The 124,071-nt window shown below is 44.1% G+C and overlaps 4 protein-coding genes across 5 annotated transcripts; 2 read left to right on the top strand and 2 right to left on the bottom strand.

Annotated features, from left to right (window-relative positions):
- The first annotated feature begins 36,667 nt into the window (after positions 1-36,667).
- Positions 36,668-49,313, top strand: C4H4orf54 (chromosome 4 C4orf54 homolog). Its single transcript, XM_076337540.1, has 3 exons — positions 36,668-39,940; positions 40,376-41,026; positions 45,594-49,313. The coding sequence occupies exons 1-2, from the start codon at positions 36,668-36,670 to the stop codon at positions 41,015-41,017; spliced, it is 3,915 nt and encodes a 1,304-aa protein (XP_076193655.1). The 3' UTR covers positions 41,018-41,026; positions 45,594-49,313.
- A 4,806-nt stretch (positions 49,314-54,119) lies between these two features.
- Positions 54,120-83,043, bottom strand: MTTP (microsomal triglyceride transfer protein). The gene is made up of 18 exons (XM_076336798.1): positions 82,894-83,043; positions 77,886-78,073; positions 77,160-77,303; positions 75,061-75,168; positions 74,190-74,306; positions 72,838-72,977; positions 71,809-71,959; positions 68,258-68,415; positions 67,200-67,368; positions 66,508-66,615; positions 65,308-65,520; positions 64,082-64,293; positions 63,346-63,443; positions 63,123-63,244; positions 62,106-62,333; positions 57,175-57,299; positions 56,671-56,841; positions 54,120-55,745 (listed from the first exon to the last, which is right to left on the bottom strand). Exons 1-18 carry the CDS (start codon positions 82,952-82,954, stop codon positions 55,577-55,579), a joined length of 2,682 nt encoding a protein of 893 aa, XP_076192913.1. The 5' UTR covers positions 82,955-83,043; the 3' UTR covers positions 54,120-55,576.
- A 4,564-nt stretch (positions 83,044-87,607) lies between these two features.
- Positions 87,608-101,860, top strand: TRMT10A (tRNA methyltransferase 10A). Of its 2 annotated transcripts, none has more exons than XM_076336796.1 (8): positions 87,608-87,668; positions 89,036-89,337; positions 90,362-90,524; positions 94,754-94,825; positions 95,311-95,385; positions 96,392-96,541; positions 97,721-97,826; positions 101,443-101,860. In XM_076336796.1, exons 2-8 carry the CDS (start codon positions 89,063-89,065, stop codon positions 101,607-101,609), a joined length of 1,008 nt encoding a protein of 335 aa, XP_076192911.1. In that variant the 5' UTR covers positions 87,608-87,668; positions 89,036-89,062; the 3' UTR covers positions 101,610-101,860. The 2 variants fall into 2 exon arrangements, with proteins under 2 accessions (XP_076192911.1, XP_076192912.1); XM_076336797.1 differs by lacking the exon at positions 87,608-87,668 and adding an exon at positions 87,830-87,925.
- Positions 101,861-108,364: 6,504 nt separating this feature from the next.
- On the bottom strand, positions 108,365-114,721 carry C4H4orf17 (chromosome 4 C4orf17 homolog). Its single transcript, XM_076337539.1, has 7 exons — positions 114,619-114,721; positions 112,615-112,821; positions 111,961-112,016; positions 110,373-110,537; positions 109,754-109,835; positions 109,269-109,337; positions 108,365-108,369 (listed from the first exon to the last, which is right to left on the bottom strand). The coding sequence occupies exons 1-7, from the start codon at positions 114,719-114,721 to the stop codon at positions 108,365-108,367; spliced, it is 687 nt and encodes a 228-aa protein (XP_076193654.1).
- Between the last annotated feature and the right edge of the window lie 9,350 nt (positions 114,722-124,071).

The raw sequence follows: 124,071 nt of genomic DNA, 5'->3' as shown, positions 1-124,071 counted from the left end.
GTACATCTCAGAAGTTCATATTCTGAAGTGTTTCATGTACGTTCATTTTTCTCTTGCAATGGATGACCCTCACCTCTTCTGTGTCCGCCAAAGCACTCTGAGGAAATCTGCGGAGGTTTCTGGATTAAGGTGAAATCTGTGTTTATCCTGTAAGTGTCAGGTGTTAAATACTGTGCCCACCCAACCCCGAGAGTCCCACGGGGTTTGTAGCTTGCCCCTCCGAGCACAGTTCTCCAGGGTGTGGTACCGCCGCTGGGGAGGGCTTGCCTCGGGAGGGGGACGCTGCCTGCCCAGGGCCTGCCTCGCCCTGGCACCTGGCACCCTGACTAACTGATTTCCGTAGTGATCGTCACCCCTCTCGGAGCAGACTTTAAAGAGATCATACTGTCTCTCAGAAACAGTAATAGAGACGTAATGTGGAAGATTGCTGAAAAGGTACTACCAAACAGGGAATGAAGTTGTGTCAGAGGACTGAGCTCTGTGGATGAGAAATTTTGGAGCATTAGCCAGTGCCTGTCCTTCAAATGCTTAAACGATTTGCTGCATGCTCGAGGTTGGTTGTATTCCCCAATACTTCATGGGCAGTAATTATTATAGGTCTGGCAAATTCTTTGCTAAACTTCTTTGACAAAAAGATAGGGCTCCAATGTAAAAAAAGAAATAAATGGCAGAATGCTATTTTCCAGTCACACACACTGAAGTGAAAACTTCAGTATCCAGTACTGAAAATAGGTTGTTTCCAGAAAAAACGATATTTAAAGAGGCCAGAACAGCTACTTATTTTCTCACAAGCAGTCATATGAACAGTATGCTCAGTGTGGAGCTAAGAGTCATTTGGAACAGGCTCGTTAAAAGCCTGCTGCTCCTGCTGGTCTCGGGGAATCGGTTTTGGAAGAGCTTTTCTAGCCTCCCGAATGGGAGAAGCCTCACAGAGTTTCCATATGTCAGGTCAGACTGTCCTGCTGTTTGAGCTTCTGATTGTGCTTTCCCTGGCTGCAAGGTGCTCTGCTCCTGTACTTGACTGTTCATCTTGGCAGCCAAACAGTCAGTTGTAGATACAGATTTTGCAAATAAGCTGCATTTTTTTTCCTTATTAGGATTTTTTTTTTCCCCAATAAGGGAAAAAAAGATTTCTTTCCTCTTTCTGAGTTTGCCCCTTTCTCTGTTGCTTATTGAAATCTTGTGCTCTGATACTGTCTTTGGTAACCTGATCCTGAAATCCACAACCTTTGGTTAAAATAGGTGCTTTTGATGTCTCCAGGGTTTGCTTGTATTTGCTGGATAGATTTATTTATTATTGTTTTCCTGTTCTGAAAGCTGCTTTGTTTGTTTTCAGCAGTGCTGAACCCATTCCAGGTTGTCTTGTTTGTGTTTTTGAAAGAGGCAGAAAAGCGGTTATCAAAATTTCTGGGTTACAGAGGAAAAAGCAGAGAAAGAAAAATTAAGTAAATTCCAAACAACAAAGAGCCACAACTAAATTTTAGTGAATTCTAATTACATCACAAATTGTCTTAAAAGTTCAGCATTGCAGACTCAAAGGTGGTTTCCAGCCCTTCTGTACCCCATCGTGTTTTGTGCACCAGTGTGTGGCGGTGGGAGAGGGTTCCCATCTGGGAGCAGATGCTTCCTCTTACTCTGTACCTGAGAGTGCAACTTTTCCTCTTTGTTCGCAGAAATAAAATAAAAGCAGAAGTTGTACTCTCGTGCAGCACGGATCAGCCTTCCCTTTAATGAAACCCACTTGAAATTGGGTTTTTAATATGTTAGCCACAGGACAGAAAGGCTACAGATTGCCGGCTTGCATTTCCCAAAAGCCAACATACTTTAGTGTCAGGCTGTTGATCCCTTTCCCAAGCGCGAGCATCCCCGTTACAGGACTTGGTTTCGTGTCCAGTTTGAGCACTGAGCAGAGCAGACCTGTAGATAGCAGCAGTGCTCTAGTGCTTGCTGCTCAGCCCGAAGCGCTGCTGAGCACAAAGCACCCCCAAAAGAAACAGCAGAATAAGGTGCCTTTTTGAAAATCAGTGGATAGTTTGGTTTTCTTCTCCTCACATCTGTCAGTCATCGTAAACCAAAGTGTGATTTAATTAAAAAAAAGCCTTGAAGTCTTGCTTGAATAACTGCCCCATCTCATGAAAAAAAAAACGAACAACAAACACCAAACCCTATTGTTTTAACTTCAGGTCATGAATAAACAGAAGGAGAACTATGGCCATCAAAATGGGAAGGGGAAGGCCAATAATGATTGACAAGTATGTAATTATGCATTGTCTTCTGTGTCACGCTAGGTTATTACAGAATGCTGTAATTACCAGCAGACTTTAAACTCCACTAAATGCTTTACATTGCAGCCTCCAGGTCTCTCAGACTAGCAGGTGCTTTCTTTTAGGACAGTGCATTTAGAGATGATGTGCCTGTGTTTGGGAAGAAATTGTGGGATCACTAGGCAAGGTTATATCGCAAGTGTCCTGCAAGTGGTCAGGTCCCAGGATAATGATGGTTCTTCCAGGTTTTCAAGTTTTTACAGCGCAATTGCTTAAAACTATTTGAAAGTTTTAATTTTTTCAGATAGGTGTAATTTTTTACTTGAGTTTCCAGGCATATTAATGTAATAAAGAAGAATTTGGCTTAGATAGCTGTGCAACTAATAAAGCTAGTAAAGAGACATGATTGCTGCAAAAGTCTAATTAAATAACTCCAGTTACTTGACAGAACTTGGCAGGAAAGAATTGAAACTTTAATTTCTTTCCTTTTACCATTTCACCTCACCCTCTAATAATCTGAATAGATTATAGATAGCTGTGAACCACCCAAACAGACCCTAAAGGGAGTGGTTTCATCCAAATGAAACTGAAAGGAACGGAAATATCACAAAGCCATTGTTAACACTATTGGGATGAGGGCCAGGTTGGGACAGAGCTGTAGCTCATTGGATGGAGTTTGGAGCTGGAGGATGGGGTTTGGAGCTGTGGGATGAGGTTCGTCACTGCACTGAGCAGCAGCGGGTGCGAGGTGACTGCAGGCGTGCTGTGATGGAGAGCCCTCAGCAGCTCCTACAGCTTCACTCTGCGGAGAGCAGGAAAGGTCAGTCTCCCCTAGAGCGGAGTAGTCACCCGCAGAGCGCAGGTTTCCTATACAACACAGAGTTGCCAATTAATTTATTCCTTTTAAGGTAATTGCATCTGACAATTCTGCAGGGTCCAAGACATCTAATCCCTATTACACTTGGGTATGATCCCCAGGGATACCGTGAAACCCACTAAAACAACTACAGAAATCCTTCCACTGTGTTCACACTAATATCATCTTCTGCGATTAACCTGATTCTTCTGATTCTTCCCTTCTGAATGTGTCATAAGTTGTCTTGGAGTGTTTATTGAAAACAATTTTTTTGTTGGAAAACACTTGACATACTGGATATCAGCATAGTGATAAGTTTTCTTTGCAGATTTTGAGGTGCCTGAGGCATGTTTATTTAATGTGTTCCCAATTTCCGTTTTCAAAACATGCCAGCTAACCCTATGTTGTCTGCAATCTATTCAGACAGGAAACACAAAACAGAGGTGAGAAAAAGCATGTGAAATTACCCAGGTTCTTAGGGAAAAGGGGCTTGAAGACAAGTTGGGCAAAAGGAAGGGTTGTTCCACCCCCATTTTCTCCTACAGTTCGGACTGGGCAGAGCCTCTGTACCTGAAGATTGCTGTAGTTGTGTTGCTGTGAAAGCTCATTCCCCAGACTTGGATTAGGACCACATCTCCACCTAGGTTTGGCAAGAGATGCAACAGCTGTGTCCTCCCAAACCTTTGTAGAGTTTCCTGCCAAGTAGGATGGGCACAGCCATGTCATGTGTGAATATGATTATGTATGGGATCCCAGAGATATTTAGTTAATAATTCAGCTTTTTAAGTCTCTTAACTCTGCCCTTAGTAAAAAACTCATATTCCCTATACTCTTACAAGATGTGACTTTTGGGACCAAATATAGTTAGCATTTCTAACCACGTAACACTTTCTCCTCTTGTTTGTTCAGTTCTAGGAAATTCAGCTACCCCTTTAGGGGTAAATGAAGGAGGATTTTTTTCTGATTTGTGAACTTAAACAGGGACATGGAAATCAGTACAGGAAGTTTCCCTTGATGTTTCTTAATTTTTTCTGGTCCTTGCTTGCTGTGTACATAACCAAGAGCTGGAGCATGTATATTTTGAGATGATAGTGGGAGATTAAATGCTTCTAGTTAGAACAGCTGTGTTACTGCACGTGGTTCGGTTTTCACAGATTTAATAGTGTGGATAATGAAGTGAAGATTACGCATTCCCAGTTTCAGTTCTACAAGGAAAACTTTCTAGGAATTTTCTCAATCCACTGTTTAACGCACATGTGTGCTTGAAGCCTTTAACATGTTATTCAGGTCTCCTCACACAGCCAAAGTCCCTTTAAAACTTCCCACCTTAAAGCAATGTCGTTCTCTCTAAATAGATGGTGTGTGTTGCAAATGCTTTTTCTATCCAGCTAAACCCCAAGATAATCTCAAGAAATAAATCCAAACATCTAGGAATTATCTTTAAATGAGAAAATGTGAGTTTCAGTGGCTGTTAGTGGCAGCATGCATGGGGAGGTGGAGGAGAGCAGGTCTTGTTGCCAAAGGCCAGGGTGAGGGGTGTGGATGGAGCCAGGCAGCTCTTCTTGTGGGCCATGTGGCGCCTTACCAAGTGACCTGCCAGTGGTCAGGTCTCTGTCCAAGAGGCATCATGCCTGGCTGGCAAGTCTGTGCACTGTGACTATCCCGTAATTAAAGATGCAGAGAGGAGGAGGCTCTCCGGACTCCCTCGAATTTGTGTCTGTGCTGCAGCGATCTGGGGTAGGGAGCAGCGTCAGAGTAGACCTGAACGTCCGCACACCTGGAGTCCCACCAGGGATTCCTGCTCCTCTCCCGCTTGCTTGTGAAGCCAACCCGTAGCTCTGTCCTGCAGCAGAGCCCAGGGTCCCAGCTCCACATCTGTAATGAGTTACGGCTCCCACCTGACCACAGGCTCCAGTTCAGATCACACTTGGGATTACAGTACCTATGATGTGCTTAGAGACTGCTAGTGCATCCAGAGCATAATTGAACAGATGCAGGTGTCCAATGATATGCGGCAAAATTGATGGAGATGCAGCATATGCTTTTACGCGTAGGTAAAAGTATCTCAAAATACAGAATGAAACTGTTTAAACTAGAAAGGAGGTTGGGAAAAAAGCTGAGAATAGTTTTACCTGCTGTTTTGTGAAACTCGGTTTCCTGTGTGATCTTATTACAGCTGATTTACATAAGTTTTTTCTTTTCTTTTTTTTTTTTTCATTTTGAAATTTGCCACTTTGGCTTTTTGCAGCTTCGAAGTCTAGGTTCAAATAAAATATGAAATGTATGTGTGCCCTGTCGAACTTGATCGCCCTGTCACTTTATGCAACTATTTATGGATACAGGGACAAACTTTATGAGTAACACTGAGACCTGAGTAGAAAGGAGCTAGGGAGAAAAATTATTTTACCCAAATAAAATTATGTTATGTCAGTAGCTCAGAAAACATTTGAATGTTGGATCATTTTGCATTTTATGGCACTGTTGCTGCATAAGCAGGATACTGAGAATCTGGGTCAAAAAGGGGATGTAAACTACTTTCTGAGGACAATGATTGCAATTGTAGTGCCTTTTCCTTGCTGGGGAAATGTGGGTTAATATGCTGCTCACATCTGTGTAATAGAAACCCAGAAGGCATCTTGCTGGAATTATGGATGCCAGGCATTTTCCAGAGCCTTGTCAAAAGCTCAGTTTATTGCCAGTTGCTAATTTAAAGATACATATGCCCCGTGGCAGGACAATTTTTTCTAAAACGGATAAGAACCTAATATTAGAAAGGGTGCAGGTGCTTTATAATTAACATTTCATGGACCCTAATAGGTTTAATTGGTGTTCAATGCGCTGCAAATGCCCGGTATTGATGGCTTCTTCTCTTACCAGCACATGGCATGAATGACCATTTGCAAGCCAGCAGCGGTTTCATCTTCCATTACGTGTTGAGGCATTTCAGCGACTCTAAAAACCAATACTTTGTCACATTAACACCCAAGACCAGCCACCTATTGGGGTCTGGGTTATAAATAGAGATCCTCTCCAGAAGCCTAGTCTTACCTGAGATATCCATCTGCGAGTGCTGCCAGGCGTGATCTTTGCATGCCCATTACTGGGCGGTTGCAGTGGATCTCTCCTGCAAAGAGTAGGGAGGAGAGGTTGCATATGTTACTGTGCACGGTGCACGCTCCCAGCTCGAAGAGGTGGGAGCATGTGCTCTGTTGGTTTTGCTGAGGGGAAAGTCATGCTTGGGTCATCTTTGGAAGACTGTGTGAAAGGAGGACAGGGCAGGAGAGCCAGGCAACCATGCTATGTTCTCCTCCAGAGCCTTTGAAATGTACCAGCCTTGTTCTGCCAGGACTGTTCACTTTTCTGCTTTTAAACTGCAGATATTGCCCCTTTTTTTGCAAAGCGAGTGCATTCGGCCAAGTAGCACAGTAGGTGGTATTAAAAAATCCCACGTGACCATGCCTCTTTCCCATAGCTATTTATTGTACCATGGACTACAACAGCTGCACTGGACTTCCACGTGACATACATGTCTGGTCTGTGCCAACATATCAGTCAGCCCGTCAAGCCTTCTTATTTATATTGCGACTTTCATAGCAGCAATCTCACTCCGCTTCACATGTTATAATTAGACTTTGAAAACCAGTTCAGATAAACATAACTCAAATGTTAAAAGTCTCCAACCTGATTGACATAAACAAGTAAGGTAGCGAGGGGCTGGGGAGTTTGGTTTTGATGTGTCCTTGCCAGCATGACTTTGGCGTAGTGGTCCAGCTCTGTTTTGAACGAAATACAGCTTTCATGTAGCGGTTTCACTTTGCAGCAAAAAATGTTTTCCCCCTTGGCTAAACTGAAGACAATTAGCTGTGCAAGAAAGGAATATGGCGTGGCATATTTGCAAAGTAGTGGTCGTCGTCTTTGATTACATTACCTTACTGCAGAGCAGGGTTCACTCGTGATTATCTGTTGCAAAGTTGATATAGCTCAGACCTTGCCAACGCTGTGGATGTGCTCCAAGTATAGCCACTGATCTAATTTCATTGCAGATAGGCAAAACTAATTAAAAGAGAGTTGTATCCCACAATACGGATGACTGAAATATAAACTGTAATTGAACAAAGAGAGAATTTGCCTGTGACCCGAGAATAAACTAGTGAGGATTTTTCTAGTTCAAGAGGAAGAATTAAGGAAATTGAGATTTGAGACACAGACCTGATACTGTAAAGAAAATGGAGAAGACTCTTAGAAACACGGGGGTCGTATTGTTATTATGGCCTGGTTTGATTTCAGGAAGTTAAGAATCTCCTCTTTGAACTCAGAAATTCAATTTGCACATGTATTCAGTCAATGAGTCTGCTTTCTTTCCCAGTCCTGACAGACTCTAAGATGTAATACCTGGAATCGGAATTTGGGACCTCTTGTTGGTCACCTTTATTTCTTGGCATTTCTCCAATTTTTACATTTAGTGCATGACATGGGTTGGAGGGGGAGTGGGTTATGTGTGGGCTCCCAGGAAATCCTGAGTTTGAGACAAGAAGTTCGTGAGGTGCCAGCTCTCAACATCATTATTTTTATGAACGTTAAAATTTAATGAGCTTCCTCCTTGCTTTGAAAGCATTTGACAGTCCAGGAGTCTGTTTGCCAGAGGTGGAATAAAAACAAAAACCCGTGGTTTGTAATCTATTGAGAAGTGTAATCATGCATAAAGGCAAAAAACCTCCACTTATATCCAGGAAATTTTAGTTGTTTAAACTACATTTCTTGTCTATAATAACCCAGATCTTTGCAGCCTTAAAAAAACATAGATTGTCACTTGTGCAGGCCAAAGTAAATATGCTATACCCACAGAAAGCATTTTACTAATTGGCGTAAAAATTATATATTGCACACTTATAAGTTACTACAAAAAGCATAAGAGCTTCATATACTAAGCAGAAGACTTCCCTGCCGTATTTCTGTGGGGACCACAGGATCCTGCCCATGGGAATCACCCTCGCAGTCCTGAGAGCCAGATACAAGTCATGCTCTAATATAAGCAACAAACGTACGCAGAAGAGGCTCACTCCAGAGCTGCAGGGGCCTGTAGCACTTCACCACGTAAATGGTGCTGTTTTACTTGATAGACCCAGAAACGTGCCATCCGAGGGTTTTACAGGGTATGCCAGTGTCAGAGAGAGATCTGTGAGCTTTCATGCTTGTGGCGTGGTTAAAAACTGCACACAAAATCATGCCAAATATTGGAGATACATAGTCAGAAGTCCAGATGAGCTGCGTGGTTTGGTAAGGCCAAGCAACCCGTACCACAGCTGGGAGCAGAACCCAGATGCTTTTACAAGCGAATCCCTTTCTGTGTTCACTAATGAAACTTTGCAAAGCACCGGCTTCTGGGAAGGACATGGTATGGCAATGAAAAGTATTAATGAGATTGAAGCTATTTTTAAACTGCTAAAATCAAGCTCAGTTGTTTAGGAAATGCTGCTGAAATTCATAGTTGGTTTAGTGCAGGTTTAGTAGCAGTCCTGAGGCTGACAGAAATAAATTGAAGCTCTGTAAATGACAAGTCCAAAACCACTCTGAATAAAAAATGCAGAATTGGTGTAGAGATCTCAGAACAGTGCAAAATATTTATCTGCTTCAGACAGTGCGAATTATTTTGACTTCTGTATTGGTTGCAAGTTGTGTCAGAGTGTTTCTGGCAAAGCTGCAGACAATTTATAGCAATTCAATCTGCATGTAACAAAAGGTATGGCCCCAAGAAGCTGGACAGCATTTAATCTGTGGTGTATTTTGCAAGTGATAAAAATCCAGTTTAATAACAGATGCACGTTCATAATCACATTCGTCAAAGGAGAGCTGCACATCCAGCATACCTTGGAGATGTCTCACTAGCGTACAAATAGGGATCACACTCAGCATCTCCAGAAAAAAACCTGTGGAGTCAGATGTGGGGGTGGGAGGGCAGTTTAGTTGATGCCAAGAAGGAAAATGTCACTTTAATTCTTTGTCTGCTATCATGGTTACAAGAAATAACCTAGGCGGCAGCAGCCCCTGTTAGCACTTTGAAAAACCAGGTTTTGCTTGTTTGGGATTCAAGGTGAAAACTGTTTTTGGGGGTTATGAGCAATAGGTTCTGCTCATGTTTTTGTGCTGCTTCATACTGTAGGGAGCAGGCTCAACTGGCTGCTCTGTGCTACCAGCATGTAGTTAAATACTGAAAGTTTCCTTTAGGATCTGAAGTACAGGGAGTGTAAACTATCATCCTTGCAAATTAAACAGCCCGACACCAGAAAACACCTTATTTTTCTGTCCTGCTCTTAAATTCCAGTTTTCTTTAACATTAGAAATATATAGAAATACAATACATTGAAGCAGAGCTGTCTCAGGGATGTCTGAGAACAAACACATAGCCGCTGGTGAGTAACAGCAGCAGGGGAGGAAAGAGGAAATCTTATCCAGGAGGAGCTGGCACATTGCTGTTATGGTGGGTACCGTCAGGTCCTTCAGACTGATACAGAGCAGATTCTTATCTACAGGAGCGTACACAAGGAAAACTGCAAGGAAAATACAGGCTGCATCAGATCTTTCATATCAAAACCCATGGCTTCAGGGAGCCCTTGTATTGCCAGGCTGATAAATAGGTTTTTCTTATTACAGTTTTTTTCCTTACGAAGAAGTAGCATCCACAGCAAAGTTGCTGTGAAAATTGCCTTTGAAGCCTGCTGCAAAAATGGGGAGAAGATGACTAGGACTGAGATATTTTGGAAAGGTATACTGTACTTGCAGAATATTATTGAGTATGCATTGCGATCAAACCAGAGAAAAGCAAGCTGGTGCCGTGGCAGCTTACTCAGAGAAGTAGGCTAAGACGGTATCCGTCAGAGAGCTCTTCCCAAAAACTCTCCCACTGTTTGTACGCTGAGAAGCAAGGGCCTCGCGTAAAGCTGGCTTGATTTTGCCTACCTTGGTGATCTTCTACTAAAGAGCTTGGGGTGCCAAATCAGCAGGAAGAGAGGGTCCTTAGCCAGGCTGTTAAGTGAATCAAGCCAGGAGGCACAGCTTGAAAGTAGCGTCCATATGCCCTTCTGAATGAGTGGCCGTGCAACGAAACGGGTAGTCACTATAGTGCTTTCCAGCAATACTCGAGTTGAATGGTTCTTTTGTAAGAGCAGAAATAGCCCAAATTAGTCAAATGGTAATAATTCTGTAAACCATAGATAAATTTTGCACTGTAAGTGCAGTCCCATGTACTCCTCGATTTCCACTGCTGCAGGTGAAAAGGGGCTCCCAAATCTGATCTCACCCTCCCAAATCTGATCTTACCCTCAAGAACAGTTCACTCTAGCCTTTCTGGCCATATGAGGGGCTCTGAAGGTGTGACAAAAAGTAGTTGCAGAGTATTTAATCTGCGTGCTAGGGTGCTGCTGAGAAGTCCAGCTCCCTGCAGAGTGGTGGAGAGAGAAAAAAGCCTGTTCTTGTGGGAATAGTAGCAAGTAGGTAGGCTGCGGCGTCCGTCACATTTCTTCAGAAAAAATACAGTATCCTGAGTGGAAAAAATAGAACAAAGTGCCCTTCCTTCTCTAGCAAGGAGGGGTACTCAAGCATTGCTAGACCAGATGGAAAGAAGCTCCCCTAAACCAGCTATGTTCTTGCAAAACCCTGTGGCAAACCCCCTGTTTCTACGAGGGATTCTTCCCTGTTTATATTTTATTTGAAAGGTTTCATTTGGGAATAGAGAATTGTAATTTATTTATAGAGAAGGAAGAAGTCAACACGCAAAGCTCGTATTTCAAATTCTCACTGATTTCACTGCTGAAAGGCCCTATTCAGAGTTAGCTGAAAATACTTGCCTTTAATGTGTGTAAGCATATGACTGAGAGATGCACATCCAGGAGTTTTTCTTAAACAACCATTTCCATTTCCCTCACATTTAAACAGGAATATGTTTTGAGCTGCCATCTTAAAAGCCCTGTGGCTGGATGTTTGCCTGAGAAACTGAACCTCTCCTCTACTTCTGGCACAGCCACAGGCCTGCTGGGGCAAGGCAGTTTCCCTTTGCATGAATTTCCCCATCTGTAAGACAGGGATGACAACTCCAACCTCATCTGCTGAGTGCTGCAGGCTGGCAGGCATGAGCCAAATCATCCCTTCAGAAGAAATAGTTATGTGTTTATTATACTTTACATAGTAACACAAAGTGCTGTGTTCGGATACTCAAACGAAGAACCTTGTGGGCTCAAGCAAAGTGTGAGAAATGGGCTGTTGAAGCAGGGAAAAAAAAGAAAAATCGGTTCTTCTAATCTTCCCGACTTCCACTCTGTGGCAACCCGCTGCTGAGGACAGCTGAAGGAGATGCACTGAATCAGCACGTTTCTCAGCTGCTTTGGCCACTCGCCCTCCTCGCCCACTCTTTGGGCTTCCCTGGCTATCACTCGGTCTGTATTTATACCGCGCTCCCCAGATACTGCAGTGGTCGCTGTGGTATAAATACTGCTAGACAGCTATGTATCACTCTTGTCACTGAGAGGTCTGAATATGGTACAAATATGATTTAGCAATGGGTCTCCGTGGTGGAAGGGAGAGTTTTGGTCTGCTTTCTGACACCATGACTTCTTCCATCGCTGAATTCCCACCTTAGGACTTTGTGCCTGCATATAGGTTGAGGGAAGTTGGGATAAACCTGGGGCAAACCTCTTTCCTTAACGACAGCATCATTTTGAGCTGTGCCACAATAGACACGAACTGTAAGGCTTGCTGCTCCTATAGCATCTTTGCATTGCAGGAGAGCACAGGGCTTCACAGGCCTGATAACATAGCTATTTAGTTTTCAGGCCAAAACTGGCTCCCCTCCAGGTGGTGCAGAGCGCAGGCTTGAGGCAGTCCTGCTTCATCCGCCTCCAATTCTGCAAGCGTACGCCTGGGGTTGAGCAGGGAAACCGGTTGGAGTCAGCCCAGGAGGGAGGTCATGGGCTGCTGGAGGGGTGGTGGTCATGGTCAGGGTGGAGGGCTTAAGCAGGGGGTACCCTGCTTTTAGCCCCATGGACACTGACTGGTTTTCACACTTGGTAGGTTCAGGGTCTGGAGAGATTAATAGCACAGGAAAGTTTAAACAAGTAAGGTGCATGGTGCACTGTGCTGAGCTTCTCATCTTATTTTGTTTAATTTTCCAGAAAAAAAAAACCTGGCGTCTTTTTCCATTATGATATATGTGTGGGACTTGGAATAGCTTTTTTGAAATGCTCGGACTACTTTAGGAGTCTCTACATAGGAAAACGTGTAAAACTTATAACAGAGTTAGAGGAGAAGAAATAATACGGGGTTCTGCTTTAAATCTCCAGGAGTGTCCCTGAGGGAGGTGAATATAAAAGACTGTGGTTTTATTTTGGAGAAAAGTTTCAACATCAGAGCTGTCAAACATGAGAATTCAGGAGGCTGATTCTTCTTTTATCAACTAAAAGTCTGACACTCTCCTCTCCAACATCACTAAATTTGTTTGGTTGTTTCTGTTAATTTAGTTGAGCGACTTACATGGTGCAAGAAAGGAACAGAGGCTATTTTCAGAGAAGCTAATTATTTGTTGAAAAAGCTAACATTTCTTCTGGTCCTTCAATTATGAAGCCAAATCCAAAATTTCAGGAGTCAGTCATCCATTTGTTTTTGCACTGTGAATTCTGCACAGGCAAGTTGGAGAATGGTATTTCAATTTCTGCTCTCTGAGCTCCTTTTTGGGGTGAGGTTAATGAGAAGGGCAAATACTGTATGCAGAAATGAATATAATTTTAATATAGTTATATGGAATAAAATAAGTCTAAAGGGAGTGGACAGAGAGTAGACGTAGCAGTGACAGTTTGTAATTTCTGTGGAGGGTATGAAAAAGTCCTGAAACTCTTCCAGGCAATACCTAAAGGCTCATCTACTAAGTGATTGCTCTGAACCCCCTCCCTTCCACTTGGGATACCCTTGCAGCTGTCCAGATGAGCCATGAAGGTGGCCTGTCACCTAAATTTAAAGACCAGATTTAAATTTCTACAGCTGGGGTTAGCTCATGATATCCGAAGCCAGAGGAGTGGAAAAATGGAATTGTCCTTCTTGGCAGGGCTTTGTCCGACAGCTATAGAGTTGCCCAGTTTTTCTCATCACCTAGTCTGGATTTTTTTTGTTTTATTTTTTAACAAGGAGAGAAACACAGATGGGATTTCAGCTAGCAGTTGTGCTCTTTGTGCAGTTGTCATATCTCAGCATCCTCGCCTCATCCCAGCATCTTGTGAGCAGGAACAGAAAAAAAAGGATGCATACCGCAGACCGAACATACATAACGTGGCTGATGCTGTTCTTGACTTTGCATCCAGACCTCCAAGTTGCCTTGCTTCGGACTGTGGGAGGTGAGCGGAAAGAATGAGAGGTTCAGAGGGTCACATCCATGTCTTGGGGATTAGCCAGGGACTTCTGGTTTGCCTTTTTAATGAAGGGTGAGCAGCCATGTTTGCACCAGGCTGCGCCCCTACCTTCTCCCTGAAGGCAGGATAAGGCATACCTTTCGAGTCAAGCCACCGTTAAGTCATTCATTGAAAACAGCGCAAGCATCAGCCTTGCCGAGGAGGGGGAAATGCATTACTCTCTTGCGCATAAATTTTCTTAGAAGAAACTACCTGACAGGCGTTTCAAGAGGGTGTCCAGGAAAGAGCAGCAAGTGGGTGCCAGCACGGGATTCTCCACATTGCTTCCCACCGGTCAGCAGGGCTCGCAGGAGCTTCTCTCTTTCCATTGCTCCCCAGTAAAGGTTGCACGAGTTGGCACCTACAGAGAGAGCCCAGGAGTTTTTCCTCCCACAGCCCTGTGGAGTCAAGTTGGCTGAAGGGGCGCGTGTTTGGAGAGAAAGAGCGGGAGGAACTGGAATCAAAAAGACTTTTCAGCTCAGTTGCAGTCTTACAGTAGAATACATCTTTTGATTTTAAAAAAAGGTGGTAACATTTTTACCTCTTCTAGCTTCTAATTTTAGCTTTAAAAATCAGTCTTTTCCCCTAGCTGAAAAACATGGAGACATTTTTTTCACATTGAAATATTTTCTTCCCAATGTCTTCCCACTGGTTCTGTTGCTTGCCCTGCAGGCTCACACTTTGTCAAGACCCTGCAAACATTTGCAGCCTCGCTAGCTTGCAGGTGGTGCCACTATCTTAAAAACCAACCGCATTTTTGAACTGTTAGCAGAGTCCGGGCCTTTTGAAACCAAGAGTAAGGTATTCTCCTCAGCTTGTGTGGATACACAGCATAAAACAACAAAACCAAAGCCTTTGGATGTTTCTGTGGCACTAAGAAAATAGTAGTAGCATGAGAGGATGTAGAAGGAGGTGAGGGAAGAAAATACTCTTCCAAACACACTCCTTTTTCTTACTGTTTTAACTTCTTAACCGACTCTTTCACTGTGTTTTAAATGCTTTTACCACTTCCACTTGAAGCAGTAGCGAAGGAGAAAAAATGTTACCGAAAGAAAAATGCAGGCAATGGCATACTTTTTTTTTAAACTAAGCATCAGAAAAGTATTTTGTTCCTCGTTACTTTAGAGTAGGTAAAAGATATCTAATTCTGAAACTGTTGGGTAGAAAAAATTATGTGCGATTGATTTGTGGTTTGAGATACCACCTGAGGAAAGAGCCTTTAAGTCCCTGAAGCTTTCTGAGGTGAGGGGAGGAAATGATGCTCTGGGGATCTGTTTCCATAATGCCAGCAGAGCAAAGATGGACGAGAGCAGCCCCAGGTACTGAAGCAACGCACCAGCTCGCTCAGGGGGCTCGGGTGCTGGAAGCGGGTTGTGAGCTGGGGGCGCACGTGAGGGCAAAGGGAAGCTCGGGTGTTTTCTTCCAGCATAGGACGTGCACCGTCAAACTTGCAAGCAAATGGGCAGGAGACAGACAAGCTAGCGAAAGAGTAATTACAGGGTAGATAGGAACTAAAAGTACTGAAGGCGGCACGATGGAAGAAAGAAAAAACCTGCAGTGGAGAGGTGAGAGGCAGACGGCAAAAAAGAAAGCCCAGAGCCTAGCTGTAGTTCTGACAAGGACTTTGTCCGGACTGTATTTAAATAGCTTTCAGTATCTGTGGGTCATGGTATAAACAGGTGCTCCTCCTCAAGGCTAATGTCATTGAGGAGAGAAACAAAATGGGAATTTGTAAACACGTGTCAATCTGGGGGTTCCTAATGCAACCTATATGTTAAGAGTATCAGATGGATTTGCTTCTGGTTTTGAGTAGGGATTAGTATTACCATTTCCAGAATGGCAGTAGGGAATATATATTTTCATTAGAATGAGAATAAAAATCTTAGTCTTAGGCTTAATTAAAATTATATAGCTCTTTAATCTTAACACTAAGCATCTCTGGAGCAGTATACAATCTGCAGTAGAGAAACTGGGCCTCCACTGCAAATTCGTAGCTTACAAAATGATGTTGTGTAACGAAGAAGTCCCCATGTGGGTGCGTACATGTACATGTATCTGAGAGGAGGAAAACACCAGTAGGCAGGGGCCGTGGGAAGCTGTTTGAGGTAGGTACAGGCATACCGGCCTGCCTGCAAGGTGCTGCCTGGGTGCTGGGTGGGTGGTAAGCTGGTGGATATTTGGAACATGAGAATTTGCTCTTTTTAGAGTTTACGTGTCCAAAATGGACTGAGCCTTGGAAAACACAGGGACTACACAAAGCTTTATTGCTTGCACAGTTGGGAAGCAGGACAGGGATGGTGTTAGCTTAACACGACGCGAAAATGGTGCCCGTCATTCTCTGTGTCACGCTGCAGAAGGGCTGATCTGGGAGGAACGGTCACTTTTAACAGACGGAAGCAACCCTCTTGCTTTTCTCAGTAGCCAAAGCGCGAATGGCTTATCTCTGTTGTTTTATGGGCTGGAGCAAAAGGGTGAAGGATTTCAGAAACGTGAGGGGGCCAGAGGTACTCAGGCTCTATCAGAAGCGTGGTCTGGATGCCACTGACAGCCATGGTGTGGGGGACGCAAAGGGTGAACACGAGGTGTACGATGGCAGGGGGGCAAAGCAAGCTGGTGAGACCCTGCTCGGCGCTCGTTACCCTGAGCATCCGCCCATGCTGGAGAATTTCATCGTGGGTGGGTGTGACGATGCACAGCAGCACCTCAGCCGAGGTCCTTGCCCTGCAAGGAGAAAGCGAGGCTCGGTGTTTGGAGGAACCAGCTCTCTCTGCAGGTCATTTCAACCCAATAGCTGCCAGGTCTGTGTGTCCGTCCTCCCAGATGCCACTGCTGCTGAGCTCCCCAAGGATGGGGCTCGTGTGATATTTCGAGAGCAGCGTATCGCCTTTCCTCAGAGCTCAGTCTGGCAAGGCACAGGAGGTGATCTGGCAGAGGAATTTCAGCCTCCAAGGCCTGTCTGCCCTGTGGGGGTATTTCTGTTTGGATGAACTGGTGTACAGAAGGGTAATATTAAGTGTTGGCATATAAGCGTACATGTTAAAATGTCGTAGGAAAATTAAAGTTGGAAGGGGCCTCTGGAGATCATCTAGTCCAACCTCCATCCATAAAGCTGTTGCCCACCATCTGTGCAGCTATCAAGGGCTCTTGTATGAGTGTTTCAAAACAGTTTTTGTCAGTGCAGTAATTGCATCGTAATTATCTCATTATGTAGCCATAAAAAGCAAGGATGATGATAAAAATTGAGAGGAACAAGAAGACAAAATGTGACATCAGAGCTCTTAACTCTTAATCCCCAGCAACATTTGAGTTAAACCAGAACTCTGAATCCCTAATGTTACCCACTGATATGTGCAAGTTTGCATCTAATCTTTTGGTTAAGTATTCAAAATATGTTATGTATTTAAAATTAGTTATGTAGTCAGAAAGTCATTGCCTTAATGGGTTAAATAGTGCTTGCTCATACTGGATTTGCAGACCTTATTTTCCCAATAGTGAAGAGGATGTGGAAAAATGCTATTTTTCTGGGAGAATAGTGAAAGCATAATTGCAGAACCTTGCACCGTGAATAATATGATTATTTTTGGAAAGAACTAAGGGTCAAACAGCCTTTTAAGACAGGAAATGTGAGACAACACATAACCAGTACCGTCCATAGCATATGACACAAGAAGAACAAGAAAATACTATTAACGACATCTTGCAGAAACTTTTTTCTTTTGACATAACCCTTCTCTGTTTGTATACACGTATATTCACACATCCTCTTCTAAGACTCATGTTTGCTGTGTAGTACTAGCTTTGTTGCTGATATAGGAAATGTTTGGTGTTTTTTTATGATTTGTACTCCATAGTCCATCATAAATCCTATAAATCTGACTGGGATGCTGATACCTGAAGGAGCATGTTGCCTTTGTGTGTAGAGCAGCAGGGCTGTGCGGGATCCAGGAGTGACTAATGTTACACGGTTTAATGCAGACACTAGTGTGGTGAGGAGCCAGAGCCCGGCGGCTGGAGCAGAAGAGGGCTCAGCACGGTGCAGCACTGAAAGCAGATTGGAAAAAAAAAAAAAAGCCTCAGAAAAAATAACCTGAGCAACAACCAGATGTAAGTGCCCAGTGCAGACCTTTGTGCCCCTCCAGTGGCTAATCCACTACAGAGGTTAACAAGAGCTGCCTGCTTGCCTGCTGTGTGACTACCCAGAACTGCCGCAGCAGGGTCAAGCATCCATCCACCTAAAACCCTAATACAGCCCCTGAATTACATGCTTTGATAGCCCTGAGGCCAGCACATCAATTCCCTTCCCTTCGGCACAGCGCTATTCACCCAACAAGGGAAATGTTACAAAAAAAAAACCAAAACACTCTACCAGGGAGCACAAAGTACTCCCCAGGGAGCAGTGTGGGATAGAAATGTGCCAAGGAGGAGAGGGCTGCAGCCCTGCTCCCCCATATTGGCTCTTCCCTGCCCAACACCTCTATCCCAGTGAGTATTTTGCTCCCTGAGAAAGCAGGTAGTTTGAGATGTAAATTAAAGTTTGGATACCTAATAGTGCATCATGGCTCGCCATGTGGCAAGGAAAAACGTAGCCTTGGATTTGGGTAGCTAGCCATTTAAAAAAAAGCACTGTAGTAAGCTCTGTGATGGTATCAGCAGGTAGCTCTGATTTATGTTTGACATAACTGGTTGTGGTTTCTTCCCGGAGGGATATCTGCATCTAAAAATAAACGTGGCACAGTTTGTGTTTTTGGCAAGATGGTACAAATACTTTTCAAATTACTCTGTTCACTAGAAAACAATTGCGCTTCGTCCTCTGATGAGCGCCGGCACCTGCTGCCTTCAGAAGTTTATTTGCAGCGTGAATCATCAGTGGGGCCTTGAAGTGCCATCGGTCCATGTTAGGCTCTGGAGACCTGGAACGCACGAAGACCTGGCCTTTTATGGACTCCACCTGGAAGTCCATCTTCTGCTGTAACATCTGAATCTTAGTTTTGCTCCTCACCCTACGTCCTTCCCATGGGAAGGGAATATAACCTGCATATCCAAACGATGGAGTGCATGCTGCTGTGGTTGTGGTTTCTGTTCACTCAAGGGCAGTGGGCACTTTGTATGGCTCTACCCGTCTAGGTGCTGAGGACCTAGCTTTCCAGCTTGTCATCTCGCTGTGCAGAAGCCAAGCACCAAGCAATCTTTGCCACCCTGTGGTCTGTAAAGGAAATGAATGAAACGTGATCACATCCGTGATCTAAAAGAGCAGTGAAAGGATATTTCTGCACAAAGACATATAAGCTTTTCTCATCAAAAACGTGGTGAAAGCTGGTCTGTCCTGTTACTTTCAGGGGACTTGTATGTGTTACATTATTCCCCAAACTGCCGGTGGCTTTGCAGCCATAATCTGGTCTTTAATTCTTTCTTCATGCATTTCACCATATTCAAAAATTATTTACAACAAAAGAGCTACAAGGATCATAAATGTCTCTACCTCAGAGCTGCAGAAACTCCATACTTCTAAATGCCCTTGGAAGTGAACAATGCTGTACAGTAGGCACTAAATGACTAAATGTTATTATAGTAGCATTTACTCAGTTGGGCTGGCCTGTTGAACAATGAGGGGCATGTTAAGAAATATATTGGTACTATGAGTTCCTTAGGAAAGGGAGTAGAAGGCAAGTCATGATGTGGCATGGTTTCCCAGGCTGTAGGGAGAAAAGCTGCATAAACTCCATGTGTTTGTGTGCCTGTCTGTGGCTGTTTGCATTGGCAGTAAATTCAGGGTTTCCTGTGAGTGAAGAGTACACACACAAGGGCACAGGGTGTCGAGATGCTAAAGTTAACACCAGATAAGCTAGCTCTGGAGTCAGAAGCAATATAGCCACCGCACCGAAGCACTGTGCTGGAGGTAACTGCCTCGGCTGAGATGCATGTGGTTAGTGTTTGATACGGTCCTTGCCTCTGGGGTCTGTGCTGCTGTACAGCAAGGTCATGAGGTGTAGGTATCTGTAAGGATCGGGTGGGTCTCATCCTGCATGGCCTTGCCCAGAGTGGGCATGTTCTGGGTGTCCTTGCGTACCTCTCGTTATGCACGCTGTTCCCATGTCCAAAGCTGGAGCCTCTCAAATAGCTCCCTGAGAGCTGTACATACACCCTGCGCTCCTGTACTGAGACAGGACAGCTGCAACTCGTCTGTCTTCCCCTTTGCCACCTATGGCAGCGAGGCACGGCTGGCAAGGGTTTAGCTCTCCTTAAAATTCCCAAATGTCTTCTGCCTTGATTGAACGTGACCCATCTAGACCTCGATTAGACATCTACCGCCCCCGATCCTCTTGTGCACGGCATTTCAATATGATTGACTTAGACCCTGAGGGCTTCGAACCTGCTGTTCCTGACATAGATTAGTGCTGCTAAAATATGGGCACAACAGATGTCTCTTCTGTCCCACAGGTGCCAGCTGGCCCCTTAGATGCCCCTAAGCGCATCTCTCTTGTTGCCATTTAGCAAGGGACTCTGCAAGGTCCCTGCAGACATTGGCCCCATCTCAGAGAACTGCTAAAACTCTGTGGTTAAGCATTAGCTTGTTTAAAATGTGGTTACAGCATGCAGTATTGCAAGAACTTGCCTGTAAAAGGCAAACACCTAAACTGAACGTAAGCCATAAATTACAGCTGGGAGCCAAGAAGGTGTTGGAGAAATCCGCAACAACCTGAATTTCTCTGGGAGTTCCAATGGGGCTATCAGACCAGTTTGAAAAAGTTCAAACAGAGCAAGTTGCCATCCTTACCCAGCAAAAACAAAAGGAGCCCAGCTTTGCCTCATGTGGGCAAAAGTAGCCAAGCTTTTGGGCAGAGGTCACTTCTAATCTCTCAGTGGGAAACGGTGCCTTCTGCCTCTTTGCACCGTATGGAAAGTTCTAAAGCAACTGAGCAAAGGACTCTAATTTAGGACCAGCACAGCAGAAGGATAGTGACTGGTTGATGAAGGCTACTGAAGCCTCACTGGGACCTTCTGGCTAGAAACATTTCATCTGCCCCTCCTCTGTGCCACTACACAAGCAGACCACACGAAGGACCCAAGCGCAGCCTGGCCACGTTCAGGTGAGAGGCTGAGCCATGCTCACAGTCTTCCTTAAAATCTAGAACCAGGGGTAGTTGTGCTAATTGTCCCACTGCCGGGGGTGCACAGGCAACTCCCCTGCTCCTGTGCCTGCCAGCGTTCATATTGGAACAGGTCCTGCTACTGTTTATAGATGCCGATGGGTTTTTCTGGATGAAATTCTTGACCATGGAAATGTGCAGAAAGCTTCAGAATCAGAGAAAATTGTATTTGCCTGAACACAACATACACTATTGTGGTCTGCTGCTCAAACCAGCAGAAAAGGCTTATTTTCTTCAAGTGGTTTAAACAAAACTGTGTTTCTTTTTTCTTATAGGCTTAACTGAAAATTACAAGGGGAGGAACTGGGTCAGATAGATTAAAGCCAAATTTAAAATGAAATGTCCTCAGAGCAGCCTGTTTGATGCCTGCAGTCTAGCAGGATGTGTGCCAGGTTTACTCCAATCACTTCACTTTCTCTCCTTGCTGCCTCCATTTCAGCCCCTCAAAGCTTTTGCTGGAGCTCTTCTGTGAGATTTGGACTCTGATTTTACAGCACCTAGCCCAGCTGGGACCCTGTCCTGAACGGAGCCTTTGGCAGGGACCACAGTATGGGCAAGGACAACTACAGCAGGGCACCTGTTCTGCTTAAAACAGCTAAGATGCTTAATTTTGGAGGTCTGCTAACTTGCCAATTGCTCATCTGATGTGCAGAGATACTACATGAGTTTGGTGCGCTGCCATTCAGGTTAATAACCTGTAATAGGTGTGGACAAAAAGGAACAGAAAATCCTACATGGTGTTTTGCAAAATGCCAAGTCTGCATTTTGGGTATCACAAAACTCGAAGCTATTTGGAGCCAGGATTTTAGTTGGGCACCTTTAGTTTGGCAGTAAAACTCTTCTCAAATTCCACTCCTGACCTGGGTCCTAGAAGGTGTTTCAAATTAAATCTTGAAATTCTGAAATTGGGTATCTTGTTCTAGGCTACCTTCAAGTGCAGGAGGTAGATTTTATCAGGATGCTGGTAAAAGTTAGCTGCTTCTAGCTCAGGGCTCTGTGAATGTCTAACGAAGGTCAGAATATTCATCCATTCACGGATGGTTATCCATGCTGCTTATCGGATGTAATGAGAGATTAGCAAAAGCACAGGCTCTATTCTGCTCCTCATGCTAAACTGAGAGCAGGGAAGGTATTATACCAGATATTTCCTCCCATCTGGCAGCTCTGAGAGCGCGCTCTCTATGGAGAGCTCGCTTTCCATATAGAAAGGTGACATGAACTTCACACTTACTAAATTTTATTAGCCAATTTTTGACATCCTTCCTGATGGCTCTACTGCATGGCTAGCTTGAGCTCTTCATCCTTCATTAGCAGTGATAATGATGTTCATTTTCACTCTTTGCTGCCAGTCGCTACAAAAAAGCCTTGACCCTGTAGATGCCTGATGACTGCTCAGCCTGCACTATTTACACTTTTGTGCAAACATGGTGCATATACTTATCCTGCAAATTAAAGCACTCTGAAATAACTTACTGCTTAGACAGTTCACCCTGAAAATCAGGCAAGTGTCTTTAGCACCTGTAGGCATGAAACAGGACTGGGTAAAATAAACCCAACTTCAAAGATAAAAACAATGATTATGCTTTTATACTGCCTTAGCTGAAACTTGCCTTGGGAGTATTTTGCAGTCAGACTCTTACCAAAATGTGCCTTATTTTGAAAGGGATACTTTGTATTTGTACTTACTGTGCATTTTAGCAAAACCCCACAGCTGCATCATAACTTTGCCATGACAGTGGTAGAATCGGTGTTGTCTTTTGTTATGTGGGTTATTTTTCAGTGTCAGCTTCTATGAAAAAGTTACCTGTGATTTAATAGTAGAATTTGAGAGTGAGCAATGGAGGCTCCAAACCAGTACATCTATCTACACTGTTAAAAAATCGGATGAATTTTGAATTTTAAATGTTTAGGATTGGCAATACGATTAACACTTAATCTAGCACCAAGAATTTAACATGTACCTTGTCTGAGGTGTTGCTGTGAATTATTGACAGCATCACAACCTTTGGCTTGCTTTTACCACACTTCCATGTTTTAAATCGATATTGATCAAAGACGGAAGCAGCCCACAACAGTCAGACTAGAACAGCAATTAGCCTCATGACTGGTGGATCCTCTAGAAAACCTCAACAATTCAGGGCTTTTACTTTAGAGTTTCTGCATTATAGTTTTTTCTAATGCTCCAACTTCTCTAGTGGAAATTTTTGCAAGTAACCACTGAAGTACATGGCTGTTCTGAAAACATCTGTTGATCTTTATCCAGTGCCTTTATAAATAGCAGTGCAGCTATTGCATCCTCGTCTTAACACTTATGTCAGCATTGATGTGACAAAAAATAATAAAGTGCCTGTGGAATATACCAGGTTCTTAAGGCAAAAAATTTCAGATGTCTTACTTCACCTTCCTATCTTCTACTGAGACATATTTTAGTCCTGTCCAGCTGACAAGGGATGATGGGGATTATTGCTATGGTACACTGCACTTAAAATTAAGCTGAGGAGAGCTGTTAAAATGCTGCCTGATCAATACAAATCCAGCCTGGTACATTGCCATGCTCTTTTGTTTAGAAACTTGAAATCTGCTCTGCTTTAGGGAGGTCAGATAATGTCCAGCTGGGAGGAAATCTCCATCTTGTGCCTGGTGAAAATGCTGGAGCAGCGCTGCAGGTTGTTCAGCAGGTGGAGTGAGCCTTTGATTCTGCTTTCATGCTGGTGTAAATCTGGAGATACACTGTAAAGTCAACAGGCCAGACGCTCCTCTGGTCAAAATGGGAGAAGGTTCGCCTTGTACTGATGTCAGGAGCACCCAATCAATGGGAAGTGCCCAGATATGAGCCCAGGACCTAGTTTTATTTCTCTAGTTTTGCAAATAAAAAAATCAGACAAACTTTTTGTTAAAAGGACGTTGCCTTCTCTCTCTGTTTTACTTCTATGTACACAACCAAGTGTATGTTATTTTAAATGTTAATTTTTATTAACAAGTCTGCTCTTTTGTTCTGCCTCGCTGACCGGCCGTTACAGCCATAAAGTACTGACAACCACTTTGCATTAAAGAAGATCAGATAATCTGTATTCTGGTAGGTCAGCTGATCAGTCAGGTAATGATAGCCTTATTCTCTCAGGGGTTATGATATTCATATCCAGGGAAACACTCTGCACAGGAACAGCAGCAAGGTTATACAATTGCAGAAAACTTTGTAAAGCATTATGAGGAATATTAATAGCTCTGCTGACCTTTCTTATTGCTAATGGTGGTGGGACTTTCCCCCTAAAACAAAGTCACAGTATTCAACTTAAGTCATATACGGTATCATCCTCTGATAAGCACAAAAGAAAAAGCTATTTCTTGAATTTTCAGTGTTTTCCTTTTGAGATGCTCTTTTAACACAGGTGCATTTTTAATACATTCTTACTAAGTATTTGTTCACTACTTCTAGTACTTAAATTTATAAACATGATATCTGAAAATAAAACCTGTGCAGAATGTAGTAGAGGACAAACAAGTCTTCATCTCTTGCAGCAGCGTACTGTGGTGGTATTGACAGCTACCCAATCATTTCCTGAGTAACAAAGCTCGGGAACCAAACGAATTTGTTAAAAAGGGGAATGTAATGAACTTCCTCCACACTCGTACCCAGAGACCTCTCTGCGAAAGCCCGGTGTGACTTGTCTTCAGAGGGCATTAATGCATGCGGGGGTGAGAAAGCTTTTGTACGTGTATCTATGTCTTGTCTGTTTGGCTTTTGTGCCAACTTCAAAGCCATCTGCTCTGGGGTAGAAAAGCCTGCCTAACAGACGAAAGCAGCTGCCATGAAAGTTTTTGCATGCTGATCTCTCAGCTACTTCTCCCGTAACCTTGGATGACCATCTTTTCTAGGTAAAGAGAGAGAACATGAACCTCTGGGTGAGGATCTGATAAATCATGCCTTTCCCCTAAACATATGTGATTAGTTATATCACTCCTGGTAGGCAACGGACTAAATTGCGTAACTTGAGAGCCTGGCCGTGTACATTAGAGATCGGCATTGGTCTGCTCAGCTCGATCTATGGGCTATACTCCCTCCGTTGCTGCACAGCTCTTCTCGGGTTGCCATCATATCCCCGTAACTGCTTTTTGCTATATCTGATCGCTAAAAACAACTGTGCAGCCCAAACAGGATATGTGTTAACTAGGGCTTTATCGTCAAGTGGTGCTTGACTTTAGCCCGGATCACTTTAAGTGCCCACCCTCTTCAGCATATTCACAGGAGGAGGTATGGAGGTTTCAGCTGAGAGCAGTGATTTGTCCAAAAAGGTCAGCATGTGCTTCCTTTTATCAGTCAGTGATAGAAAATCGTTACTCTCTGTTCTCTGCCTGCTTTGTATTCACTTCATATGACTCACTGCATGGAAAGTCAACTGGCTTGGACTGCTGGTGTACCACAGTAAGACTTTCATGGACTCATCTTTTTCCAGCACGGAGATGAACATGCACTAGTTGAACATGTTTGAACCAGGGCACAGGAGTTCATTCAAGCTAAATATATCATTGCAGTGCTGTTTGAGGTGTCAGGCACTAAGCTTATATATGACTACTTTTTTTCCATACAAACCCACTTGAATGGTTCGACACCATTCACAAAACCAGCCCAAAGCACAAACTGGTTTTCATCTGCTTTCCTTTTAACTACATAGGCTCAGTGAGACCACTGATCCCAGTTCAGATGGAGCTACTCATCTGGCAGATCTTTTTACTGAAACCCAGCAGAGAGTTTCTAGTACCTCACGTACCTCTCTGAGACCCTAAAAAAGACTCAGGGCAGCAGTCCCTCTGGAAACCCCATTTGCTTTTCCTCGTAAATGGGAAGCAAGGCAATTATGTTATGGCCAGATGGGGAAGTTTGCGCTAAATGCTTTTATGCACCAAAGTGACTTGTCTGAAGTAAGAAGCTAATTACTGTAGGCTAATGACAGAGCAGCTGGGACTTTAGGTGGGTTGAATTCCCCCTTTGCTGGCTATACAAGGAGCCTGTGCTCCCAGTCTGAGCAGCTCAACCAAGTTCCAGGTGCAAAGTGGGATGAATTGTAGATAGGTGAACCTCAACATTTGGCCAGAGAGGCATTAAAGTGAAGGAGTCTCCCTGGAGTCTTTTCAGCCTTAAAAATTAGGCTGGGAGATTTCTAAGGGCATGTTGCCTATTTGTTTTGTATCAGATGATTTTGGATTTAAGGGGTTGGAGAGGTTGCTGTTGGTTTTGGTTGTTTTCTGTTCCTTAAGGTTTGGGGAAGAGTCTTATTCTAGAAGCATTTTCTCCCATCTGTGCTAGTCCTGGCGGGATCAGGAAACAGGAATGAAAATACATAAAGTAATTGTAAAGAGATAAAACTCAAATAAAGTTTCAGTTTTCCAATCTTCTAAAGCATAGAGCAGCAGGTGAGAAACAGTTTTTGAGAAAAAATCTAAGCTCTTTTTTTTATATATATATTTTTAATCTCTTTCACATCGCAAATGCTAAAACAAACAAATAAAATCTCTCTGATGAGGAGCACATTCTCATGTTTGGCCCTTGAGGGTCTTTGCTGTTGCAGAGGGGACTGTGATATGGTGATGAGACAAAAAATGCTCACACAAGGATACCTAAAGGTGAGATGTCCCAGCCAAACTTAACCTCTCTGCTTTTGCAGATGAATGAATGGCCAGCATCCCAGCTAGCCAATTTAAAGCTAGCTCAAGTATCTTTGTGCTACGTGCTACCCTGCAGCTAATATAGTTGTTACTTGTGTCACTGCGTAGCAATCTTTTGTGTCATCTAGGCTTGTACTAATAGTATAGGAAAGAAAACAATTACTGGAGCGTGGCCAAATAAAATTCCCAGCTGGTCACTTATTTACTGAACACTTCAGACCTATTTGTTAATTTGGGTTAAATTCAGCAAATAGTTTAACTTGGAAAAAGAGGAGGAGAAAGAGTTGTTAGTGTTTAAATTTTCTGAAACCAGTGTGTGTGTGTGTTTTGCTTTCTCAATCTTGATTCACGGGGACGCTTGGAAACCATTCACAGACAGGAGGGGGAAGTCCTCCCCTGTGATTTCTCTCTGCCTAGAGATTTACCCAAAGCAGAAGACAATCCATGCTCAGTTGCGTGATTCCCCAGCCATGGGGTGCCGGTGAGGGCGGAGGGGTAGGAAGCCACCTGGCAACTGCAAGAGCCTCTGAGCAGAAGAGGCTTGAAGAGCATTGCCCCATGGGGTCGGTTTGGCGCAGGGCTCTGGGGCTGAGGGAAAGGAAACACCCTGCGGCATCCAGCTGGGCTGTACTGTCCAGCCTGCCCATTGCCCCAGCGGGTTTGCACGCCAGCCCTCTTCACTGAGGAGCTACATGCAAACATGCTCCGGTCAGAAAGTGGACAAATACATCCCCATTTTGGCAGAGTGGTCTCCACAGCAGCCGGTATTTGCCCCAAATTCACCCTGCCTCATTACCGGGATAAGCAATTTATTAACTGAGAACCTCCATGAAGGCAACACTGGAGGATGAGACTGGTGCGTGCTGCGGAGGGGAGGATTCATAGGAGGGTGTCGGGGTAGATGTGCTCACTGTCTGCCTGGCCCGGAGATCTGAATCGCAGGGATTTCAGAGAGCTCATCGCTTCCTGGGAAGCGCTCAACACCTCGCAGGATCAGGCCTGCGTGCTCGGTGCAGAGCGCCCTATTAAACCCCATGCTCCCGGGTGCTGAAACACCACCTGCGTTTTCAAAATACTGCGGTAAAGGGAAATAGTAGACCTAGTCAGAGAACCTTGGACTGCCTGGAGAAAAGAGAATCGACAATTTTTATGTTTAAAATATTCCTATTTTTCCTAAATCACTGTTGATTAAAGGACTGTGGGAAATGTGGAACTATATAAGCAAAAACCTAGCATAGCTATAGACAGATACTGTATGTTTTACATAACTATAGATAGATATTATGCTATAGCATATCTATAGCTATGTTTTACATAGCTATAGATAGATATCCTATGTTTTGAGGCTGAAGCTTGAAATTGCAGTTTAATGAAAATTGCATTATGCTTCAGCATGACAAGAACTGCCCAGTTGATGAAGGATGTGTCCAGGGGCTTGCAGTCTTCTAGAGGGTGAATTAACTCATTGCACAGGGATTAGGACAAAGTAAAAAAAAAAACAGATTGGGTGTTGAGACCCTGCTTTTTGAAGAAACAGTATTAAGATGAGAGAGATTTTTACGTTGCAAATGAAAGAGTACTTTTGCTCTGGTTGAATACACAAGTGCCTTTTCTTAGGGTGCACAGCTAAGGTTGTGCAGGCTATGCTTGTATGCATCTCTGTTAAAAGTGTACATTTTACTATAAGCTCTTCTGGACAGGTTGTCCTCCTGTACTACAACAGAGAAATGCAGTTTCTCTAAGTTAAAACTGTGTTAAAGTTTGTGTAACAACTCTTACTATTTCTGTTTCTGAGGCTAGCTGTTAAGAATTGATGTTTTATATATTTTTTGCAAAGTATAGACATGAAAATTTATATAACTTTCGACTATATATACTGCAGAAAAATATGTAAAACTTTTGGAAGATAAGATTCCAGAATAATGCCTCACTTTCATAAATAGCCTTTGCTTACCTCAGTTGTTCAGCTGAATGTGGGGGACTACTTACACAAGTAAGGATTTCTCATCTCAGTGAGATTTGGCAGGATCAAGGACAAAATTCAAAATAAAAAAAAAGTAGTCCAATTTAAATAAATCCCTTGCTCTAGTATTACTCGGCTTCAGCCAAGCTATCACTTTCCAGCCTCATAAAACTGTCATGTCATTAGCGTTTTGGGATGGTCTCCTTATAAACCTGACCTTTACAATGGATTTTACACCTGGGTTTAAAAATCTCATTCTTACTTTCCCCCGCAGTTGCCTCACGTACTGACTAAAGGGGTTTGTCAGATGGGAGCTGGTTGGATTTCTAACTCCTCATTATGTAGCCAGCTTCTCACCTGTAATTCCTTAATTTATAAGCTAAGCGAGCCAGTGGAGAAACACATACAAAAGTAGGTATGTGACCTTAATTCCAGGCAGGCGGATCGCATGCGGTTCATAATGGTGTTTATTGAGCTCCCCTATATATATAGAAACTCCAGCCCAAGAGAGGCTTCACTCCAAGGGCTGCTTGATCCTCCTTTTCATCACCGGGCGGTAGGAGGCACTTTAGCTGGCTTTTACTGTAAGCCCGGTGAGAAATACCTGCAAGATGTTTGCTGCACGAACTTCAGCTCAGTGACCAAACATAGGCCCCATGGCAGGGAGGTGTGCATAACAAACAGGGATCGCTTTTCACGTGGCCCTCCAAACATTATTTATTGAACGCTGCGAGCAAATTAATCCCAATCCGACGCTGGCTGCTCTCCAAAGCATGGCAATTTCATGTTACAGTCTCGCGATACCAGATTCGCAATTTACTGTTTGGGCGCGCATTCGTCTGTAGGACCTCTTCTACGTCAACAAATTGTTGCCAGAATTCAAAACCCCTCTGCGAAGCAGTTGAGTGCATAAAGGGATGGTATTATCCAATATAAAATCCAGCCCGGCTGTTTGCGTTTCTAATTCTAAAGTAAGTGAAAAACAATGGTACCGCTTTACATTTTCATGTGATGGCCCCGGCCAGTTAAAAATAGTTTGGTGTTTTTTCAATGCAGTAAAATAATAAAAATAGATTTCATAAAATCTATTAATAAAAATAATAAACTAATACAAGAAAATTAATAAAAATTATTAAATATAAATAGTAAAATTTATTTTTAAATATAATACAAAACATAATAAAAATATATTAAAATATAATCCAGTTACATTCACATTGCTTCAAGAGATTGTTCATTCCTTGTTTTCCCATGTCCAAACACCCTGAACTATGAAGAAGATGGGTTTTGAGCCTGAACCCTTCAGCTCAAGTCTACCTCTAATCAGTTTCATGTAATTTTAATGAATGGTCATAAATCAGCTCTCTTGTCCCCCCACCAGCTTGGCTGATAACACCTCAAGGAAAGCTCATGGTTTTGGGGTTTGTGGCAATTGTCTCCACAGTTCCACTAATCAGATACATCTGCAGTTCTCGGGTTACCTGATAATACTGTACCAAGAATAGGGTCACTGTGGAAAGTTCATTTCCAAAGGCAGGCCCGTGATGGGAGGCCTGAGTGGACCCAGCGACCTGGGAGAGGTGGTCCTGTGGAAGAGGGACCTTGAGAGACCTGGGGGAAAGAGCAGCAAAGTTGAGATCAATCAGCGTAACTTCAGTTCCTGGAGAAATACTGGCATAAATGTGCAATCTGTAGGCCCTTAAAAGATAACGAACAGATAAGTAACAGCCAACGTGAGTTTGATAGGGTTTGTTCTTGATGAGTCCCTCTAACTGCCTTCTAAAATAGGGCAATGGGCTTTGCAGAGAGAGCAGAAATGGCATTTGGCTTTGGTATGGCACCATAATCTTTTAGCCAGCTAGGGAAGCACTGTGCAGGTGAAATTATGAGGTGAGAAACGACTGCTTGGATTGTGCTCGAAGGTCAGTTACAAATACTGCATCATTTGTATTAGTAGTGAACTTATGGGGGTCAACACGGTTGCGTTTGTTCAGTATTTTCATTAGTAACTGGAGGATGAATGGAAAACGTGCTTGCAGTAGGGCCTGAGCTGAAGGACACGGTCACGCCAACGTGAAAATGGTGGATGTTACTCAGGGGTGTATGAGCAGGACACAAAGTCATCCCTCCCTTCTTCTCACCAGGGGTCCTTGCCTCCTTGCTCCACCTTGCATCTTGTGGCCACTTCTTTGCACTGCACATACAGATGTGCTAAAGAAAGTCTGAAGAGCAGTGATGGGAGATCTAGCAGGTATGTCCCACAGGTAATGGTTAAGTGAATTAGGGCTGTTAGGCCTAGTGAAAAGATGGAGAGTGAAGGAAACACACTGGTCACTCTTAGATATGCGAAAAGCTGCAGCACAGAGAGTGGGAATCATCTCTTCCATCCATGGCAGAAATAATGGCTTTACATCAAGGAGTCATCAGATAGACCTGAGGACCATCTTTCTGATGGTATATGGGTAATCAGGTATCAGAGGAGATGTCCTGGGGAAGCTGCGAAGTCTCTGCAAGCAGAAATTTGTCAGGACAGGCTGGACAGGCACCTGTCAGGATGTTCGTGAAGGCAATAAAGTGTTTATAAATAGTCTTATTCAACATGTTCCTGCAGTTTGCATGTGCTATTGCTGTCTACGTGTAATAGCCACCAGAATATTCTCTGGTATCAATGGCATTGTAGACACTGTTTAACCTGACATATGCAAGATTCAGCAAGTATTTAATTTATTTCGTCTGAGTAGCAGACTCCCCATATAAATACATGAACTCATATTTAGACTGTATTTGCAGCATGACTGAAAAGTACTGAAGAAATCTAAGCTCGTTCTGGGATTACGTTCCTGCCTGTTTGTTTTGGCATGAAATTTTGGGGTCTGGAAGAGAAGGATGGGTAGCAAGGGGGGGGATCTGTTTTAAAAATATATGCATCTTCTGCAGACCTTGTAAGGCATCCAGCAGGAGCTGCTTATAGCGAGGGCCAGAGCGAGCCGCGGGCCGGGGGGGGTTGTCGTTTAACAAGCACTTCAGCCACCGATTCTCGCAGGAGCTCAGTTACATAGGAGCGCACTGCGGAGCGTAAGGCAATGGCCAGAACATGATCCTGTCTCATCCTGGAAGGAGAAGTGGCCTCCCATTTGGAGGGCCAAGGCCTTTGAATCCTGCAAACTCAAGCACTCAGGTTAGGGTCTTGAAATCCACCCAGCTCCGGAGTTTCTTTCCTTTGAAAGGTCCGACTTTCACTAAAAGGGAGAGGTCTGCCAGGAAGGAGCCCACATATGGTTTACATTTGCGGGTTGAGTGTTTAGAAGAGCCCCTCAATCTCTCCAACAGGCTCAGGATGGAAAAGGAAAGATCCCCTTGGCTGGTGTAGTCTTCTCTGTGCGAGAACAGATTGACCCATCCAGGCATTGGTTTTTACTTAGGACTCAGTACTTTGTCAACCAGGCCCTTGCTAAATCCCAGAAGAGACGCCATTTTAGTGCAAGCTACAAAAATCACATTTTGTTTCCACTTGGGTTTGTGAGAAAGTTTCCAAAGCACATGTGTGGGTATTGTATTTCCTTTCAATATATCTGGTAGCACTTGGAGATTTATAATGTGTGCTGGGCTTCACTGTTTATTGCTAAACCACAAGTCCCCTTCTCCTTTCTCAAAGTGGCTTTGCTCCCTCCTTCTCGGGTACTAGTCCTGAGGGCAAATCAGGGTGCTGTTTTCAATTTTCTTTTCTCCTTAACATACACATCTAAACTCTAGCCAAATATTTATTTGCTTTGATTTCAAAGACACTGTCTACCACAAAGCTCACTTCGACAATGTGCAACGTTACCAAAAACTACCGAGAGAAAAATCGAATCCAGCAGGATTCAAACACTATTCAAAAGAGACTAATCAGCCAAAATTAAAGCTTCTTCCTATGACTGTATCATTCTTCATCTCCCTCTGAACCTACAGCGAAACAAAGTCTTTTGCTGTGTGCACAGAATGCAGCAGAATCCTTCTGCTGTTTCCTTATTTTCTGCGAAAGCCATCATTTCTTTCCATGCGAGAAGCATAACTTCTCCTGCAGGCCATCTTAGTCACTGGAACCGTGTCTGTCTTCTCTGTGCAAATAATATTTTTATTTTCCTTCTGTATCGGCCTGATTTTATTAACTGCTTTGTGATTTTTATTCCTGCTTTAGTTTTTAAAAACTGTGACTCAACACCGTAAGAACTAAAATGTGTAATGTGGTATTAATGTTTCTTAATGTTAATTAACAAATGAATATTTTCCCTTTCCCTAGTCAGAGAAAGCTCAACTAAATCCTTCCCCGCCTGCTATTCCTCCACCAGTTGTTCACTTTTCTGTCCATGTCTCAGTTAAAGGCAAAACCCCCTATGCCGCCTTCTGCATGGTCTCCTATGCAGAGTATAGTTACAGTCTCCCTAACCTCATCCTTAATGTCTTTATTCTGCTTTTAAGTGCCTCTTCTCAAATCCCTTTTAAATTCCACTTCCCTGCTACTTCCATGAGTGATGTATTTTAAGGTGCACGGATAATTCAGCCTATCTGAATTTTTCCCGTCAATTTTACCTATCTGATCTAACCTTATTATTAGCAAAGGGCAGAATGTGGCTAAACAGTGTGCATTGTTATTTTTAACAGTAAGAGCTTAAAAGTAGAGTACCTATTACATTACGAAAGGCATTAAACATACAGATTTTGTGTGGTTGTCAGGACAGCTTCAGTAACACTTCACGACAAATTTGGACGCAGAAATCTTAGACATCAGTAGCTTTAGTGAGTGAGAGAGATTTAAAGGTGGAAAACACAAAGGAGTAACTGGTGTTCATGAACCCCTCAACTGAGTATTGCTAGGATCATAAGGGTGACATGTATTAGTTACTGATATCCAACATTATTAACCAAAATCACATTGATCTGATTATTAATCGATGGAGACATCTTGCCAGCGTAGAGCGAGAAATTGCTATTTGCAAGAGGGTGTAATGGAGCCACAGTTCTCCTGTGTACTTTTGACTGGGAGCGAACAGGTCCATCACTTTACTTTTGCTTGCTGTAGGGTTTGTCTGGCAACAGTAACAGATACAGAAAAACTTGAAAAAAAAACCATCCACACCTTTGCAAAGCTGTTGAAGAACTTTGATCCTTTGTAAGGCAGCCCCACAGGGGAGCCGTCCTGGGGAGTCAGTCCCTGGGTTCAAGCCGTGCTCCCAAGCTTTGGATACGATGCATGGGGGTTATTAGGCACCTCCAAAACAGGCTCTACAAAAGCCGACACTAAGGTAGCTAAGAGAAAAGGCTGAGGAGAAGGAATTAAGCCTAAACCCCCATGGAATTTTACACTTTGCTCAGGGCCAGACTCACAGCAAAGCATCTCTCAGGGGCTGGCACTGCGTCAGTGTGGAAATTTCTGATACAAATAAAAGAAGAGGAAATCCTTCTATTTTTCCCCCTCCTCTAACACACATACAGTGATTAGAGCACTTAAGCTGGATGTTACAGATTCACTTTTTTCAAAGGGCATTAGAATTTGGGTGGCTCTGTGCACCGTAGCAGCCTCTTAGTGCCAGGGGAAGTACACTGATGTGACTGCCTAAGGCACGCAGGCCTCCAGGGCTAGCCATAACTGAAAGTGGGGAAGAACAGGTGTGGATTTTATGTATGTATTTTTGTCATCAGGGGCATAAATTCTGTGTGGTGGAGACATAGATATGTTATAAACATACATGTATGAGTGCTCCATTATGGTCTCAGCCTCAGCTGTGAGAATCATTGCCTGGTTTTGTAAGATGATTGAGTAGATTCAGTTCAAGATATCACCACAGGAAAATAGCAGAAAAAACATCTCTGGACCATAGCTGGAAACAAGACTGTGGAAATAGATAAATAAAGAGTCAAGTTTCGATCCTCATTTTGGTGGGGATCTTGTCTGGGGATCTTGGCAGGAGTATATGAACAACTGTTACAACTTAAAAAAAACACCACCACTTTTAATTGTGCAGGTTTCAGTAGCAAAGATCTGATTTATTGTGTATTCTTAATGCAGGAAAACCAAATGCTAGAGAGGAGAGTAAGGTGTGAGATACTGACACCCAAGACCATGGTTTGGGGGGTCGGGGGGGGCAGCGAGAATGTGGGGCAGAGACCTCATTTCAGAGGAGGCATCTGGTAGAAGAGAGGCAGAGCAGGAGGCAGGGATGCTACTGCTGCCAGTGCTCACCCAAATACAATGAATGATCAGGGTTTAAAACCTAGCATCCCTCTGCATCCTAAGCGTTTGGAAAGGACTGTATCTGAGGATCTACTCTTGTCCCACTGCCAATTAAAACCAAGATGTCTCTTTAATAAGGTGCTAAAATACTGTCTTTCTCTAGTTATGTCATGTTTCTGTTATGGCTGCTTGGGACAGAGGGCCAAGTCTAAAATGTGTGTGGATGGGACACAAAACCTGGTGAAGTTGTGTTTAGGGAAATGCTGATGCCATTTACCACAGCTCTGTGGAGAACTGCACAGTCGTTGCGTGTACAAGAGGAGCTGAAGCTATGTGAACCTGGGCTAAGGAAGGATTAAGGCTGGGTAAGCCTAGTACTCCTGAGAACTGGTGCCCAGCTTCTCATTAAAAGCACGCTGGAGGCAGGACAGCCTCAGCAGGGGTGGGAACCAATTAATCTCTGCTGCGCGGGGAGAGCCTCACTGTGCATGACCTGACTTGCTCCAAACCCTCCGAGTTTGGAGGATGTCTTTCTGTTAAAGTATCACCTGGTTCTTCAGCAATAGTTTTCATGCTGTCAGTCTGCAGCCTAAGAAACTACCATGTATCCACGTAGGATACTAAGGGCCGGAGCCACCTCACTTGTTTTCCTCCAGGCAGCAAAGGCACCCTTACCCGAAATGGGATATGAAACCTGCCGTTGCTGCAGGGACCCTCACAAGCTGCCACTTGGGTTCAGTAAAGGAGGGAGGCCACTTTTCCTGGAGGCAGCGGGAACGCTGCAACCCCATGGGGAGGATGGCAGCAGAGCAACCTGGCTGTGGGGTGGGGTGAGGAGCTGGGAGCACTGGGAAACCCTTGTTTTAATGTGGACGGTGCTGGGATGGCATCTGCTTCGCCTCTTGGTCCCTGCATCCCTGCGGCATCCCTGGCAGAGCCGCACACCGTGCCCCTCGTGCCAGTGCATGCAGCTGTAGGGGCACAGATCCTGGTTCTCGCTTTGAGGGTTTCCACAACCCTCCCCTACTTAATGTCCGATGTTACCAGCTCAATGCCGGCTTGCTCACCCAAGCATGCAGCTGCTTATTTGTTTTTTAAGCTGTAAATTTAGGCTGTTATCTGCACTGTATACCTGAGGGCTGCTCCTCAATGTTGCTCGCTTTCCTCCATTTCTCCTCCTCAGTGTTTAAAATCTCACCTTTTCCTTCCATGGCTCTGGAGTGATTTTTGGTGTGTCATCTTGCGGACCACTCAGTAAAGCCCTCAGCCACCAAGGGCCAGGCGTGCCATAGAAATGCCTATTAATAGGTCTTAGGTGCTGGTTATGTCTAAACCGGCGTTTCCTGGAAAAAGGTGGCTTGGGTCCCCTGGCCAGTGGCTCTCTGGACCGCTGCGAAGGCACAGGGCCAGGCTGGCATCCACGGGGTACCCCTCTGCAACACACCTTCTGCGAGTGGGGACACGGGGTGTATGGGGGTAGTTTAAGGAAGAAAAAAGCTGTTTAGCCACTGCTGCGTGTGAGACAAGGGTGTACTTGGTGTACGCAAGCCTGTGTGCTCAGCCGAGGCCCTGGGAGCTGCCTCTTCCAGCCGGTGCCGCCGGCTCTCCGAGGAGCCGGGCAGCGGCAGCAGCATCTTTGGGGGCAGGGGCGGCTCTCCCCTTCCAAGGGGTGGCCGGGCGCCTTTATTCCGGCAAACACAGACGTTTAAATTCGGATTTTGTTCAACCGGCGCAAGTGACGCCGGTTCTATGTATAGTCCGCGCCTGGGACCGGCCAAGTGACGCCCATCTCGGAAAAACCCGGAGCGACCCGGGCCCGTCCCGGGATCCCCCGCAGGGCGATCAGCCACCTCCCCCCGGTGACCGAGCGGGCCTCCGCTGTCCCGCGGCTGGCTGCGGTGCGGGGGGAGCCGAGCCCGGCCCGACCCCTCCGCCCCCCGGCGGTGATGCCCTCCCGGGCCGGGAGCCGGCGCGCCGGGCGGAGGAGGGGAGGGAGGGAGGGAGGGAGGGAAGGGGAGGGCAGGGGGTGGGCGGCCCGCTGCCCCCCCGTCCCCGCAGCGCTGCCCGTCCCTGCCGGCACGTGCCTGCCCGCCCCCTCGGGCCACTGCCGCGCCCCGACGGCCCCGGCATGGACGCGCCCGGCCAGCCGCCCGCCGGCCCCCGAGCCGGCCCCGAGGGCGCGGCGGCGGGACGGGGCCCGAGCCCGGAGGCGGCCATCGAGGAGGAGGAGGAGGAGGAGGCGGCGGCGTACGTGGAGATCCGCGGCTCGCCGCGGGGGCCGGAGGAGGGCTGCCAGCCCCCCGAGCTGGCCCCGGCCGGCGGCGCGGAGCGAGCGGCCGGTCCCGCACCGGAAAGCGGAGTCGGCGGGACCGGGGATGTTGGCGGTTCGGCGAGCGGCGGGCCGTCGGGCGGGGCCGGGGGGCCAGCATCCTCGGACCGCGGGCGGGATCGCCCGCCTTCCCCGGGCGCGGCGGCTGCGGCGGGATGCGGCGCTGACTCCGGCCCCGGCTCCGGGGGCGCGGCAGGGAGCGGCGGGCCGCGGGAGGCGGGGGGCTGCCCGGAGTCCTCCTCCTCCTCCTGCCCTTCGCCGGTGACCAAGGCGGGCGGTTTTCCCGCAATGGGCGACCCGGTGTCGACGGAGGGCAAAACCTCCTCCTCCTCCTTCGGCTACGAAAGCGAGGAGGACGAGGACGCGGGGCGCAAGGCGGCCCCCCCCGGCGGCCGCCGCGACGAGGCGCACTATATCAGCACGCAGGAGATCCAGCTGAGCGAGGTGGACCACGACATGGACTTCGACGCGGGGCTGGCCGCCCGCTGGGACTTCGAGGACAACAACGTGATCTACTCCTTCGTGGACTACGCCTCCTTCGGGAGCAACGAGACCCCGGGGGACACGCCGACGGAGGAGGAAGAGGAGGAGGAGAACAGCTGCTACCTCAGCACGACCACCAGCGACCCCAACAACCAGACGGACAGCATCGACAACACCAGCAGCACCGAGATCGTCAGCCTTACCTCCGAACACGACACCCCCGGCGGGGACAAGCGCGTCAGCTCGGGGGAAAGCGGGTCCAAGCAGCCCGGCCGCCCCGGCGGGAGCCCGGCCGCCCAGCTTCTCCTATCAATCAAAGCCGCTTCCCGGGCTATAAATGAGTCTAGCAACGTGCGCGGAAAGCAAAACACTATTTACGCTGCCAAGCATGAAGGCGACATGAGCCTCCGTGTCCCCGCGGCTCCTGAACGCAATGCGAGCTTAAAACCGGACGCGGTCCGCGACCACGCGAAGAAATTCATCGCCGTCCCCGCGCGGCTGCAGACCCGGTGCGGGGCCGCCAGGGCGGGGGAGCACTCCAGCGGCGCCTCCAGCGCCGTCAGCGAGCTGGACGATGCCGACAAAGAAGTGCGAAACCTGACGGCCAGGGCTTTCCGCAGCCTGGCGTACCCCTACTTCGACACCCTGCGCCCCGGCTCCCGCGCCTCCTCCGCCTCCCTCCCCGACAATGCCCTGGGCATCAACCGCTGGTCCACCTACCTGGACCTCAAGTGCGGCAGCCTGGGGCCGAGAGCCGAGCCCAGCCTGCTGCGCTCCGGCCGGTCGCAGACCAAAGCCCTCGAGTTCGTGGTCAGCAAGCTCGACGGGGAGATCGCCCACGTCGAGGCGCCGCGGCGGCTGCGGGCGGGCTCCCGGGTGGTGACCCTGCTGGACCTCGGGGATGCCCCCGAGGCCGGGCCGCCCCCCGAGGCCGGGCCGCCCCCCGAGGCGGGCGGCGGGGGGGGGTCCAGCAAGAAGTCCAAGTTCGCCTCCAGCCTCCTCAAAAACGTTATCTCCAAGAAGATGCAGCTGGAGCACGAGTTCAAGATGGAGCGGGGCGAGATCACCGACACCTCCTACACCGGGCTGGGCGCCGGCCGGGAGCCGGAGCCCGCCGGCGGCGGCGGCCGGGAGCGGCAGAGCTCCCGGCACTCGGAGGGCGGCTCGGACTGCACCGCGGCGACGGCGGAGGAAGCGGGCGAGGGCGGCGGTGGCCGATCGCCGGCCTCCAAGGCGTCGACGCCCCGCGAGGGGAGCCGCAGCCTGGACCGAGCGCTGCCGGAGGAGCTGTGCGAGGTGAAGCGCAGCGCCTCGGAGGCCATCAAGGCCACCTTCCTCCGCAGCCAGAACAGCGCCTTCAGGTCCTGGAAGGAGCGGGAGGCGGAAAGGAAGGAGGAGAGGGCGCCCGTCGGCAAGCTGAAGCTCTCCCCTAGGCACGACTGGCGGGCCGACCTGGGCGAGATCTCCGCCGGCAAGTCCACCAAGATGTCCCGCTTGTTCGTCCCCGCCATCCAGCACAGCCCCCGGGAGGAGCCCGGCAAGCGGGCGACCAAGTGCTCCGCCGCCGCCTCCTCCTCGCCCCTCGCCGCCAAGCCCAAAGCCCCCGAGATCAAGATCAGCCTGGGCAGCCTGCAGCAGCCCCGGGACGCCGCCTTCAGCATCGCCCAGCTGCTGACTCCGCAGATCGCGGGCCGGCCGCCGGAGGAGGGCAGGGGCCAGCAGCCCAAGCTGCCCAAGACCGGCGACGGCCCCGACAAGGTGCCGCAGTTCCTGGTGCGCGACGTGAGGGACGGCAAGCACAGAGCTCAGGGGCCCCTCCACCAGGTGCGGGACGTGCGGAAGCTCATCAAAAGCTCCTACAGCTGCGACTCGGGGGACAACAGCAGCGACAAGGGCAGCATCGCCTCCGACCAGGGCGGCCCGGAGCAGAAACCCCGGCAGCAGCTGGTCATCGCCGGCGTCCCCAGGTCCCTCTCCCCCGTGGTCATCACCTGCCAGGCGGTCGGCCACGCCAGCACCAAGCCCACCGAGGCGGGGGCCAAGGCGGTGGGCAAGGCGCCGGCCTGCCCCCCGGAGGGCACCGTCCTGGTGCACCGCACGTCGGGGAGGCTGCCGGTGGCCACCATCGCCCCCAACAAGAGCGACCTGCGCCAGCCGGCCGTGCTGAAGATCGTCTCCAAATCCGCCGCGCCCTGGCGGCACCAGCCCCCGCCGCCGCCCGCCGAGAGGGGCCGGGGGCCGGAGGAGGACCCGCGGGAGGAGGGCAAGGCGGCGCCGGTGCAAAACGCGCTGGAGAAGCTGACGGCGGCAGTGCGGAGCATGGAGGAGCTGTACAGCTTCAACAAGCGCGAGTGGAAGCGCAAGAGCGACCCGCTGCCCATCACCGACAGCCACGTCCTCTCCCTCATCGCCAGCCAGGAGCGGGGCGCCGGGCCCCGGCCGAGCCCCGCCGCCGCCGCTCCCCCCCCTCCGCCGGATAAGGTAGAGGAGCCGCCGGGCAAGGGGCCGGGCAGCGAGCGGCTGCCCCGCCGCCCCTCCAACAACGCCGCCGACAAGGTCTCGGCCAAGGCGGCCGCCTTCGAGACCCTGGCCCGGCAGCGGCAGCGCGGCCCGCCGCCCCCCCGCGCCGAGCCCCCCGCCGCCCCCCGCGCCTTCCTCACCCTCCGCGGAGCCGGACGAGCCGGAGCCCCCGCGCCGGGCAAGCCCCCCTCCGAGGGCGGCCTGCGGGGCCAGGCGGCGCCGCGCTCCCCCCGGCTGCCTGCGGGCGGCGGCGATGCGGAGCGCGGCCCGGACTGCGGGAACTACCTGGCCCTGCCGCTGAAGGCGGCCGCCGAGCGCGGCTCCCCCCCCTCCCCGGTGCCTGTCTCAGGGGCGGGCGGCGGTGGCGGCCGCCCCAGCCCCGTGTCGGCGGCGCTGTGCAGCCTGCAGCCCTTCGGCACCGCCAAGCGCCCCGGCAGCCCCGGACCCCCGCCCGCACCCCCGCCCGCCGAGGAGCCCCCCGCCGCCGCCCCGCCGCCCGCCGAGGGTCCGCCCGCCGCCCTCTACCGCCCGCCGCTGCCCTTCGCCGCCCTGCCCGGCGCCGCGCCACCGCCGCTGCTCTGCTTCTCGCCCTCCGTGCCCGCCGCGGCGACAGCGGCCGAGCCCTTCCCGCAGACGCAGCGCAAGGTGCTGCTGGACGTGAGCACCGGGCAGTACTACCTGGTGGACACGCCGGTGCAGCAGCCCCTCAAGCGGCGCCTCTTCGACCCCGAGACCGGGCAGTACGTGGAGGTGCCGGTGCCCCAGCAGCCGGCCGTCGCCCCCGTCCCGCTGCCCCTCTCGCCCCTGGCCCTCAACGCCGGAGCCTACGGCGCCGCGTACATGCTGTACCCCGGCCTCCTGCCCGCCGCCGCCATGCTGCCTGCCGGCGCCCTGCCGCGCCCGCTATCCCACCCGGGCAGCGATGCCAGCGCCCCGGCCGAGCCCGGCAGCCCGGCGGCGGCAGAGGCGGCTTTCGCCGAGAGCCCCTACTACGTGGCTACCAGCAAGGGCCCGCCTCCGCCACGGCGTGGGGCAGCCGAGGCGAAGCCGGTCATCAGCATCACAGCGCCAGCCACCGGCCCACGGATCGTCGCGCCGCCCTCCTTCGACGGCACCACCATGCGCTTCGTGGTGGAGCACCAGTGAAGAGCGCAGGTGAGTCGGTGCAGGCTGTTAGGCGTGGCGGTCACCGGCGAGGGTTAAGGGCCGACCGGGTTACCCACGATATGAGAGCTGTGCCACAGCTTCTCCTCGAGGGGGGTAAGTAAGGGGCCCAGGGGCCGCAGGCAGGGCCTCACCGGGACTTAAAATACAGGCATAAGATAGAAACGCAAAGGTAATGCACGCCCTTCGGTGCAGTTTGGTATCCCTCGGAGCAGGTAAATACCCCCTTTTTTTTTGGCCTAGAGGCAGTGTCAGTAGAAGCACACCGTAGCTGCTCGTCATGCAGCCTGTATTTGCGCAGCCCCACGGCTGGGGGGCCCCGTCTCAGTGGGGTCCCCTTGCTCCCGGTGAGGGGAGTGCTGCTGGGCACCTCGTCCGGACCCACCTTGCAAGCCGTGAAACGACCCCTCTGCCTCGGCAGCGCAGTCCCGATTCCTCCCGAGGGGAGGACAGCGCCCATCTCTCTGCCCCTCACCCCTGCTTCTCCCCATCCTTGGGAAGAGTTGGGGCAGGGGTCTGATGGAGGCAAACCCTTATTTTAGGTCCTTCTTGTTAGCAGGACGCGGGAGCAGAATACATGGGGTAGACCCTGGTGTGCTCCGCTGTGCCATGGGGCTACTGGCAGGGGCGCCTGCAGCTGCCTGCACTGCAGGAGGGCTCCAGTGGAGCCTGTGGGCACTGCTGCAAATAATGATTTCGCACAGCTACTCTGAGCTTGGCTCGCCGCAGTCCCACCAGTGTCCAGTTACCTAGGGCTGTAACCCAGGGCCGGCCTCCAAATCTGGGGATGTGTGTGTGGGAGCATTGAGTATCTGGTCCAGAGCAAGGAGGACGGCACGGGGCTGGGCGTACAGCACGCGTCGAAACCAGGGTGCAGGATGTCTTGCGCAAAATAACCAAGGAACGATGACGTTTCGTTTTAAAATACCTGAAATATTAGGAAAGTGCCTTCAGGATGGGTGTCGCTCCTCTTGCATTAAAACACACAGCTCATCTTTATCAAGTGCAGTACTGGGCAGAGCTACCAAAGTCTTTTGTGGCTTACTGAAGACTCATGAGAGTTTGTTGTTGGTGTATATCAAGAGGCAAAGAGAAACAGCGGTGACAGTCGGAGGTTTGGGTTTGTCACCAGTTTGCACTGAGTTTTGTTCGGTCGCATGCTAGAGGGTAAATTTTTTCTTCCAGTGTTTGGGTTATCTTTTTTTGCATCCGTAGTTCTTTTAATTTGCATCATCTACTACAATGCAGTAGATTATTTGTTGAATGAAACCTTACTGAAATGCTTTATATGCTTACTTCTTATCTGCTTGTAAATATTTTATCTTCGAAATACCATTCTTTTATCCTGGGTGTAAATTAAGTTGTTTTCATTGCCCCTTACGGGGTCACTCAGGACAGGCAAAGTAGCAATTTAAGTTGAGTTCTGCCATGCTACTTGGGTCGATCTTGTCAGCAAAGTCTTGATCAAGTATCTAGATAAAATGGCAAAAGCTATTTGATTTTTCCGTTTGGTCTATAGGCCAGATTCGGACCGCTAGCACAAGGAATCGGTTATTTGTGAGACTTCAGTTTAGACACTCACTGTTTTTGAAAAGGACATTTCTATCTTACAGCAACTACTTAAATGAAAAGCCCTAGCTTCTTGATCTTATTGCACTCTTTAAAAGTGAAACCCATCATATTTCCTGCTGTGACTCGCCCCTCGTTTCCCAGGGGGTTATCCTGCCCTGTCATGCAGCTAGCTTGCCTACAATACCTGGTGCATCACTGCCGTGGATGATGCTCTCAGCAAATTGCTCTTTCTTATTGGTGACATTAATAACTGCATCGAGGGTCTGCTTCTTTGCATCATGTCGGAGCTCTACCATTGCGAGGCAGGTGTGAAGGCTGCCCCGAGAGATCGGTGATGCAGAAACTTTCGTACTCGTTACAGAAGGTCATCCAGCAGTTTGAAGACTTCATTTCATCTTTTACCATTAATGATGCCAAGATGCACGTTGTCTAATACAGACAGGGATGCTCCTCCCTGCCGTCTCAGACCGGCTGAGGTAGGTGTCCTGCTGGTGTATAATGGATGCCGTGTGGGGGTTTTTTTCTTGACCTGTTCTGAAAGTCAGTGAAACAAAGCATTTTAACTGCGTGCTGCAAGATGGATTTTAGCTTGTCGTCAGACTTTGGTTATTCATATAGCTCTCAGTGGAAAATAAGGTATATGCCAGAGGGGAATCGCATTTACAGCCGCCGCCTCCTTTCCCGTTATTCTGTTCTGTCCTTGTACCTACTCAGCATTTCCATTCACCTACATAACTTTCGTGTCCCTGTGGATAATGTTTTTCTCCTCTTGTCTCTTTTATTATCTGCTTTTTTTTTGTTTCCCCTTCTTTTCCTGTATCTCTTTTGTCTTTCTCTTCCTAATTAAGTGTGTGTGTTTGCTTGGGGTAGTGTTTTTCCTCTAACAAGAACAGGAGTGTAATTTCATATGAATCAGAGGGTGAACTGTTGATCATTTTTTTCATTCCAATTGCTTTCACATCAGATCAGGGTTTTTTTGATTGCAGCAGTGCTGTGTAGATCCTGAAATGGATTTTAAATCAGCCAGATTTCATCATGTGAGCATGGGGTTTGAATAAAATACTGTCCTTTCAGGTCCCTTTTTTTTACTAGCCAAAATAAGCTGAATGAGTGCTCTTTCTTTCCACTCCTGTATTTCTTTCTGCACTGCACATAATATCTTCCTCCCTTCTTTATTTTTTTCACATCTTTATTCACAAACCGTGTCACCGTGTCAAGGACTGCTCCATCTTGGTCTCTGTCACCTCTTGGAGATCACCGCGACAGAGCTGACTTGAACCTTTGGTGGTGGAGTGATGCCTGTGGAGCTGTTGGCACCAGATCCTCCGCACATCTGCTGCTCTTCCAGCACTTCTTTCTGTGGCTGGTGCTCTCTTCTGCCTAATCGGTGGGGTAAAATGGATCCTATCAATTTGGATTCTGGCAAAATCCAAGTTGCCATTTCTGAACAATTCTTAAATTTTTGATATACAGCAAATACTAGAGAATATGTACATGTTTCTGAGAGGTATCATGAGGTCACTTTTCTCCCTCCTCTTCTTCACTCACAGTAGTTGGTGAGCTTTTAGCACCATAGTTCTTGCCTGCTGCATTCTTTTTCCTTCATACGGAAAAAGAATGATGCTAATTTTCAGTTCTAGAAAACTTGCCATATCTGCCTGCATCCGAACCTAGACAGCGCCAACCTGTAGTGAGCGGACTGCCCGAAGGGAACTCATTCCCAGCCGGAATGACTGAAAATGTGTTTTTAATTTTTGTATCTATTCCCATGTTATACTCTGGGGAGTTTCTGCCTTGCGTTAGGTAAATAAATGAGAAAATGTAGCAAAGTAGAAAGTAACTGTGGTAAATTGTACTGCCGATATTCGAGGGGTATTTTTCCTTGCTCTGTTCAAACATGTGCCTAAACTGAAGCCACCTTATAGTTACAGGAATACATGGGACATTTATTTTTGTGGTGAAAGTAGGCTAAGTCAAATGTGAGCAGTTCTGTCACCAAAATATGCAAGTATACTTACCAGTTGTAAGTGTTTCTTCCTACCTGCCATCAGACAATCTATGCCTGCCATTAAAAAGTAATTTTGTGTGGATAGCATATACGAATGATTTTTTTAAAGGCTCATAAGTTGATATTTTTAAACTCTGTTTTAGTTGTGCCCTATTCAGCAAAGTATATATTCTACATGATTAAGTCAAAAAGTCAACTTACAGTGACATACGCAGTACGTAGGATTTACTTATGCTGATGCCTTCACTGAGAATTTAGTAAAGCACCTGTCCAATTTTAGTGGGAAATACAGGAATATTCCAAGAACTAAAAGGGCTTCAGCATTTGATCTAGTAAATCAGTCTACGAATGGAAATAAGCATAAGCTCGTGTTCAAATCTGTAGCTACTGAGGGAACGTTTAGGTAGTGCTTAACCTTGACACCAATGAAAGTTAAGTGTGAGCTTAATGACTCTTCTTGCCCGGGATGCTTTCCTGGGCCAGTATTTAAGTCTTAACTCCACAAATCTTGGAGCACGTGATTACAGGTTGTTTTACTTTTGCTTACGTACGCCGTGCTGGATGCTGTGTTTGAAAGTAAAGTGCTCAGGTCTTTAACTTACGCGGATGGATCGCTTAAATCCCGGATGGATCGCTTTGCCCTCTACCTGCCTATGTGCATGGGGTTCCCCAGGACCAGTCCGTGGGGAACCGTGGGGTTGTAAGGCAGCGCATGTTTCACACCTCGAGCAGCAAGGATCGATTCTGCTCAAAAAATGAGGCTGCCTGACCACTGACTCGGTTTAAAAGGTTGGGTGCTATTGTCTGATTCTTGGCAGTAGCTTAGGAAATTAGTAGCAAGAATAGTGTGACAATGAAGGAGATACTATGCACTTCCCTGGAGTAGTGAAGATTGCTCTCTGAGAATTGGTTGTGGCAGCTCTCTAAGAATCTACTTTTTATTAATGATGCTTTAATGTTTGTTTGTTTGTTTTACAGGGATAAGGAAGAAGAATCACGCTCCTTTAATCTGAAATACACTTCGTAACTCTAAACATACATCCTAAAAACTGCTTCTACAGTTTTTTCATTTTTTTGCTTCATCATACAAAACAAGTGTGTAAGTTTCCTGTTCTCTCCGAAATACCCCCCAGTTTTGGAGTATGCATATATTTAATTATGCGAGCAACACTAAATTACTGCATTATTTTCTGCAAAGTTGTTTTTGTATTGAAGCCAATGTGCAGGCCTTAGGCGTTGCCTCTGTGCTGGTGGCTAGCGGTAGTGGTGCCACTACAGCTGTTTGTAAAACGCAGGGTGTAAATGCAGCAGTGTTCCAGTGTGGATCGACGCACAGCTGCGCCCAGGTCCCTGGAACAAGTTGTGATGATCCAGTGCAGCCCTGCAACCCTTTAAAAAAAAAAAGAGCCCTCAGCTCTCTCCCATTGCAGTAAATGAGGGTCTTCCCCATAGGTTTTGGTGACGATTTGTGATCAGATGTCTATTTTGTACTCTCTACTTTGCACTTGGAATTGCAAATGGAGAGATCGGTAGTATTTAGATTATCTTTAGTGTTTATTTTTTGGCATGGTTCAAAACAGATTGTGTAAATTTCAGAAAACACATTTGATTGCTTTCGTTTTTCATTTGCTCCTCTGTACTGCCTTAAACATCGCAAGCTGCCTTAATGATGACAGTGTTTAAATACTGGAAAGCCAGAAATTGAATGTAATAATTTTAGACCCCAGTTCTAAAGGAGAGGACAGCATTTGTTTTTCTTTAAGACCGCAGTCTTTTCTTCCTAAAATTGCAACATTGCTGAAAACACAATCCTAGTGATTCCCCCGTGAGAGGAGTTTTTTAATGTTACAGCCCCGATAATGTGTAGTCATTTCCTTAGCTGTTGTTTGACAGGTTTATCTGAGGGCTACATCCACGCTATCTGTATTTGCTAAGAAAATATCTCTCCTTTGAGCCAGAAAATATAAAATAAGATTACTCAAAATGCAGTGATATGTATGTCCATATGTCAAACTTTGCTTAAACTGATGGTTTTGTTGCCAGCAACCAGTTTGTCTCAGTGAAAGAGAATTGTTATCATGACAGTAAAACTAAACTACGACAGTGTGTTCCCTGCCCAAAATTTCAGTTCAGTGAAGCACTTTGGGAAGCCAGTAAATGTAAGATCAAGCCTAAATTGTTTAGCATAAAGCTTTCTCGAGGTAACAGGTTGGAAATCTAAAATCTAAATGCAAAACCCAAAAGTCTGTACTTAAGCATTTACCCACGGGCAGGATTTTCCTGCACCTGTTCTCAAGGTTTCCTGCTGCTAAGGAAGTTTCAGGGTTTCCCGTTCTTAAAGAAAGCCCCAGCTTTTCATTTCCATGAATAACTCTCAAGACGCAGAAAACTCAGGTACAACTGTCTTTAACGATACACTTGAGATTGTATTTCAATGCAATTTATTTGTTTACAGGCACAAACTGAAATTACCCTCAGGATGAAATGCACTGCAAGTATACACATAGTGAGTGATTTAACATATATCTTCTCATTTATCTTCATCGTTGTGGAAATCCAATGAAAAAATGCTCTTCTAACCCTTTTTAAAGAGCTTGGCGTGCCCAGCTAGAGCATATAGCGTGTAAGCTTAATCCCCGTGCTCTTCGGTTGTACGATCTACAGTTACAAGCTTTCGGGCTGAATGCCTCTTAAAGAAAATGGATGCTTCTTCACCGTTTTCATGACTGATAAGTCCGTAGACGTTACGACTAGAGTATTGGTATTAAACGAAACAGTACTTCGGACTGCAGGACAGTGCAGGTACCAGAGTAGATCGTCCACTGTGACATACAGGTGTATGGTACATACATTATAATACTAGCATCCATGTTTAAAAATGTTTTGTCCTATCTTTTCCTATATCGGTGCTTGGAGCGAAGTTTCACGTTTCAGTTTACAAGATACAGGTTTGCACACACAAACTCAGGGTTTACAGTTTCACCCGGTGTACTTGAAAGGAAAAAAAATGCCTAGAAAACAAAGTGCCCAGGATTTCAACATGTATTTGTTGGAGGAAAATTTTGCAGGGTTTTTTTTAACTGCCTGTGGAGACGAAAGCAATGAAATGAGGCAATACCAACAGCTATTTATTTTCTCAGGGGAGATTTCTTCAGTGGAATGTGTCAATTCTAATGTCAAACAGTGTTTGCTTAATTTTGTCTGTTACTAAAGAGACTCCGTGTTTGCATCAAGGGGTCAGTTTTGCAAGCAGCTGAGCTTCGCAGACCCAGTCCAGCAAAGCCTTCACATGCATCTTTAACGTCAAATATCTAAGCGGATTCCTGGGGACTTCAGTGGAAGCGCAGTCTCTTTTTTTTTTTTTTTTTTTTTTTACCCATCAACATAACGCTTTGCTGAACTTGGCCCAGAGCGCTGAGTGCCTTGCAGACCCGAGTCTCGGGTTCTTCACTTTATATGTATAAAACCGGAGCTCTGGGCTTGAGTCTAGCCAGACCCAGCAGATAGCGCCATGAAAGGTCACCAGAAAAAAATCCGGTAGTATGGTGCTCCTCCATGTATACCCAGTGGTGAACTTCTCCAGCTGATGGGGTGGTGTGTAACCACATATCTTGGATTAGAGTCAAGCCCTCCGTGTCAGGGTTCACAAGCTGCTAGTATTGTATGTTTCACGGTGCAGTCATAGTACGTTACAGCTGAAATTCACCCCGTGTGCAAAGCAGGGCAAAATCCTGTGCACCACTCAAGTTCCCCCCAGCCCTGCCGTCGGGGTTCGGGGTCTGCAACAGCCAGCCAGCCACATCCACGCGTTTTCGGTCAGGATCCAATTAAAAGTTTGAGCGGGACTGGAGTGATGCACGAACGTTGTTCTGGTCTTTTGCAGCAGGGTTGGTTTCACTCAGTTAAATTTAATCCTTGGTGAATCACTTGATGAATGATTTAAAATGTATTTATGGGTTGTGTGGGTTTTGGTTTGTTTTTTTTTTTCTTGTCTGCATTCAAAGCTGCCTTTACTCTCTAGTGTTGATGGCCAAAGTGTCATTCCTTACGCTTACAAATTACCATTAACTTGTGGCTACCTGAGAACACATACACTACTTTAAAAATGCTTGTGGTTTTTTTTCCCCTTTTTCTGGTCTTTTTCCTTTTTTTTCTCTTTTCTTTTTCCCCCCTTTTTTAAGGGGGTGGGTTATCAGTGTAAAGATATTTAAAAGTGCAAATGTGAAGTAAGGATAATGATTGTTAAGAGGATGTGGGTGATATGTCTGATGAGAGAGCGGTGGGCTATAAGGCAAAGGGGAAAATGCCGTGAACGCGTTGTGTTGATGATTGTTGCCTGTGGGGGGAAAAAATAAAAAAAAGAAGATATGTAACTGGAGAAAAATGGACTCTCTGAGCTGCTCTCAACATAGACGACACTGTGGCAAGTGCGTAGCCGAAGCCCGAAGTGATCCCACTGCAGGATGCCGTGAGCCTGGGATTGAAGGACAGCAGAGTCGCTCTGAGAATTGCACTAGCAGCGTGTTGCACGTCGGGAACGCTCCAGTACGTCACGACCACGTGAGAACGGACTGTCTGAAACCGCTGAGTACCAAAGTTTGTAACAGAATGAGTTAGCATTTGTATTATGTTGGGGGTTTTTTTTGAATGTTATGATAAATAAAATGTATTTTTCAGTAAAAGACACACTGCAAGTAAGCCTGCAGTTCCCTGCTTGGTCATATTTTTCTGAAGTTACCTTCGCTGTTGTGCAGAACAAGTGATAACAGAGACATTACTTGGTTCAACGTGTAAGCAGTAACAAGAAGAAAAGATTTCACCGGAGAGCAGACCCAAAACCCTGCACTCAGAGTCTCCTCGAGTTTGTCCCAGTGTTGTAAGCCCCTTTCTGACCTGATCTCACTGTTTATTCTGCCCTCTTAGGACAAAGGGAAGTTGGGGGCATTGCGTCGTTTGACTCTCTTGGATTATTTTTTTTCCCCAGATGTAACTTAAATGAAAAAAGAACTCCCCAGTTTCAGTGGACTGACTTTGACTGGTATATGGGCTTGGGTATCCAAAGAACTGCATCTTTGTCTGTTGTAATGTGTTCAGAGAGAGCAATTGGTGGGGTGAATGACTTTTTTCTGCTCATTCTCTATGTTATTTTCAGTGTCTAATATTGTGATACAGTCAAAAATAGGATCACTTTATTAGTGGCTGGCAGTATTGCTTGAATGATTGCTAGGAGAAACCTTTTGCTGCTTTCACGTGTTCCTTCTACCCTAATGGAGATTAGGTAGCTTTCTGATGTTAAGTCAAGTCCAAATGTTTAAAAAAACCACGAGTCAAACACTGAAAAATCACAAAATGGACTTGAAAACTAAAAGATTAGTTTTGCAGTTTAAAAGAACACTTTCACTTCTCAGTTTTCAGTATGTAAGGGGCACATTATAATGATCTTCTTTTAGTTACGTGCCCGAGATGCTTGAAGGAAAAGAGATTCCCACCTCATTATTTATCTGCAAGTAATACAGTATGAAGACATCTACTGTGAATTTGCCGTATCATTCCAAGACGTGGCTACACAGTCTTCCTACCTTGCTGGAAGCACAAATTTACTGGTAAAACAGTGGTTTGGTGTTTGTCTCATTCTCTCTCTCTCTTTCTGGATTCTTTGAAATTTGGACCTTAGCATTGCATTTAGGATAGATGTCATCAGTGACTTCACTGCCAGTGTATAGTTAGTGATTCCTATACAGAGATACAAACGGATTAATTGGCAGACCCAAAAGACTTCAGAGAGGAATGAGAATAGATGTTGAAAGGAAGAATTGGGAAAAGGGGGAATGAACTGGGGAGAGTGCAGCCGCACAGGCTTAGCTCAGCAGGAGCAAGCTGGGTGACTGCAGGAGATCAAAGGATGACCAGAATGGAACCAAATTAATAGTGGGTGTGTAGAGCAGAGAGAAAGGCCTTAGACCACTTTGTTCAAACTAGAGGAGTCCAAAATTGCAAAAGGGACCTGGGGTTGTCAACGGGAAATTTTGGGAACCGCTCCTTTACTTTTCTCCAGGAAGGGCTCCTGGAGCCTGATTTCAGTGGACGTCTGTAACGAGCTCTTCACAGCACTGCTGGTTTCTCACGATAGATGGACTTTTTAAGCTGAAACCTCTACAAAAGAGAGGTCAAAAGTAAATATGCTGAGAGGCATTAACTTCAACCTTTCCCTAGGGAGCCGAGTCTTGCAGACAGTGTTTGTCCAACAGCAATGTGCCTTACACTACAAAACTCTACTGAAACTAAAGTGAGAGTTTCATACGATGCCTTAAAGTAATCTGAAAAATCAAGTGAACTATTTCTGGGATTCTCAAGGATTGGTGGAGAAAATCGTAAGAGTTTCTAAATAGTCTTTAAAACATCGCTGGTAGGAATGATGAGACCAAAAGGTAGAAATGCAGCACTTTTTGCCAGGAGGAGCAGGAACAATGCAAAATGAGAAGCAGATAATTCCTTGATGTCAGATCTAAGCAAGCTATCCGGGATAAAACAATTTATTTTTTTTTAAAGCACCTACTTTACAATTGCTATCACCTTGGATTGTCAGTATTGAGAAAAGTAATTTGCTTGCCAAACCCGAACTGTATCCCTCGTCTATCCAGCTGTTTAATTTTTGAGGTACCTATCATCTAGTTACCAAATTCGAACCTGACGCTGCAGAATAGTGCCTGCCAGCCCAGCTCTGCCACTGCCCCTCTTTCCATTGACCTCTGCTGGACAAGGCACACGGTTCAAGTTGAAAATGTGGTTAAAAACCTTGCTCAACCAGGACTTCTGCTCGTTTTGCTACTTTTAACAAATCCTCCTGTGTTCTAAGGTACAATTGCAGCATGCATTATATGGGCTTGTAACTCCTAAAATGTATCCGTACTTAAGGACTGCAGTTCCTTCTACGCTGTGTAGCTAGACAAATTCTCTACCAGGTGCTCTCAATAAGTCAGAGTTGACTTTGTAAGTAACATGTATTCATTGGAAATCTGGGCTAAGTATTTTACAAGTTGTTGCATGTGTGTTAACCCTAGCACCTTTCACCAAGTATCAATTAATTTTATTAAAGGTAAAATAATTAAAATTATGATCTTGTTGCCACTAACAAAGGGAAAGGAAGACACTGTCAGCGTGATTGCAGGCTGTTCTGAGATCATGCTGATTTACACCCGTGCAGCTCTGGTTGGTATCCATTATTGGTAGGAAAGAATGCATTTTACCAGCAGTTATTTATGGTCAAGTGTTAAAAAAATAATGATGTTTAGTCCCCATATCTGCTAACCTGTACCGCACCGATGGCTTAATTCATAACCTCGTGAGGAGGTCTGCCTTCCAAACCATTGATCTTTATATTTCCCTGTGCTTTCTGCACCAGAATGTGTTTAGGAGTGGAGTGAGAAACTGAATCCTGGAATTCAAATATTTTTTGGAGTATATGAAAAATAGTCTAAAAATCAGCACTCCTTGGAAGTTTAAGGGGAAAGTTTCAAAATCTCTTTTGCAAGTGGGTTCCTTTTTGGACTTAGCTGGATTATCGTTGCAGTGTTCTTTCTGTGGCTTCTGATTAGAAAGGACCGAGCATTTGTTTGCTTCTCTAAACTTCATGTATGAATTATTGTTTAATTGCTACCATCGCTGATTATTTAAAAGTACGCGTAATAGCCATTGTTAAAGATGTATGCTGCGTATTTGTGATTAACCCCCACTGATTGGATAAGCGCTCATATTGTTTGCTTTGTTTGTAACCCTAAGTGTGTTTTCACTTCAAATGCAGGCTTAAGCGATGTATTAATTTCACCTTATTTTTAGAAGATTGTCAGTTTTGTTGTTTCCGTAGCTATGGAGCCCGCGTAAGGAAGCCGTGGCCTTCCATTACCCAGCTGTTGACTAAACCCCTTCTGGAATCCCCATTATGTCCAGCTGTTAGGGTCAGATAGCTTCAGAAGCAAGTGTATTGCTCCGATACCAGGGGGTATCCACGAGGACACGTATCGCTTCTGAAGGAGCAGTGTGGGCCTCAGAGGCTCTGTTCGATTTAGTTTCAAGGGATGTTGTCAAAGCTGTGGAAGCCCAAAAATTGCCCTTACAGGCTGATTGTCCCATTCTGAAAGACCAGGTTTCAGTAGCGCAGATGGGCACGTGATTTTCCTCAACAAGCTCTGCCAGGGCTCGACGAGTAAATAAAAAAGCAAAACACACAGGTCAGTATCTCTAGGAGACTTGATGTATTTATGTTAAACAGACCTGTGCATTTCATGTGAAAGAGAAGCAAACCTCGTGTCATTGGCCAGATACTTGGCAATAGTCAGATTATCTTTTGTAATCAGAAAATATTTTATGTTAGGCTTTTTTAAAAGTGAGCACTGATGTTACATTATTTTTATGTGCCAAAGGGCCCTGTTTTACAGGCACACATTCGACAGGTTCTTAGGTTGGACAAATTTGAGGGGGGGTAAGCCTTGCAGTGGGATTGCTGATATCAGACACAGATCAAACAGGTACAAATTGCATTATCTAGAACCTTTTTATTCTGATTTTGGGTTGTGAAGTCATGGGCAAGCCTGGCAGACTGTTGACGCAAATTAGGATGTGGGGTTGAGGTCATCATCTGTTGATATCCCTATTCTCTACAAGTGAAATAGTGATGATAGCTATTTCTCTATGCTGCTCTTTGTCCACCTTCTCTATTTAGAGTGTCAGATCACTGCAGGAGGAGACTGCCTCTTTCTAGGTGCGTGAATACTTAGCTCTGATCTTATTTTTGTTTTATAACACAAATATCGAGTAGTAATAACAAATGTAAAAGCTTGTCTTCAGTTTCAGTTCCTAAAACAGTAGTGGAGGTATCAAACAGTGTCTACAAAATAGAGGGTGCAGACTTTGGGAGTGGATATTGAGGGGAGGAGACAGCTTTGTGGGAGCCTTGCTGAAAGGAGGAGGACTGTGTTTGAGGAGAAGGAGGGGAGTCTTGGAAGGGAGGAAGGAGAAACTGCCCCTCGTTGAGGGAGGAGGAATGCCTGGGGATGTGGTGTTGCATAAAATCTTCAGCAGACAAGTGGAAGAGAGCATTTAAGGCTGAGGAGCAGGAGCAGGTTTGCTGGCAGCGCTGGCCATGTTATTTTACAGGGTGGTGCCAGCAGTGTTGGTATCGCTCCGGCCTTAACTCATTTCTGGTAAGTGTCAACGCTGAAGAGGGGCGCCTGGGTCTTACCTCTCCTTTGGGCAGAGGATTTGGGCAGGCACCTCCAGCACATGGTGCATCCTGCTTGGGGTCTACACCACCCTCTGGAGATACCTCCATCTCCTGACTAGAGGGGGAGCCCAGGACAAGTGGGTGTCCAACTTACGTTAGGGTTCCTATGGGGTGGTGAATTAAATGGCTCCTCTTGCCTCTATCAACACTACCGAGAGGCTTTCCCAACCCAGAAGGTAACGGACAAAAACCAAGACTGAAAACAAAACAATTTTTTCACACTGTATTTTTACCTGTTTTATTTATGCTTTGACTAGAATTGTGTCAGCATTTTCAGGAAAGACAACAAGCAGGCTGTTTCATCCCGTTAATAGTTTGATTTTTGCAGATTTCTGCACTCTTGGTTTTTTACAACACAAAAGAATTTGGAAATTTTTTTTTATTCTTGTAATACTTTTATTTTTTCATGACAATCTATAAGTTTTTCCTGCCTGGTTTTGTTTTTTTGAAAAACAATTGTTCCTGGCTTTTTATTTTACTTTTTTGTGACCAGCACTCACCCACCTTGTCCTATAAAAATTAAATCAGATGGATCACGTCAGAGATCAGCTGAGCTGGGATGAGGTACATTCTTTCTTAATCTGCAATGCTGTTGTAAATGTAAAACGTTTTTTTTTTACACAATTCCTATGAAGGCACTGCTTGAACGAGCAAAAAGGTATAAGTCATTTTAATTGGAGGACTTGTATGAGTAGTGATTACTTTTTTACATTGAAATATGAGCCTAACTTACCCAGAAGGAAACGTTCTGGCTCTGCACAGGCTTTGCTAGACTGTGCATTCAAAATGGATTTCTTTCAGGACCTTTTCCTTCACCATAGTTCAGAATTGCCTTAGTGGGTGCTCATTTTTTGAAATACACCTGCCTCAATTACACACAGGGACACAAATTTTCGGGAGGCAACCTTGAAGAGCAACCACTGTTGGCTTAACTCTGCTCCTGGTGATAAGTACAGAAATTATACCATTGATTTCAATGGGAACAGAATTAAGGCAACTGTAAGTACTTCTGGAAATGTTACCCACATTTTTAATCAATTGTATTTAACTATAGCAGCTAATAAAAAACCCAAAAAGATAAATAATAATAATAATCAAGCTCTGACTGCTGAAAAAAAGGGAAAATCCTTCAAAATCATGTAAAATAAAACCCGCTTTTTTGTAAACAGGCAATACTGAGTAAGCAGGAATTCATGGTCCCATTTAGATGTTAATTGTACTTGAATATTTGAATGAGGATTGGTCATAGGCCTAAAACACCTAAATACTTTAAAATATGTTCATAAATAATCATTTTTTATACATCATAATTGTTCTCACTGCATGTCAAAAACATGGACTTCTGTATTCCCCAAGAAAGAAAAATGAGGGATTGTTTTTGCTTTTGGCACAAAAAAGTAAAAATAAAGAACTGGCACCACCCTTAAGGGAGTGCATGGAATACCACCAAATTGGTCTTTATTTGCCTTAGCTTTTTTTTTTTTACAAAAGTCTTAAATATAGGTTAATATGTAAACACTGTGCACGCACTGAGAGTTTGATCCTGGCCTGTTGAAATCAATGGCAAATTTCCCATTAACTGCAGTAGTGCAAGATCAAGCTCCAAGTTAGTACGGTACGTACAAGCCTAAGTCATTGAGGGAGCCAGGGATTCAGGAAAGCAAAAGCTCGGGTGCTCGTTTCAAAACCAGTTGCTGGAGGAATCAGACTTTGCGCCGAAAACCTTCCTGCACATGTTGGAGTTTTCTTGATGGAGAGGGTATTCATTACCTGCCAACAGTTCTGCTTTCCCTCTCCTTGCAGTGTACCGTCTGCCAGATGGTAGACTTTCATACTTAGTCACATAACGCCTGTAAAGACACAACATGGTGGTCTGGCATCAGCAAATTTAGGCAAAATCTGTACCCTGTAGGTGAGGCTAGAGATAAACACTTTACATACAGACGAGATTACACTTCCACAATGTGTAGGTATAATCAGAAGATGGTTTCGTATCTGCAGAATAACAGATACTGTTTTCTCAGGATTTCCTGGAGATCCTCGAGTTCTTTAATTCCTCTCAGGCTTGCCATCTTTTGGATCAGAAAAGCCTGAATGGAAATCTGGCACAGGTTCTGCAAACGTTATCGCCCTTAAGTCTTAGCAAATAGGGATTAGGAGGGAGTGGTAAACCTAGCTTCTCACATGGCAATGCAATTACTACTCTTTGGTTACTGGAAAGCATCTTTTTTACCTTATTGCACACTTGTTTAGCTTTCAGGAGAGTTGGTGCCTTAATAAAATATGGTAGAACACGATGGTTGCAAGAGCTTAACACACCAGGTACTTTTGTTGACACTAGTAAATAGCAGATGATGAAGAAAACTTTCCACTTCAGCTAGTTTGTGGCTATGCACTTCCTCTCTTAACAGTGTAATAGAGAACTACTGCTGGCAAAGTTTCAGATCACCATCAGAACTGACTGTACGCGAGGGGACCAGGGTCCTGCCACTTCAGTTAGTTTACTTGCAAAACCAGATTAGAAAATTGGACTAAAGTGCACATTCAGAGCAAGTTGTGATCTTCAAAAAGGTCCCTTCTGCATCTCAGGGGTGAGGGACAGGGAAGTACGGGATAGCAGAGGTTGGTGTGTATAACAGCCTACACTGCACCTGATTGCGTTAGGCTGCAGTTTGGCCTCTGTTGTTAATCTCTCGTGGCTGTGAACACCAACAGTTCCAGATTCAGCAGCTGGCTGGAAGGATGCCTCAGAAATTGTGTGCTCTTAGTTCTTACCTGAATGGAGACTCGACTCTGTCCATCTGCATGCAGACTAAAAATGGGTACTGTGAAAACTGCACCGTGGAGATGAAGTCTAATGTCGTTTCTACTTCCAAAGTGGTTTCCATACCAGTTTTTACAAAGAAGGAATCCACCTCGGTGTTACCAGCTATGAACATGGCTACCCTGCAAATAAATTCAGGCATTACAATTAATTCAAAACACATTAGGAAAGAGGAAATTAAATTGCAAACAGCCCTACCATCCACACATAAAAACTGCCCTCAAAGGAGCCTGTTCTTCAGGTAAAGGTATATAAATTCAGATGAGACCAGTGGGAACTGGTATTACCCAGGTAGAAAGGAAAAGAGAAGCACGAATGTTCTCCTGTGCACATAACTGTTATTTAATTTTAACTCATCTGCAAGGTCTTTTATATTTAAATTCTTCTCATTGAGACTACCAGGGCTCAGGAGCCTGAGCTCTCTACAGCTATAACGCGTGCTGGGAGTATCTCACCGGTTCTTGACGTTGGTTTTGGATTCCCTGTACCACAGGCTGAACTCCATCCCTCCCGAGATGTCGATGGCCAGGCTGCCCAGGAACTCCGTGCTGGCCCTTGGCCCGGACTGCAGCTGAATCTCCTAGAACCATCAGAAAGCACAGGTAACCCCCCCGTTACTGACCGCAGACCTCTGGTTTCCTTACTCCCTTTTGTACTGCGATCACACCACTTGTCATTTTGCAGGAACAAAAAGGAATAGAGGGCTTTTCTGAAAGGGTGGACAAAACACCCCTGATGTACCTCGCTCCCTAGAAAATGGGATGAAGCTAAGGCGAGGTGCCTTGCATCCTTCCCCTCTCCCCTGTGTGCCAGCTGGCATAATTTCCGCAAGGAGTATCGCTGCAAGGAATATCATGGACTCTGTCTCCAAGAGCTACCAGGCAAGCCTCCCGGAGGCTCTGCTGGCAGTCCAGCTAAGTCAGATTAAACTCCTCGCTGGAGCCGCAGCAACGGTGCAGTGCAGTGTGACTTTGTCAGCACACCCGAAGGCAACCCTGTACTGGCAGTAGGATGCAAAGTGCTGCAGGCAGTCGTGCAGTGTGTAGTGGCTCCAAACTCACAATATGGCAGGAATTACGTCTTCAGTGGCTGGGTGGCCAAACCCATAAGCTAATGCTCCTTAATTGCCACTGTGAATTTGCATTTAATGCATTTTCCATCAACCATCAGGTGTGCTCATGGCTTCTTGAAACCTCTACGGCTGGACTGGAAACGCATCACGTGGAGTCTGTTTCGGAAGTGATAATATAGCTCAGGGTCATGGCAGCTCATTACTTTTAAGTTTTGACACACAGCCAAGATTTTAAGGTTCACTCAGCTTGGCAATCTAACTCACTTTATATAGTTGTCCTGCTTCCCTAAGAACTAGTGGATTAATTCACTGTTTTAAAAGAACCATTAATTTGGGAAAAGTTTATTTTGATCATGTCCCTCGCGTACAGGACACTTTCTCCTCTCTCCTAGCTGGTTTTCTCCCTTCTCCCGGGTTTCTGTGCCTGTGGTATTCTCAGCACCTGTAATGCTGCAGGCATTTGTAGGATGTGTAAATACCCAATTTCCTTCCCCTTTTTGATGTCCAGGCACCTTAAAAGTCTCTCTTCTCTTCTTAGCTATTCAGTAGCCCAGTGGTTCCAGCTAATGCTGTCCCAAGATTTAAGAGAGAAGCAAGTAGAGACAGTCTGGCTTCCTAATCCCTATAGCAAGGAGCAACATTTGGGGAGGTTTTTATTCAGAGCATTAAAGTTTTCCTGCCGTAATCGAGGACTTGGATAATTATGGTGGCTGTATATGGTTACTTCACCTTTTAGGGTAAATAAACAATCTCTGAAACAATCTCCTTGGCAGAACCAACTTGGCAGTCAGTTGCTGCTGAAGTGGGCTTGAGAGTTCATGTAAGAATGCAGTGGGCTGGCGTGGCTTATAAATGCAGCATGCCCCCAGCAAGCGTGGTCATATTGCGCTCTGATTTCTTATTTTCACCCAAGTAAAAATCATGGGTTGGAATTGTGGTCTTTCTGAAATCAAAGGGAGTTTTTCTACTGACTGCAATGGGGCAAGGAATACTTTCCCTGTCGGTCTGTTTAGGTGTGGAGATAAAGCTTGTTTTACTTTATTTTATTTTGCTTTTAATTGGGACTGAATTGGTGGGTAGCTATTAATGAACGAAGAGGTAACAATATACATTCTGGCAGAGACATGTACACAGAACCAGAGGAGCAGATATTTTTAGATGCATTGTGAAATTGCACCTAATAATATTAGAGTAGGCTTGGTTTGCAATGGCTGCACAGTTTAAGGCTTTAAAGGCTACCTAGAATTAAGTCAATTTTGTCACTGAAACCAGCAGAGACGCTAAGGACTACTTGTCTTGTGTTTTACTAGCTCATCTATTTCCTTATTTAGAGCTCAGCCCTGTCCTTCGCCTCATGTGCAAATCCAATCCAGGCTGATGGGAGGTGTAAATCACAGGGACCCAGCCTCCTCAGGAGCAGTATTTTCCTTTCCCTTTCTATTTTAAGCTTTGTGTGTCATTTGCAGTGGAAAATGTGATCCGAAAGATCAGAATCGGTAGTTTGTTACTATTTAAAATGCTGAAACATGCTATGTTTCAATAAAAAAAGTTTCTTTATGTGCTGCACTGACAGTGCTACTGTATGCAACGCAGAGATGGCTGAAACAGGCACTTCTTTGGGAACTGGTTATCTTGCACTGGGGTCTGGCTTTCAAATGGTTTCTCTGAACTATTAATACAGTATTTAATTTCTCTGTGCTTCTGGCAGGTGTGTTGCCTAGGAGAAATATTAACACTACTGAACTTTAATGCAGGTGACTTAGGAGTCTCAAAAACAGTTTTATGAGAGCTGTTTATTTTATAGAGGGAATTATAACTTCTGGACAGTTATTCTTAGCCCTCAAAAAACACTGTGAGAACTGTCAATGGCTCTAAAATATACTCTGATTTCAGTTTGTGGAGTTATGTGAGAAAAGATGTTACAGATGGTGGGCAGGAGTGTAAGCTTTAGAATCAATATTATTAACTTGGAAATCACCTCTCCAAAATGTGCCTATTGTGATTATCGCAGTTGTAAAGTTAATGAAAGGAAGCTATTTTCCAGGGGGGCAGTTATTTGGTAGATTTGACGGCACTTTGAGTCCAACTCAGTTTTGGTCTTTCTCTGCAAAATGATCCTTATAAACAGCAATAGGGAGCAGAACTTTTCTAATATTTAAAAATCACTTTTCTCAAAATCAGGCTGCAGCAATGCAGAAGTTGCAACTCAAATATTACATAAGTTCTTTTCTGACAATTCAGTTGCCCCATTTTTAAGTTCCGCTCTTTGCTTCTAAGCCATCCTTTTGATGTTTGATCTCAACTGCGCTGTCTGTATCTTATGTTTGTTTTTTGCCTGTTCTGAAATTGCGCTGCGGCCAGCTGTGGCACACTGAGTTTTGGTATCATAGAATGAGCACTGTTTCCCATGTCTGGATTTCTTCTTTGAAAGAAGATAAATCTCTGTTTGCCTTGGTTGGCTACCGTATGACTTTGTAAAGGGGCTTATGTTCTGGGCAAGCGCTGTCCCATGGCCAGGGAATGTGGAGGTAGTACTCAACCATCAGGCAGCTAGATTAATTATGGCTCTCTTGCACTGTTTTTCCTCAGTTCCAGTGTTACGCCCTTCACCTTCCATTCTGACAGTGTTTTCTGGTACAGTTGTAATCACAGTTCAAGAACTTGACAGGTTAAAGCATTTCTAATGAAGCTTAACGTGGTTATGTGGAAGTGCCCAAACCGTGTTGATGTTGCTGTTGACCTGGAACGTAGCTGTAACGCTGTTCTTAGAAAGGTGTGCTGTGTTTAAAACGCAGCTCAGCCTGAAGCTGCGTTCAACAATGTTTTAAACAATTTTTGCCTTTGTGGGGTGCAGAGGTAAGAACAAGTGCCTTTTTGGTTGTGAACACACACTTTTGGTTGTGTCCACTGCTTGAGTCCCAAATTGCTTAGGCAGCAACTGTGCTAGCGGCAACCCAAGAGAGAAAGCAGGGTGGGATCCCATCTCATCACACTGCTGCCCAGGCTTCCAGAGAGTCAGTGACTGACTGAAAATATTACACCCTGATACTGTTAAAAATGGCATGCAGTCCCAGCCCTGGTGTGCCCCAGACTTTTGTGAGGTTCTCCAAAGACGAGAAGCGGAGAATCTGCTGGCTGGCGGAGCTCTCGGGGTGCCCAGCCAGCTGATTCAGCCAGGGTATGTATGGAGCTTGGTGCATGCACAGCAGTTGGAAATATTTCGTTCTGTAAACACCATGCTCAGGACTGGACATGATTACCTTTCTCACTTCTGCAGTCTGTTTGTTAAATAGGTCATGGTAAAGTTTTTGCCCATAATCTGCATGTGAACTGTAAAGCATTGCTGGAATGAGCTTTAGTTTGCCAATTTGTGCGCTACATGGGAAGCCCTCTAGACTTACAATACCGTTATAAAGGGGCTGAGCTGAGTTCAGGATGGGGACAGCTGTCATGTGCAGGGGGTGTTTCTGTGTAATTTTGATCAGAGTGGATTTTCTCATCTGCTTTTGGCATTTTCTTTTGCCAAGAATTAAAGGGGAAGACTAAAAAGTAAAGTTTGAGCCTGCAGATGTTTCATGAGCTGAGTGCTGCTGTTAAATCCACAAGTTCTAAGGAGATCCCTGCTTGGGAAGCACAAAAATATCAAACCAAATGCTGGCCCTCCACTTTCAGAGAGATGTCTAGATTTTTAGTCCTCCAATAATACATTATGTAGCTGGTTAGATTTGTATAGACCATTTGGGGTGACAGTTGCATAAAACCCACGTAATCCTCATTTTAATTCCTGGATTTGCCTAGCAATAAGCATTTGAAATTTGGACCTCTTAGCATTGTTCTTTGAAGGTTAGTTATCTGGGAAAGTCTGAGAACCAGTGATTCATTCATTCAGTACCTGACAGTTACTGCCTAACTGGATGTAAGGTCTCTGGACAACTTGTGAAGAGGAAAACTTAGGTGATCACATGTGACAATACTGTATTACAAGAAACTGTGGGAGGGGAGGCCATAGCTGATAGCAATATGAGTTTTCTACAGGATACTCAGTTGGATTTGCTTTTTTTCAGTGTTACTTTGTTTTCTAGAATGATATGTGTTCTCACCTTTGTTCTAGATTGCTTTTCATGTAATTTCATTCTGTTGTTTAATACCTGTGACTTTTCTATTGCTCCCATAGTAAGAGAAGCCTATGTAACATTGATCAGGTTTATCAGCATTGAAAAGAGAGAAAATAAGATGTCCTACAATAATGGTGTGGGGGAGGGAGCATCTGTGCTTAAGAGACAGAAAAAGAAGCAAACAGTGTGCTATTAGTACCTGTGAGTAATCTGTCAGGAGAATAAGTCCTTTCACCACGCTAATGGGATCTCCAGTTGCCGAGAACATTTTAGACATTAAATCAGCATACCCTTGGAAAAATGTAACTGGCCTGAGTTGGACATCGAACAGAATGGCTGACATGCCAGCAAAGGAGTCCAGGTTTTCCTCGCCTTCATCAGGAGTTGCAGCTATTATGGACTCTAGACCTTGAGCTTCAATCACCACCTAAGAAGCAACAGTGATACAGAATCAATGAAAAAACTCTGACTGACCTGGGCTATTAACAATCCTACACATTTTCTTAATGTCTGAGAGCCTAACTGTAATTTACGTAGTTGTAGATGAAAAAGTATGAGGTTAAGACTTAAGGGAACGAGGTAGAGCAGCTAGAAAAATAAAAAATAAAATAATCTCACAGTTTGTTTTTTTCCCTTCAGATGCAGGCAGACTTTGCCCACATGCAGCTCACAATCCCGAGCCTACTTTTCTTTCAAACAAATTTTCCTTTATTCATATGACTATTTTCCACAGACATTTGGGAAGAAAACCCAAAGATGTTCCACTGCGCAATTTTTGTCCTGCAGAAATTTAGGAGGATTATAATATTGAAGGTAGTTGCCAACATTAAGAAAAGGCCAAAACAGAAGCATCTTTTTTAAATCTCTTTGATTCGTACATTTGATCTACTCCTTGTATTTCCATTCTATGTTATACCCGAAACACAGGACTTGATTTTACAAACTCACAAAGCTTTTACTGATTACATCAGATAAACAGTATAGCCTTTAACCAGAGACAGAATCTGATATATGATACAGAACAAAACACCTGTCTTTTGGTTAGGGCAAACGTGTGCCTCATTGACTGTTGTGGGTTTCTTTTTCCCCTGTTATTGGCTTGTTCTCTGCCCAGTGCAGCAAGCCTTATGGTCTTAAGCATTAGCTGAATTGATCTAGAAGCTATAAGAAGAGTACCCCATACTGGCTTAGTTTTTATGTATAGTGTGGCAGTTACCTGGCTGGCATGAAGTTCAGCATTTCTATCAAAAATACGGATGTTCATGTTACTTCTCCTTAAAATGCCAGAGCCTGAATAGAGGATGTCAAGGCTGTACGTGGATGATATATCAGGACCACCTTAATTAAAAAAGAAAGAAGGTACCTGTGACTAAACTAGTGGATTAATCAAATGTTTGGGAATACAAACAGGGTTAAAAGGCAGTTTCACGGTTACATACGTGTGACATAGCCAGAGTAGGCAGAGGAAGAGCCCATCTTGGAGAAGCGATCATAGTTATGAGCACGCATGTCCTTCAGAACTTGCTGAACTGTTTTGCTGTGGTATTTCAAAACAAACAAACAAACAAAACCACAGAGACACAAAAATGTTACGGTACCAGATGTATTACTGTTCTGCAGAAATATCAAATTTGAGAGAGGGTGAATTTCCCAGTAGGAAAGAGGGTCTTCAAAACCCTCACATCTTCCCACTAAAAATCTGCCCTAACCCAGAGTCTCTTTTCCAATTTCAGCTACTCCCTGCAGTCATAGGTAGGAAGGCAAGCAAAGGTCTTGCTTGAAAATTAATGGTGTTGAGAAGAAGACATATTTTTATTATTTTCATTCTAGTGCTGTGATGTTTAAAATTTTTCTGCTTCACTGGTTCTTAAAATATAAAAGCAAGGGCCCCACTGAGACAATTAAGACCGACAGATGACATTTCTTACAGTAATGCAAGTTAGGTGCCTAGTTCTTATTTGTACCTCTGAAAATGTGAATAGCTATTAAATGAATGTCATTGAAATGCAGAGATTTATTCTGAAATATCAATACTTAAAAGTGACACAAAAATCAGGAGTCCTTTTATACTGTCCTTAAATTTTATAGTAGTAATTCATGAGACCCTGTGTGTTCTTTGGGTTTCTGCAAAGAAGTAAGGATGAGCTGTATTTATTTATACTGAACTTAATGTACCTTGAAGGCATTTCAAAGTGAAGTATATCTTGGATCATGGAGAGCATGTACTTGTTCATTTCCAGAGGCAGTTCACCAATGGAGAGCAGGATGTTTTTCACTTCCATGTAGGATGGGTTACTGTTTAAGATGATAGCAGCTGCAGTGGTTCGCACTGTCTTTTCGTGGACTTTACGATTCTGGTGGTATATCCTGTTCATTGTTTCCTTCACCTGGTCAGGAAACAGAGTATTCAGTCAGTGCTCACACAGATGACTGGGCAAAGTACAGATTGGAATCTCGTTTATAATATCAGCTTAAGCTAGCTCCATAGTAAAGGGTAATACATAAGGATATATTTTCAGCACCCTGTTTTTCATGGTCCTTTTGGAACGTACAAGACATGTATAGCTCAGTGACCACATGAGCAAGTGGGGCATCTGCTATGTTCTCTCAGCCACAGTCCAAATACAGCCTTCTACACTGGTTTTCACAGAGGGGCTGTAAATAAGTAGGAGCACTAAGATCAAAATACTGTGGCAGTGGTAAGATCAAGACAGAGATTTCCTTGACTGTTAAGGGAATATGTACTTTAAAAAAATCAAGAATCTTGTGATTTTAATTTTCTAGAGAGTGCCTGTGGTGGCCTCATGTCCCTGAGAAGGTTGTGACACATCTTTGTTACAGATAAGTCCATGGAGAGCCATGTAGCCCCACTGACAAAACGGCCTCTGGCATGTTCATTGCAGAGCAGCACCCTGACAACCTCAGTCACAGCTGCCAGCAGTAGGTATGAAATGGGATGCAGGGTAATGCAGCAAAGGCAGGACCTCATGTTCTGCTATTTTGTATGTCTTCTTTTACTCTTGGAGGCTGCAAGGTAAGACACAGCTATTTTACCCTTCTCTTACTTCATGCATTCTCCCTGGCTACGTGAAAGCACAAGAAAGAACAGGGGTTACGCAGGTGCCCAAGTGTTCCTAATGATGTCTCCTGTACATCACAGAGAAGGCAGTGCTCTTGTGACGGGAGCCCAGTTTTCCCTGCAGGCTGCCTGCCACCTTCGATGGCTATGTGTGACTCTGGAGCCGAAGGCTGACTAGCACCGGCAGACTGGGAGCTGGGATTTGGCAAGCAGGAATGTATAGAGTTTTCTGGCTGGGACTGACAAATGAACTCTGTTAATTTATACTTTATGTTTAATACAGTCTCTTGCACTTCTTTTCTTGGGCAGTATATTTTCTTACCTCTTTGGTGAGAAAAGAAGGATCATATCTCTGTAAGGCAGTGGCAGCAACATTGCTGATGTGCCCTTCTTCTGACTCGGCGTACTTCAGAAGCAGTGGAATTGCTTCAGGAAGGAGTGCGTTCTTCAGTGCCAGCAGGTACATCCTCACATTGTCATCTTTCTTAGCCTTCTCGAGTCTACTTAGAATCAGCCTTTTGGCTTCCACAACAGCCTAAAGAAAATCAACAGCATGTTTAAATGGTGATCATACACCTACCTTTTCCCCTCGTAGAAGTAGGAGGGGCAGGGCTGGGTTCTAGCACATTTTTGTTTCAAAGCATCACTGCACAGGGTTAGCAAAGGTGTCATTTGTAAACTGTATGTCGATGCCTTCCTTCAAGCATAACCGGAGTGGCTATAGCTACAGTGACACCTGGTCCATGGATTTATCATTTGCTAGCTGCTCCTGCCCTGTTTCAGGGACTTCACGGGTCTTATTTGCGGGGCCAACATTTCCCAACAAAAAAAGACAAGGGAAGTGTTCCTTAGTGCTTCATAACATAATGTTATAAGAGTGCTTGGCAATTAACAGGGGAAGGAAAAAGGGATTCCTAAGGGCCGTTCAGGTGCTCTGTGTCTTTTCAGCAGCGTGCTGCAATCCCAAACAGCACAGATCCAGCAGGCTGCAGTGCCTTGTCTGATCATCCTCACCCTCTATCACCAGCATCTACTCAGTCCATGGTCAAGGTGATAGCCTTCCTCCTGGTCTGTTCTATGCATGTTTGGGGCAGAGTTGAGTACTTGAACCAATTAATTTTCTTCACAGAGCTGAAATAACCTAAGGTGATTGCAGATATTAAATAGATCGTGAGTTCGCCAGTGTTTGAGGACATGTAAAGCTTTTGGACAAGTGAGCAAAAGTACTGCTTCTGCTGACAGACTAGGCAGTGACAAAAAGTTCTGTCAGACAAGGGCAAACTGGGAGAAATCCACAGAAATGGGAAGAGACCAGATTAAAACCTAAAGCTGACAAAGTAGATGTCATTATTTAAAAAAAAAAAAGTCCTCTCTCTATCAAACATAGGAGTTTATGGGCTTATTTTAAAACAGAGGGGAATATGCTTCCCGTGTCTCTCATGCTCTCCCAGTAACATCAGCAGGGATCACTCACGTGTGTTGCAGACCAGAATTTGGCCAGCAGTGAAGAGCAGATACTCACTGGAAGCTTGCAGCCTTCTCTGTCACACAGCTTTCTGATGAGCGCTCCCATGACAATGACAAGAGTTTCTCTGATTTCTTCGTTCGCGATATCACCCTTGAACGTAGCCTGTTATGCAAAAGCAATGCTGTTAGTCTCTCTGTCTAAATATGATGAACCACAGTCTGTAGTGGGCTGAATACCCTCCCGCATTTCCTGTGAACATTAGTGCAATGCAAAGGCAGTGATGACCACAATGGTCTGGGCTCAGGCTAAGCAGAGCACTGCTCTATCATTACATATAATAACTGACTGCCGTTTTCCCCTTGAGTTACATTCAGTGTCTCAAATAGTAGATTCATTTTGAAGCTATGTTTAAAAAAAAAAAAAAAGAGTATTAAATGGTTACAGGACTTTGATAAGGCAACAATCAAACAACCTTCAAATTGTTTTGCTAACATTCAGAATTATGTTTGTTTTCCAAGTAGTAGATATTGATAACATTTTACAAAGTAAATAGACTTTCAGTCTGGACCTACGAATTTTTGTTGTTTCCAGGCTATATGCTGCTGGCACACTTAAAGGAAACCCTTGAAGGGGTAAAGAAAGGAAAATTGGAAACGGCAACTGTCATTTCTTCTTCCCTTCCCCTTTGACAGGGATAAAGCTCAAGAATATTAACTACGTTGTATTTGTTTTGTCCTTTGACTTACAGTTAAAGATTTCAGGAGTATTTCACTGGGGTGAGAAGCAAATCCACAGGCATACAGGAATCGCTCCTGCAGGGTAGAAGTGCTTGCATCCTTAAAGTCAAGAAACTCCAGTATGGCCTCCAGTGATGCTAGGGTCTGAGCAGAGGTTACGGCATCCACTACCTGCGGACTACAAAGAAGTGGAAATGAACATATCATTGTAATGAGCTAGAAAATACTGAAAAGACTTTGCTGCATATAGAAAGAAAGAAGCTAATGTGCTGAAAGATCTCTTCATTGCAGGTAAGAGACAAAATTTTTTACTCTTGTTGGGAAAAACTGTGTCTCTGAATTCTTCCGCCTCAAAATGGTAGATGAACTCCAGAAATTATTCATATCCATGGATACTACTAATATTTGAATTTATGCAAATATAGGATCAAAAAAGTATTAAAAAACCAGAACTATCCAGAGTGCCTTAAAGTTTACAGGACAAGGTTGTAAATGGAAAAAAGTGTTTTATTTCTACATACACAATGGCAACTAGAGAACAGGCTATGCTGCCTGAGTTGCTCTCAGGTTTATCTCTATTGTTAACAACTGCTATAATTTGTTTGAAAGATCCTGACTGTATGGTGGGACTCAGAAACGCTTTCCAACTGCCAAGTCTAGGTGCACATGCTGTTCATACCCAAACTCTAATACTAGGACAATATCCAGGGATGAACCACCCCCTTCTTTGCTGTATTTCCATTTGAAGGAAAATGGGCAAGTCAAGAACAAGTTATAGAGTGTTTCAAAACAAGCAGTTGGGATGAGAACCTTTGGGTAAGCCACAAAGCATGTTTGCCTTGCATTGTAGATACAATCTTGGTGGCTGAACAGTGTGCTGCAAATATATTATACTACAAAAACAAACACAGCTTTAAAAAAAAGATCCTTTTCCTGTAGATAGTACTGAATACTGTTTTTGCACTGCTAGGACATCACCAGTAGAACTGAATCTGTTTGCATGCCATTTGCCCTTCTGCAGTTTTAAGTAACTTAAACCTTTTGAAAGCTTGTTCATGATGACTTACAGAAGTTCTTTATTTTCACTTCTAATAATCTGCAGTATCTCCTCTTTCGTAGCTTTTCTAATATTCTGAATGAAGGACAAAAAGCTTCTTGCTGCTTCAGCTTTGGAAAGTTTTTCAGGGTACATATGTTCTCTGATGCTCTGCCAGTGTTCAGAAAGCTGTAAAATAATTCACCATTATGTCAAAACTCGCAGATCATGGTTTCTCAAAATCAGACTTACTAAATGCAGATATGTGGGCCAGTTATTGCTCATATTAGCTGAAATCCAATAGATAGCTGATTCTTTAGTTAAGTATTATTTAATTTATGATATCCCAGCACAAATGTCTTTGAAACCTTTCTATAGCTGTCTCTCTTCCAGCACTTTAGTATTTTCCTAATAATGTACATTGCCTTAAATGCATTCTATTTTGGAACAAAACATCATTATTTAGATTGTAACTGGAATAAGATGAATTCTCTCTCTTGCAAATTTACTGCGCTTTCTGGTGAATGCAGTGCTTGCCTTCTGTTCTCATTTTGTCCTAAGTATTTTATTTTTGAGTGGAAGATGCACAATCCCTAGTTCACAAGTTAATAATATTTTCTTAGAAGATGGTAATTTTGTAAGTGGTTTATGTAAGTAATTCCCATTTTTTATTCATAAACCTTCATGAGACGGGGAGGGATTTGTGGTTACTGTACAAACTGATAGGTAAGATGGTATTAGAACAGGTATCAGCTTCTTCATATGTTGTTGCTGTATTTATTCCACACACCACGTTTGTGACCTCAATGAGCCAACATGGTACCAAAGCACCTACATCTGTCCTTCCAGATACACTCCCATAAGAAACTGGTGCAGGTATTTTGACCTTTCCTCTCTCACTTGCCTTTGCCTCTGTTATCTCAAATTATCGAGAACATTCCTTGGTGAAAACTCAGCTGTTCTTTGCAGCAGTGTTTACTGCAGTTTTCCTGAGTGAGAAATAACACTAGCACCCATTTGACCTTTACTAAAATACTTCCCCTCTTCATGGGTTTTGTATTAGGCAATAACACTTGAACCTGCCGGCAAATAGAAGTGTCATCCAGCAGTACAGAGTGCAACTTCCATCAACTGTAACAAACAATAATTAGGCAACAATGATTGAGACATAGGATATTTCCTGGGGATTAATGACCAGCTGGGAGGAGCTCATGTTCTGAGGCACAGATGGGTCTGTTAACCTCAACGGGTGATTAGTGCTTAGCACCAAGGTCAGTGTGGCTATTATAAGCTGAAATTGGATAAACATATGGGGCACTTTCTATTCCCCCTGTTGAAGTTGCACCATAGCCCGGCAAAATATCTCTAACCTCATTAATCCTGTATTTTCTCCTGTGCAGAGTCCAGCTGTGTGGACTGCTCTTAGTCAGCTTAGCCCATACCCTAGAGACGAGCAAGGTGGGAGATACGAGCTGGAGCCATCTCAAGCAAGAGTGGAGACCAAGTCTTCCTCTTTTGGGGGGGTGCTCTAACCATTCAACTGCTACAAGAAGCAGCTGCCGTCTCCTGCAGTGACCCATGACTTTGAAAAACAGCAGTCACAGTTGACTTTTGCAAGGGGCCTCGTTCTCCTGATGTGAATGTCAGGCAGTTTGGATTGAATAGCCCAAGGATTCAAGCACAGATGCAGGCACTTCCAGATGGCAACTCAGCCGAGCTCCGACACAAATCTCTGTCTCTCTGACAGAGAGATCAGACAGAGTGCTCTCGTGGGCACTCTAGGAAAATTCAAGCCAAACCAAGAGGCCCTAAACTGAGCAGGAGCTGGTTTTGAATATCAGTGCCTGACAGCTGCTTTACCAACCTACAAGGTTGGCTGCACAAGACAGAACAAAACCACCTCAATTTCAGAAGAGGCAAGCATCTGTTCCTGTAGGAACCATGAGCATAGAAAAAATGTAAGAATCATGAGCTCTTCTGAAAAGAGCATGCATTATGATGTCTAAACACCAAAATCTAGGCCTAAATTTAAATGTAAATGTTGGCCATAACCTCACAGAAGCTAATGCTGCCATCTGTGAAGTGGGGATAGTAATGGTTATTTTACCAAATTCATAAAGATAGAGATAAGACCTGTTATAATTTAAAAAGGGTTTTGAAAACATAAAACTGTAGGGCATACCATGTCAGCATGGCATTAATGTATACTATGATATATAAGTACCAAATGTTATGTTGCTGCTTTGGATACAGTGTTCTGTTTATAGACCCCATCTTTTCATAGCAGTTACTGTAAAATACAGTGAGAAAGCAGGACTTCATTCTCATCGTGCCATTAGGTTTATAATGACATAGCTCAGACCCCAGGCAGTGCTCTGGAATTATACCCTATGTTTGTTATCTTGGTCTGGAAATTATCTCTATAACTATTATGACAAACTGGGTTCCAAGTGACAAATTGGTCAGCACAAACGCCGATGGGCAGAGTCAGGGAAAAAGCACCTGTCCCTGCTCTGTTTAAGATCCCTTGATGTTCCCTGCTCAGAACTGCTCCAGCACGCATGCATCATCATTCTATTTCATTTCCCCCGACGTATTTTTTTATCTTTGTGGCTCAACAAGCATTAGACAAGATAAATTATTACAGTGCAATGCTACTTCCAAATAACTAGCACAGGTTCCAATATAGTAAGGTGTTTGTGCTCATAAGGAGTATCTCTGTAGGATTAAAATTATGTGTGCTGAATAGAAGCCTTATCTTGCTTATCAAAAACTGACAGAGAATAATAATCTTTAAATTAATGTTCCCATTCACTGCTAAATTCCTTCCACAATGGTAATAGCATTGAAACCATTTGCTAACAATCATTGTAGCAATTTATATTAGTTTATGATGAATTGCATCAGTAAAACAAAAGATGATGCATTTACAGTACCAAGCTCTTAGTAGTCTTTAGATGTCTTAAATATAAAAAAAACAAGATAATTTTTTTTTCCAGGGAAAAAATGAGAACAGTATTGGACTTGCCAAGAATACTAAAGCCCCATTTTATACTTATAAAATACCTACAAAGTCTTTTAAATAATAAACTTCTTCAGGGTCAGGCAGTAAGAAGAGACTAGATATATTACCAACAGATGTTTAGCCTGCCTAAGGAATGGCTAACTACCTTTAATTTCTAGGAGTAGTTCAGCTCCTCTATGACAGAATTTTTTATAAACACTGGCCAACCATCTTAAAAGTCATTTCCCACTCCTTTACCCAGAGGAAATAAGCTCCTGCCAACTCAAGGTTGGCAACGATGAGATAAAACAAAAGGGTGTTGTATTTTCTAGTGGTCTTGAGGAATACTGCACTCAATCTTTGAAAGAGAGCAAAAATGTTGGTACTTTTAGAGGTAGATCTTAAAACACCCTTGTGTGGTGGAGCACCATTGCATCACTACCGTGCTCCCCACTCCGGGGTGTATTTTGCATTGCTACATTAGACCTCTCCTAGTGGGCTGCTTGGACAGAAACTTCTTTCACACTTGTTCTGCCTAGCCAACCAACCTGACGTCCAACGAGCCTGTGTTTACTTACTGAAGGACACTTTTTGCATTCGGATTTGACTGGCTCTGCTACTAGTGGCACGGCAACGTAACTGGAGTCCAAGGTCTTGATAACACTGGCAACTTGCTTCCCAGCAATCAGTCCAGGGCCAGCTTGTACTGACTTCAGTTCCAGTCTCTGCCTGTGCATCCATACAGTGAAGACACCGTTAGCGCTCAACCATTAGAGCAGAAATGCAGAAATCATGGCAAGAGGAAACAAAAAACCCCTCCACAGACCAAAAATATAGAACACAGACTTATCGAAGTCTCTTTTTAAAATGTTCAGAACATGGCAAGTCTATGGCTTTTTTAAGGTAACAGAAGTATCTGATACCAGCAGAATTACTGCTAGAGGTATGTGGCATAAAATACCTAAATAATAGACTTTCTAAAGTATGAATTTATAGCACCTGGTAAACAGCCTTCAGTAACCATATATGTTCTGAAATGTTTCATATTTTTGTTCACAAGAAGATCTGGAAAGTGAGATTTTGAATGTACATTTTTAAAATATCATAATACTAAGGAGATGCCTGAATCATTTAGCTTGTGCAGTATCTCCGAACTGTCAGTATTTTGGAGACTGGAACCTAACACAGATCTAGGTTTCACTGTTGTTTCCTTTCTATGCAGCAGATTTTGTTTTCTATACTTCTGAACTTTCACATGCTAGAAATGGAGATCCATTTGAAGTATTTCTCAAGAAATGAGAGGACACAAACGGAACACCTACAGAAGTAATGTGTTGCTTAAAATGTTTTGGCCAATTCCAGCTGTTTCCATTTAATTTCTTATGAATGTCATTATTTATTATTTGCAGTATGGTAGAGACCTTAATCAAAGTTGGACTAGGTACCATACAGATACAAAAAAGACCTAAATCCTTACCTTGAGAGTTTAGAGCCTTAGGTCTTGATGCTATAAGACATACACATATAACCTGTTTATATTATTCACTATATAACTAGTGAACCACTAGTCCTGCTACTATCAATGACAGTCAAATTGCCCAACTTACTTTGAAACTATTTTGGCACCTGTTTTTCGTCGGGAATTCAGAAGCAAAGCATAATTTTCTTCTGCCTTAATGGATTTAATGAAACCGTCTTCCAGCACATAAATTGTGGCAGATGCGGCTTTTGTACTGACATCTAAAATCTGAAAATAATTAAAAAATAAACCAGAAAAAGGGCTGATCAATAAACAACAGAATAGGAAAAGAGCTCACAGTTCCACGTCGGGGCAAAACTCATAATGAACTAGAGTCAAATGAGGAAGGTGCGTGTGGGTTGAACAACATCTCAAGCTAAGCCTACAAACCAGGATCTTCCAGGTTCTCAAGAATTCCTTCTGCAACAAGAAGTCACTCATTTCTGCACCATGTGTTTCAAATTCAATACATACCAGAAAAAAAAGAGGGGGGAGGATGGGACGAAGTTATGAGCAGGCTGTAACTGAGAAAATGCCTGGTACTACATTTAGTTAAAAATATGCTTTAAATAAGATGAGAAGCTTTTCCAGGGAAATGTTTTGTAAATAAGATTGTCATGTTCACATTTGGGAAGCAAAGCCAGCCACCTTGCTTGATCTGTTTGTAAACAAGATGAAGTCTTTGTGGCAAGTGTGAAAATCAGGAACTCAGTCATAGTGTTAACGTGGTTTATTAACAGAGCGTGTGCTACCTTTGTACTTCTCTGAGCTGAGAAAGGTCAGTTTCCGACATGGAGAATCCCAGTGCCTTCAGCACGTGTCCAGCCTGCACTAAGCAGTAACCAGTTAGAAAGGCATTTACTAGTAGTGAAGGACCACTAAGGGCTCCAGTTACCTCTACAGCACATCTCCCATGTTACACCTGTGAATTAGGGAAGCCTTTGACCTTCCAGGCAAGCCTGACAGGGCTCTATTCAGGAGTCAGCATCTTGCCCAGCATTTATTGTGTAGACTAAATGCTGTGACTTAGCAGCTGAGAAAAAGGTTACAATTATCACTATGACTGTGACTGTATATAGTGTTTTCCTCCGAAGAAAAAGAAGCCTCACACTGATTAAAAATTCAGTACAGCCAGGACAAAAGTGCTGTAAATCTGCATAGAGACTAAAATATATTACGGATGAGATTAAAAAATTACGAGAATTGGTGTGCTGCACTTAATGTCAGCTGAGCCAAGGTGGTTTGCACAAGAGGAGAATCCATTTCCTGTTCTCCCCATGGGTACTACGTATGAAATTTCTACTACTAATACTACAAAATTTACATGTAGAATTTGCTTTCTGTAATGCAAGAAAGGACTTTTGAGAAAATGAGTAATAGCTATTAAGGATATATTTTTAAATAGGCAGAACAGATTTTATTTTGTTAAAGAAATCATACCTGGTTGTGGCTGGTAAATCCTTGTTTTTCTATTTCACAGGAGTCCAGGGCTTTTATTTTAGTCACCTGATCTTGCCGCACATGATAAGTAGTATTGCATTTGCCAGATATGTCCACCTTGAAAAAAAAGAGTTAGATTAGGACAATTGCTTGAATTTATCTTTGGAACCCTGGAACACCTTCCAAAGATGAACCATTTTCTCCACTGTTGGAATTTTTACATGAGATGCTGCACTGTTTGGGTTTATTTACCAGTTTTGAAGGTATCAGTGTTTCTAACTACTTGCTTTGGATAGCCGGGGTACTTTTCATTAGATGGCTATGAAGGAAAGTAACAATGTTTGTTTAAACAAAAAAAGTTAGGAAACACCTGGCAGTTGGCACTATACTTATGAATTCGAGTTAAATTCCAGCTTTGCTCATGTGGACAGATGTAAAAATTTAACAGTGTAACACAGGTTAAATGGATGCAGCTAAACCATTGCTAACTTTGTGTGGATATTCTGTTTGATTTAAAACGGCCTAATCCATTGAATTGAGTTTAGGAATCAACTGACTTTAAACATCAGTATAATCTCTTTTATAGTGACCTGGTTTAAGTTGGTATATTACCAAATTCTGCTAAATTGGTAAGAGCATTTTAAATCAAATGGATTTCACCAATTCTTTATGTTAATTGCAGCAACTTGGCTGGTGTCACCAAATATTCAGAAGGCTGTCTTTACATTCCCAACCTCAAAGGCGATCAAAGGGCTGATTTCTGTCACACTTCATTCCTTCTGAAGTCAGCGGGAGCCACAGGTCTACCTTTCAGGGCAGACCAGGCTCTGCCTGTTTCTCTGATGATTAGCTTGCCAGTAGAGCACCATACCTCACGGGTAGCACCAGAGTGCAGCTGTAGCTGGAAAAGGCTAGCCAGACCTCTCTTAATGTTTTGAGTAAAACCAGGTTCATTTTGATGTGAGTAGAAGTTTTTGACCTGTAGGAATAAAAACCAAGTATATAACAAATCTAGTTAAGTGAAAAAGGAATAGTGAGCATCCCCTCTAGAAAAACTCCCTTTTTTTTTCCTGATTGGGAAACTGAATTTGGACCTGTTGTCCTTATTTGAGCAAACTCCAGAGTCTGCAGGGCCTGCCAATAACACTACAAACCTGTTTCAGGCTTTAGCTGTACCTAAATACTGTTTCAGTGCAGTGAGCATCTTTCCTGCCTGTTAATTAGAGAGAATTTAGAAGGGAAATGGGAAACTACATAATTTTACAAGTCACTCATTTTTCTGCATAATCCTCAGATAATCCCTTCCCACACGCACATAATATCTGTTGCACTTTAATCACAGATTACAAAAACCCAGAATGAATCATAGGTAAAACACAGTTAGAATGACTTAAATGACGTGTCAAACACATCACAACCTTTGCACTTCATGGGTCAACTGTTGTTCTTGAGCCTTTCCTCTGGTAACAAGACTTTGCACCTCCACTTTACATTCAAGGTGCTTTAAAAGTGCACGTTTTTTCAGGAACTGTAAGTACAATCAGCGTGTTATCTCAGGGCAACCCTGGAAAGTGAAATCACTCTGCCAGGGATGAAAGTATCACACCACAGAGAAATCATAAAAGGAGTGTACAGACCCTATTACCTGAGAAAAAGCCCAAGTTTTTAATACTACATCTCAATCTTAGCATGTGAACTGCTTAATGTACTGGGAGCAGATGTATTTTGACTGTGTTCTTCTGATACCTCTGTCCTCATGTGTACAGTTGGGAGCCAGTACTGTTCTGTTTCTTTTTATGTTGTGTAAAACTGATGACAAAGCTGAGTCTGAAAGTTACTGAGCAGGCCTGATAGCAGCTGCAATTCAGTAGGCTGAGCTGGCGGCCACGGTATGTGCTCAGTGCCTATTTACAGCAGGAGGTAAAGATCCTGCCGGGATAGGGTGTCACAGCCCGCACTCCCCTCTGCAGAAGAGAAAAGGGACTGTGACCTTCAACCTTCCTCCTTTCTCACTGCCCCTCTGCCCATGTCCCACCTGCCCACTTGCTCGGGCTGTGGAGGGGATAGCGAGGCTCTTGGCCTAATGCTCCCAGCCACAAGCAACAAGAGGGTGAGGAAGTGTGGAGAGGAGGCAGGAGCAGCCATGGCTCAAGCCTTGCCACTCCCTGGCCAGAGCAGTAGGCTGGGTACAAGGGGGCAAGTGAGCAGCTCCTCAGGGAAAAAGAGGGGGAGATGGATTTGCTTGATTCCTTTCCTGAGCAAGACTGGGACCCTGAGAGCTACAATTGGACATGGGTGCTCAGGCAGTGGGACAGTGCTTCGTTGCTGTCTCAGGGCAAGCTACAAAACCCAGGCACACACCAAAACACACCTGCTCACTGTCCCTTCTCTTCTGATTTTTGGAGACAGTTCCCAGTAGAGGAACAACATGAAAGGCTGTTTCAGTATCAAGCTCATTAACTTGAGACCACTGAAACTGCAGGTGACACTGAAGTAAATAAGCAAGCCAGAGAGGTGGGAAAAGCAGTCACGCTAAAGTATTTGCTAAGGGTTTAAACTGATTAACACTGTTCCTCACAGACTCAGTATAACATCCATCATGACAAACTGTATCTCCTTTTCTGCCTTCAGACCTTGTATAAAATCCTGCCCTCACTGAAGTCAACAGCACAAATCTTACACAGCAATTCTGCATACATCTACATGTGTATCCGTATATTTGTGGCCAACCTGCTGTTTAGTTCCATGCTGTATGGTGTTCTCAATGCACAAGAGGCTTGGGCTGGAAGGGCCCCTTGTACAGGTAAATTACAGTCTGTTCTAAACTGTTGCATTTCATAGAGAAATATAGGACATGATGGCATATTGAGAACTCTGAGAGGATAGTGAATTGGTAAATTCTCCGAGCCTGTAAGAAAAGATTTGTCTCAGATTTCCTCAGGGATTGAATTTTAAAAGACAGGGTCTTACTTTTCCACGGACTAGCTCAAGAACTATGGGCCTCTGTAAAGCTTCCAGATATTCTTTCCCGATGATCTTCTCTGTGCTTTTTCCTTTGAAGATGTTTTTAGCTGCTGGACGTTCATTCACATTTTCAACTTGAACATCTCTTATCTAACAAAGTAAAAGCAGAGAAAATTCATGTAGAGAGCAGTCTAGCATTGGCTTGGGGTAGGTTGGATAGACTACATCACCTCATACATCTTTTTGATTTCTTCATTTTTGGTTCTGATCATTAATCTTCCATGATTACTATGTCTATGTTTTCAAAAGAAACCAGCACTCACCACTGGGGAAATAAGGGGCAGAAAAACTCACCATAAAGCTAAGTACCAAACCCAGTTTGTATTTAGCAAATGTCATGATTTGCAGCTAGAACCAAGGACTTCAGACAACCTATTGCCCCTCAGATAGGTGCTTGCACACCAGTTGTTTGAAGCTATAGAAGCTGTATGAAGCAATTTCAAAATACAGGAGATATTCTGAAGTTCTGGCTTATGATGTTAGACATATTCTCATGAAGTCTTATTCTATAGGAATCAGCTTATCAAAGAAGCTGGTTTTAGTTGATGAGACTAGAGAAGAATAAAAGATTTAGCTCATCCTCTGAAAACGAGTTCTTCAAGATTAGATTAGCAGCTAGATAAACGCAGAAAAGATTGGGCATGTTTTAAATTGTGTGATGGCATTAATTACCGTAATCTTGATCAACTGGTCATCATCATTGTCAGGATTTCTCCATAAGAGGTTGACATCCACACCAGAAGAAATCCGGTAGCCTGCACTTTTCTGCAGTGATGCTTTCACCTGATCAACATACACTTCAGCTGAGTAAGCAAATTTATATAGCTTGTCATTATTTAAGCTTGGTCCAGTAGTGTGCCCTGTTTGGAAAGCAAAAACAGACAGTGTTTTAGAATTGACTAACTCACATAATCTGTCGTTTTCTCTAAAAAACACCTTTAGAAAAATTAAAAATTTAATTGTCAACAAAAGATTTATGGGACTGATCCTGCTACCCTTGATTACAGAGGCTGTCCCACTGGAGCATATCGGGGGGTTTTGTGAGTAAGTTGACACTGATCTCATATATTTAAGATAAGAATGTCCACAAAATCCTTTGTTCTCGCTCTACACTTAAATCAATAAAAGAGAGTCAAATTCTTTACTCTGGATATGTTAACATTAGAAATTAATCCAAAATTATTTGCAACTCAAAATACTGTAATTAATCATGCAGTTTGTGTGCTTAGCAATTTGAAATGCACTGATGTAATTTGTTGGAGCCAACAGAAATTGTTCTCTGCATCTCTTGCGCATTTGTTGGGAATCTTTCCATTGAGAGCCTTGCCCAGGGGTGACATGAATGTAATTAAGACATTGGGAAAATATTTTTTAGATTAAATAATGAAGCCCTTGTTCTTTAAACTAAATAATTGTCCCCGTAGCTGTGTCTTGGCTGTTAATTGATGTATTTTAAGGGATATAAAAGTCAAATTCTAGCATAAATGCAATTTGCATATGCAATTTATGGTGTCATTTCCATCTGCATTAACAACAACTCAGATAGACTGTTCCCTAGGGATTCAGTTGCACTCTTGTTAGTATAAATTATATCCGTAGTATACAAATTACTTTTATTTTTCCTTTATAAAACTACTTACTACTACATCCTTTCCTATCTTCTCTTTTCTCTCAGGCACAGCCGTGTGGGGAATGTGTGGCACCAGTGTCACAACTCTCTACCCAGCCTCAAGCACAGGAATTGAGACCATGCCCCTAAAATCTGTGGCTAAGGAAAATCAATTTCTTCTTGAATACCCTTTAAATATTTTGTCAAGAAGGGTATACACAATATCCCTTTTCACTGCTTCCAAGGGCTTCCCTCCTCTGGTGTGTATGGCTACAAAGGTCTCTTCCACAGAAGAAAAACTGATTAAGTCCATTTGTAGAGGGAAGGGAAGGGAGGAGAAGCTGGCTGTACACAAAGTGCTGTTACATCTGTGAAGTAAATACACATATAGTGACCTTAGGTGCTATCTGTAAGCAGCACGGCACTAGCCTCTCACACCCGAATGCTGCACCACTGAATCCATTGGGAAATTCTCTATGGAGTTCAGGAGGTGCAGAGCAGAAACAAAAACTTCACAACAGAGTTAATCTAAGAAAAGCAAAGTGCTGTCCTCAGGGAGGTGCATCTCAGTCTTATGACAAGTGCAGGGGGAAAAAAAAAAAGAAGAAAAATCTATCAAAACATCTCAGACAAATTCTTAAGCATGCTGTAATGTAATCAGTGTGTTCAAAGTCCCCTGCAGAGAATCAACAGGCTATCTTGATTTATGTCATGTCCATCAGTGTTTTATATGACTCTGCTAACTAAATTTCAAATCACTGCATTGATAAAAAGGAAAACCAAAGTATTTTCTTATTTCACTCTCAGATTTTAAATCCCAGTTAGGTAGGTGCACAGTGTAGTTCCAACACGGCTGTACGAATATATTCTACAGTGCTCAAAGAGTCCAAAAGACCCTTTTTTTAAGGTTTTGCTTGCTTTCTTCCCCTGTTTACTCAGATGTCATAGCAGTAGGTTAAGGTCAGCTTCAAAGAACCCTTCCTTGAGGAAAACGGCGACCCCACCAAGTTTGGTCTGCAAGTCGCGTAAATTGGCAAACCTACACAGAATTAAACTGACTTATGCTTTACACTAGCTGGAGATGTGGCACAGCAAGTTTGGTAATCCCAGGAGGAGCAGCCTGTTTGCATGTGAGAGCTCAAAGCTGTGACTACTGATTTTTTTGCAGGGTGGCATTAATGTTGGCATAATGGGGCTCTTCTGATTTTGCATGTCTTGCGTGTCTGCTTCAAAACAAAGTCACCAAGAGGCGTACAGCCCTTCCTTCAGGCTTACTGTGAATTTCCTAGCCAGTTCCCCAACTCCCCTTACTCCTATCAGCTTTGAAGCTACATTGCCCTTGAGAGCAGAGGGTGCTCAGTGCCTGCCCAGAGATGGCTGCACCTTTCAGGGACACCCCTGGTTCCTTGCAGTACCTCGGAGCTGGTTGCTTCCTGGTTTGAAATGTCCTTCATTTGCAGCAGAAATAGCAGTGCTAATGATTTAGTATCAGCTGAGATATTATGAATGCCACCCACTAGGTGCTTTCTAAACACAGAAGGTGACACAGTCCCTTCTAAAGATAAAAGGTGGGGGAAAAGCACGTCCAAGAAAAATTATCTGGGTGCTGAGAGACATGTGTCTTATTAGTCAAGGTGGATGTTTGTGGTTTTGCTCCCTCTCTCTTTTCAGTTAAAAGCACCTTTCACCTATCCTCTTCCTTTTCCCACAGCTCAACCCATAGATCTTTTTTTCCTTTTGCAAGAGTTTCTTCCCTCTTCCTCACTTTTAGCATTTGCTTGTCCCCACATACAAAAGAGTTGTTCCTTCCTGAAGGAAACAGATGAGCAAATGACACAGCAGCTTCTTGTAAGTGTCGTGGAAGAGATGAATAATTGCAAAGTATTTCTGGGAGCTAAAAGAATATTAGGTTCTGAAAGCTTTCACCATTTCATATGTGGAAAACACTGCAGGATTCAGGGCAGAAGACGCCTTTAGTTGCAAGACTGGTGTCACTGACGGAAAAGGGTGAGCCAGCGGTGGATCATAAGAGAAGCAGCAGGGATGAGGCAGTACTGAAGGCAGTCCCAAGGAGTTAGCACTCACCCCAGTGGAAATGGGGAAGCCAAAAGAGACGATTGGATAGTGTGGTCAGTTTGAGAGGCAAGGGGGATATTGGTGGCCGAGGGACAGAGACACGGTGTCACTGCCCAGAAACAATATTCAAAAGAGCATAACTAAATTTTCATGCCATCTTTCATGAAGAAAACACTGGTACTATTTAAAAAGGAATATCCCTACGCCTTTCTGTTAGAAACTTTTCTTAAACCCTTCCCCTGCCTTTAGACACTCGTTCCTTTGTATTCAGCACAGCACTGGGATCCTTGCTGCCCGTACAGCCATTGCCATTTCAGCTGATGGCAAATGTTCCACTTACTGAGAAGGGAGGAGAGATGGACATAACTGCAATCGGCCATGCTCTCTTGGGGTCAGAAGTGCCTGCTTTCAAGGTGGAGTGCATAACACATAGTTTGACTAGTAATGTTAAGTGTCTGTCATTAAGGGTAGCATGCCAAGTCTATAATTAAATCATGATACTGTATAATACAGAAGGTTACACTGCATGAGTAGAGACAGCTGTCAAGTCCTGTGCCTTTTATTAATACATATGGCATGCACAGCATGTGCATCTCTAACTACTTGCTGGCTCTACCTTCATAAATTATATTTGCCACTGTTTCTGATACCGGATAGCTTTAAAAAGCAAAACCCATCCACTTTGAAAATATTTTTCAAGTGGAACTGCATTAGGAAACTTTCACGTGTGCTGATCTAGCTGACTTAAGAAAAGAATATTCCTTCAATATTTCCAAAAGGCGGCATGGCCTAGTGGAAATGTAAAACACTCATCCTAATCCCAGCTCTGTCACTGAGGCACTAAGTGGCCTTTGGGCCAGCAATTTAGCTCTCAATCTCTCCATACAAGAGATGAGACCTGGCAGAGCTGAAGGGAGGACTAATTAATGAGAAAATGCTTGCTCAGTACCCTGGGGATGTAAAGTTACAAGCAAATATTACCATACATCAAGATATTACGGAGAAGCTGGGCAGAGCAGACACCAGAAATGTGGCACGTTGGAATCTAGCCATAAAGAGACTTGGCAGTCTCATGAAATACACCCACGGGTAGAGGAACTGCCTGCAGACTTCTCTGCTTTATAACTCCTGTCGTAAGGGGGTACGGAGGTAGAGAGGAAGGTTGCTGCTCTGTGCTTACACAGATACAGTGTCCTGGATCCCCTGCAGGGAGCAGGAGGAGGCACCCATGAGAGCACCTCTACAGCCTTTTTAACAGTTTAACCTAGGATGGTGTGCCCTCCCCCTGCTCCTCATCATGATGAGGACATCCTCATTAAACTAAAAACAAGGTGTCAGCTCATGTTTTAAGGTTGCTGCTCCTGTAAATTTAATGTCAGGTTGTACATGAAGGGCCACTACTAAAGACACCTTTCCTTGCTTCATACACTGGTACTGCTGAAGTAGGCAGTCTCCAGATTTCATACCCTTGACCTTTGTCAGGACACCTGAGTAAAGCCCTGCTCCCAGGGCTTGTGCAGACATCCAGGTTTTCATGACTTATTGCAGAGCAAGCTCCCCGTGAAATTAATGGGATGCTTGTTACTGACTTCAGTGGTAGCTGAGTCAACTACTCAGAAGCTGAAACCTGGAGAGCCCTGAGCACTTCCTGGCTCTGCTCCACCACAGCACTTCTGTGTGTTTAACTTTTGAGCGTGTGAATAGTCCCTTTCAAGTCGGTGCCCCCACAGCATGTCCTGACTAAGCAAGGTCAAGATCCCCAGTCTCCTGGCTCACACTGCTGGCCCTGTGCACCTGAAAACATTGTCTCCTCCATCCCCTCTGCTGACATGCATGCTACAAGCACTTCAGCCTTTGTAATTACTAATGCATTTTGCATTACTCAAGGACGGACGAGTAAAGATGATCGTTTTTTGATGCAAAACAGATCTGCATATACACACTGGTTATGCCTTTGCTGAGCCAAAAGCTGAACCAAGCCCGGTACAGACCTACCTTTAACAGAGGCTGAGTAGGTGGAAATGATGCAAAGGAACAGCACGGTAAGAAGAATCATGCTGGACTCCCCCGCGCTGCCGACTGCAGCATGAAGTATGAGAGTCTCCGGGAAGTGAGCTGCTGAGAGTGGAGGGGTGCTTGCAGAGAGAGCCACCGGGTCGGCTACACTGTTTATCTAGATGTAGTAAAGGTCAGATTCCAAATTCCGTACTCAGGTACTAAGTTCATTGAAGGACTTCCAGTTAATTATTAAGAACTAAAGTAACTGGTGGTTTCTACCCCATTTTATCGATCGCCTCAGCTTTCATTTTTGAATACTGAGCCCACACAGCCACATTTCTGAGCAGGGGAGCCCACCTCCAGCCCTGGCAGAACCAGGAGTTCCTGCCACTCCTACTCCGTCTGAATGAAAGTGCATTTGGGTCTGTTGCTGCCAGGGGCCAGATCCTGACCACTGTCTCCACTGTCTTGTATCAACTCTGTGAGCAACCCCAGAGGCAGATGCTTTTTAACCGTCTTCCTGGAAGCAGAAGTACATGGGATTTATCAGTGCCATCACAAAAAGTGATGCTACTTTGTTACGGAGGCTCAGAGGCACTGTCAGTTCCTGCTATATTGTATCGTACCAAATAAATTCTCTTTCTTTGAGCAGCCCCAGCCCATGTATCATCACATTGCAGTGGCAGAGGTTAGAGACTGAAAAGATGAGAGAAACCAGCGATTCTGTCCCACCTTGGTGAAGAGTACCTGCTTGGCTACGTCCGGGAGCAGGGCAAACCAAGCCCTCCTTTTCACCCTTATTTTCCCCTTTTCTCATGCTCAGTTCACAACCTGCCCTGATAAGCCCCAGACTGACTAAACCACATGCTTCCCCGTTTCCTCTAAGAGTAATTCCCAGGCCATCTCGCACTAAGCCTCTAGGCCACAGGGCTCACTAAAGGACCTCCTTGTCCCTCAGGTGACAGTGGGGCAGTAGGTCACCCCCTACGTTCCTTGGCACCCCCTGGGTGTCACAGCCTGTGAGGGGGCACCCTCTCCCCCTGGCATACGAAGCCTCCGTGGCTCTGCAGGGAGGGAGGATCTGGTCCTGCTTGTAGAGGAGGCACACCCATGAGCCATCACCACGCTCTTTTGCTCCACTTCCAGAGGTTGCTTTAACAAGACTGCGAGCTACAAACACCCCGACCGAACCAATGCTGCCCCAGGCTGTGTTAGCTGCTCCCAACAGGCCATTTCTGCCACCAGCTCCTCTGCATTAGTAAGGGATTGTAAGGTGAGAACAGCCTTCACCTTGGGTGGTATAAATGCCTCCTTCGTTGCCTTGTGGTGAAAGAGAAGCCGAGCACCGTGGATGTCAAACGTTGCACAGCAGTGGGAAACAACAGGTCCAAGCCAATGCCCCTCACTCACGCTCATCTCTCTGCACCTTATGAAAGTTCCCCCGGAGCTCTTCATGTGTTGTGTGTGCATGTGTGTGCATGTGGGAGAGAGGAGATTAGTAGGAAACCCTGGGAACTGCTACTGCTTCTCCCCAGTTTGTTGTTATTTATGCTGCTTCCCCAGCATAGGCTGTGACATGCTCCTGAATTCAAGGGACTGAGGCAGAGGACTCCAGCTGATCCTTTTGCTGCATTTGATAAACAAGGACCTTGCCAGGCTCTCTGTGCTTTTTTGAAGAAAATAAGGATGCCATCTGTGTGCAAAACCAACTCTGGCTAGAGGGAGACCAGAGGTATGGATCTTGCTTTGGAAATGCAATGTTCACACTTCACTCACGGGGAGGAGTTGGTGTTGGTCTGAAATCTGGAGAAGAGCAATTGTCCTCTTCCTATGCTCTTGGGACACAGGAAATGTATTTCTTCCTTGAAATAAAGCTATTTAAAAAAAGGCCTCTCTTAGACACTAGAATATGAGAGGCCAGATCCCCTGCTGAGTTAAATCAGCGTATCTCTTTGAGCACCAGTGTAGTAGTGCCAATTATAGAACTAAGGATATAGCCATGATGTAGACAAATAGTGTACATATATTTCCACGTGCATATACATATGTACACCTATATACATACCTGTAATGCATACTTGGTATATTCTTCAAAGTCTTAAAAACAGGAGGCCTCTGAGCTTACCTCAGTTATGCCCAGAGTAAATCAGCAGTGATTTCCTTGAGGTCAGATTACACCAATGAAAGAAGTGTTGCGCCCACCAAAGTCCATTACACGCAGAGGTTGCAGGATCAGCCCTTAATGTACACTTCACGCCATGCTGGCACATGTGCTGGGGTCAAAGTATTACTGTTGCTGCACATTTTCCAGAGTCCAAACTGTAAGTCTCGTATCTTTATACAACCTAATAAAACTAATGAGATTTCCTCACATCTTCTGAGGTCAACGAAATGTTATTGTCTTCTCTTCACAAGCAACAGTGTGAAGATCTTGGTTTTCAATTCAAACTTTCAGCTATGTGCATCGAAGTACCCAAGTCCGTCTTTGCCCTCCAGCTGATGCCTGCATGCCCCAGCTCCTGCTGTTTCGGTGAATAAGACACCCCCCCCCCCATTTCTGCTACGGGGGCAGGGGGAGAGAGATGCACAGCCAAGCCACTGGCTAAAGGTGAGTTGTGCACATCACTCACATCCTAAGCCTCACCTCAAGAGCACTGTAATCAGACCTGGCCCACAGAGAGCGATGTCTGTGTCCACACCGGAGTTTCCACAGAGTGTCTTTTTTCCTCTCTCCATGCTCTGCCTCTTGACCCGCAGTGCTGTTTGTACAAAATGCTTCGATACGCAGTTTTAAACTATGGGGTGTTTAGTTTGTTCTGTTGCTGGGGGGAACTCACCATTTGAATGAGCATCTTGAAAAGTCATGTTATGGCTCTGTCAAAATAATGGAATTCAGTTAGACAGCTCTTTCTCAATATTGGCAACTGCTCAGGTCTTCATTTTGCATTGTCACCACTTGGCAAACTTCAGAAAACATTGCATTACCCTCTACCAGTGTTTGAGGACGCAGGGGTCTGGGTTAGCGATACTGCCGCTTTGGAAAGTGCAATATGAGAAAAACAGATTTATAGATCAAAGTGTTTAAGCAGTTTCTTCATTCTAAGAAAAAGCACATCTGAATATTATGTGAATTTGTTAGATGCCTTTTTGCTTTTTTGAAAAAGCAAGCAAGCATATGGGCTTCTGTCAGTAACTGATCTGCAGCCTTTTAATGACCAAAGGAAAATGAAGAATTCTTCATAGGGACAGTGGCACATTTGGACTTGTGTGATGCTGGTGTGTAAAGCTAGATATTAATAGTAACACGAGTGAGGATTTAAATAGACGCTAGCAAAAGCAAATGCAAATCTAGCTATTTTTAAAGTAACGCAGGGAATAGCAATCACAAATGAAATCGAATATTACAGCAAATATTAAATACAAACAGCAGTTAAAGGTCAGTGTCTTACTATAGTGACACCATACAGTTTTGTGACTTTAACATAGCCGTTAGTAAACCTGAAACCAGCGCTAAAACTGAAAGAGTGTGTATATCTGGAACCAATGAAACTTGAGATAAACATTGATGCCGATGAAAAGGGTATTATGGTAGCACACACTCGTGTGTTTGCTAACTTTGTGTGCCTCATTAACCAGGGGCGAACAGATATCCACATACTTAGGCTGCCCAAAATATACTTTTCTCATGTATTATAATCCCGGTCTCCAGAACTGACTCCTGTACCAGGGCAGCATTCTTTCATGAAGTTATCTGAAGGCGAAAGAACGTTGCCCTTCGTTGAGTATTGTCACTAGAGTTTAGAAAGCTAATTGGCGGTGGCCTTTAAAAATATGAAGCATGAAGGCGCGTACCCCTTTTTAGGGGGCAGAGGGAACATGGCATTACTGGGGGGACCTTTGGAGCTAGAAATCTGCTCTGAGGAATGTCACCACTTAAAAATACTTCACTGGCCCCTGTGTGAACTCAGTAGTGTCATCAAAACCATCAGATAAAAATAAGGTTTTCTTACTTTTCGCTCCTCTTAATCCCGTGGAGCCACCGCAGCCATAAGGGAGGAGGAGCACAGCTTTCCTCATGGTTCGCGGCGGGGGCTTTAGCCTGCCGGCTCGTACTCCGGCTGATTTCAAAGCAATGGGCTCATCTGCGTGCCTGCCTGCAAGGTCGGGCTCTAAAGGCCCCTAAAGCCTGGCCATGGCACCCACGTCCTCCCTCACCTGCTCTGCCGCTACAGCAGGGCCTGCAACAGCAGCCACCGACAGCGAACAGCCAACCTCGGCTTGTCAGCATCCGTTACAAGCAACGATGCAAAAATGAGAAACCCACCCAAACCGTGACTGATCTGCAAGTGCATTTGTTACGGTTGTAGCTCCTTCTTTTTTTATTTGGCTGGAAGCTGTTCCAGGTGGAACCAGAGCTGAACCGGAACGTAGCACAACCCCCAGTGCAAACCCCCGGTGCCTAGCGGGACCGGGGCGAGGGCAGCTCCCGGCCGGCCTGCACAACCGGCGGGGACGGGTCCCGCCCCGGCTACCGGCCGATCTTGGCAGGGCAGGGGCGGGGCGGGGCATCGCACCGTAACGTGGTCACTCAAGGGCTGCGTGTCGTGGGCGGTGTCCGTTAGCCGCACGTGACCGCCGCCCGTTGCTCGCCGGGATTTGAAGTCCTGGCGGGCGGGGAGGCGTGCGCGCGTGCGCGGGGGGGCTGTTGCTCCTCCTCCTCCCATCACCTGCCCCCTCCCCACCCCCGGCCTTGCGTGTGGGGCGGCTCGCGGGTACGTTGCGGCCCCCCCACTCCCCCGCCGCGTCCGTTACCCCTTGGTGTACGGGGGTGGGGGGGAGCTGGGGTTCGGACTCGGGTTTCCTCAGAGGGAAGGAGGGGAAAATGGCCGCCTCCCAACGGCCTGGGGAGCGTGACCCGCCTCTCCACGCCGCCGCCCGTAACGCCCGGCTGTCGCTGCCGCCTCTGGGGGGGTTCACGGCCCCCCCGGGCCCTTGTGGGCGGGGGTGTTCGGTCCCGTTGAGTTATGAGGTACTTCGGCGTGTGAGCAGAAATAACGCGTGTGTTTCTATATATGTAATGTGTGCATACATAGATACGTGTATATATATAGATGTACGTGTGTATATGTGTATGTGTCTATATATACATACACAGGTGTATGTACAGACCTCGGTGTCTGCGGGGCGTGCGTGCTGTGGTGGTTGCAGACGCACCTGTGCCACGTGAGGCCGTGCCGTCTGGCACCCACGAGCACCTCGACTCCCTGGGCCTTGTGTCTTAACGCCCCCAGACAGGGAAATCGGGGTGTGTTCGCTAAAAAACTTCTGCTTTTCTGGTGTTTTGTATGTTTTCTAGCTCTTCTGTTACTGAAGAAGCCAGGGGATTGTTTTTTCTGCATATTGGCTCTGTAGATGCAGTGTTCTCCGGTGAAGTAGTTATCTTTGGAAAATTATGTGGCTGTTGAGGACAGGGGAGCTACTAGTATGAAAAAATAATACTTGCCATTGAAAAGGAGAGGGTATAATTGTAATTGATTGGAACACAGAACGTTTTGCTGAGTAACAGTTTAGTTTGTTCATCCCCTTACTTGCTGTGTTTTGTCCACTGACAGTGGCCAGTGTCAGTGGTTGGCCAGTGTCTTTGTTTCTCAGAAGAAATAAAAATTAATTTTGAAGGGGTATATCTTGTTCACACTTCCCCCCCCCCCCCCCCAATGGCTTTAGTCTCTTTAAAATTATATTTCTCTAACATGCTGCCATAGTTATATCGCAAGACACCTCTTTACTTTTTTCTGTTTGTGTATTTGAGAATAATTTGTGTACACATAATAGTAGTGCTAATGTTTTTTCTTTTACGTTTAAGCCAGTATGATTCCCTACTCTTATGCAGTTGTGTTTTCACAAAGTTTTAATTGGAAACTGTTGAGTAGCTGCAGATACAGCAGGCAGAGGTTTAGACATGATCTGAATACAGGTTATAATCTCTCTAGTATTTTATATGTTACTGTTTGCAGAGGCACTAACCTAGCTTTAAACAGAAAAAGACCATCTCATTTAGGTTTATGGTAGGTGTAGAATGATATTTTTTCTAATTGAACTTTTGTTCATAACACTGATACTATTGTTTTGTTTCTGACAGAATTGGTGAGGGAAAAGCTTGCTTTTAATGAAATATTTGTCACGTGTTGAGAAACAAGTCAGTAAACCTGGCCAAAAGCTAATGTCGTCAGAAATGCCAACAGAAAGTCCAGAGGTGCCAACGGAAAATACCATGTCCCCTGAAGTTCCTGATGTGGAAGGAAAGGTGAAGTCAAGTGACAATCCAGTAGAGAGCCGGGAGGCAGGCTCAGACAAGGAAGAATACCTTGAGCCCATGTCCAAGAGGCAAAGGAAGAAGCTATTGAAGCAGAAACAGTGGGAAGAACAGAAAGATCTGCGGAGGTATGGTTTGCAAAGTAGCTTTCCTGGGATCATGTGTAGTGTTTAGTCGTAATAATAACGATGCGTCAGCAGAATTTGCATGTAGATTGCTTTAGCAAATCAAGGCAGTTGAACCAGTTTTCTCCCACACCAGGTTTAAAGCAGTAGTCACAGGCTACTCCATTTGCATATGAAGAAGCTATAAAGGTAAGCATCCCCTCTTCATACTAGAAGTGTTCCTCAACTTGAAGAGGATATCAGGAGGGATTCAAACTTGCATGTTTTTGGGTGTCAGAAGGGAGAAATAATGTGTGGCCTTGTTTCTTTCTGAGTGGGCTGCGCCCTCTTTCGCTGGTGCTGTCAGACTTGGTGAATCTTACAAAGACAGTGAATAAAAAAAAATTCTTTTGACACATGAAATGCTGTGCTATAAGTTATGGTGACTTATAATCTGTTAAAATAGTTTTGGAAGATGATGAGCTTCTGTATTATTCTGTTGTTGAGAGAAAGCTTATCTGCGATTGGACTGGTTGTGTTTTATCTTTGTCCCACTGAATGCGAAGTGTTCCTTCCTGAGACAGTGGCTGTTAAAGTTGCTGTCTCTGAAATTTGATCTTCCAACTGCCTGCTCCCATCAGGAGAACAGGGGGAAGAAACAATTGCTTCAGAAGCCTTTTGAAAAACTGTTCAGTGAAACAGGAGGTAAATTGCCTTCCGCATTCTGATACTGCAATTTTGGCAATCTTTTTGGTTGTTTCTGTTATGAGATCTGACTTGGAGCACCCTTAAATCCATGGGACTCCCACTATTGACTTCATTGAATTTGTGTCAAATGTCTATCTTTGTAGGTATATACAGAACTTCACAAAGACGGGGTATGTGTTTCATGCTGGTATCAGCCTAGCACAAATGCAAGCAACAGGATAAGTTTAAACTACCACAGTCATGGGACAATCACCTTGATCACAGAAGTATGCAATTATGTGCATAACGTGTACCTCAGCAGATTTGGCAGCACTTTTTGAAGATTTGTTTGTTTGTTTAGGCAGAAACGTAAAGAAAAACGCCAGAAGAGAAAACTAGAACGTCAGTCAAAATTGGACTCCAATAACGAAGGGAATGACAGAAAGCGTATGCGAAGGGAAGTTGTTCCTAGTACGCTTCGCCTCATTGTGGACTGCAGCTTTGATGACTTGATGGTGCTAAAGGTAAAAGAAACTTACCCATCACAATACAAATGTTGAAAGGCTCTCCAGTGACAGCATTGGTACAATGTCAGAGCACAAAAACTGGAGAGCAGCTTTCAGAGGACAGCTAGCATGTTTAAGATTGTGATGACTCCCAGACCTGCTTACGTCAGTTGCTGAATTTTTTAGGGTTTGGAATGTACCTTTATATAAGCTTGCCAAAGATTTGGTTTGCCTTCATGGAGATGCGGTAAGTTGGTTTGATTCCACAAACAGGAATATAGAAAGAGTTTGTGCCTCGTGTTCACCACAAAGTTAGATGCAGCTCTGCGTCAAAATGGGTTTGCTAGAGGGCCTGCAAATGCCACATCCAGTTACTTTCAAAGTGGACCTGAGGCTCCCAACCGTGTTATTAAGTATTTGCGGAGATGAGAGTTTTGAGCATTATGAGGATACTGAGCTTTTTCTGTCAGTCACATGAGAGGCAGTTGTGACAGGACACTCTTCAGCCCATCTCTAAAATTTTAGAACGGATGAAAGAACGGGTCAGAAGTTCGCAGCATAGGTAAATATGAGAAAGATGAGCATGATACCTGACCACTGGTCAAGGTGCTTGATGTGGTGTTTTGAGATCAAAACAGCTTTAACTCTTTACAAACAGAGAAGGACTGGTGGAAGATGTGGTGGTCGGAGGCCATCTTGGGCTTAGCGACCAATAGATATGAATAGAAATGATAGAATTCTCCATTCTTGGTGAAGTAAGGAGGGGGGGCAGCAAAACCACAACCATGGACTTCCAGAGGGTGGACTTTGGCCTGTTCAGGACGCTGGTGGAGAGAGTCCCTTGGGAGACAGTCCTGAAGGGCAAAGGGGTCCAGGAAGGCTGGACGATCTTCAAGAAGGAAGTCTTAAAGGCGCAGGAGCAGGCTGTCCCTGTACACCGTAAGAAGAACGGGCAGGGAAGACGACCGGCCTGGCTGAGTGGGGAGCTCTTGCTGGGACTCAGGAAAAAAAGGAGAGTTTACCGCTTGTGGAAGAAGGGGCAGGCGACTCAAGAAGAGTACAGGGATCTCGTTAGGTCGTGCAGAGAAGAAATGAGAAAGGCAAAAGCCCAGCTAGAACGCAATCTGGCCGCTGTCATTAAAGACAACAAAAAAAGTTTTTACAAATAGATTAATGACAAGAAGAGAGCTAAGGAGAATCTCCATCCCTTATTGGATGCGGGGGGGAACATTGTCACTGAGGATGAGGAAAAGGCTGAGGTACTCAATGCCTTCTTTGCCTCAGTCTTTAACGGGCAGACCAGTTATCCTCGGGGTACTCGGCCCCCCGAGCTGGAAGACAGGGACGGCGAGCAGGATGAACCCCCCGTAATCCAGGAGGAAGCAGTCAATGACCTGCTACGCCACCTGGACGCTCAAAAGTCTATGGGGCCGGATGGGATCCACCCGAGAGTGCTGAGGGAGCTGGCGGAGGTGCTCGCCAAGCCGCTCTCCATCATTTATCAGCAGTCCTGGTTAATGGGGGAGGTCCCGGGCGACTGGAGGCTTGCCAATGTGACGCCCATCTACAAGAAGGGCCGGAAGGAGGATCCGGGGAACTACAGGCCTGTCAGCCTGACCTCGGTGCCGGGGAAGATTATGGAGCGGTTCATCTTGAGGGTGCTCACAAGGCATGAGCGGGACAACCAGGGGATCAGGCCTAGCCAGCACGGATTCATGAAAGGCAGGTCCTGCTTGACCAACCTGATCTCCTTCTATGACCAGGTGACCCGCCTAGTGGACGAGGGAAAGGCTGTGGATGTGGTCTACCTGGACTTCAGCAAGGCCTTTGACACTGTCTCCCACAGCATTCTCCTAGAGAAGCTGGCGGCTCACGGCTTAGACAGGTGTACTCTGCGCTGGGTCAAAAACTGGCTGGACGGCCGGGCCCAGAGAGTGGTGGGGAATGGAGTTAAATCCAGTTGGTGGCCGGTCACGAGCGGTGTTCTCCAGGGCTCAGTTTTGGGGCCGGTCTTGTTCAATATCTTTATCGATGATCTGGATGAGGGGATTGAGTGCACCCTCAGTAAGTTTGCAGATGACACCAAGTTGGGCGGGAGCGTTGATCTGCTCGAGGGTAGGAAGGCTCTGCAGAGAGACCTGGACAGGCTGGATCGATGGGCCGAGGCCAACTGTATGAGATTCAACAAGGCCAAGTGCCGGGTCCTGCACTTTGGCCACAACAACCCCATGCAGCGCTACAGGCTTGGGGAAGAGTGGCTGGAAAGCTGCCTGGCAGAAAAGGACCCGGGGGTGTTGGCTGACAGCCGGCTGAACATGAGCCGGCAGTGTGCCCAGGCGGCCAAGAAGGCCAATGGCATCCTGGCCTGTATCAGAACTAGTGTGGCCAGCAGGAGGAGGGAAGTGATCGTGCCCCTGTACTCGGCCCTGGTGAGGCTGCACCTCGAATACTGTGTTCAGTTTTGGGCCCCTCACTACAAGAAGGATGTTGAGGTGCTGGAGCGTGTCCAGAGAAGGGCAACGAGGCTGGTGAGGGGTCTGGAGCACAAGTCTGATGAGGAGCGGCTGAGGGACCTGGGGTTGTTTAGGCTGGAGAAAAGGAGGCTGAGGGGAGACCTCATCGCTCTCTACAACTACCTGAAAGGAGGTTGTAGCGAGGTGGGTGTCGGTCTCTTGTCCCAAGTAACTAGCGATAGGACGAGAGGAAATGGCCTCAGGTTGTGGCACGGGAGGTTTAGATTGAACGTGAGGAAAAAATTCTTTACTGAAGGAGTGGTTAAACATTGGAACAGGCTGCCCAGGGAAGTGGTTGAGTCACCATCCCTGGAGGTATTTAAAAAACGAGCAGATGAGGCACTTAGGGACATGGTTTAGTGGGTGGTGGTGTTGGGTCGACGGTTGGACTCGATGATCTTGGAGGTCTTTTCCAACCTCAATGATTCTATGATTCTATGATTCTAACTCTGCAAGGAAAGTATGTTAATGTGCAGCCTCCTGTAAGAGGCTGTTGAGTTTCTGAGGCAGACCTCTCCCTTCCCTGTTACCCTGAGCCGTTCTGCCTCTGCCAGGGCCTTCACTGCCCTGCAAGACTGCTTGAATTCAAGCTTTTGCAAAGCCCATCTGGCTGCTCATTGAGTGTAATGCAGAGCATGTATAGCACTAATAGAGGCTAGTGCCGCTCACCATAAAATTTTGGGGAAGCTCCAGTTGGTATTTTGGAACTTGGTTCCCTGAGGAGCCCTTCAGCAGTGCCCCAGAGGAGACCAGAGGACCTCCTTGATAGTTTTGGAGATGCTGGCCGGGCATTTCCTGCTGAGCTTCATCCTTTGTAAAACACGTTTCCTTCCTTGGTCAGGCAGAGCCCCTGTTAGGCCTGATATAAAACCTGGCACTTCTGCAGCTGTTTAGGAAGGGTGAAGTGTTGTAAGTTAAGATGGTCGTGGCCTTTAGCAATGGGGTTAATTAGATGCTTTCTCTAGTGTGTGTAAAAACTTGCATTGCAATATTGTAGCGATAAAGTCTATTTACTTGAAATCCTTCGGAGATATCAAAACATTCTCAAAGCACTACATGAATCAAAGCAATATAATGATGTTTCATTTTAAAATGGGAATCAGTTCTATTTACAACACACTGCTTTTGGGGCACTGAGAATAAAGCTATGTAATGTACCTTACAAAAAACGTAATCGGCTAAAAATTAAGTCTGCTGCATTTTAAGTAGTGCTAGTTAACTGTTGTCCAAATTGTCAGGTCAAAATGCTGGAGCCAGCCCCTAAATTATTTGCATTGTTCTGGGGTTCTTCAGGTTAATTATGCATATTTAATTTTCTTAAATATAAACTGTATATTCTCAGGGTTTTCCCATGGGTGAAAGACTGATTATTGTCACAGTGATAAATTTGCTTGATTCCTGAGATTAATTTTGAGTATGTTATTATGTGTAATTAAATCTCAGTGATTTTTGCTTATTTGTTTTGTTTGTTTCCTAGAATAATGCAAATCAAGCACGTGCATAGAGGTGTCTAAATACACTTTTGTGGAAGATGCATGTGTTTCCTTGTCAGCATAATCCCTTCACAGTGGCTGTTTTTTCTCTCAGGGTCTGATGTCCACACTCTCTCAGTAGTCACTTTTGCCAGTTAAAAGCTTCCTTTTTCTCTCTTTAGCTTCTGACTGGCTCATGCTAAAGCATTTTGTGGTGGTCTGTCTGAAGGACTATGTAAAAACCAAATTGTGTTGTATACAGGATGTTAAGAAGCTTCACAAGCAAATTCAGAGATGTTATGCAGAAAACCGCAAAGCATTTCATCCTGTGCAGGTATGTTTAAACAAACTGAGCACTGACTGTATTGTCATGTACAAAGCATATGAGAAAGGCAGCTGTGACCCAAGCGGTGAGAACTGTAGCAGAAAAAAAATATTTAAGTTGCCTCTTTTTAATAAGAAAAATTACTTCTATTGTAAGAGGTTAATTTTCAACCCACATGTTATAAAAATCCCTGTATATATGAAAAAGTATGTGTGTGCAGATGAAGAGTGCGAGGTACTGGCGTGCCACTAAAATACTGTTGATACTCAGTTTTATCTGTGACAGATTTAAAAAAAAAAAGTGACTGTAAGTGCGTATTTGTCTTTTAAATGTGTCACTAACTGTAGGAATATGGTCTTAGTACCACTTTCAGCTAAAAAATAATTAAGAGTTTTAGCTAATAGTTAAGGGTAGGAAAAGTTTTGTACAGAGAGGAAACAGATAGGTATATTGACGTTTCAGTATTTTGTACCTCTTGTTTGTTCTTTTTGAAGTTTTACTTGACCAGCCATGGGGGACAGTTGAAGAGCAACATGAATGAAAATGACAAAGGATGGGTGAACTGGAAGGTGAATAATTGACTATTTCTGTAAAAAGAGAAAAAGAAATCTCGATTATAGTTGCTAACTAGGTTGTTAGTTGTGAAGGACCTGTGCTTTTTCCACGTGGGTTTTTCTAAGACGTCAGAGCAATAGCATATTAGAAATAGCAATAGCATATTAGAAATAGTGTGGGTCTTTGTGCTTTTAATTAATTTAACTTCAATAAGCCAAAGACTGCTTGTCCTGAATCTAGATTTGATTTTTACTTGAAAAACTCCACACATACCCGTTTTCATCTGTTTTTATTGAACAGATTCCATTCTCTGATAGACTAAGCAAGACTACTTGATTTAGGCATTTCTGACAGTCGTCTGTCTTGACTGCTCTTTTTTTCTTGGCAAAAAATAAGACTTTGAAGTCGTCATGTGATTCTCTTGTGTGCACCTTCACTTCCATTATGTTGCCTCTCAACACTGAAGTGTTCTTCAGAGAAGTAGCTTGTCTTATGGTCAAACTCATGTGGTTTTCCTTGCGACTCCCTGTTAAACCAGTATTCCAACAACTTCAAATGAAGAGCACTTTGCATAAATAAAACCAGTTCTACTTTCAGCATGTCTTGTGCGATAGCTGCTTTGCAAAAGCATAGCATAAACCTCTCTTATCAAACAAGTAATGTTAACTAAGCATTTACTTCTGCTTTCACTTCTTTCAGAAAGGTGGACTTGAAAATTATTTGGATCCCTAGGAGAAATATGGTAACATTTGAAGGGAATCACAAGAACTTAAGGATTTGTAAAGTTCTTCCGGGGTTTCAGAAAATTTCCTGATGATTTTTGCAAGTCAGTGCTGTAGGGACTGTGGATTATTTATGCAGAAGTCAATCTGCACTGTGCTACGTACTTAAACATGAATGAGGGATGTGGAATGACTGCATACTATTGGATTTATTTTTGCTGGTTCCATCTTGGGTCTGTAAAGCTTGCCCAGCAATTAATCAGTTGAATGTAACTTCTTTTAACTACCTTTTTTTGAGGATATCCAAATTAGACCAGAGCACTATAGTGAGCTAATAAAGAAAGAAGACCTAGTATATCTTACCTCAGATTCCCCAGACGTTCTCAGTGAGCTTGATGAGAAGAAAGCCTATGTGATTGGAGGACTGGTGGATCACAATCACCACAAGGTAAACTGTAGGTCCGTTTCTTTACATATCTTCTTTTTTTTTTTTTTGGCACCTTATTTGACATTAATGCTGTTCATGTGTAAACTAACAAAAATAAATAACAAGAAAACTTCTTCAAAAAAGACTTGGTTCAAAAAAATTTTGAAGAAATGGGAAAAAAACTTGCGGTGGTAGCAGTGGCTTGTGTTCCAGAGTGCAGACATGCTGAGCTTTTTAGGATTTTATCTTTTCATTTTAAATATAGGAATGGAATTAATAACACTGCTCAGCTTACTGAGGGCCGTATTTTCAGACAGAAGGGTTTGGTTTCTGTTCATGCACTTGTGTGTGTGTGTGTGCACGTGCTTGTATGTGCATGTGCCCAAATATAGATGAAGAACAGCATTTGAATCTTGGATGTCCTTTTTTAATAAGTTTGCTTGTCAGGAGAATTTGCCTAAGTAACACGCATGCCTCAGGGATCTGGTTCCATACCTGTATGTGGGATCGTAGTGTGTGGACCTGGAATGTCATAGAGAATTTGGCTGGGAAATTAAAGCACTGTTACTGCTTTTCTTCAGAGACACTCCTATGTAATTTCTGGTGCCATGTTTAATATTTCAATGTGGTGCTAAAAAAAGGGATGGATCTTAAGCCTTACCAAATGATACTTCAGCAGTTAGTCCACAGTTAAAGGCTAGGAGGTAGCTAAAGCAGATCCTTTATATAGTCATTATGGTATAAAGTGTTTACACAGTTTTAAAGGGTTTTTTTTGCCCATCTTGGGCACAGGAGTTGCCAGGTTTAAAAAAGCAAACAAAATTTCTTTGTCCTTTACTCTTCCTCTCAAAAAACACCCAGTTACTGCAAGCTGAGTAACTTCGTACTTAAGCATAAACTCGCCTTTAAAACAGGCTATGGCTGACACGTTCTAGAGCTGCAGCTGCATGAACCAGTTTTACGATTCTTTTGACCATACATCACAGTGTGACATATATTCAGAGTAGTAATTTTTCCAAAGGTAGCCCTTGAAACAGGTACTGCCTAACCGGGGTAAGTTTCTTTTTGTAAATATCTTCTAAAGCAAGACCATGGCAGCACTGGCAAAACTCTTGCCATAAAATGGTACTTGTAGTAATCTGTATGGGCTGATCTGAAATGGTGATTCTCAGTCCAGTTGTTTTGGTATCTTTCCCACAGGGAATTACTTACAAAAAAGCTGTAGAGCAGGGAATTGGTCATGCACAGCTCCCGCTTGGAAACTTTGTCAAGATGAACAGTCGGAAAGTGTTAGCTGTCAATCATGGTAAGTTTTAAATCACAAAATAATGACATTATTATAGAATATACCTGCGATATTCAGAATTTGAACCCTCAAAATGTGCATTGTAGTGCAGATACCCAATTCTTATTTTATTATGTTGATATTTCTTGAATCTAGTTGCCTTTGGGATACAGTAATTGCCCTGACCTTTAAATATTTTAGATATGGTTGAATGTAAAGGATGGTGTCTTAGCCACTTAGAAGTGCACCTCCTATTCTGTTGACTTGTCCCATGAGTAATTCTGGCATTCTTACCATCCTGGTCTTGTTTCCAGGCTTAAAGTATAAGTGAGTGAAATGTTGGAAACTATCCCATGTATTTTATCCCAGGAGAGGGTAAATGTATGTGATGTTTTCACCTCTTTGGACAGCTTCGTTCAGCAGTAACTGCTTAGGTACCTGTAGACTCGCCTCATTTGATATGAGCAGTACTCCATCTGCTGAGCTTTCATAACTGTATTTTTACCTGGTTTCCTGGTTCTGACCGAAGTATACAATTGCTTAACCAAGTCTTGAATACCACTCCTTTTAAACTTTCAGTTTTATTATTAGATTAACTTTCAGTGTCATTAAACAAAAATCCATGCAAAATGGAGCCTACTCAGACCTTTATGGAAATTTTTGACATGGTGTCTAAGTCTTTATTTTGCCCCACTTCAGGTTCTTTTATTTTATCTTACCTTGCTTTATTTCAAGTTTATTTTATTATGTAACACATTGCTCAATGATAACTTTATTTTCTTAAAATGCTATTGATTGATGAGGTGTGTATTTGCATGATAATAAAGATTATTTAAACGTGGACGAGAATATAGCATATCACTGGAATTAAAAATTATCAAACCCCATGTATTTGTAAGACTTTGCATGTTTCTAAAACTTGATCTTTAAATGTTGCTTTATATAGACAAGAATATGACTTTATGTGTTATCCATCAAAAGTTGTGATAGCTGTAGCTTTCTACTGGAGTTTTTCTGCGATAATCTCATACTGACCTCTAGTGTCAACATTTCTGGAGGCTGTCTTCTACGTGTTTGGGCACTGGGTATAAATTGGATCACTTACATTGAGGCTTGAATTTATCTGCTTTATGGTCTTGTGCATGTTTCTTGTGCCAGACTTTTAGGCATTGATTCCACTGCAATTTAGTTGGCGAGATTTCATTTTGTGTGAGCTTGTCTTCCCTTGCCCTTCTAAAACATTTTCAAATTGCAGCTGAAAGGCTCTTAACACACAAGACCCTTTTTAAGGTAAAGATTATACTATAGCAGTATTTTGCTTAAGGTTTTTGGGCAGGAAAATAAACACAACTCCACCACCACCAAAAGTAGAGGTACCTTTAACAGTTGTAATTAAGGCTCTGGTGTATATTCTAACCCTAATAGCTTACAACCTAAATCCAAAAAGACAGCTTTTATGGGAGATGCTACTTGGCATGAGTAAGGTGGGTAGAATCAAGCTGCCTCTCAAATCTCATGTTATAAATTTTGTGTAGCCGAGAAGGATATTTGCACTGAGGTTTTTGTATTTTGCTGTGAATACATCCACCTCACTGCTTTGTGTAACTGTGTAATCGCTCACCCTTTCTGTTTTGATTTGGTTATTCTGGCCTCTGGGTTCCCACCCTCGGTGCAGAAGCTGAAGCTAGTAGAAAACAGTATGGGGCTCGCCAGATGAGACTGTGGGACCTGCCTGGTCCCTGTGGAACTACTTTTGATAGGTGTGTATTTGGAAAGTCCTGTAGAAGAAGAAACTTTCTGAACTGCCTTGTCAGTCTTTGAAGCACTTTAATTAAAAGGGCCCTCTGGTGGTGGGAGATTGACCGCATTGTTAACAGCGGAATTGGCTTGTTGCTTTTTACTTATTTATTTATTTAGAATCCTTCTCTCTTGGGATCAAGCCTCCATGTATTTCCACAGGCAGTTCAGTGCCTGTATTGCCATGTTAAAACGGCATGAGGAACACACGTATGTGTGAAATACCTGATGCTAGAAAACTGACAAGGTGTAAGATGAGACTTTTTTTTTAACTCGATCTGGAATTTTAAAACTTGGAAGATTTGAGATCTGTGTAAAACACTGTATTGCAAAACACAACTGCAAGTGTAGCTGAGAGAGTTTGTTTCCTTCTGTTCATGTTTGCATCCCAACATTAATACTTTGTAATGTATGTTACAGGGACCATATTGCTCCATTCTAGTCTACAACGATGTCTACCAACTGTTCCCACTGCCTTTTTCTGTCCTTGCGTAATATTTTTGTTGCTATTGCAGCCCATCATAGAAGCCTCTGTTCTCGTGTGGAAGCCACTCTTTTTCCATCAGTTCTGTTTTTACTATGCAGATAAAGAAGTTCCAAAACAAAGGAGAAGAAACGTGCTCCTTATACTCTTCTTGTCTCTTAAGGCAGCATTTTTGCCACAGATGCTTTCTGCAGTAACTTACAGTGATATTAATATAGTCCTTTGAGAGCTCATACCTTCACAGTACGTTTCAGGTGAATAACCTGCTTAGTAAAGTGGCCAACTTTTCAATACCAGTGTCACAGAGAGCAGCTGGCTCTCCAGTAAACCTGGATCCAGGAAGCCTCTAGTAAATGTGACACTTTTCTGTAACTTGACCCTCAGTGAGTATGAGATCCCTGCTGTTCCTCCCTTTCTGAACGCCTGCCTAACTCTCTGTAACCTTTTTTTTCCCTGCACAGCTCCTTTGATCCTTTCTCATATGCTGTCGCTTGGCATTGAGAACGGTTGTGCTGGGTGCATCCTTTGAAGTCAGCATTCTCTGGCAGTGTTAGCACTATGCCTGTAGCCCCAAGCTTGAGGAGCCACCCCTCTGTCCCAGATTTGTCATCCAAGTCTGGCTTACTCACCAGCCACAGGGCCTCCTCCTGCCTCCCCTGCTACTGCTGAGCCACAGTCTGTGTTGAGAAGTTTTTTGGATAGCCTGGGATTTTTCTAAATAAGAATTTGCCAATGAATTTTGCATATAATGCAATTTGGAGCTCTTGTCAATCAGGGAAAATTTGGGAGCTGAAACAGGAGGAGTAGGGTGACTGTATGGTTAGCATAATAGAAACAGCAAGAAAGGGTCACAGAATTGGAGACTAATAAGGATTTTTGCCGTAGGCTCAGATGGAAATGAAAGAGCTAATTATAGTGAGTTTTAGGAAGACTTTGGGCTCTCCGTATGTTAGGGAGGGGACAAAGTCATTGTTAAAGTGCATCCACAGCATCCACCCATTCCTGTCAAACCTGGGAAAGCATTAGTGCCTGTATAGAAGGCACAGGTGAGACGTGAAGTACTGGGGGGACATTTCTCTCTGTCCCTGAGAGAAATTATTTCAAACTGGAGCCGCTGCAGAAAAGCACTGGTTATTTGAGTCTCGCAACTGGAGACTCAAAGTGTGCTTGGTTTTAGACTGCAGCAGTAGCGGAAATTGCCTTGTCTGCTTCTGCCTGTACTTCATCAGCTTTACTCTGAGGATGCCACAACCAGATGCATGTAAACCTCTGTAAAGATGGATTTGGGGGTGTGTTCCTATCAGCAGTTCACTTATCTCCCTGTAAAAGAGCTGATGGTCTTTCTTGACATTGCAGTGTTTGAGATCATCCTTGCATACCTGGAGAAGAGAGACTGGAAGGAGGCCTTTTTCAGTGTCTTGCCACAGCGGAAAGGGGCTGTTCCTTTGGGAGAAGCCAATGATTTGTCCAAACATGCTCCATCTGAAAAAGAAGATGAAGACAATGACTCGGATGGCGACTAGGCTTCAGAATGAGACGATGGGAAAAATGAGACATGCAGTTCATGCGATAAAACTGGGACGTAAAGTAGTTACACTCCAAAGACCACCTGCTCCCCTTGTGATACTGAATTGTCTCAGTGCTCGGTAGATCCATAGTTGGCCCAGAGCTGTTTCTGGACATGAAGGGTGAAGACAAATGCAGTTTTTTACCCTGAAACTTCCATATTAATAGCTTTTTTTAAAAAATAAATTAATGGCAAATGCAGAATTTATTTTGTTTCCCAAGGAAGCTATTTAATTTTTTTTTTAAATATTTCTTTTATACATACCAAGTTGGGTGTATTACCCAAGAGCATTAGTAGTTACTATTTTAATGTATGCATTCTTCTCCACTTCTGCTCTAAGTTTTCTTAAAAGTAGTGAATGACAAGCGTTCCTGTGACCTCAAAACATGTACCACTAGTGCCTGTTGCAAAGTGTGCATGAACACTCAAAACAAACAAAAATTCTAATTTTCCTGAGCATCTCAACAGACAATCACAAGCAACTGAACTGCCTTTATCAGCTGAGCCACACTGATTTATATACTGTGTTTAGTTAGCTGGGGTCAGTAGATGAAATGCAAGTGTTGGGTTAAGCCAGTGCTTTATACTTCAGTTTGAGTGGGATGGATGTCTGCACAAGTGCAAATTGTGTGCCTTGGTTGGTACATGGTGCATGTTGAGTTGAGGTGACACAATCACTTTTGATTACTTCTTGATCCTCTTAGCAAAATTTATCACACGGTCTCAGAACAATACCGGAGACAGGAACTCTTTCTTACAAGTCACTCAGTTTCAGTATACCTGTTTTATCACATGATCCTGTATGTATTGTATTGTCTGTCAAATATTTTTCCTTTAAAAAAAAAAAAGTCATAGTCTCAGTCTTGGCTGGAAGTTCTGATTCAACTTATTTCTAACTGACTGAAGTGCTTTTTCAGAGTACTGAAATGGACGCCTTGGAAGTGTGGCTTCACTTCACTCCTGTGAGCCTGCCCCATCCCTTTCTTCTGTAGGGACTAGGCAGATAGCTGCAGCTCCTGAACAAGTGCAGCTTTCACATAGGTTGGCTGAACAGCTTAAGAACACGTCATTATAACTGTTCATCTTTGCTGAGCTTGAATCAGAGGCCTGATCCAAGTATGACTTAGCTTGTATCCATTTGTATTCCTCCCTCTGTTATTACTGCTTTCAAATGGTGACTAGTCCCTATGGTCTGTAAAGGGTTGGCAACCAACTGGTTATGACTTTATACACTCAGTGCGCTTCCCTCTATACTTGTTAAATAACAGAAGAAACTTTTCTATGGTTAAAAGTATGGATTGTGGTTTGTTGCTCAAGTAATGTGGGGGGTTTTGTTATGCTTTACAAAAATGTGATTGCTTTTGTTCCAGAAGCTAGATCAGCTTTTTCATAAAAGCATTGCTGTTTTTATTTCTGTAACAAAAACTGCAGCATAAGTATACCCACCATGTATTACACTGATTTGCTGATATAAATGTGTAAAGCAGTAAAATTACAAGGAGTTACATCTTTACAGCTGAGGTTCTGCGTGTTAATGCACATAGCACCTATTAAACCTGATCTAAGACTCTTCAGTCTCTCTAAGGTTTTCTTAAGACCATTTCATACATGTGCCTCATTTACGCAGGCTGGAGAGTTCAAGAGCAGGTTGCATAGACAAACCAGGGACTTTGGAGACATTTGGAAAGGGTCCAAAAGCATCTTACGGAATTGTTTTGCTGACAGAGCATTTTTGTGGCGTGAAGGAAGCATGTTGCAGCTTGCAACATGCTTGCAACATGTAAGCCTGTCTTACATCTTCACTAGTGAAATTAGGTGTAAGGTGTGTGTATGTGTGTGTAAACGCACACACCCATGCACATGTTTTTAAATCAAGTGGTTGCAAATCCGAAGCTTACCTGTCTATGGAGAAATAGGCAGAAGAAAAAGATGGTCTGTCATGCTGCTCTTGGGAGGCTCCTAGTGCTAACTCCACAATGTCACAGCAGCTTGGTGACTAGCTGTTGCCTGTTCATACGCGTTGCTTGTCTCGATCACCTGGTCTTCCTGTCCTCACTGGTGCTTTAGCCAGTAATTGCCATTGCTGCTGTTTATGTTTTCTCTGTGCTAACCTAATCAGGTCATACCAGGCTGAAGTTCATGCCTGTTGTCATGAGCTGTCTCTACAGGATGCTGTCCTCAGGATGTGTTAACCGGTGAGATAGAGCAGTAAGCAAGAGTAGACTGGGGTTTCGATGGGCACAGCCATCTGACTGCTGCTGCCATCCGCAGCCTTTCAGTATCCTACAGTTCTGCAGCCATCTAGAAAAGGCTGTTCTTGGGGGACCTGGATTCGCACCGATAAGATTTCTAACCCTTTTCTAAATGCTTTAGATGCTTGGCTGTTTATTGGTGGAATCACCAGCACTAGACACGATCATGCTAGAGTAAAGTGGTGATTCACTTTCAGGCAGCAGGCTGCAGCTATGCAGAAGTCCTCAGGGAAAAGTGACGATTCAAGAAGCCCTGAAGGGCCATTCTTGCAATGAGTTCAATGTAAATTTATTGATGAAAACAGCTGAGTTGGTTGGAGCACATGAAAATCACCCCAGCATCAGATCAAGTGTGAGAAACTGAAACCTATTTGTGAGAGAGTCTGAGAGAGTAGCTTGTAAAAGCAAGAGGGCTTGTGCCATTTGTGACATCTCCAGTCCCTGCCATGATGCCACAACTCCTCATGACAGACCAGGAAGGTAGTCCTCCTGCCTTTCCAGCTTCTTTTTGCAGCGTGAAAGTGGAGGCTAGTAGGGTGGCCATTTGCTGACATCCCTGGGAAAAGCATCCCGAGCGGTCTTGGTCTTGTGCTGTATTTCGCTGTGATCCTGAAATACATACTCTGATGTGTTTCATATGCTGTGTCATTTTTTTTTCAACCCCTGAGTGTCCCTGGCTGCCTCTGTGAAGAGGGGCATGGACTTCCCAAGTAGTACCTCCTACCTCTGCAGCAATGGGCAACTGTTTGAAAACAGTAAAGTGACCAGAAATCTGTATCGTGGGATTTGTGAGAAATCATGGGAGTCTGAGTGTGGCTTTCAAGTTCGTTTAATTGTAGTCAGGGGCCTCTAGGCATCCTGCATCTGGCATTTGGCTTTTCAGTATGTTTAATCTCTTCTTATCTTGATGCAGGGAATATCTGTTATATATTTTTTCCTGTTGTTTAATATAAAACTGGTGGGGGGCGGGTTGGGGAAGATGGTTCACCCTGATTAAATTGTGCAGTCCAGGTGTATGACATGATTTATTTTCTTTGGAGAACGCTGTTAGTGTGTTTCTTCTGGCTTCCTGCCATTGTCAGATAGAGCTAAAGTGTTACTTTACTTACCTACAGTGAATAAGTTATAGAGTAGAGTTGATAATAGTCAATGTTATTCTAATGCATTTTATTCTTAACTGCTTAATGAAATTGTTTTAAATGGCGGCGCAGCTACCTGAGCTCAGCTCTGGTTTTTTCTGAAAGCTCTGAAAACCTGCCCATATTTAGTTACCATGCTAAAGTGCATAACTCATACTTATTTCTGTGTTCACTGCACAGTGCAAAGACTTTACATATTTATTGAACGGGCCAGATCTGCAGTGACAGGATAACCTCTCTGAAGAAGGATAGAAATAAATACTTGCAGAGAAATGCTGGTTTGCAACCCGAGCACTTCATGAAGCATTTAGAAATACTTGACATGGATGCATGACCATTTAAAATTGGTGTACTATCCAAACCTTCTCAGTAACAGCAGACAGATCCTAAAGACTGCAGACTCCCAGCTGTTGAGGGTAGGGACAAGTGATAGTTCAGAAGATGGGGCATCTAATTTTATTAGAGGACGTAGAAATGCAGCTGCCTCGCCAGAGTAGTCTTAAGAGTTTCTCCGTCCCTGCTGCGCCCTGACGTGATTGTAAGAATCTGCTTCGGCTTCTCCTGCTAGAGAATCCAGGTCACTGATAAAGCAGACAGGTAGGATCAAGGAAGGCATTGGAGGACACATGCACAACTTAAGCTTAGGATGAAAACTTGACTGGGCAACATTTGTATTGGGGAATGGCAAAGTACAGGTTGGATCGACAGGTTGCTACATATCTGAGGCACTTCCCAACATAACTTTAATTCTGATCTTGCAGTTCACACGTTGAACATAACCTTGTTCTTACTTTACTACTAGGATGGGTGAAGTGCCCTTGAGGGAGCTTTGCTTTCAGACATCTAGCAAGTAAAGTAACAGATGCTTTGGGAAGGGAAATGACTGAGAAGATGCAATTGATTGTAACTATCCTTGCAAACTATTGCCCTTCTGGCTCTAACATGTTTGCTCAGTAACCTGTCAGCTTCATGGAGGAAATATAACTGTGCTCTTGAAAGACGATGTTAACATGGTTGCTTTCATTTTGATTCTGTTCAGTAGTGAGCCTCTAAGGCCTCTGAGACGTAATTAAGTTTTTCAGGCTCAGCTAACGCAGCATGATGCTGAGAGACAGCTGATAAGAAACACTCAGGACAGAGATTTATATGGAATTAAGGCAATCTGAGTATGGCCCAAAAGCATTTGGTCAAGTATCTGGCCCATTCAATAAATCATTACCGCAGCTCAATCAGTGTGTGGTCACTCAACCCTGCTGTTTGGTTTCCAGTTCACTTGGTTTCCAGTTTGGTTTCCAGCTGACTTTGTAGTATTTACACCTAAGACACAAGGGAAGTTTCAAAGCACTGCCAGCTCCTCTCCAGCTCCGCTCCCATTTACTGCAGCCTGCAGGCTCATACTCTCATACAGCTCTATAGAAATTACATATCTGGGAAATTGATACCCATTTAAATCATTTTGTACAAATGAGTTTCTGCATCTGTGGCCTGAGTTGGCAGGTGGACCTGAGTAATCGCTCTGGGTGACTGGCTGCCTGCCAGCCATTCACAAGTACTCTCTCCATTGATCTGCAGCTACAGGTTACTTCACGCCTACCAGCCTGCTTCATCCGGCACTCTACCTGGCTGCTTATGTGCAGCAGTGAGTGAGCCCCAAGAGAAAGCAGAGCTGAGATTGTTCCCCAGGTCTTCGCATACTCCTCTCCTGCAGCGGGAAACGGGAATGGAGGCGGTAGTTGTTACTGCAGTAAACATGATTTGAAGTGAAGGCAGGGGCTCTTCGAAAGAGTACACTGAGCTCTGCTCTGAGCTAAGCTCCTCTTTCCTTAACACTGTGCTAGCAGGATTTCTCTCCTTCCCCCTCAAACAGCCAGATGTTTTGAATGAGCCTGTCTGCACTGAATAATCTTGCTCTGGAAAATAAACGGAAGTAGGGCTGATTTATCACCTTTCTTTGGTTTTGTGAGAATAAATTGACAGAGGTATGTTTAAAACAGATAAACCCCAATTATTCTGCTTTCACAGTTCACTCACAAGACCTGAAAAAGGGCCAGGTACATTTCTGTCATTGTTGGCCTCTATTTCAATGGCTTGAGGTTTGCATGGTGGTTTTAATACTTGTTTGGTGTCGTCCCGTCCCAGCCGTATCCTGTCCCCCCCCACACATTGGGTACTACAATTTGTGATGCTTCTCTGCTAATAATGAGAGCTATGGAAGCAAATTCTAGCTTGCTGTGAGGCAGACATCTGCAGTTACTCTGCAGGCCAGAGTTTGAAAATCCAGGGTCTTTTTTCTTCCCAGTGCCTGGGGCTTGACGTGCATCTCTGCAGATAATGTGTGTGTGCCCCTCTTCTTACCCCAGTATGTCTGTGACTGTGGAGTCAAGTCTGCACACAAGAGCTCTTTGTGCAGGCCTGGCTGAGTCACGGAAAAAGATGAATCTGATGCCAGAAAATGTTGCCTCTGTCCTTTTTTTTCGCTTAGCTCACTTGTACCTATGCAGCATGGTTTGGTTGAGTCACTTGAGGACTAAATATAATGAGCATAAAATTATTTTATATAACAGGGAGTCTGAACAGATAGCTTTATAATATAAGTGCTAAGATTACATATTTCTATATGTGAAAGTGACTGGGAGATGCTTTGGTGCCTCTCAATAGGGGGCCTCTACTGGAAAGGGGATATTTGTTGTTTGGGGGTGTCTGTGGCACAGGTGAGACTTCTGATAGAGTGTGAAGGCGGGATGGTCTCTTGTTTCCATAGCGCACTCTCAGTTGCAGTTCTTCCCTCGGAACAGCATGTCTGCTCGTGCTGGACCTCTGTTTCTCAGCGCTGAGAGCAGAAGACGTTCTTTCTTCCTTTCTGGAAAACATTTTGAAAAAGCAAGCTGTATATTATCAGGCTAGGCTTAGGATTGTGTTAGACTGGTTTGGCTTTGTTCCATACACAGCTGAGAGTATAGAAGCACATCCACTCTTTAGCAAAGAAGCCTCCCTGGACACCACTTTGAAGAGCAGAAGTTGTTGCTTTGGAGGTTTCTTCTTTTTCCTTCTTGTTCTTATGTAAGATTACCCTTCACCCACTCCTCCAGTAGAGTTACAAACAATAGTGAATGCTGGTAGCATTAGAGCTGGCATGAATGGCTTTGTTAAAATGGTAACATACTCTGGGACTGACTTTTGTTGCCTCTGCGTGCTTCAGAAGGGACACGAAGAGGTGATAGTGGTGTTTCTTGGGAGTGCCAGTATTGTTGGCTTGCCCTGACTGGGTAGAGGATGCAAAAGTGGGCTTTGGTAGCTGAAAAAGTCTGAGAAAGCCTGATTTAGCCTGCAAAGTGAGGGAGATATGTTAGATGAGGGCGAATCCCAAAGTTCGTTGGCACAAGGAGTTTCAGCTTGTGTATAACTTACAGGAGCAGATTTTAGGGAAGAGATTAAATCAGTACCTCTTGCTGCTACGTTCTTTCTAGCAAGAGGCACATGGAGTTGCACACGTCCCTCACCTTGCTGTATTTCTGAGTTGCACCAGTTAGGAGAAGATTTACATGAATGTCATATCAAGAGAAACCAATTGAGTGGCTGCAAGAATAGAGGGTCTTGGGTATCTAGATCTTAGAGAACTTAAATTCAGGTTCTAAATGTCATTTCTTGTATTGTCACTGAATTCTATGATTCTAATTTGGGTCCTGCTGCAAAGGCATAAGTTAGAGCTTCTGAACATTCACAGTCCCTGTGCTGTTTGGTGACTAGCATCCTAGACACATGGTGTCTTAACATTTATAATTTCCATTACTTACCCTGTTTCATGTTTTGACTTGCCAGTGATTCTTTAGCCGAAGACCTGAGTGAAAAAGAAAGAATGTCTAACTTTACAACTGGTATAAACTGTGCACTGCAATATACAGGAGGTTTTTCTCAAAGGGGTTTCAAGTGCTCCTAAAACTTTGTGATGCTCCTGTAATAACTACATTTATATCAAAGAGTGTGGAGTTGTTTGTAGTTAGGAGCATTTTTTATTAAGGCTGTGCATGATAAACTTCAATCACAAAGTTGCATTTTTCACAGGAGGAGAAAGCAAAAATTTCTGGTTATGAGGTTTAGCTTATCCCTAATCCTAGCAACCTCATTGCAGATTTTACCTGGACCAATTCATTTCCCTTTCTGGACCTCTCTGAAGAGGAGGGAGATGCGTTAGCGGACTCGGATTATTCATGTTCTCTGCTGTACCTTCCTTAGAATTCAGCTCGCTTTTGTCAGTCAGTTCTGAATAAATCAGACTGGACACAAAGTCTTTCTCTGAAATGTGAAAGTAGCAGAAATGTTATTAAAGTTCCCACTTGCTGCTCTGGATGTTTAGGGATGAATGCAGGAGTTCCCTTACCTCATTTTCAAAGGGCTTAAGGACATGAAAGACATGTTTCATTTGCTTTCTGCCTTCCCCCAGCCACAGCAGCCCAGAGCCCCACTGGGAGAGCACGTTTTCCCACCCTGCACCAAACCTGAGTGCGCTGAGGTCTGAGTGACTAATTTCTGTGTACTGTCACCTTACGGCTCAGCACAGCCACAGCTGAGCCAAGCACACTTCGCTGGATCCTATTCCTTCCACCTCAGCAACCCCACTCAGTTCAGGTCTATGAGAATTTCAGGGTTTTATGTGAATGTACAAGAGCACGTGCTTTTCAGAAAGGGATGCAGATGCATTTGTTTGTTACCTTTTTCACTTGCCCTTGTGAGCCATTTTTGGATCTCAGTAAGCGAATCTGTCTGCAAAATTTTGCTGAGTTTTTCCAGCACCTGGAAGAGGTACAGGATAATTACCATGAAGGAAGAGAAGCTGATTTGCGGCAGTTTTTGCATGTGTTTTAGTTTAGCTCTAGCTGTGTGAGTGTGCAGTTTTACAGCTGTGCAAATTGCCTAGCCTAAGATGTCCCATGAGTTTTGCCACAGTCAGCTAAGGACACCAGTCTGCAAAAGGTGATGTTGAGCTAGTGCCGTGTACGCAGCACTTCAGAGACACAGGAAGGAAATCCTAAGCAGTATTTACTACATATAAAGCCCCTTGCGTGTGATATGTAATATTTGCAGGCTGTTTTTTAGAGAACAAGTTTCAGCCCGTGTGCCAGCTGCATTGCTCCCCCAGTGATTGCCAATAGCAACCTCCAGTTAGGTGAAAGCAGCTCAAGAGTAAATCCTAAATACAAAAGTCAGTAGACTCCACACTGGGGTGGCGGGGGGAGGGAAATCTGACCAACAAAGTCCCACACCATCCTCAATAGAAATAAAAATGTGTAACATCATAGGAAGCCATATACCGTAGCGCTCACGTGTTACCTTTATTTTCCGATCCAGGTAGTGCAGGTCAGAATACACATTCTCCTGGATGCGAGGACTGTAATGCAAGTTGACGAATGGAGAGGAAGGCTGGGTGGGAGGCGCAACATGGATTCCCTGCCTATTTGCAGGTTCTGCAGAGGCTTGGAATCGTTTTTTCAGAAGCTTTTCCAAAATAGAAGACAATGTGTAAAGGAATGGTTTGACTCCATTTCAGCAGCAGTTAAAAGCAATGTGAAGTATATGGCTAATACTAGTCCCCAGCAAGAGTGTGCAGCAGAAAACACATCTAAAACTGTTACTCGGTTGAATATGACCACCTATAGGTTAATTGTTACAGCTTCTAATACACAGTCACTGAGAATAATAACAGATATCCATGGTATAATGCATAACATTGGATGAGAATGAAAGTGATGCCAGGTAGCTACTGATGGAAATCAGATGAGGAAGGGATTAAACCTGGACCTCTATGGTCTGTTTGCTATTCCATCATGGGTTTGTAGTGTGCTGCTGAGCCACTACTCTTCATTTCTCTGTGTGTAGGCTTCACCAGTCTATCGAGGGCCCAGGAATCAAAATGTGATTGGCAAAAGGTTCTGTTTGTAAGTGCAGAGGAAAAAAAAAAGGCAACTAACGGCTATTAAGAAACAGTAGTTTACTGAGTGTGGCTATATGGCGGTATCTGTCCATTATGTAGTTATTTTGCAGCCAAACCACAGTAAATACAGTTTGAAGAACTGTGTTCTGCATGTATAAGTGAACAGTAAAAATAAAGCATGGCCTTTACTATACCCAGCTCAGGAACCAAAGAGCAACATTTAGACAGACCCCCCCCCACCCCACACCCCGCAGTTAAAATAGAAAAGTTAGGAGAAAAGCGAGTCCTTATTTTTAGCATCTTTACTGCCAAACGTCTTCGTAGTGCCCTCTGCTGTCCAGTACCAGTGCAGCAACACTTGCATTCCCTTTTTCTCAAGAGTGTGCAATCCTCCTTGTGATACCGTTTGTAATGGAATACCAGCTTAGCCCTCAGCTCTCGTACAGTCGCAATAGAGGAGACGAGTAATTAGATAGCCTGCAGCTTGAGACTAAAGAGTTATTGCAGAAAGAATCTTCTACTGGAATTTATGAACACAGCTGCAAAGTTGGATCTAAACCCCAGCGTGCTGCTTCTACAAAATAGTGTCAGCAAAAGTAAAACTGTTGGCCGTAAGTAATCTAAAGAATCTTTGTGTTATGAGGGGAGGAGGCTTTTTCCTGTGCTTGTTTATTGTATAGTGTGACTTTTTTCCCCAGCAGTTTGAAACAAAGTGAATTTCATTCCCATCTTCATTGGGTTTGACCGTTTTTCTTGCTAGCAAAGCACAGTGACATTACAGAGCTGAAAATGATACAATTATAGCTTAGTTATCTAAGCTACCATCTCCCTTACAAGCTCTCATGTTCTACACATGGGATCCTCACATCCCTCTTTTTGGTTCTGCACTGTCCTCCTTAGCAGTCTGAGACTGTCAATTCAGGTTACAGTGTTGAGAAGTGAGAGAGAGAGCACCAAAATAGAGAGCTGTGTCTTTTTTTCCCTTACCTTTTCAGATGAAGTAGGGTTATTTTGAATCCTTTTAGGAACATCCGCAGGTCCTTCTGGAAATCAACAGGCAGAGTGTTTTCTCAAATTGAAAATTAAAGGCCATAAGGTACACCTTATGTTATATCGGGGTGGGGGTCATTTTTAATTACAAAAATGCACAAGCCATATTTTAGATATCTCTAAGGGGGTGTATTTCTTTCCTTTTTTGTTTGCTTTTACTACCTCACATAGTACATTAATGCAATTATTTGCTGAGATGCCTAAGAAATCTGAAGAAAATCTGGGAAAGTGTATTTTATAGATGCATGCTTGTAGTGCTATAGTGTAACCACTACTGCAGAATGCTGCTTACGGATGGAATAATTGCTGATAATTGTGAAATTATTAGATGTCTAGTGAGCATATAATCTCTAAAAGCTATAAAGATGCAAGGGTAATTAGCGAGGAGAAATCTTGTAAGATGTGGTGACTAACACACATAGAAGGGAAGAAATACTTGCCTTTTAAATGTACGTTCATTGCCCTATGTTCCCTTTACCTGGACCTGAGCTGTGATGACACAGTGCTCTGGCTGAGACCCAGTTGCACCTTTAACAGCTCAGGTTCCTCTGCTGCTGCTGTATAATACGGCAGTTTGGTGCCTCTACTCACGTGTCACAGACTGTGAAGTGCCTAGCTCCCTTCGCCTGAAACCCTCCAGCTTTGGAAGGTAGCAGTTGGCAGATGTATTGCTTCTGGCTTTCCCCGTTAGCACATGTTCTTGATCAGCTTCTTGCTTGGGGATGACTGTGTTGCTAGCAGATGGGTGTTCTCTTGAAAAGCTGCTTCTTACAACACAGACTGGAGCATTGTTTAATCCTGTGCAAAAAACCAAAGGATACAGTCTTTACTACAATAAACACACACAGTTAACTTAGCAGGTGATCTCCATGGAGGGTCTGTGCTGGAAGAATGGAAAACAGAGGTATCAAACCTGAAATTTGTATGTAATAATACAGGGCTTATGGAATGGTGTGTAAACAGTGAATAAACTTGGCATACTTGAATAGATGGCAGAGGGCCATAAGCAGTCTGTTACAGAGGACGGTATGATCAACCACTGCCTGAACAGTGATAGTGTTCCAGATAAAATCTGGAGAGTGGCCAGGTAGGGTGAAGCACACTCATTTAGCTATGCCAAGTCAGGAAATAAGTGTCATTCTTCCACCTCTCTTAGAAAGCTTGTGGTTTTCAATGAGAGTTGCAGCATTTACTGAAGAACTAGAATCCTCCTTTCTTAGCCAGGGTAAAAGGAATTTTATAAACAACCACTATTTTTATCATTAACGTAAGTCAAACTGGATTTAGTATGGCAAAAGCAGTGCTATTAAGTAGTTGATGAGGATTTTCAGAACCTTGATTCTGTTTAGTGTCTGACATAAGACAAATATTAAGCAGAAAGTAACTACAGCTAAACATTACTCTGCTGAGAGTACAAAGATATCCACCAAATTAATCTGGCTAAGCCATGTAAGACTTTGGCCTTTGCTGGCTGTGGTCAGCTTGTCTTTTTTACCAGGCTCTAGAAAAAGAGATACACACACACACACAAATACATACTTTATTTTTTATATGTTCTATATTTTTACTTTAGGTAGATTTTATATATATAAAAATAAATATATGCACACACAGACACATAGAATTGTGTACATTATAAGCTGGGTGGTCAATCTGAAAGGAGGAGTCTTGCTTTGTTCCTTCAAAGGCATCCCTTCTGAGATGCAAGAAATTGAGTTTTATTCAGAACCGATTTGGCCCTGCATCACCCTTCGTCCCTTCTTACAAAAGTTGTATTACAGACTCATCAACTACCAATACCAATCCTGATGCAATATCTGTCTACTTATTCTAACCGTCTCCAAGGAACTTGGCAGAGATTTTTTTCCCCCTTCGTGACCCTTCTGTGCCTTCTGCAGTGTAAATCTGGCCGTGTATCAGCAATTTTCTTTCAGCTGCTGCCAGAAAGATGTCTTTGTGCAAACATCCAGGGTCAGCTTCTGAAACAAAAGCCCATCCCTAGAAGTACTATTTCTTCTGCTGATGCAGATGGCACTGTGATTTTGACTGTATTCCTTTCAGGTGTAGGCAGAGTAATCACAGCTAGATCTAACACACAGCAGAGCAGCACAGTGTTTTTAGAGCACCAGGTTACTGTTATTAAATGCTGCATTGTGTAATAAGTTGCTTCTGGAAAGCTACAAGAATTATTTAGGTGAGAGTGAAATAGAGAAAAAAATTGTGACAACCTGTCTGTACACTTGTGAGCACAGAAGGAAAGAGGAAGAAATTATTTTAGCTTGAAAGAAATTATTTTAGCTTAAAAGAAATCCCAGACAGTTGTCTTAGTGAAATAGTTTTAGTTGTACCTTGTAAAGAATTTAGCGCTGCTAACCTTTATGTTACCAACCTGAGATTATTCATTGCTGAGGACGGGTAAAGATGCTTAGTGTATTGAAATGAAGGTAACGGCTTTTTTTGATGAAATGCTTCTCTTAAACAGGAAACGGGAGCAGTGGGTACTTTTGGAACAAAATCGCGTTACACTCACATTTCTCTTTGTGCTTGCTAGGGCAGTTGTCCAGGCTATCTGTGTGGTCCCTCAACAACTCTTACCTGGTATGTGACAGACCATCCTAGGATGCGGAATGTTCCTGGAGAAATAGTACTTTTCCCCTGAGCAGCTAGGCTGAGAGTAACGCCGGTTGTACTTCCACATGTTGTGGTTGAACTGAGGTTCATACACTGACTTGAAATTGGTATTTGTTGCGTAACCTTTCTTATTCTCTTGCAGAGTGTCTTTCTGCAGAGCAGGTAGGCTCTTCCGCTGATCACCTGAGGCCAAACGCTGGAAGTGAAGTAAAGAACATGAACTCACGTAGACTGAAAGGTAGCAGAAACTTCAATTACTGTTTTTCTTGTTATTTTTACCTCTTCCATACACAATTTGGAGAAGCTGTAAGCACAGGAGGGTGGAAGAAAGCTACCTACTGCTCCACTCCTAAGTAGTTACCTTGGGCAACTAATGCTGCTTGTGGGCACTTTCCAGCTGCTTTTACTTCCTTGCAGTTTCTGCTCCGGAGTTCAGCCACTCCTTGCCGTGCATATCTGAGACACCTTTTCGTAGTAACAGACTATATTGAAGCAGGGGGAGTGGATTGCTTTCTGACTTGTGACGAGAAGTGCAGGGACAAGTGATGATAGCAAAGGAGATGTCCAGGCCTTTTTGGTTTCTATCTTTTTACTAAGGGTTGAGTATGCAGAGAGGCAGTCCCATGTCTCTTAATACTTGGAATCTGTTCTAGATTTTAGTTTTAGAGGTTGAATAATAGACTATTAGCTGTTATTACCATTAACTTTTTTTTTTTCCTTTCCTGTAGTAGCAGTCACTAAAGTTCACAGTGTTCTCTGCCTCTGGCACTTGCTTAGGATACTCAGTACCATAATGTCTAAGATTGGGAACATCCTAGGAGTGGTGGTTTATTGAAGGTACCTTGCAAATGTCACACAGAGGGGTTAGCTAATCTATTTCGTGATGGTCCAGAATCAAGTTCATCAAACGTAAGAAATTCACCTGCAAGAGCTGCTGGCTGTAAGAGCCTGGATGGGCTGAGAACGGAATAAGCATTCGGCAGTTATCTGTTGAGGTGAGGAAGCAGCATATTTTAAGGACTATGTGGAGAGAAGAGGGTTGGGAAAGGACAGGACATCTTTTTAAGCAACTCTTAATGTTTTGCAAGGTTACATTTTTGTTCCATAGCTATGTCTGACCCGGGGAAAAACTCGAGTGAACTGACAGATTTTGCAATGTGCACAGAAGGTCAACAGACGTGAGGAGGCTTGCCCATCTGAAAACAAAAAGTATCAATTCCAGAGTTGAAGGTCTTGCGTTAAGGTCATCCTATGCCCTGACAAACCAGCCGAGGCAAGGTCAGTGTTTGTCGCCTGTGAAACATCACATTTCAGTGCATGAGGAGGCAGGGTGGAAGCTACAGTTCATAGAAATGGTTTGTAGCTTTTGGCAAGCTCATCCTCTCTTTTCAAATTTAAAATATCTGTATCTCCTGATATCAAAAGTAAAAACACGTCTTCTGATTTTGGTTGTAGTGGATTGACTGAATAATTGAAATAATGAAAATGGCTATTTTGTGTAACATCCTGATTGCATTTGTATTTCGCAGCCAACTTTTACAACTTAGATTCAAAAAACAAAATTAATTGGGAGACTAGCTTTTCCGAAGCCCTATAATTTTTTTAAATGTGTAGTACTTACCATAAAATATTCTCTCCATATGCTTAAGATTAAATGCTTACTCGAAATAGTGTATAAAGTAACTTGTAGGAGCAGAAAATACTTTCCTTTTTCTGGGGCTTCTGATTTTCTACATAATCCTACTTATGTTTTTATGTTGGCTACCTATAAAGGACTAACTGTACGTAACTGAAGTTTTTAAAAATGTTTATGTGGGAGGGTTCTCTTCTTTACTAAGTTGTTTAGTGGATTTTCTTGGTAATCTAAACTGTCTTGTGAAACATACTTTTATAATCTCACTAGTTATTTAGCAACCTCAGAGTATTATATACAATAATTGCTGGTACAATATGTTTTGGGGATTTTAGGGGTGTTACTTTACCAAAATAGCAACTTACGACATTGTTAATATTTAAATTAGTAAAATTAAATGCAGCGGTACCACGAACAATTGGACGTTTGACAGAACGATGTTACCAGCCAGCACTGTCATTTTTATATTTATTTTACATATTTATAGATAAAATCACACCCAAAACGTTGATTATCATTGCAGTATTCAAAAATACTTAAAGGCTTCCCGTTTCCTTACGAAGGATGTGTACAGCAGTTATTTAGAGTAGTCTTATATCTAACTGTGTTAATGGGCTCTCGAGAAGAGATGTAACTTACGTTATTTATTGCTTTTTCACCAGTTCTCAGTCTATACCCGGAAAGCATGTAAGTGATGGTGTAATGGACAGAAAGGTCTAACTACCTGAGAAGCAGCGCTGTAGAGGACCTCCTTCGTGGCAGGATGCCAGGTTGGCAGCACGTTTTTGCTAGCTGCAGCAGGTAACATTCCCCCTGTAGCAGGGATTCACGTCTTTCCTCGGGTAGGGGTCTTCAGCTGAGCGAGTGGCAGCCTGTCTCGACTGCTCTGCTGAGCAGCTGTGGCAGGCACAGGGCTGGTGATGCGGGGAGACTCTAGAACCGTTACTGTTGACGCTTCTGAGCTGCACGCCGCCATGGCAGCAGCACAGCCACATCTTTTGCCTGTCGTTAGCAGAGGGAAGAGCTTGTGTACCTCCAGTTCATCCTTTACGTTTTTAGCACTCTTCCTCTTTAACATGAGAATATTCATGACCAGAAATAACCAATTTCAGTAGAGAATTAATATTTGCACGTGGACACAGGAAAAAAGGCTGCACACAGGACTATAAAATCACCTGACCTTGGGGTTTTGTGTTCAAGAAAATTCACACTTTTGGACAAGATTTTTAGGGATGATTTTTTCTAGAGTACAAGTGCAGTGTTACATAGTTTCAACGGGTGAAATTGTCATCATCAAGTAGGGTTAATGGGGTTAAATGAGTAAGCATAAAAATGCATTTTCAGGCATTGACCAGTAAGGATCTTAAATGTAGTCATGCGATTGCTGTTTGAATCTAGTAACAGGAAGAAAATCTAGAAATCTACTTTGCGATGTGGCCACTGGTTATTGCCGGAGATGTCTCCAATGGTGCTTTGCCCACAAAAGTAAGATTCCTGTTACACTGAGGTTGCAACTCCAGTACACTTTTCAGGTCTCCTTAGAAATCCTCCAAGTTTACAAGCGTTATTATATAGACTCAGACACTAAGTCACAGGTTATGTTGTGTGTCTCGGTTTCACAGGCTGTTATTTCCTTAGCACTGCTCATATCCCAGAAAGCACAGCTATCAGAGATTACTTTTCCCTCCCTGTGATGGTGGACCAGAATCAGTGCTTTTGGTCCTGCCGGGGGGCCATAGCAGTCCATTAGCTAGTGGTCTCCAGGCACAGCTATTTCAGGACATTGTACCTGCGAGTGACTGCTACTCATTTAATTTTTTGTTGGTTTTGTTGGTTTTGCAGGCCATCTTGGGAACAAAGAGGAGGATAAAAGTTTTGGCTCTGAGGTCAACAATAAATTTGATTTCTTGTTGTGATTTTAAGGTCTTTTGCAGAAAAATGGGGTGCACTCTCTTTCTTTTTGTACTCACCAGAAGTGGGAATATATGGCATTGTCCACAAGAAGCTGGAGAAAAGCAAAAAATGGAAGAAGGGTGGGGAGGTTTTTTATTCTTGGAGGGGAGAAAGAGGAGTGTGACTGGTGTGGCTCTTTGTCATTACAACAAAAGTTTGGATAACTTACAGGCTAAGATGCTATTGAATCTTTTCAAGAAGAGAAGGCAGCTGATAGCAGAAGCTCTAAGAAAGGATCCATGCAGCTGCTAGCTTCTGATCCTGCAGCCCAAAATGGCCTGATACCATTTGCTTTGTTGTAAGGCCCATTAGGAGAAGAGGCTGTTGCTGTGAAGCATGAAGCACGGGATGATTTTGAGTTGTCACACATGGAGACACAAAGTGTCAGGACCCCTGGGGCATGTGTTAAGATGTATATTTTGTTTCTGAAAGCACTTTTATCAATTCTTTTTAAATAAAGCCAACAAGGTTGGCATAGGATTGTGGATCTACTTCCTCATGAATCCTCTGTGTCTATGGATGGGGGAAGAGCACAAGAGAGACAGAGTTAACAGAAAATACCTGCATCTTTGCTACATGTAAGAGACAGCAGGGCATTGTTGGGAGGCGGAATTCAAGAAATTCAAAGGATGTGGAAGGGACTGCAAGGTAGAAGTCTTTCATACTGCTGTTCAGTTAATTTTCAAGTAAACTATGACAACAAAATGGCTTCCTGGGGACCACAACTGTCTGCCTACAGAACAGAGGGCGAGCTGCAAACATTTTTCCAGCATACTGCAGTTTTTTATGATTGCTCGGGATTTACAAGTAGTTGCTATAAAAGCAACTTAAACAAATAGCCAGCTGGACGCATTAAAAGGGAGCTGCCATTGAGATCTCACACAGGGCAGTATTGTCTTTATCCAAATACAGCAAATGAAAGTGAGGTTCTGGAATAGCAATTTCCTGAGATGCAGTACAAGGAGCTTAACTTTCTTTGGTAAATTGATGAAAGGGATCATTTGGGAAAACTTTTGTTTTTTACAAAGCAGAGGGATAGATTCATTAACTGTGAAATTCCATCTAATTCTGTGACTAGAATGCCTATGGAGAGGTACTACTGCTGATGCTGCAAGACAACAATTCATAATGTGTTAAAGAGATGATGACATATCTAAAAGGAGGAATGGATGGAGTCAGGTGAAGGGCAGTAGTGTTAGTTGCCAAAGTTGTGTTCTGTGAGGTTTGGATACTGTATGGTTCCCTCGTTCAGCTCAGCCTGCCAACTTCAGTGGAAGGTGAAAGGATGAAGTATTATTAAGGTATCAGAATCTGCGAGTAATTCTGGCACTTTGCCTTTTCACACTTTCCTTTCCCCAGAGCTGATCCATATTTCTTCCACTATAGCACTATAAAAATATGAAGATGATTTTTCAATTTTAAAAGGAATAGCTCTTTTGGGCATGTATTTTGTTGCCTTATGAAAAACATTTTCCAAATGTTAATTGAGGTTGAAATTGTGCCTGGGTCCACCAGTTTAGACATAATGGAGGATCTTAAGTTACTCTTGAAACTTATTCTTATCTATCTCTTCACATCAGTTATCTACATCATCTTTACCTTGGACCGCTCTCCAGTAGTCTGGGCTCAATGTGAAGTCCTATTTTCAAAAGCCTAAGTCTTGTGGAAAGCAAGAAAGATCTGGCACATAAGCTAGGTGGATACCTAGGCAAAACTCAGAACTAGATTGGGGGTTTGCATGTGCAGAATATAAAATCCAAGAATTTATGCAGTGCCCGTCTGTATGAGAAAACAGCTAAGATGTTTTGTAGAAGTGTAAAACTGAGCTGGATAATTAAGTTTTAAAGGTACATTAGCTCTTGCACCCAGCTAGAACTCAGAAGTTGAGAAAGATAGGGGCAGATACAGCAGAGCATTACAGATTGTTTCAATTTTGGATCAAACAGCAACTGAAATCTTGAAATAAAAGGCCGGCTGGAAATGCTTTGGGAGTTACTGATAAAAGTCTTGGTGGAAGATAATTGAAAGAAGGCTGGGTTGGTGGGTGATTCCAACAATTTCCTTTGGTTTCAAAATTTGTTAATGTTTCTTAAAGCAGTGGTTCTCGGGAGGGGATATCTTTGTGTCCGTGGGAAGGTGCTTCTGAAAGACTTCTAGTCAAAGCTGGAGAGACACAATATCTGTTCCAAAGTGGCATCCAACTTTTTGATTAAAAAAAATAGATTATAGAGTAAGCAGTTTTAGTTACAGTCCTGGTAGCAGTCCTGTGCAATTTCCTATGCAATTCAGAGGATTATGACCTACATAAAGATCTACAGTAAAGTAAAACCATGAACCACTTTGTTGTCCCCATTCCTACAATTCCCAACTCCAGCCCTATAGTGATACAGAAAGGAGCATTCAGGATCATATCGTGAAGATACAAAGATAAGTTGCTTCGTGCCAGATGTTCTTCAGGCAAAAGAAATACCATCTCTGTATCCGATCGCATTTGTGGCAGTTGCTAGCTAAAATCAGTTTACAAGCAGAACAGCCTGGGACAATAAATAGCAACTGTGAGTAAATAATGACAAAACAAACAGAAATGGTGGATAAAGGCCAATTTGAGAAAAGTCTGTGATCTTTCTATGTTCAAATATCTCCAGGGTGTGAGGGGAAGGGCTGCTGTAACATTTTAAGATCTGGATCCTTTCATGAACTGCCAGTTGAAGACATTGCAAGGCAGTTATTAGCAGTGCTGAATTCCACGATTTTATCACTCCTTTCAGGAATGGATTTAGTATGTTCAATAATGGCAGATATGATTATTTAACAAGTAGGAACATTTATTCAGTGGTTAAGTGCCCCTCTTGGTTCTGATTTCAGGCTAAAATCAGGCAGTAAATTGCTTTGCTTCTCTGAGCTTTTTCTTTCCACCTATTTATCTTACCGATACCTGACAACCATAATTGCATTTTTGATCCAAAGATATGCTGGTGGTGGGCATAACACTGCCTCCACCTCCCCTTGTACAGTGATGCGCACAGAAAAGGTGAGGTGGGACTGAAAAGGAAAGCCAACAGAGCTCTACTGGCAGCATATACCGCTGGCTTTGGAGGTCATTAAATGTTCTTTTAATTTTTTTGCATTTTGGATTTACATATTGTATGCAAGTTATAGCACTGGTTGGCACTCTGGTGTTCTAGCTTGTGGCACGTTATTTAAGAAAGCACATTTATTCCTTGTTTGCAATCTACAGGCCTGGCTGTATTATTCTCAAGGTTTTCAAGATGGACGCATTTGCATAATTCAGGTGTGGCCCACTAAAGCATTGCACTGGAAGCAGAGATGAATCACTGTACTGTTTTGTAATAGGAAAAGACAAGGGATTAGTTTCTGATAACAGAAATAAATATTTACATGCAGTGCTCTCAGGCATTTCTTAAAGAAAGATCCTTCTTTGAATCCCAGCTGCAGCTGTACAAAGTTAACAAAACTGTAGAAAAACAGGCAGGGAAGTTCTCTGCTTCACCCTGCTGTCCCCAGGGAAGATCAGCTCTGGCATGCTTGTCTAACCAGGTCTTACAGACTGCCAAGATGACGGTGCCACACCATCTCCAAGCAATCTACCTTTTTTGCTATCTGTGCCCAGAGAAAGTTTTTTTCTGAAGTGTAATTTGAATCTTCCTTGTTTCAGTTTAAGTCAATTTTTTTCCCTGGCCACTATGGAGTTGGAGAACAGAACATTAAAAAGAAAAGCTGCACAGAAGCTCTAGAAGAATATGATCGCTGTGTTTCACCATCAGGCATCATTGCTCTGCTTAGGAAAGCTGATTTTCATCACTGAGCTTTGTAAAGTTTCAGGTACTGCCAGAACTATTACTCAGCAATCCCAAGCAGCTGCTGAGCAGCAGAATACATCCAGAGATAGTTACACCTGTCTAATAAAACATTAGAAAGGCAATAAAGAAGGTATGGCTCAATGAACCTGAAAAGAAAGTCTCAGAAGCAGGAAATATGAAGGGGTATGGAAGAAAGTCAAAGCTTCTGGCTGGAATGGGCAAACTTTCTTTTAGCGGCATGCAGCAGGGAGGTCACAGCAAGGTGCCATAAGTAAGCCTGTTGTCTCGTTCCCTTCCCGCTCAGACTCAGCCACCCCGGTTATGGGTGGGATGTGACAGATCTACCAGATTTCCGAAGTCAGGGACCCCAGCAGCATTTATCTGCATCTGTGTTGTGGCAATTTCCCAAACACTGTACTACTGCAGGTTGGTGTACTAGCCCCCTGCTTGTCCTTTTCCTGGTTTCAGGTCCATTTATCTTTGATTTGGTTTCCACATAGACTCCTGTCCCATGTCATACATGCTCACTGCCCCTATGTTTGCTTATGGAGCAATTGTGTTTGATTCTAGACTTGACTCTGCAGGAGGGCATCTGAATGATTTGAGTGGAAAAGAGCCTCTCTGAATACCCCCATGTTTAGGGGCTTTCGGTCAAGGAGTTGGCCACTGATGGTGGTTTTTGCAGTGCAAGCCAGCAATGCTGCACAGGGATGTAGCTGGCCGAGGGGATCCACACTGACCAGTTATTACAAAAACCCGTGTCAGCGCCTCAGATCAGGGCAGTCTTGGGGCAGTTTGACTGCCAGCTGCAGTGGGAGACTAGCTGTGCCTGCTCTTTGTGCCCCAGAGCCAAGGAACTGAAGAAGAAAATACCCTGAAGTGCAGCCTAGGACTATTGGGCTTGCCTTTGAAATATTGTTACCTACTGACATCAGTCTCTTTTCTGAAACCGCTTAATAACCCAAACCTTCCTGTTGGAAGCTTTGAGGAAGATCAGGTATGAACTATTTAAGTGTGTAGTTAGCTGAAAATCAATAGATGGATGATGATGTAAACATATATCATTTTATGGGTACTGTCACGCTGCTGACGCACACTTTGCAATGATGTAGATGGCTGTAACAACACATTTGGAAGTTAACCTGTTTTGAATCAGTAAGGTGGTACCTCAATGCGAGCGCTGTTGCAGAACTTGTAGGGAAAGATTCTGCTGCGTGCTGGGCAGATTTAGGTGGCTTGCGTGAATTAACAATGCATTTACCTATTTGTAAAATAGATCTTGAAGGTGGCATTCCTAAAATCCTTAGAGCTTGAGGATAAGGTCGGAGAAGTTTGAAGAGTTCCAGCATTTCCTTGATTTAAACAGAACTTTTTATTGCTCAGGATATGTTGTAGATCCAGCATGCAGCTCATCAGGTAATCACACTGAAGATCATAGGTTCAGCGCACCATTATTGGTGTTCGTTTATATTATTGGGAAGTAGCCATTCATGCTGCAGGGGGATTTCAAAATAACTTTGAGTAAGCACATGTTCTTCCTGTGATAAGTTACTCTGAAAGGTAGAGGTGAACTTCAGTATGACTTCCAAATCTAAGGCTGACTAAACTTTGGTCCATGTTTGAAATGTATAACTTAATTGTCTTTCTTCCAAGAAGGTGGCTCTGTGAGCTGGAACAACAGCATCTACTCCTGACACTCCTAAAGCCAGTAAATAATAAAATTGTTGATTCATACTCATTCCCTGTTGCTCCATTTTTACTTCAAGTAGTGTAAGATGTGCTTTGTTCTTCTTGTTTGTCACTTGGCTGTGATTTTTCAGAGACCTAAAAGGAAGATAAAAGGCATTATTTAAAAAAGGGGTGTCCATACTTGATTCAGTACTCTCCTTAGATATTATTTTGCTCTTCAAATTCTTTTAATACTTGCTCTAAACCCACAAACTTTCAGAACCGGTGTTTAGCTGATTTGCAGCTTCCACCTTTGGCTTTTGTTCTTCAGCTGACTAAAAT

Source organism: Aptenodytes patagonicus, chromosome 4 (assembly GCF_965638725.1).
Source record: "Aptenodytes patagonicus chromosome 4, bAptPat1.pri.cur, whole genome shotgun sequence".
Classification (NCBI taxonomy): domain Eukaryota; kingdom Metazoa; phylum Chordata; class Aves; order Sphenisciformes; family Spheniscidae; genus Aptenodytes; species Aptenodytes patagonicus.
Note: the sequence above shows the minus strand (reverse complement) of the source record. Positions and strands in the feature narration are given on the sequence as shown.

Coding starts and splice junctions, on each gene's coding strand:
- C4H4orf54 (XM_076337540.1), top strand. CDS start 36,668: ATGGACGCGCCCGGCCAGCCGCCCGCCGGCCCCCGAGCCGGCCCCGAG. Junction 39,941..40,375: donor CGGCCGCCTTCGAGACCCTG/GCCCGGCAGCGG, acceptor CCGCCCGCCGAG/GGTCCGCCCGCCGCCCTCTA.
- MTTP (XM_076336798.1), bottom strand. CDS start 82,954: ATGATTCTTCTTACCGTGCTGTTCCTTTGCATCATTTCCACCTACTCA. Junction 74,307..75,060: donor ACTCTGGTGCTACCCGTGAG/GTATGGTGCTCT, acceptor TTTTTTTTCAAG/GTGGACATATCTGGCAAATG. Junction 63,245..63,345: donor CTACTCTGGCTATGTCACAC/GTATGTAACCGT, acceptor TTTTTAATTAAG/GTGGTCCTGATATATCATCC.
- TRMT10A (XM_076336796.1), top strand. CDS start 89,063: ATGAAATATTTGTCACGTGTTGAGAAACAAGTCAGTAAACCTGGCCAA. Junction 90,525..94,753: donor ATGACTTGATGGTGCTAAAG/GTAAAAGAAACT, acceptor TGTTGTATACAG/GATGTTAAGAAGCTTCACAA. Junction 95,386..96,391: donor AAGGATGGGTGAACTGGAAG/GTGAATAATTGA, acceptor CCTTTTTTTGAG/GATATCCAAATTAGACCAGA.
- C4H4orf17 (XM_076337539.1), bottom strand. CDS start 114,721: ATGTGGAAGTACAACCGGCGTTACTCTCAGCCTAGCTGCTCAGGGGAA. Junction 112,822..114,618: donor GATGGTCTGTCACATACCAG/GTAAGAGTTGTT, acceptor TTTTTTGCACAG/GATTAAACAATGCTCCAGTC. Junction 109,338..109,753: donor CACAAGGGCAAGTGAAAAAG/GTAACAAACAAA, acceptor TTCACATTTCAG/AGAAAGACTTTGTGTCCAGT.